The sequence below is a fragment of the Archocentrus centrarchus genome, unplaced genomic scaffold (genome assembly GCF_007364275.1).
Source record: "Archocentrus centrarchus isolate MPI-CPG fArcCen1 unplaced genomic scaffold, fArcCen1 scaffold_30_ctg1, whole genome shotgun sequence".
NCBI classification, from domain to species: domain Eukaryota; kingdom Metazoa; phylum Chordata; class Actinopteri; order Cichliformes; family Cichlidae; genus Archocentrus; species Archocentrus centrarchus.
In genome coordinates, this window is record NW_022060259.1 from 495113 (window position 1) to 639291 (window position 144179).

General features: G+C 39.2%; 6 protein-coding genes across 6 annotated transcripts in view; 5 read left to right on the forward strand and 1 right to left on the reverse strand.

Moving 5' to 3' along the window:
* Positions 1–12883, forward strand: part of sptlc1 (serine palmitoyltransferase, long chain base subunit 1) — a 13131-nt gene extending 248 nt beyond the window's left edge. Inside the window, exons 2-15 of the mRNA XM_030724042.1 lie at positions 699–806; positions 885–976; positions 1294–1387; positions 2646–2718; positions 4366–4498; positions 5031–5160; positions 5315–5404; positions 6748–6855; positions 8036–8131; positions 10357–10453; positions 10631–10685; positions 11036–11153; positions 11430–11503; positions 11690–12883. Of these exons, the coding sequence (XP_030579902.1) occupies positions 699–806; positions 885–976; positions 1294–1387; positions 2646–2718; positions 4366–4498; positions 5031–5160; positions 5315–5404; positions 6748–6855; positions 8036–8131; positions 10357–10453; positions 10631–10685; positions 11036–11153; positions 11430–11503; positions 11690–11786 (1365 nt within the window). The 3' untranslated portion in view covers positions 11787–12883. The remainder of the gene's footprint in view (positions 1–698; positions 807–884; positions 977–1293; positions 1388–2645; positions 2719–4365; positions 4499–5030; positions 5161–5314; positions 5405–6747; positions 6856–8035; positions 8132–10356; positions 10454–10630; positions 10686–11035; positions 11154–11429; positions 11504–11689) is intronic.
* A 9072-nt stretch (positions 12884–21955) lies between these two features.
* On the forward strand, positions 21956–77110 carry ror2 (receptor tyrosine kinase-like orphan receptor 2). Its single transcript, XM_030723890.1, has 9 exons — positions 21956–22285; positions 51040–51111; positions 59027–59314; positions 59536–59566; positions 62762–62883; positions 63006–63320; positions 64223–64477; positions 74294–74499; positions 74671–77110. Exons 1-9 carry the CDS (start codon positions 22222–22224, stop codon positions 76120–76122), a joined length of 2805 nt encoding a protein of 934 aa, XP_030579750.1. The 5' UTR covers positions 21956–22221; the 3' UTR covers positions 76123–77110.
* Positions 77111–82967: 5857 nt separating this feature from the next.
* On the forward strand, positions 82968–88448 carry nfil3 (nuclear factor, interleukin 3 regulated). The gene is made up of 3 exons (XM_030724043.1): positions 82968–83149; positions 84985–85044; positions 85139–88448. Exon 3 carries the CDS (start codon positions 85254–85256, stop codon positions 86574–86576), a length of 1323 nt encoding a protein of 440 aa, XP_030579903.1. The 5' UTR covers positions 82968–83149; positions 84985–85044; positions 85139–85253; the 3' UTR covers positions 86577–88448.
* A 1735-nt stretch (positions 88449–90183) lies between these two features.
* On the forward strand, positions 90184–98498 carry auh (AU RNA binding protein/enoyl-CoA hydratase). The gene is made up of 10 exons (XM_030723981.1): positions 90184–90430; positions 91409–91476; positions 91828–91915; positions 92168–92254; positions 92795–92887; positions 93640–93696; positions 94495–94682; positions 95255–95305; positions 96134–96181; positions 97266–98498. Exons 1-10 carry the CDS (start codon positions 90214–90216, stop codon positions 97341–97343), a joined length of 975 nt encoding a protein of 324 aa, XP_030579841.1. The 5' UTR covers positions 90184–90213; the 3' UTR covers positions 97344–98498.
* Positions 98499–109824: 11326 nt separating this feature from the next.
* On the reverse strand, positions 109825–132301 carry syk (spleen tyrosine kinase). The gene is given in 19 exon segments (XM_030724063.1): positions 109825–111584; positions 111702–111814; positions 112121–112261; positions 112816–113005; positions 113348–113557; positions 114709–114868; positions 115774–115837; positions 118211–118255; positions 118257–118274; positions 119955–120010; positions 120121–120202; positions 122124–122262; positions 126609–126673; positions 126675–126769; position 127173; positions 127424–127482; positions 127485–127526; positions 127529–127894; positions 132056–132301. Coding segments are annotated over 18 exon segments (1848 nt in total). The 5' UTR covers positions 127824–127894; positions 132056–132301; the 3' UTR covers positions 109825–111511.
* A 6854-nt stretch (positions 132302–139155) lies between these two features.
* The window catches only part of chd1 (chromodomain helicase DNA binding protein 1), a 27538-nt gene continuing 22514 nt past the window's right edge, over positions 139156–144179 (forward strand). Inside the window, 2 exon segments of the mRNA XM_030723985.1 lie at positions 139156–139214; positions 142602–142809. Coding sequence (XP_030579845.1) covers positions 139156–139214; positions 142602–142809 — 267 coding nt within the window.

Consider the following 144179-nt stretch of genomic DNA (forward strand, 5'->3'; position numbering starts at 1 on the left):
ACAGGCGACTTATCGAGGAAGTGTTTGGTAGCTAGCTGCTACTGCTGTAAGATGAGGTGAGCTCCAGAGCTGGAGCCAAGTTTGTAAATGTGTGTAGAACCATAGAGCTGCTGCGGGAGCTCTATCTGGAGTTTTTACCCCTCAGCCTGAAAAGGGTAAAGAGGCATTGTTGACAACCTGCTGGGCAGGCGGGCAGCCATCTTTCAATTTTGTGAACGCAATAACTCGAGAATAATATGTGGTTTTATATTTATTATGTGGGTGACTTTAACTGCTGAAGCTTTTTGTTTCTCAGTGCTATGGTTATTTATTTATTTATTTTAAATGATCTCTGTGATTGATATCTGTCTGATTTGTGACAAGGGACACTTCAAGTCACTACAAAATAGTTTGTGTGTCTCGTTCCATTATGACAGTGCCATAGGTCACAATGACAATTGTATCGAACACAGTAAATTATTGATCATAACTCTGGTTTTACTTGGCTTATCAACACAATTTAAAAACTGATGCATAGTTTGAAGTCTGCATTTTTAACTCGTGTTAAGTTGTCCGTACCTTAGGAGAACTAATGACTGTTGCATTTAACTTTCATTAAAACATTTACAAGGTTCCTGAAATGTTTCCACTTATCGTAATCATTTTCTTTGAAACATGCTACATGAAATGTATTTCAAGACTTGTACTGTATTTCTCAGGCTCCTGCTTATCACCTTATTCTGGAGGGCATCCTCATACTGTGGATCATCAGGCTTCTGTTCTCTAAGACCTACAAACTTCATGAGACCTATAAACTGACAGAGAAGGTAAACATGGTGCAGTGAAAATCAAACACCACAATTATTTGTGTCACCAAACTCTTCTCACATATTTCAACATTACAGGAAAAGGAGGACCTGATTGAGGAATGGCAGCCAGAGCCACTAGTTCCTGTTTCCAAAGATCACCCCACTGTCAACTATGATGTTGTCACAGGGTAAACACACAGGCACCACACTGCTTTACTTAAAGTTTTAAATATTCACTAAAGCTAAATGGCCACAAGGGCCAAGTGTGATAGCAGAAGTATTTTCTTTCTTCACATTTATGCTGTGAGTGGATAAAATCAGTAATGGAAGATGTAGCCAAATTGTTCTGAACTGAAATCTGAGAATGATATCAAGTGTAACTATATGTATGAAATGAATCAAAATGACACTAATTTTATGGTCTTATAAAATGTTTTGTCCTCTGATTTCTGTAGAATTAAAGTGTGTTAAGGAAAAAATTCAAATGCTCAGTTTTTCATTACAGACCTCCCAGTCACAAAATCATAATCAATGGAAAAGAGTGCATTAACTTTGCATCATTTAACTTCCTGGGTCTCCTTGACAATGAGCGGGTTAAGGTGAGTATTATTTAAAAGCAACCTGTACTGGTAATTTCCAGCAACATATTTTCTTCCTCTGGCTCTCTAGCATGATTCACAATTCTAAATTATTTTTATTTATGTAATACGGGTTCTTGGTGTCCCCCCTCAGTTTGTCTTCATCATCCTGTTTGAAACGAGTTTTGGTTCATCCTCACTTTAAACTCACTTTCTTCTGGCAAACAGAAGGCTTGAACAGCAGCAGAGATTACCATATTAGGGATATTGTTGTTCTATGACCTAGAGGTCCTAGAGTAAATTAAAAACTGTCTAAAACTGAAAACACTCTGAGTCCTGAGTTTTTGCTTAATGCAAATTGCTTGCTATGAGCATCCTTATTTCAGAAAATGTAATGCAGCAGTCAAAAACAGCCAAGCACTGACTCAGTCAAGAACAGCCAGGCCTTCTAATATTTCCAATAATTGTTGTCTTAATCTCACTGTTGGCAAACATCTCTCAAAAGTACGTTTGAAATATGTAATTTATTGAACTGCATAAACTGCTAATAAACAGCGCAGTATTTTGCCCCAAATCTTTGTCCAGAAAACCTCTCAGATGTTAAGGGAAAAAACCCCACTCATCACAGCCACACACAGCTAGGAGCGCCCTGTCAGCTAGTGAAATTTGCACCATTAATGATGCTGATGAAATTCAGTGTTTGGTTGGCTCATGGTGCTGTGTGAATTGTGATCGATTGACAGTTTCCTGTAAACCTAATAGAGTTTTTACCCCTCAGCTTAAAAAGAGTAAAGGGGTATTGTTGACAACCTGCTGGGCAGGTGGGCAACCAACTTTCAATTTTGTGAGTGCAATAACTCAAGAATAATATGTGGTTTTATATTTATTATAATTTTAGCATTTTTTATTCTTGTTCTTAACCATTTGCTCAACCAATGATGTGTTCTAGAGCTCCAGGGATTTGTGCCATCTAAAGAGTCTCCTGCTAGGAGGCTGAGGGGGGCATTGGGAGTTAACAGTAGTTTTATTTTTGTTTTAATCAGATGTTTTATTTATTTTTGTGTCATTATTAAACATAATAATTTAAAGAACAGAACATAGTTTGTGATCGTCAATTTAAAATTACTTCAGCCTGGTTTTTCTATGTTTTTGTTTCTGTGCCGTAAATAAGAAAAGGAGTAATAAGTTCCCTTTAAGCTTGGCTCTTCAGTGAATATTAGTTTAATTAAAACTTGAGTACATTCTAATTTAATAATTTTAATCACATTTTTCATTACAGCAAAAGGCTTTGGCATCACTGAAGAAATATGGCGTGGGCACTTGTGGTCCAAGAGGTTTCTATGGGACGTTTGGTGAGTTCAACTATTCTGTTAATGTTCCACCATCTGATATAGAACACTGATCCCTGCTTAAATATGCCCTTATCTAATTCTTTACTTCAGTTATATCTTTGGCATAAACCAATGTGTTGTTAAACAGAAACATGGCTTCCTTCAAGGCTTAACTCCAGGTCCATTTCCTTTCTTCACTCTTTGTCATTTCCTCTGTTGGCTCTGTTTTCAGCTTTATGTAGACCAGACCATTTAAAATGAGGTTATAGAGGCTGAAGCTTTTCTGCAGTCTTTTTTTTTTATTTTATTTTAACTTTCTCATTATAAGATCAGTGCCCTGAGCCTTCCAGTTGCCACGGGGAGAACTGTTTCCTTCACTTTCCACATCCTCTCTAGCTCTTCTCACAGCCTTTGGTATTTCCCGATACTTATACTTATTTCTTGCAATAAAATGTAGAATAATTATCTAATAATCATACAATGTGATTTTCTGTATTTTTTTTTTTTTTTTAATTCTCTCACGGTTGAAGTGTACCTACGATAAAAATCACAGATCTCTCTTCTTTGTTGGTGGGAAAACTTGCAAAATCAGCAGTGTGTCAAATACTTACTTTGCCCACTGTATGTTCCTTCTTCCTGATGCTGCTACTTGGTATTGCTACATCTATCAAAACAGCTTTCTCCTTTTGCTTGTCCACCACTACTGTGTCCGGGTGGTTAGCTATCACGTTTTGTCCGCCTGTATCTGGAAGTCTCACAGGATCTTTGCTCAGCCATTCTCAACCACTTAAATTGAAATTTGTGATGTGAAGTTTTTTTTATTAGTGTGTACTTAAATATAGGACTTTGCAGGACTGCTGAACTTTTTTCATATCCTCCCACTCAATATAAAGCGGGAGGGTATAGTTGTAATATTGTGTGTCTGTCCGGGCATCTCTTCATGAGGTTTTACCTTTCCTGTCTGTAGAATCCATAAAGACACATAAAATTTTGCTTGTGTTCTTTACACAGAGACGTGCAACATCATATTTATCTGTCTGTTTCTCCGGGTAAAATGGTTTTTCAGAGTATAATAAGATGTCTGCTGAAGGGTTCTCTGTTATGCAATGGGGCTGTAATGTTATCTAGACTTCCAAATCTATTTTATATTTTTATTTATGGTGTTTGGTGATGGGTCCTGTTTGATGTAGCTGTCCCGAATTACAGATCCTGGTTTGTTTTGATGGCGAAAAAGACCAGTGAAAATTTCAGGCTTTTATCTTTAATAGTTTTTGAGATATGCATGTTCAAACAATATCTAAGATTTCAGCGAGCAAAAAAAAAAAAAAGGCCTGAACATGGGTTGACGGACATGTTAAAACTTTGGACCACAAAATGTGTATGCATATCAGTGATGGTGAAGCTGAAAATGTTAAAATATTGATGATTTGAGATGGAATGACCCAATGCTAACTGATGGGCTGAAACCTTTCTGTCAAGCACAAGCATTTGAAATCATACTGCTCAGTCTTTATTTTAAAGCGCAGTGACTTGTGACCTGTGATTAAACCCCAATTTTACCACATCCACTAAAAAGTCAGAAATGCTAATAATAAGGATAAAAACAAATGACAGTGACATTTAGAAGGTGTTACCAATTAGTGACTTCTGTTGTTTCCCTGCCCCCAGATGTTCACCTGGAGCTGGAAAGTCGTCTTGCCAAGTTCATGAAAACTGAAGAAGCCATTATCTATTCATATGGCTTTGCAACTATTGCTAGTGCAATACCTGCCTACTCCAAGAGAGGGGACATCATCTTTGTGTGAGTGTTGTCTCTGAGAGTGAGCGTGACAGACGTGCGTGCATTGTTCTCTAATAATAATAATAATAATGGAAGCATGTCTAGCATAGAAAGTTCTCTGTGGAACTCTGTGATTAACTCAGTACATGAGGAAGACCCCTTGCTTAAATGACCAAATTGGAATCTCAGATCAACGTGACTCAAAACAGCATCGTGCCTTTAAAACAAACTGTGTATTTTAGCCTCTGTAAACTGCTGTGATCAGTGAGATCCAATGCTGCACTGAAATGAGTCCACTGTCAGATGCCATAAGAAGATCATTAGTGTGCTTCGCTACATTTCTATGCAGTGAAATTGGTCCATAATTGACTGAGAGCTTGATCAGATAAGAGCTGTACACACATTAAAAGCCAGTGGTACGTAACCCGTTATTAAAGATAGTATAGCTTAGTTTACACAGACACACATTTACCTTGCCTCCAAATCTGTGAGTACTTGATATGTTTTGGTTCCATAGTTTTAAAGTTTTCCCTTTTTTTTATTTTCTGTTCAGAGATGAAGCAGCCTGTTTCTCCATCCAAAAAGGGCTTCAGGCATCCCGCAGCTTCATTAAATATTTCAAGCACAATGACATGGAGGACTTGGAGAGGTTGCTTAAGGAGCAGGAGCTGGAGGACCTCAAGGTTGGTAGAGACAGACAATTTAAATTTAATAAACATTTAAACCTTTATTTTACAAAGTAAATTGTTTGAGAACCAGTTCTCATTTACAAACATGGCCTGACCATAATAAAAGTTAATTAATAAATCTATAAATGCTGTGTTTCTGTTTCTGTAGAATCCTCGCAAAGCACGTGTGACCCGGAAGTTTATTGTAGTTGAGGGGCTGTACATCAACACTGCCGATATCTGTCCTCTCCCTGAACTGGTAAATGGAATAATTCAGTATCACTCTGCACAAGAGAGTAGAAGTACTGCACACTGCCATCTCAGTCATGGATGGGTTCGTGTGTCAGCCACAAGGGGTTGTATTCAAGTAGTGGTCATTACTCAGTCAGTGTAGACGTTTACGAGCTTTATGGGTCACATTTGTAACTTTCACAGATGATCTGTAAACCTCAAATCAGCTCAAACTGATTGCACCTAGTGTGGAATTTCCCTATTATATACTTCCAGAATTTGAAAAGCTATGCTGAAGAACCCCAGTAGCAGATGCCATCAGTAAACTAAAAGCAAGGAAATGATGTAAATGAAGTAAAGTGCTATGTCTTGAGCCATCACTCATTTGTTTAGATTTTACTTCCAAGGAGCCACACTATTTTTTTTTTTTTTTTTTAAAGCGGACTTGGCCAATAGTTCTCCAGGTTTTTCGGAATGTCTTTCAAAGTTTTTCTTTGAAAACTTGCTGCTTTTTTACTCCATTTTTTGTTGTTGTTGTTTTTTGTTTTGTTTTGTTCTCACTTAACATCAATCTTTAAATCATTCAAGCATACAAAAGGCACCTAATTTAAAGGATGAACCTGTGATTTCTACAAATAACAGACACCTTGCAAAGAACCAATTTTTAATTGGTTAAGGCACTTTGTTGCCTGTTGCAAAAACATAATTTGTTCTCATTTCTTTAGTTGAATCTACAAAAATTCAGAAGAGAGCCGAGTTTGACAGGCTTAAAATAGTATTTTGCACAAACAAGGGTATTCCCAAAGTACTATTAGCCAAAAACTTGGCATATGTTGGCATGGTGGGCAGTGTGTCCTTAAAAAATTTGTAGAAATTTGACAAGTGGAGGACAAAAGTGGCAGGCATTAAAAAAACAGCCATTCTTAAGGAAAGGAAAAGGCTGATGCATGCTAAATTACACAATAACTGGACCGAAAATTATAAGCAATATGTAGTTTTATGTAGTCGTGAAACCAAATTTGAGATTTTTTTTTTTTGTTCAAATTGTCGTCAGCATGTAAGGAGGTCATGAGAGAGGTACAACAATGTAAAACCGAGGAGAGGCTCAGTCGTGGTTTGGGGCTGCATTTCTCTCAGTAGTAGTCAGTTTTTATGACATAATGATCTACCGTGCAGCTTTTCACTATGATGGTGATCCCACATAGATTGTCCGTGCAGTAAAATATCCCAAACATTGACTGTGTGCCAGTGATAAGTTTAACCCAAGCAATAAGACTGAACGTGATGTTGGTGATGATGTTTCTAATAAAGCATAATTATGCCAGAGCTGTCCTATTTTTCTCCATTTATTGAGTGTTTTGTGGCTTCCAGGTGAAGCTCAAGTACAAATACAAGGTGCGGATCTTTCTTGAGGAGAGCATGTCTTTTGGTGTGTTGGGAGAACATGGCCGAGGCGTCACAGAACACTTTGGCATCAATGTGAGTACAAAAACTAAATCAAACGTGTTACTGTTTTCTCTGCTGGTAGCTTTACTATAGTCAAGATCAGTAGATGCAACCAAATAAACACAGAAACAAGATGTGATTAAACTGTAAACAAGGATTCTTTGGAGTCTGTGTAAAGTCTGGAATCTGTAGACGGGATGAAATGTCTCGATGGTTTGCCAGACCTTTACTGTAGCTGCCTTCAGAGCTGCCTTAACTTTTGTCTTAAGTGAAAAGCATTCTCATTTCTGATTGAGGTCAGGTGACTGACTCAGTCATTTAACAGTATCCCATTTGTCCACCTTAAGAACCCTTTAGGTTGCTTTGTTCACATGTTTTGGGTCATTATTAATCTGTACCATGAAGTGCTGTTTGGCACCATTTGTCTGAATCTCAGGAGAGTATAGTCCTGTACACTTCAAAATCCATCCTGCTTCTTCTATTGGCCGTCACATCATCAATAAACACTACTGACCCAGCCATACATGCCAATGCTGTAACGCATACACTCCCCTCCAGGAGTACTGGAACAGTGAGGCCAGTTTCTTTATTTTTGCTGTAGACTGAAAACATCTAGTTTTGATATTTTATTAAAAAACAAACAAACAAACAATGAGACAAAAGTTCAACATCTGGGCAACGGAGTGAATTTGAAATTGGTGTGAGTGAAATTACTGTAATAACCACATGCTGCCTGTGAGGTGTCGGTGTGGGGGCCAAAAAGTGATTGTCTGCCATAAAGTTATTTACAATGTTTCTATGTGCTTATATGTGGAACGTTTTCTGCTGCCTTCTTGGCCAGATTTCTCTTTAAAGACATTTTTAATGTCAGTGACAGTTTTTACTCTGATAAATAAGGAATATAGAAAAGTTGTTAATTGCAGCTTCTACCTTGTGACAGAAATGTTGTTTCTTGCTCGGAATGACTTGATGTAATTTGTGAGATTTTTTGGCACATTATAGATCAACAAGTCATTTAGTTTTGTTGTAGTGCACAAAGAGAAAAGGCAAACTGAGAGAGAACCTTTGGCTCAGTCTGATTTTTAATAAATTTGAATAGATGATTTGTGGTTTTGGCTCCAGACTATCCTTGATTAGTCACTCAAATCTGAAAACCTTGCCAGTAGGAGTCATGTGTGGAATAATAACATGATAACATTTCTGCTTCATGAAGATGGATGACATTGACCTGATAAGTGCTAACATGGAAAATGCTGTGGCTTCCATCGGAGGTTTCTGCTGCGGCCGCTCCTTTGTCATCGACCACCAGGTAAGGAAAAAAAAAAATTGTTTGTGGTACTCATCAGATAATCTGGCATTCTTGCATGTCATTCTCAAAATTAGTGATTAATTCTATGCTTGACAAGTCATTATATCCACTTTAAGCCTATTCCTTTATCAAATCTTTGACTTAGTTACATACCCAATCCCCAAAAAGTTGACACGGTGTAAAATGTAAATAAAAACAGAATTCAACAATTTGCAAATCTCATAAATCCATATTTTATTTGCAATATAACATAGAAAACATATCAGATGTTTAAAGTGAGACATGCTCTAGATATGAGAAACAGGCAGTGAGACTCTGTGTGTACTGCGGATTTTTCTAAAGCATTTGAAAGCTGATTGTGTGTGTAAGAGGGGTGACAATGTGCATCCTGCATCGTATAACATAAAGCAATGCAATAGTGTAATTGACCAGGCACTATGAAGCCAGTAAATGTCTATTATTAAAAGCCTTCATAAGGAATTAGATCACCTTTTTTAATTCCATTGTTCTTTCTAAATAATTTCACGGTCTACCGGTGATTGTTAGTCAGGCTGATCATACAACAGTTTCTAAATAGGTTTTTTTAAGATGCCACACTTCAACTGATTTCAGTATTTTTTAGTCTCCTGAAAACTGTGACTACCAATTGTTAAATAAGTTTAATGTCATAGAACATCTATTCAGTCTGCTGCCTAAGGTAAAGCAATCTTCTGTGGGATAGACCCAGTGTTATGCCTACAATAAGCACAGAGCGTTTTGTTGCACTTGTGTGTATATGTAAAATGTGTAAAATTACACTTTTTAAAAAATATTTTGGAGAAAGACTTTTTCGTTTCAGGAAAAATATTGGTTCATTTTGAATTTTGTGGCTGCAGCAAGTTGGGACAGGGCCATGTTTACCATTGTGTAGCATCCCTTCTTCTTTTAACAACAGTCCATAAATGGCTGATCTGAGGAGACCATCTGCTGCACTTTTGGGAGAGGAACGTTCCATTTTTGCCTGATATAGGAATCTAGCTGCTCAACAGTCCTGTGTCTCCTTTGTCATATTTTTTGTTTCATGATGCAGCAAATGTTTTTAGTTGGTCAAAGACCTGGAATGCAAACAGGTCAGTTCAGTATCCGGACTCTTCTGCTACAAATGCTGTTTCAATGGGTGCAGTATGCAGTTTGTCTTACTGAAATATGTAAGGCCTTCCCTGAAAAAGATGTCATCTGGATGGGAACATATACTGCTAGGACACCTCTATATTTACCTTTCAGCACTGATGTGCCTTTCCTGATGTCCAAGCTGCCAATTGTCTGTGTAGGTTCTCAGAGGACCAGTTACCTTTTTCAAGCTCTTAAGACTGTCGTGACCTGGATGACTAAGTTTGTAGATGTCTGTGGAGCTTGAAAAAAAAGCGACTGGATTTTTTTTTGTTTCTTGAAGATGTTTCATCTTTCATCTGAAAGCCTTCTTCAGTTCTCAAACCCAAAGGTGGAGATACCCAGGTATTTAAACCCCAGTGCAGGTGTTGGTAGATGTTGTATGTAGATACAGTTTGGATACAAATTTTGTGAACCACTGTCCAGTTTTTAAAGACTCTCTTTTTATACCAATCGTGTTACTGACCTGTTCCAAAATGTTTCTTTTTAGTACATTTAATGTTCCAGTTTTTTGTTTCCCTTGTTCCAACTTTTTTTTTGTAGCTGGCTTCAAATTCAAACTGATCTAATAATTTTCATGAAATGGTAAAATGTTTCAGTTTAGTAGTGTTTTTATGTTCTATTGTGAGTAGGAATTAGAGTTTGAAATTTGGGGGTGTATATATTCATTCATTGGCTGTAATAAGCTAGTGACAGTTCTCAAAAGCAGTCTTTGCAATATTAAAATGATGATGCAAACTTTTAATGTTTTGTACTTTACCTGGATGGTATCTGTATTCTTTAATATGGAAAAAGCATAAACCAGTTTCACTGAGGGAGTGGTCCAGAACAGATTTAAAGAGTGCTGACAGTTTCCAGCAACAACAGCGCTGAGCGTAAAGTCAGTAATTTCACTCATCTGTCCAGTTTCAGTCACTCTGAAACTGGACAGGCTTCTTGAGGTGAAGTGATGGTGATACAGACTGAAGCTGCTGGTTGGTTATGACTTTAATCAATCGGTATTTTTCAATTGATCAATGTTAAAATGGTAATAATGAAGATAAGATTTAGTAAAATAATTGAATGTATTTCTGTAGCGTCTCTCAGGCCAGGGCTACTGTTTCTCTGCCTCCCTGCCTCCTATGCTGGCTGCAGCTGCTATCGAGGCTCTTACCATCATGGAGGAGGACCCAGGTACGCACCCTTTTCTTACCTACTCCAGCTCAGGAAAAATCCATTGCTCTTAGCTGAGGATCTCAAGCTTTTTTTGTGTAAGATAACCTGTTATGGTTAACCTCCTGCAGATTAGAAATTTGTTTTATTAGAAGTGTTTTCTTTTCACATGTTTTCATTTGATCTTCTCCTCTGCAGATATTTTCAGAGTCCTCAGAGAAAAGTGCAGGCATGTTTACAATGCTTTACAGGGGTAAGTTTATATCTATATATTTTTTTTTTCTGTGATTATATTGACACCATGGCTTTAATGAAGACCTCTCAGATGATTTTATTTTGACTGCTGGTAATGTAGGATTTTTTTTGGGGGGGTTGCAACTCTCCATTACAGTTTTCTGCTGCAGCATCATTATTTGCACCCCAAACACTCCAGCCTTTCACAGAAAATGAAAGCACCTGACAGCTACCTGTATATCAGTGTGTATGTTAGGCATGAGAATACATAGGTTTACACTGAAATTATCTTCACATTGTGTTGCTTTAAACATTGTCTATGATAAATTATTTTTGGTGTATATTTACGTTATTTTCCATGTGTGACAGAACACCAGGTCTAAAGTTAGTAGGGGTGCCATTGGCACCAGCTCTTCACTTGGAGCTGGAGAGAGGCTCGGGCTCCAGGGACTCTGACATGAAGCAGCTCCGCAGCATTGTAGATTATGTAAGTCTTCACTGCACCAGATGATCCCATCAGACAGACACCCAAGATATTTGAAGTTTTTGGAGATCTCTGTTTGAGTTCATATATAATAACTTTGGATTTAGTGTCAAAGTTGAGATTTAACCCTTTTGCTCATGTTCAGTGTCGGCAGTGCTCTGTGGTTTTAGTATTTTTCCTGTCTTACGCTCATCAATCACGTGGTAGAATACTTTATAAAAATGTGTGTAAATAAAGATGATTTTTAATGTCTCATGGAGTTTCCATCATTTGTCTTAGTGTATGGAAAGACATGTGGCTCTGACCCTAGCTCGGTACCTGGAAAAAGAGGAGCGCTTTCTCCCCTCTCCGAGGTAAGAGGCCTTACCTTTCTCTGCGTCTGGTGCGCTGTATGAGTTCTGTCTTTTAGTGCTTTCTTTCATTTTTGTTTCAATGGATTAATTAAAAGAACTCAGACATTTGTTTGAAATCATTTCTGTAAATAACAAAATCTTGACCTGGTCTTGGTGTGTCTGACTGCTCCACCTGTGTGTGCCCAGTATCAGAGTGGTGGTCACCATTGAGCAGACAGAGGAGGACATTCAGAAGGCTGTGTCTTGTATCAGAGAGGCGGCTTCAACCCTCCTCAAAAGTTAGCAGACATCACTGGAGCTTTAACACAAGTCTGCACCATTGGTTGGGTGGGACATCAGTGCGATCCACCGGACTGACTGACTGAATGTGTTGTGAGATCTCTAATAATGAATTGACTCTTAGTAATTCTTTGCCTTTTTTTCCCTTATGTACCTTGTTATACTACATGTTGTATGTAATGAACGAGAGTCTTGGCCATCAGCAGGACTGTCTCAGCTTGTCTTTCTCCTCTGAATAAAAATGGCCCCCGAGCACTAATAGAGAAAACCATTTTAAACTTGGTTTCCACAGATCAAATAACTTGCTGTTTTTATGAACTGACCAAAGAGGGCCTGTTGTATTCTTTGATGTATTTAATGTGTCTGAAGTCTACCACTACTTGAAATGTACACAACAGTTGTTTTTATATGCCACTGATTGTTGTAGCAAACAAAAATACAAATTTTTACATTTTGGATTCTTTTTTTTTTTTCTTTTTTTTTAATTCACCTTGAAGTCATTGGATTTGTTTGTTTTTTTTTAAGTGGTGTGTGTATATAGAGCGATATCAGAATGTGTTTTACTCTGTGTAAGTGTCTTACTGTGTATCAGTTTTGGGTTAAGGCAGGGTTTTAGCTCTACAGAGTACCAAAAGCCAACAGTAAATTTTAAACTGGTATTTTCAAGTGGATTGACCTGAATATTTGTTTTTTTTTATCTTTATACAGAAAAGGTTTTGGAATGGTTTCTAAAACAGAAATGTATATGCCTGGAATCAAGCATATAAGTAAATGTGATCTCTTAAATACTAGCTTTGAATTTTTTTTTTTCAAAGCTCAAACTGAGGTCACCATGGGGACATCCCAGGAAGCAGGTTTTGCTAATAACTCTGGGTTTGCTAACCCTAAAACGAGGTAAACTCTGGTTTTCTGTTCCAGAAGGAGAGCTAACTGCAACTTTGAGTCAGTTACTGGGGTAACAGACGCTGTGACCTTACCTGGCAGGTTTTATCCAACAAACTGAGTGTCTCTCTGACTCCTCCCCTCCTGCTGCACCTGAACCACCTGTTTGACACTCCCATTCATTTCCTCCTTCATAAGGTGGCTGTCAGAGTGTCAGAGGAGCGAATTCATCTCCAGACGTTTATGTTTCTACAAGCACTGAAATCCCAGTTAGACGTTAGTTTGTTATTTTTGTACTTAACATGAAGCTTTTACAGTCGTTCATTCGTCAACAGGCTGTAAGGACAGAGAGAGCGATGATGTCATGGATTTATAATGAGCCAGCTATCAGACTGTCAGTCAGTTCCACTGAAACATTTACTGTAGCATCACTGTTACATCACACTGATCTGGATGAAGCTTTAGACACAGAACACACTTTGGATGGAAAAATGTCTGGATCCTGGACATGATGTGAATGTTTGAGTGAACATGAGGCTGAAACGATTCTAAGACTTGAAAACTGAACTAAATATATTTAAAGTGACTTAAATCAACATTTTGAAAGTTATGATGTCTGTAATTCAGAATATGTATCTCCACATATTTCCATTGAAAATCACCTAAATTGGTGATCATAGGCTCTATAATGGATCTGCAAACTGTGTCTGAGTCCACCTGAATTCTCCATTAAAAGAATGAATAAAGTGAAGGTGCTTTTCCATCAATATATTCCATTTTTACTGTATGTTTAAACAATTAAATGGTCATAAACTGCAGCAAAAACTGTTTTTGAGTAATAAACTGACCTGAGGTCAGCTCTGCCCCGGGTTCTGCTCACACAGGTTGGTCAGTAAACTCAGTCTGAGCTGTTTCTCCACATTTTTATCTTCACTTTCTGTCTCCTTTAGTTTGTCCGTCAGGCTGCAGCTGAATAATTAAATTTTATAAATCAAATGTGAAATTAGGATTCAGCTTCCTCTGACATTCAAGTTGTGTAAATGATGACAGCAGATATAATAAAAGGAATGATATATTTTATAACAAACTTTTATTCTGTCTGTGATGATGACAGAGTGGGTCAGACTGATTAAAGTGACTCGTCATGCTCCACGCTGACACGTGCGATCCTCCATCCATCGGATTAAAATGGAGGGTCTGCTCTTTCTTTACCCATTGCCATGGTGAATCCTGGTATCAGAGCACCATTGACGATGACTTTCTTTCCTGACTCACGCGCGCGCTAACTCAGGGTGATCATACTCAGAGCTGATTGAACAAACTCTGATCAGCTGTTCTGGAATGGAAAACTCAGAGTTGATCAACTTGGAATATGTTTTTAAACTCAGGGTTTGTTATTATCTCAGCAGGGTATCTGATAACTGGCAGGGTGTAGGTGCTGATTGCCCGGATCTTGTAATTCCTGTTCAGCTGACTCTTCAGGACTGGAGCCTGTTCAGTGACTGTATATCCTTATGCTCTTCCGGTATTGCTCCATCTCATATTGTTCCCCTGCCACTGAGAGTACCTTGGATGGTACAGTGGAGAACATCAGGTTTATTCTCCTGGCTTTCTTCACCATAGCTGGCTAACTTCCCTAACTTACCTCCGTGCTGCCTTGAGTTGCCTACGTCTACTCACATTTCTCTGTTTCATGGACTTTGAGAGAGCGGTCCACGTCTTCAGTTCATCCTGACAGTGCATGGGTTAGAGTCTTCTTACCTCTCTGATCTTATGAACCTGCATACTCCCGCTAGTTCACTGAGGTCTGGTGAGCAAATGCTCGTAACTGTCCTGAGGTCAAGATTAAAACACGGAGGTCATCGGGCCTTTGCAGCTTTTGCTCCGAACAAATTGTCCCTTTATATTAGGACCTCTCCAACAGTTGACACCTTTAAAACTCATTTTTATTCTTTGGCTTTTAAATCAGAATGAGTCCTGGATACATTAGTGATGTTGTTTTCTTTTACTTATGTTTTATTATTTTATCTTTCCTGTTTTAACTGTCTTCTTATCTTGTGTTTTATTTTATTTGTTTTAAATGTACAGCACTTTGTTCAACTGCTGTTGTTTTAAATGTGCTTTAGAAATAAACGTGACTTTTCCATGGAGGGTACTGATTGATGGAAAGCAGGCCTCTCTTCCTCTCATATGAGAGAGAGAGAGATGATTTGCTGTGGTGACCTATAAAGGGCCAGTTGAAAGAATCCTGAACCTCGTGACAGTTTCATAACTTTCAAAAGTCATACAAAAAGCACAATTTAAAGAATGTGCAAAACTGCATACAAAGTGCCTATTGATGTTTATGTTTTTATTATTCAGTCACTTAGAAAAGGACTATAGTGTATTCAGTTGAATTCAGTTTTATTTACACTGCTCAAAAAATAAAGGGAACACTCAAATAACACATCCTAGATCTGAATGAATGAAATATTCACATTGAATACTTTGTTCTGTACAAAGCTGAATGTGCTGACAACAAAATCACACAAAAATCATCAATGGAAATCAAATTTATTAACCAATTAAAGTGGAAAAAGACACTACAGGCTGATCCAACTTTGATGTAATGTCCTTAAAACAAGTCAAAATGAGGCTCAGTATTGTGTGTGGCCTCCACGTGCCTGTATGACCTCCCTACAACACCTGGGCATGCTCCTGATGAGGTGGTGGATGGTCTCCTGAGGGATCTCCTCCCAGACCTGGACCAAGGCATCCGCCAACTCCTGGACAGTCTGTGGTGCAACGTGACGTTGGTGGATGGAGCGAGACATGATGTCCTAGATGTGCTCAATTGGATTCAGGTCTGGGGAACGGGCAGGCCAGTCCATAGCTTCAATTCCTTCATCTTGCAGGAACTGCTGACACACTCCAGCCACATGAGGTCTAGCATTGTCCTGCATTAGGAGGAACCCAGGGCCAACCGCACTAGCATATGGTCCCACAAGGATCTCATCTCGGTACCTAATGGCAGTCATGCTACCTCTGGCAAGCACATGGAGGGCTGTGTGGCCCTCCAAAGAAATGCCACCCCACACCATTACTGACCCACTGCCAAACCGGTCATGCTGAAGGATGTTGCAGGCAGCAGATCGCTCTCCACGGCGTCTCCAGACTCTGTCACGTCTGTCACATGTGCTCAGTGTGAACCTGCTTTCATCTGTGAAGAACACAGGGCACCAGTGGCGAATTTGCCAATCCTGGTGTTCTCTGGCAAATGCCAAGTGTCTTGCACGGTGTTGGGCTGTGAGCACAGCCCCCATCTGTGGACGTCGGGCCCTCATACCATCCTCATGGAGTCGGTTTCTAATCGTTTGTGCAGACACATGCACATTTGTAGCCTGCTGGAGGTCATTTTGCAGGGCTCTGGCAGTGCTCCTCCTGTTACTCCTTGCACAAAGGCGGAGGTAGCAGATCTGCTGCTGGGTTGTTGCCCCCCTGTGGCTTCCTCCACGTCTCCTGGTGTACTGGCCTGTCTCCTGGTAGCGCCTCCAGCCTCTGGACACTACGCTGACAGACGCAGCAAACCTTCTTGCCACAGCTCGCATTGATGTGCCATCCTGGATGAGCTGCACTACCTGAGCCATTTGTGTGGGTTGTGGAGTCTGTCTCATGCTACCACGAGTGTGAAAGTACCACCAACATTCAAAAGTGACCAAAACATCAGCCAGAAAGCATAGGTACTGAGAAGTGGTCTGTGGTCCCCACCTGCAGAACCACGCCTTTATTGAGTGTGTCTTGCTAATTGCCAATAATTTCTGCCTATCCGTCTATTCCATTTGCACAACAGCATGTGAAATTGATTGTCAATCAGTGTTGCTTCCTAAGTGGACAGTTTGATTTCACAGAAGTTTGATTTACTTGGAGTTATATTGTGTTGTTTAAGTGTTCCCCTTTTTTTTTGAGCAGTGTATATAGTGCCAAATCACAACAAACAGTTGCCTCAAAGCACTTTATTTTGTAAGGTAAAGACCCTACAATAATACAGAGCAAGCACTTGGTGACAGTGGGAAGGAAAAACGTCCTTTTGACGTAAAGAAACCTCCAGCAGAACCAGGCTCAGGGAGGGGCAAGTCATCTGCCACGACCAGTTGGAGGTGATGGGAGGGAGACATGACAGAAGACACACAGTGGAAGAGAGACAGAGATTAATAACTAATGATTGAATACAGAGTGGGATATAAATGCATAGACATCGAAAAGAGGTTTGTTAGTTTGTTTATTTAGATCTCCATTAGCATGTGCAGTATGCTGCTTCAGCTATTCTTTCTGGGGTCCATTTACATAAAAACAATTACTTTTTTATTAAGAACATTGTACTGTTTACCTTTTTAGCTCATTTCCATCCAATCATATATCACATCATCACTGAGCCTGCATCACTGCATACATATACATATATCATGATATACTCATTCAAAATGTTTCAGCTTGTACGTACACAATACCTTAACCACTTCTATCAAACAATAGTCTTCCTTATACCAATTTCATAGCTTTTCCCACTACCAAACGTGCAACCCTCAGGTGAGTAAAAAGGAAACAGTGCATCATAGGAAGCCCCCCCCAACAGCCTAGGCTTATTGCAACATAACTAAGAGAGGGTTCAGGGTCATCTGATCCAGCCCTAACTATAAGCTTTATCACAAAGGAAAGTTTTAAGCCTGACCTTAAAAATAGAGAGGATGTCTCTCTCTCCCAAATCCAAACTGCGAGCTGGGTCCACAGAAGAGGGGCCTGAAAGCTGAAGGCTCTGCCTCCCACTCTACTCTTAAATACCCTAGGAACCACAAGTAAGCCTGTACTACCGTACTATGAGGTCTTTAAGATAAGATGGGGCCTGATTATTCAGGAACTTGTATGCGAGAAGAAGCGTTTTTAAATTAAATTATGGATTTAACAGGGAGCCAATGAAGAGAAGCCAATATGGGAGAAATATATACAATGTGGCGCAGGGAGTGGTTTGAGGCATGGCTGCAGGGCAGAGGTGGGACAGTGGGTTCAGAGAGGGGAGTCAGGAGGGACGGGTGGCACCCAGCTGTCTGGCATGAGATTGATTGCATGTTCTATCTTTACACAGTAGCTGGCGGGTGGAGAGGAAAGACGGAAAGTTAGCTGAGGTGAGGTGGATGCCTGCCAAGGAATGAAAGTCAATCTAAAGTGTGTAAAGAAAAAGCACAATAATTCAGCATCACTGTGAGAAATGATTTTTCTAATTTTAGAGATATTGCGCAAATGCAAGAAAGCAGTCCTACATATTTGTTTAATATGTCATTTAAAGGACACATCCTGGTCAAAAAGGACTCCAAGATTTCTCACAGTGTTACTGGAGGCCAAAGTAATGCCATCCAGAGTAAGTATCAAGTTAGACTCCATGTTTTTAAGATTTGTCAGGCTAAGTACAATAACATCAGTTTTATCTGAATTTAGAAGCAGGAAATTAGAGGTCATCCAGGCCTTAATGTCTTTAAGACATTCCTGCAGTTTAACTAATTGATGTGTGTCATCTGGCTTCATTCATAGAGACAGCTAGGTATCATGTGCATAGCAATGAAAATGTATGCTATGCCTTCTAATAATACTGCCTAAGTGAAGCATGTACAATACAAATAGAATTGGTCCTAGCACAGAACCCTGTGGAACTCCATAATTAACCATTGTGTGTGAAGAAGACTCCCCATTTACATGAGCAAAATGGAGTCTATTAGATGGATGTAATTCAAACCATTGCAGTGCAATATCTTTATTACCTACAGCATGTTTTAATTTCTGTAATAAAATATGGTCAACAGTATCAAATGCTGCATTGAGGTTTGACAGGACAAGCACAGAGATGAGTCCACTGTCAGAGGCTGTTTCTGTACTGTGATGAATTCTGACTTTTGACTGAAACGGTTCACCATTCTTCTGCATAGTGATTTTATAGTCTTACTGACCACTCAAAGCTTTTCTCGTCTCATATCTTAACCTGTGGCTGACTGCGACAGCTAGGGCCACGTCAAGAGCACTGTTGCCAACTTAATTCAATTAAATTTAGTGGATTTTCAGATTTACTGAGCTGGCTGAAATCCTGCTGACTGACAGATGGAAGTCTGTTCATTCAGTCTGTTTACATGTTTTGTTATCTTACACAGGAGGAAGCACTTTGGTAAAGTTTACTTCACTGCAGACTGGCTTTTTAAAGAATAAGTCAGCCATTTGCTATTTTTGCTCTGTATCTTTCTGTTTACATTTTAATAGCACAGCTGTTAGTCTTTTCTTATGAAGGAAAAAAGCATTTATTTATTGGAGGAGCATTATTATTTAAATATGCCACTGGTTTATTTTTGAGATATTTCTCATGTACATCTACAGCTGAATGTTAATAAAAGTGTCTGTGTGATATTTGGGACATGTAGCTTTGACTCAGAAGCGCCTTTTTGTTTATACCTTTGGGAAGAAAAAATATCAAGATATATTCTGTATATCGCTATTCAGGTAAAAAAAAATATTGAGATATTATTTTGGTCCATATTCCCCAGCCCTACTAGTTCTAAACATATTTAGGGTGTTTTTTTTACTGTACTTTTTGTCTCTTTTTCTTTACTTTTTGACAGCGGGTTTACCAAAAGAAGCCATCTTATGTCACGCTATGAACTGTAAGAACCCTCAACATAGCGCTGAGTTATGCACTATGTATGAGAATGTTGTGACGTCCCTTCTTACCTCAAGTAAGCCTCTGTATAAAACTAGCTCACATGGTATCAAGCCAGACTGGAATGACTATGGAGGGGAGCTTCATGGAGGCCAGAAGGGCTCTTAAAGCATGGGTTGATTCGGGTAAACAGGGCCCTTTGTTTGAGTATAAAAAACAGGCAAATGCAAGTTTAAAATGTGCTTTAAGATTTATAAAGAGAAATAAAAATAGTATGAGGTCTGACTCTCTTGCAAGAAAGTTAAAAAATAATGTCAAGGACTTTTGGAAAGAATTTAAGAAAATAAATAATTGCAAAACATCACTGCCAACTACTATTGATTGAAATTACTAAGTTATGGCAGGAGCACTACACTGAGCTGTTTAATTGTGTCAAAAGTAGCAGTTATGTGGTAGGTGAGAATGTGATTGTCTCCCCTCAAGAAATGCATAATGCAATCATGACATTGAAAGACAATAAGGCATGTGGTATGGATAACATTTGTACTGAGCATCTGAAAAATGCAAGTAGAAAACTGTCCACTACTTTCTATGTGTTTCACTGGCTTTTTAGTCTCCAAAGATGTTATTCCTCTCACCTACAGCCTCAATTGCAAGTACATGCAAATAATCAATTATGCAAATTGGGTGATGACGTCATATAGCGAGTTCTAGCGAATTTTAGGACAGCCAATAGCTACTTTCCTTACTGAAGAGTTGTCAACAGTGGTCAAGAGTCGTAATCATGACTGTTCTTAGGTAAAATTGGATGAAAAGTAACCATAAATGGTCTCGGGGTGCTTTACTGTTGACACAGGATGCATGGTAGCCCTCACCTTTTCTCCTCTGGATAATAATTTTTCTGGATGCCCCAAACAATTGAATATGGACTTCATCAGAGAAAATTACTTTCTTGGGTGCCCTGAAGCCTTCTTCACAACAATTGAGCTTCTGTCCTTGAAGTTCTTGATGATCCGATAAGTGGTTGATTTAAGTGCAATCTTACTAGCAACCATATTCTTGCCCATGAAGGCCTTTTTATGCATGCAATGATGACTGCACATTCTTCCTTGCAGATAGCCATGGCTAACAGAGGAAGAACAATGATTTCAAGCCCCACACTGCTTTTAAAGCATCCAGACTGCTATTCTAACTCAATCAGCATGACTGATTGAACCTTGTCTTCATCAAAAATCACTGAAACAATATTTGCAGGTCCTTCTGTGGCAGGGCTGAAATGAGGTGGAAATTAGGTTTTTGGGATTAAGTTCATTTTTATGGCAAAGACGGAACTTTGCACTTAATTGCAATTCATCTTCATAACATTCTGAAGTATATGCAAATTGTCATAATAAAAACCAAAGCAGCAAATTTTGTGAAAACTTTGTCCGTAAATATTTTTATGTTATGCCATGTTCCTCTTTTAGTCCACGATGTTTTGAATAGAAATATACTTTTTTCTGCATACCATTATAAAACTTTAGTTACTCAGTATTTTGCAGATTAATTGCATTATCAAGCTTCCCAGCAATATATACGTAGTTAAAACTATCAACAGTTGGAACGTTAAAGAGATATATTATGATGCAATAATACTTTATATTATGGTATATGATGCCTGAAGATTATGCCCAAATTTCTTTCTTTTTTTTTTGGACTAATATCTTAACTCACCTTTATTTATAAAGCACTTTAAAATCAATGCCATTGGACAAAGTGTTGTCCACAAGTAAAAACAAACATGTTTACATATAAAAACAAAACAACATGAAAAATATACAAACAAAAGACAGTGTATAGAGTCATGAAAACAATAAGAGCCAACATCTCAGACTGAATTAAAAGCCAAAGAGAAGAAATGAATCTTTGTTTATATTTGTAAATAGGCTGTTAACAGGATTCAGGAAGGGTTATATATGAAATTGAAGAAAAAAAAGAAGCTCGTTTGCAGGCATCCTTATGAGCTTATTGTACCAACTCCGTATGAACCAATCCTTTTCGTCACATAAAAGATCTTTATAGAACTATTAAAAGTCACTTTGCCAAAAACTGATTGGAACTTTTACCTTGTGACCAAAATGTTCTTTCTGCCTCAAAAATTCCTTGATATTATTCCTGATCAGATGTTCGACAGATTAAAATTCAGCAGCTGATTTACAACAGTTTAATTACCGTCAGTCATTTTTTTGTAAGATGATCACTTTTTGCCTGAGGACTTTTGTTGCACTTCACCTTCTATTAGTGTGCTTTAAAACATATAATAGGGATATATATTACAATATTTAAGATGCGTTACACTGTCTGACATTAAATGTCCACTGAATTATTAAACTAGTATTAAACTATTACTACTATATGCCTGATTTCTAGTGTCGGAATAATAATAATAATCTTGGTCCTTGGACTAGGCCCAGTTTGATCAGGTTATTGAGGATGCGGTTTGTAGTCCTGGTAGTCTGGTTGTTAGGATTCCTGGGTTCTGTCTCTAGATGGGGCCCTCTACCAAAAGGGGGGTTTGCCATATGTACGCGTGAGTGCTTGCAGGCGTCTGCCTTCAGCTCTTTTCTGCGCCAGGACAGAGGCCAATGCAGGACCTAGAGCTCAGAAGCAGCCACTCGGCTCTCGTCTCTCTTTAGTGGACTGCAAACGGGATGAACGCGCGCCTGGTTCCCTCTCTGATCCTGCATCTGTCCCACACCTTCGTGTCTGACCTGGAAAGTGCGCTTTCTCTCCGGCCACTGCTGCGGACAGAAAACAAGAAGACCAAAAAGAAGGACTTCGGCTCAAACAGTTCGATCATATAGTTCTCGGACTTGCTGAACGCTGGTTAGTGAAAACGTACGCCATGCTCACCTTCCTGAAGACTTTGCCCTGGATTTTTGTGTTGTCTCTCAATCTGGGATGTGACGGTGAGTTTCTTTCAGACTCCAAAAGAATTTGGGTTAACGTGAGAAGTGATGGGCTGAACAACATAAAGAGTAGCCAATAAGTACAGAGTTGTTTTACAGACTCTATATATATAGTATACTGTAGATTTGCACATTTCACATTAGTTGTCTGTCTTGAAAGTGAGTTTGTGTTATTCCCATGTTTTCCTCCTGCGAGGAGATGGTCTTAGAAAATAGATGGAGGATTTGTAGTCCAAGTGTAGAAGTTGTTTAGAGATGGGGTTTCCCTTGTTTAAAGATTCTTTTCAAAGAGAGCAAGCATCCCTTACTGCTGCTTAAATATCCTGCTTTGCACACACCGACGAGCCATTCCCTTTTAATCTCTTTATTCATTCGGTGTCCTTTAATCGTTTCATACTTTGTCCATTGAGTTGCTTAAAATTTCAAGTTAAGTGTATTATTATATTTGCTATATTTGTTGAATCATTCGCACGTTTGATGGCTTTAAGGGGGTTGTGTGTGCGTACGTGCGTGCGTGCGTGTGTGTGTGTGTGTGTGCGGGGGGGCTCCTAGAAGTATCTGTGACCACTTAAGCACTCTTTGTCCTCTTTCAGCTTGTTGACGTGTGCTCCTTGCAGCGCCTAGTATTCATGAAAAAGGTGTCTGACTCAGACTCAAAGGACCACTGTGTAGTTGTCATGTTAATTGCACGCATAGCGAGGTGATCTCGCGTCTTTGTCAGTCATGCTAATTCATTTACTCCCCCTGCGGGAAGCGAGAGCTCTGCAGATTTCCTGTTTTCAGCTTCGTCTCTGAGAACTTACCATTTGGTCTAAAGTGAAAAGAGCGTGGGGGTGGGGCGCAGAGAGCTAAATGATTAGCACATTCTCCTCCTCCTTTCTGCCGCAGCATTTCTTTTAACTGTGGTCACTGGGACTGAAGAAGCTGCGCATGGGTCTGTGCTTTAAAAAAGAAAACGATGAGCACCTTGAGGTTTTTGCAGGATAAGTAAAAATACAGCTATTTTTCTTTTGTGGCAGTTTTTCTTAATTCATACATAAGTGAATATGCACCACCTTTGACTCATGCATTCCTGTTTTAACAGGACTTTAAAGTTCCAAAATATGGGGCAAGACAATATGTTGGATCCCCACTTTAACAATACTAAGATTTATTTTCTGATACTTTTACAGGAATTTCAAGAACAATGCATGTGATATTGCACAGATTAAAAAAATATAAAAAGTAATTTTTTTTCTTAATTTAATTTAAAAAGAAAAACTTTCATATATTCTACATCATTACACACCAAGTTAAATATTTCAAGCCTTTTTATTTTCATTTTGAGAAATAAAGTATCTCAAATTATTTGAATATTTTCTAAGATCAGTTTAAAAAGGATTTACAATACAGAAATGATTTGGCTCCTGCTGGAAAATGAAGTGCTCTCAACTCTCCTGGCCGACAGATTCTGTGCCTCTTCCCTCTTCTTGATCTTGATTTCCAAATAACATGTAACATTTACTTTCATCTGAAAAGACTTTGGACCACTAAGCAACAGTCCACTTCTTTTGTCATTAGCCACATAAGATTCTTCTGACACTGTCTCTGGTTCAGGAGTAGTTTTAGGAATGGGAATGCTCTAGCCCCTTTCCTGAAAACATCTGGATTTGGTGGCTCCTGATGCACTGACACCAGCCTTAGTCCACTCCTTGTGATGCTCTCCAAAGTTTTTGGATCAACTTTTCTTGACAATACTCCTCTCAATCTTCAGTCCTCTCATCCCGGTTGTTTGCGCACCTTTTCCTACCACACTTTTCCCCTCCAGTCAACTTTCCATCAGCGTGCTTTGATACAGCACTCTGCAAACAGCTGTGCAGCTGTGGAGGATGATTGTTTGGACAACTGTCAGATCTGCAGTCTTCCATATAATTGTGATTATGTGCACTGAACAAGACTGTTTATAATGTTTGAATGGCAATTTACTCAAAATGAAATATTCTAATAATTTCAGCAGCAGGATTTCTGATTTTCATAAGCCGTGAGCCATGAGCTAGTGTCCCATTTTTATTCACTTGTTAAATACAGGAAAGCCATTAACAGACAAACCAGCTCTAATCTTTTATTTTTATTTATTTATTTATTTTACCAAGTAAAATGTTTTTGACAACCAGTTCTCATTTACAAACACGGCCTGGCCGAGAGGCCCCAATAGAAACAGGTCCACGACACATAGATACACATAAAAATAAATATACCAAAAATAAAAATCAGATTAACATGAAGCAAGCATGTAAATCATGAGAACTGAATAAGAAGCAGGAGTAAGAAGAACAGATGAGTTAGCATCAAGGGGAGAGAGGGGAAACTAGTGTGTGTGTGACTGTGTGCATGTATGAATATATATAGGGGAAAGACATGCCATTTTCATCTCCATTATCCATCATCCCACTGATACAACTTCTGTAGAAGAAGCAGAGCCTGGGGACGAGGGGGACGACTCGCCCATTACTGGGGGCAAGGTCTAAACAACTACTTGGAGGCAAGGCCCCTGGGGTGGATGAGATTCGCCCCGAGTTCCTGAAGGCTCAGGACATCGTAGGACTGTCTTGCTCGGCACGCCTCTGCAACATCGTCTGGAGAGCTGGGCGGTGCCTCTGGATTAGCAGACTGGGGTGGTGGCTTTCATCTTTAAGAAGGGGGGCCGGAGGGTGCGCTACAACTATAGGGCAATCACACTCCTCAGCCTTCCCGGAAAGGTCTGTGCCAGGGTGCTGGAAAGTAGGGCTGCTTGATTATGGCAAAAAAAATCATAATCACAGTAATTTTAGTCAATATTGAAATCGTTTTTTTTTTTAAACACGATTAGTCATTGACTAGATTTCAATTGTTCTGACTGCTCAGAGAGCAGTCAGAACAATTGAAATCTAGTGCACTTCTACAGTTTCTTAAAAATAAATACTAAATTGATAATAAAATACAGAATATATAAATAAAAGATAAAAATAGATAAATAAATTGCAATATAAATAAATACATCATAAATTAAACAAATAATAAATAAATAAATAGAAAGGTAATGCCAGTTATCACAACTAATACTACTAGGAAGAATTAGGACCAAGTTATTTAGACCAATTAAATTTGCTCACATTTTAATGACTGCCACAACAGACTGGCAGATTCTGTACATGTATTCAAAGGCTTGGTATTAACATTGGTGCGCTAGAGACATTTCCCTTGCTAATCATGCCCTGTGATTGGTAGGGACATAAAGGATGTTATTTGATATTGGCAGGGACGTGTCTCCATCGTCCCAGCCTAATTCTATGCCCCTGAGTCCAGTCGGGCTGGCCCATTATAGCCGAGAGCAAACAGAACACACGTTGAGCTTCAGACTAAATCAGAATTATTCAGGCCAACACAGCAAATACGTATGGTGCAGGTCCCACTGTGCAGCAAATCTCCGTCGTGTCCTCGTGGTGTACATGCAGTGCAGCTGACAGAAATAAATAAAATGCCAGGACTTTTTTCCCTCTTGGGCCTTTTTTTGTTTCATGTTTCATTTGTTTCATTTGTCCCTCCACCTCTTTGTTCATTCCCTCACATCCATTCCGATAGTTTTGGCAATTGTGAGTCCTTATATTGATGCTATGATTATTATTCCCTATATTGAGATGATTATTGTTATTCTTGCACTGATAAATTCAAAAACTCTGGGGAAAAGTAGTTGGAAGTGCACAGGAGGCATCATCAGTGGTGAACGGGCCACATAAGAATCATTGCAGGCTGCATCGACCAGATCAGTTGTTACATTTTTTGGGAGATGTAGGTCAGTTGATGCCAAAAAAACCCAAACCAAAACAACACACAAAAAAAAAAAAACATCAGGCAACGTCGTAGGTTACTGCATCAAATTTAGACATAAGAGTATACTTGCAGAGCGTAATGTGACATCTTTAATAATCAATTTTTGTTGATAGCACTGTTTTTGTTATTATTTGGAGCCGAAATCGAAATCAAAACTCGATTAATTGCACAGCCCTACTGGAAAGAAGAGTTCCTCCTTTAGTCAAACCTCAGATTCATCAGGTAATGGCCTCCAGCTCTCACTGGAGTTGTTCGCAGCTGAGTGTGAAGCTGCAGATATGAGAATCAGCTTCTTCAAGTCCTCAGCTGAAAAGTTGCTGCCCCAAGTGGAAGAGTATCTCTGGGTCTTGTTCAGGAGTCAGGGAAGAGGGGAGTGGGAAATTGACTGATGGATTGGAGCTGTGGCTGCAGTGATGCAGGTGCTATATCAGTCCATTATGGTGGAGAGATGGTTAGTAAAAGCAAAGCTGTTGATTTACCGATTGATCTACGTCCCTACCCTCACCTATGGTCACGAGCTTTGAGTAGTGACTGAAAGAACAAGATCATAGATCCAAGTGGCGGAAATGAACTTTCTGTGAAGGGTGGCTGGCCTCTCCCTTAGAGATAGGGTGCAGTCATTTGAAGGGGCCCAGAGTAGAGCTGCTAGTTGAGGTGGTTCGGGTATCAGACTAGGATGCCTCCTGGACACCTCCTGGGTGAGGTGTTCTGGGCATGTCCTACCTGAAGGATTTAGTGATTTAGTGAAATAAATGGAAAGTAATGGCTGGATAAGAGGTACAAAATAAACTGACTCAGACACGCCAAGATGATGCCATCATTCACAACATCCTTTGCTTATCTGAAGTGAGCAGGCTAAGCAGGGTATTCCAGATGTCCTTCCAGACCTTTTGGTAATCCTTTGGTAACTGACCATTTTTCTACTTCTCAAAAAACATGACGACCATTTCCAAGTTAATGGGGTGCATTTTCAGGTTTTTTTGGTAAGTGAAGTGGTTCTTATATAGCACTTTTCTACTCGAGCACTCAAAGTGCTTTATAGTATAAAGAAGACGAGTTATATAAAGTTTATACACCCATTCACACACACATTCAGAGAAGCACTTTTTCCTACATCTAAGGCCTCGTTTACACAACGCCGTTTCCAAATGAAAATGGCGTCGTTTTGATGCGTTTCGGCCTTCTGTTTACATGACAACGGAGTGAAAATGATGTGTTTTGGAAACGAGGTCCAGAGTGGAGCGTTTCAGAAACGCACTGGCTTGCGTTCTCGTGTAAACGCTTGAAACTGGCGTGATTTGAAAACGGTTGACTCGCACATGCGTACTATGGTTGCGACGGCCACAGTTTTCCGCTCATGCACAAATTGATAAACCGTACTCGCGGATTCACGAGTGCTTCTTGTGCTTTTCTTGTGTTTTTACCGTTTTGTAATTCAGCGTTGTGTGCAGCAGTGATCCAACCTCATCGTCAGTCCACACAAAACCTCTCACATTGGCTGTTTTGTAAGTAATGAACAATTTGCTACGCTTCGTACTGTGTCCCTCCACGCATGCGCGTCTTGTGTAAACAAGCTTTACAAAGAGAAAACTAACACCAACTTGTGGCCTGGCATGGGAACTACATCGTTTTCATTGTTTCACGTGTCGCCCTGTAAACGCAGATCGTTTCTGAAACGCTATCGTGTAAATGGAATCCTGAAATGCATCAAAACGTCACTGTTTCCAGTGGAAACGGCGTTGTGTAAACGGGGCCTAAGTGTTTTCTATCTAACATTCACACACATTCACTCTCCGATGAGCACATCAGGAACAACTCAGGGTTCAGTATCTTGCCTAAGAATACTTTTGGCATGCAGATTGGAGCAGCCAGGGATTAGTAGATGACCTGCTCTACCTCCTGAGCCACAGCCACCCCAATTTATTCCCAATACAGTGGAATGCAACACAATGAATTCTTTCACAGGGAGATTGTGAAAGGGAGCCCTGATCTCCGTTTGAACAAAGACAGTTTCTTAGTAGTGTCATGCTTTCACGCTATTGAAAACTTTCACACCAGCCAATAAACATTTTTACCTTTAGTCAGGTACACACGTTTGTCTTAAGAATATCTCTGCCTTTGGTGTGTTGTCCTGTGTCTTGTTACGTCAGGAGCTACTCAAGGATTCTTTATTGTCATTAGCATTGCATTTACATGCAGTGGAACTAAATTCTGTCCTCAGGTCCCAGTGTTGCCCTTGTAATAGCTATAACAGTTTTCAGACTATATTAAAGAAGAATAAATATAAAAGTAACAATAAATATAAAAATAAAAAAATAAAAATGTGGAATAAAGGTAGTGACACGTGGTGCCAGAGCAGTGACTTGTGAGACTGACAGCAGCATGAGTGTATGCAATGATTGATGGAGGGAAAGCAGTGCAGCTACACAGCCCCCCAACAGTCTCACAGCTTCAGGGAAGAAGCTGTTCCTCAGTCTGGTGGTCCTGCTCTTAATGCTTCTCAGCCTCCTGCCTGAGGGGAGGGGAACAAAAAGTGTGCGTGCTGGGTGTGTGAATTCCTTCAGGATGCAGGTGGCCCTTTTCCTGCATCTGGAGGTGTAAAGGTCTGTGGTGGTGGAGAAGCTGACTCCAACAGTCCTCTGTACGGCCTTCACCACCCTCTGCAGAGCTTTCTTCTCTGCTGCAGAGCAGCTTCCGTGCCACACAGTGATGCAGGAGCCCAGGATGCTCTCCACCACACATCTGTAGAATGAGGAGAGGACTGAGCTGCCAGCATGCCTCAGCTTCCTGAGGAAGTAGAGGTGCTGATGCGCCTTCCTGACCAGACTGGAAGTTTTGTTGTCCCAAGTGAGGTCGCTACTTAGGTGTACACCCAAGTATCTGTAGCTGGGGACCACTTCCACCGCAGATCCTGGACTCATCATTGTCAGCAATGTGTCCGACCACTGCTGTGTCATCTGCAAACTTCACAGTATGACAGCCTGGGTGTTTTGCTGAGCAGTCATGTGAGCAGGGTGAACAGAAGAGGGCTCAGCACACAGCCCTGGGGACAGCCAGTGCTGAGGATGATGGGGGGAGGAGGAGACATTGAAAAGATGGAGAGAAGAAGATAAGAAGTTTGGTTTTGCCAATAAAATGACTCAGAGAGGTTTAGTTTATCTTAAAGCCATATGCATCACTTACCCTCCTTTATTTTGTAACAGATTTTCATTCCTATATTTTGTTGTTACATTAAAGGTATAATTTTAACATTACATTATATTTAACATAACACCGGATTCAAATTACTAAAAAACTGGACCATTGTTATATAATTTGTTGATTTTATTTGCTTTACTAAATCAAATGCTTCAGATGATTTTTAAATGGAGAGAAATCCACATTTTAAAAGATTATTAGAGGTATTAGGAGTAAATTTTATTAATTTTTATGATCAGTTGCTTGCAATGACTTTAGTGAGTAGATTTTTTTAAAGAAGGTGCTGTACTGTAGGTATTCAAATTTCACTTTTTCAATATCGAAAACCTAACTGAAATGAGCAAACTCACACTGGAAATCAAATTAAACTGAAGTGAACTGCAAACAACAGTAAAAACATATAAAAAGTGATAATCAATAAAAAAAATACTAAACTTTGCTCATACTTAAAAATAATGATTTTGGACTCTGGAAAAGCTTGAAAAATAAATGATACCAACTGATCTTATTCAGCTGTCCTATAAACAGTTTACAGAAATCTTTTTATGATTTTCAGTTGCCTCATGATGCAGCGATACATACCGACCCCCAGAAACATCGCTGGGCTGTATTATTATCTTGTCAGTTACGACTGATGCCCTCTGGTCATGAAGGATTTTGCCAAACATCTGTATTACAAAGAAACCAGCTGTAAAGTTTAGGATTTGAAATATCCTCCCTTCCACTCCTGTTTTACAGTGAAAACACTGCAGATCCATTTCATGTAAAATGAGCTACAGTAACAAACTCATTTCTCATGTGAACATTAAGAAATGAGGGACTGACACATGTGTCTCAAGTTCAGGGAGAGCAGTGGTCATATGAAAGGAACATGCGTTTTAGTTTAACACAGGAGGCTTTTCTGGAAGCTTGGTAAGCTGAAGAGAGTCCCCAGTTGTAATTATAACAGGCCTGTGAAGGAGAAACGTGTAAAGATTGAACAAAAGTTGCTGTGTGAGCAAATAACAAACTAGAAACAACCATAACGAATCTTGCAAACATCCTCAGTAAATATTCACCTTAATCTCACAGCAGTTGGTGAATCAGTCAAGAAATATATTAGATTTGTGCATGATCAGGAAAAAAAAAGGAGCCCTGTAATATCACCACAAGCTTTTTCTGTAGAACATTGCGCTGTTTCCAGTTTCATCTTTTAACTCAGAGCAGGTTGTCGCTGAGACGCCGTGTTTCAAACGTGTTGGCGTTCATGGGCAACAGCGCAAGTGAAATTACGCCAATAATTTCACAGTGTTTTGAAACCCTTTGGATTTTTCCAATGGGACAAACCATCATGACGATAATGCAACGATAATGCCCTGCGACAGACTATACAGTGGGTACGGAAAGTATTCAGACCCCTTTAAATTTTTTCACTCTTTGTTTCATTGCAGCCATTTGCTAAAATCAAAAAAGTTCATTTTATTTCTCATTAATGTACACTTAGCACTGCACCTTGACAGGAAAAAACAGAAATGTAGAAATTTTAGCAAATTTATTAAAAAATAAAAACTGAAATATCACATGGTCATAAGTATTCAGACCCTTTGCTGTGACGCTCATAATTAACTCACATGCTGTCCATTTCCTCTGATCCTCCTTGAGATGGTTCTACTCCTTCATTGGAGTCCAGCTGTGTTTAATTAAACTGATTGGACTTGATTAGGAAAGGCACACACCTGTCTATATAAGACCTCACAGCTCACAGTGCATGTCAGAGCAAATGAGAATCATTCGAATCGAAGGAACTGCCCAAGGAGCTCAGAGACAGAATTGTGGTGAGGCACAGATCTGGCCAAGGTTACAAAAGAATTTCTGCAGCACTCAAGGTTCCTAAGAGCACAGTGGCCTCCATAATCCTTAAATGGAAGAAGTTTGGGACAACCAGAACTCTTCCTAGACCTGGCCGTCCAGCCAAACTGTGCAATCGTGGGAGAAGAGCCTTGGTGAGAGAGGTAAAGAAGAACCCAAAGATCACTGTGGCTGAGCTCAGAAGATGAAGTAGGGAGATGGGAGAAAGTTCCATAAAGTCAACTATCACTGCAGCCCTCCACCAGTCGGGGCTTTATGGCAGAGTGGCCCAACAGAAGCCTCTCCTCAGTGCAAGACATATGAAAGTCTGCATAGAGTTTGCCAAAAAACACATGAAGGACTCCCAGACTATGAGAAACAAGATTCTCTGGTCTGGTGAGATGAAGATTGAACTTTTTGGCGTTAATTTTAAGCGGTATGTGTTGAGAAAACCAGGCACTGCTCATCACCTGCCCAATACAATCCCAACAGTGAAACATGGTGGTGGCAGCATCATGCTATGGGGGTGTTTTTCAGCTGCAGGGACAGGACCACTGGTTGCAATTGAAGGAAAGATGAATGCGACCAAGTACAGAGATATCCTGGAAGAAAACCTCTTCCAGAGTGCTCAGGACCTCAGACTGGGCCGAAGGTTCACCTTCCAACAAGACAATGACCCTAAGCACACAGCTAAAATAACAAAGGAGTGGCTTCACAACAACTCTGTGACCATTCTTGACTGGCCCAGCCAGAGCCCTGACCTAAACCCAAGTGAGCATCTCTGGAGAGACCTGAAAATGGCCGTCCACCAACGTTCACCATCCAACCTGACGGAACTGGAGAGGATCTGCAAGAAAGAATGGCAGAGGATCCCAAATCCAAGTGTGAAAAACTTGTTGCATCATTCCCAAGAAGACTCATGGCTGTACTAGCTTAAAAGGGTGCTTCTACTCAATACTGAGCAAAGGGTCTGAATATTTATGACCATGTGATATTTCAGTTTTTCTTTTTTAATAAAGTTGCAAAAATTTCTACATTTCTGTTTTTTTTCTGTCAAGATGGGGTGCTGAGTGTACATTAATGAGAAATAAAATGAACTTTTCTGATTTTAGCAAATGGCTGCAATGAAACAAAGAGTGAAAAATTTAAAGGGGTCTGAATAATTTCCGTACCCACTGTAGATGGTCACAGTGGGTCCAATGGTCCCTGAACCTGGTTCTGCTGGAGGTTTCTTCCTGTTAAAAGGGAGTTTTTCTATCCTACTGTTGTTGGGATTTTCTTTCTACTATTACTGGTTCTTTATCTTACAATATCAAGTGTCTTGAGGTAACTGTTGCTGTGATTTGTCACTATATAAATAAAACTGAACTGAATTGAAAATTGGACTAATTAGAGCAATATGAGACATTCCCACAGACTGGGCAATTCAATTCAATTCAATTCAATTCAGTTCAGTTCAGTTCAATTCACATGAAGTTAGAGATTAGTTGTTTTAATGTAATTGATCCTATGCTGCTGCTGCTTTGTGGGTTCCGTTTTGAGTACATGTGTTGATATCATAAATTGGCCTATCTGGATTTATTTGTAATGAGCAATCATGGAGGCATAATGTTGACATTCTGCTGTACTGCTGTAGTGTCTAGGAGGAACGGAGGAGAAGGAAAACACGTTTGCAGGAGGAAAAACAGTTTGATATAGTTTGACTGTAGAACTCTTTGATCCCTTAATGCTACATTGTGTTGCTGCAGCATTCTGTACATGTTTAGTGTTGATGTGTGGAGTGTAAAGAGTACAGTACTGATTAGTTCAACTGAAAGAATGGAACAGCTGCAGAAGAAAATTTCCAAAAGCAGAGCGCATTTTGCACGCAGATGAGAAATCAGAGTTCCTGAGGCTTTGTTGAAAGAACAGATGATTATGTGCCAGACAGATGTGTTGCAGTGTACAGAGTTATTGCTTAAGGTATGACAAATTTCCTGTATCTGTTCTTGTAGTCTCCTTGCTAAATCAGTCAGTTACTGGAAGTCCTCTGCTGACTGTCTAATAAGTGGTGGAGATGGTGGTCAGTGTTGTCCTTGATGGAAAAACTGTCATGGTTCCTGGATCTTGGAGGGTTTAGGGTTTTTTCCTAGTTTTGATTATTGTTTGATTATGCTTCTGTATTTTCAGGGTTTTGTTTCACACCTACTTCTGTTCTTGGTGTATCCATGTTTCTCCCTTGTGTTTCTGTGTCTGGCTTAGTCTTGTCTTTGTCCTTACCATCTCCTGTCTGAAGTCAGGCTTGTCTCTGTGTTTGTTTACCTTTTTGTCTTTGTGCCAAGTTCAGACGTTTGAGTCTGTGTCTCACTGTTAGTTTCTTCCTGTCTTATTTTGATAGTCTCTTGTCTCATGTGTTTTGGATTCAGTCCTTTGTTCCATGTTTTCCTGGTGATTGTTGGTTTTTGGATATTTAGCTCCTTTTCTGCTTCCTGGAGTAGTCTGTGTTTAGTGAATGAACTCAGCATTAAAGCATTCACGACTGCCTCTCGAGACCACACTCTGCCTGCCACACAGCCAGCCTCGACAAAAACATCTTTTGCAGTGATGTCACCACAGCTTCAAATGTATCTCATTTGAAATAAACCACAGAGACAGCTGCTCTGATGAATTTTTTCAGTCTGTTGGTGACACCAGCTCCAATGTTTTGGCCCATGCAGAGAACAGCGCTTTCCACAACCGACAAATAGAAAATCTCCAACAGTTTGCTGCATGTGTTGAAGGATCATTCTCTTCTTGTATACAGGTTTAGTGTTGGTCTTCCAGTGCAACCTGTTCACTCTGCAGGGAGTGCAGTGAGAGTGTGGGGTTGGAGGAGGCAGCAGAAAGCTCTGAACTAATCCTGTTAGACATTTTGAAGCAATTGTTTAGCTTATTTGCTCTCTCCAGGCTGCCCACTGGTTGTCTGTTTGTCACCTTAAACCTAGTAATTTTCGTCATACCATTCCACACATCCCTTGTGCTGATCTGAAATTTAGCCTTCTTCCTGTAGGAGTCTATTGCATTTCCTCAGTTTCACCCTTAGGTCGTGCTGCACCCTCCTCGGTTCCTGACTGCACCCAGACCTGAAGGCTTCTTCTTTTAATTAAAGAATTCTTTCAGGTCCCTGGTTATCCAGGGATTTCTGTTCACAAAGCAACATTCAGTCAGAGCTGGCAAAGGGGTTTGTTCACAGAATTTGATATTTTCTGTGATGCAACCAGTCAAACTGGTAGTGTCCTTGCCGTGTGATTCACAAAGTGCAGTCCACTCTGTGGACTCAACGCAATCCTGCAGTGTCTCTAAAGCCTCATCTATCCACCTCCTAACAACAAGTCGTCATTTAACAAGAAGAACATATTTTGGTGTCAGCTCGATTAGACTGTGGTCGGATCTTCTGAGGAGGGAAAAAAGTGGTACTGTATCCATTAGTAGCATTCAGATACAGCAGGTCTAGTACTCTGTTTTCTTTAGTGGCACAGCTGGAATACTGTTGAAAAGTTTATAATGTGCTATCCAGTGACATGTTTTAAAGCCATGGGTAATAACCATAAAAGCACTAGAATCTTGGGTTAGCAGGTGTGCTACAGTGGAGTGAATGATGTCACATGCTACCTCTGCATCGGCCAATGGTTGAACGTAAACAGCAATAACAATAACAGAGAATAATTTCTTGGCAATATGAACGTATTCCAATGGCTATCAGTTCAATATCCAGGCCACAGAAGTGATGAACAAAATTTTATCTTATTATATTTGGGGGGCTTGTGAAAAAATCACAAGAACATTCAAGCTGCTAGCCAACTGTGGTGCATCAAGTATGGCTCCACTGACATATATAGATCATACTCCCTTTGTGCATTTGGGGGGTTTTCTCAGCTCTTTGGTTACATTGGCTGGATCAGCTGTTAAACTGTGCTACATAAATTGTATAATCTATTTAATAATAGAGGATCCATCCCCTTCAACACAAACTCAGGGGTCAAAAGTCAACAAAAGTCCATGGCTTTTGTGAAGTAGTTTGAATGTTTAGGACATTTTTCACAAAAATATTTTGCTGCAGGAACTGAAATGTGTATTTGTCAGCTCTGTGCTACCCAGAAGAAGAGATTATGTATACTTTCAGTCTTGCTGAATTCCAACATCTGCCTGGCCAACGTCTGTTTAGATTAGAAGATATTTGGAGCCACGGGCACTGTTGTTGAGTCTGTTCGTAATTATCCTGTTAAAGTGTCCTGGGATGTGTTCTTATGTTTTATGGTGCATACTTCTCTACCTGTGTAACTCTGTTCTGAGAGTCTTTTTAAGTTTATGTGTATTGGTTTTAGATTTCTCACTCATTCTTTCTTAATTGAATAAACAGAAACACAGTCCCAAACATGTGTGCCACTGCACAGTGGGTTCTGGATTATTCAGTGTCCAAGAAAACCCTTTATTTACACAATGCAAATTGTTTCAAAAAGAAAGAAAACAGCAAAGTTCAGACTAATGGTGTTCCAGTTTTCATATTAAAGCATTTTGAAAAGAGTGTTATGAGCCAATGAGCTGATGTCCCAAAGAGCTGCCATACAAAATATGCAGCAGAAGATGCAACAAACACACTCAGCAGCCTGTAGTCATTGTTATGATTTATTTTACAAGTGATAGAATATAGAATAAGTGAAATGTTATTTCACTGCAGCTGTCTCCTATCAGCTCTACAGTTGTGTGTGTGAAGCCTAGATAATACTCTCTTGCTGACATGGATGGTTCGAGACCCGACAGCGGTCCATGTAAAAGTCAATCCTGTTATACTTCTTTGAAGTCTGCTTGAAGTTTGTCGTTTGAGGTGCATGTGTAATTGCTGCATTATAATGTAAATTCTGTGGAAATGTTTGCACAGTCACAAAACAGAGGTAGACATGCAGACGTCCACATGGACCTTCAAGGGCAGTGTCTGATGACCAAAATTTAGGTCAGTATTCATGATTCAGCTGACCAAAAAGGACACAAAAGGCTCATCTTTGATGATCCCCGAGACTTTTGGGAAAAGATTCTGATGAGAGAAAAGTTGAATATTTTGGAAGCTTTTCGTCTGTAAAACTAACACAGAATTACATGAAAAGAGCATCATCATCATCATCAACCATGAACTCTGCTCTCTGCCAGAAAATCCTGAAGGAAAATATCTGGCCATCAGTTCTTGCACTGAAGCTCAAGTGCACTGTGGTTATGTAGTAGGATAATGATCTGAAACACATGAGCAAGTCCACCGCTGAATATCGCAGACAACAAACAAAATGAAAGTTCTGGAGTGGCCTAGTCAACGTCCAAACTTAATCCAACTGAGATGCTTTGGCATGATCTTAAACAGGCCGTTCATGCTTGAAAACCATCCAGTGTCACCCAATTAAAACAAGTCTGCAAAGAAAAGTGGGTCAAAATTCTGCCACAGTGATGTGAAAAACTCATTGCCAGTTATCACAAATACTTGATTGCAGTTCTAGCTGCCAAAGATAGCACAATCAGTTATGAACGTTTAAAAAGTTGAACTAAAATAACTTTAATTTTATGGTCATTCTCGTTTTTTGCAAAAACTTCATCTCTTATTACAAGAAAATGCACAATTTGTCCGGTGGGTGATAATAGGGGACTTGAGTGATCGGACTGATAGAGTCAAAAGTTCTGTCATATAGTCATGTATCCGGATCATATCCTGATCAAATGTTGCATGTAAGTGGACCACAGTGAGATGCTTCTCACTGCAACAATTTACAATGTGTCTTTTTTTCAGTTGACATTTGGCCAAAAATATGCGTTAAATGGAGTTTCCAAATTCAAGTAGCTGCAAATCCAGATTTTTTTTTTTAATCTTGACCTAATTATGGTAAAAATGTAATCAGGTGATCAAGGAGTCACTGGCCATATTTTGTGCAAATTTGGTATGAATGGAACTCGTAGTTTGGTGAAATATCCTTAACAAATAAACAAACAGACAAACATACCAAAAACAACAACCCGCTCCCACCTCTGGGGGTGGAGTAATAATGAGTGGCTCAATACTACAGTGACATATTTATCACTTTATGGGAGGCAACAGCACCAAATGTCATTTAAGAGGTGTGCAAAAATGAGTCAGGGGTTTGACATTTTTCTAGTCAATAAAATATGAATTGCCTGATTGCCTTTTTGAAGCAGGTGACCAGAGCTGTACAGTAGCCATCACCAGAAACAAAGAAAACACTAAAAATATGCATTCATTAAGTGTATCAGTAGATTCTTCTTATTTAGCGATATATTTGATCCTCCAGCCCACTGTTGACAAACTTGTCATTGACTAAGCAGCGATTATTTTTTAATTCCTTCGGAATGGTGCATGCATAGTTGGTGCATTGTAAAGTCTATGCACATAGGTCTACGCTGAAATAGAAGGCCAGATTGTATTAATGGCCATCATGTAAGTGGTGAAGCATAGTATGTGTTCACGGAGAAAGATTCAAGAAGATTCAAGAAGACTTTATTGTCATTATATGTAAACATATAACAAAATTTGTGTTCCAGAACACCCATCCAAGAGAAATACAAACAGAAACAAACAGGGGGGAACAGGTGTCTGAGGTCGTGCAGCCGTTTTGCCAGCGCTACCTTTAGCAGGAAAACAGACAGAGATACACTGGGATACGTAGGTTAAAAAAAAAAAAACAGATGAGTAATGTCTGCTGAATGCATGCAGTAAGTGTGGTCATGGCAGTCTGCAGGTTTGTGAAAGTAAAGGACTCTTCCTCCTCTTGCTTCTTCTCCTCCTCTTCCTCCAAAGCATCCAGCAGATTCTTTGAGAGACTTGGGCCAAAAAGTTTTGAAGAAAATGGGAGCAGAGTTTTTGTTCACAACTAAATGAAATTCTGCCACTACTTTTCAGTTTTGCTTTACTGCGCTTCCCTCAAACTATTTGGATGGAAGGAAAGAATGACTAATAGCTGTTTTGGAGAAAGATAAACAATTGGCACACACTGGAGCTTTGCTTTAGAATGCCTTCTTTTCCACAGCTAACTCTGGCTTTCAAACAGACCCAAACTGGTATGCACCCGCTTATCTAGGATCCAGTGAAATGGAAATAACTCAGCTCATCCCTCATCATGACCTTTCCAGTGTCATGTATTGTCTTGTCTTTGAGCCTCCAAATGGTCAAACATTTGAAGGGAAGTTTTTTTGTTGTTTTATGTGCTTGCTTTTGTTGTTTTAACTCAGTCATGGGGATGGGGTTACTCTTGTGTAAGCTGCTTTGATGATGGGGGCTTGAAGGGTGGAAAGATAGCATCAGAGCCAGAAAGGGAAAATTCCATTGCAGGCAAGTGATACCATCTGACAATCCATGATATAGTCATTATGTCAGAAAGACTGTAAACTTGTTTTCATGTATGTTTATGTCTAGATGATAAGAGTGAATGACCCTGTAATCACGTCTGGATATGGTTTGCGTAGGAGAAGAACTTTGTATTTCCGCTTAGAATTTGGCCCTATAATTTATAGTGGCTTAAATATTTTCAGCCCCCATCACATTTTGCACACTTCTTCATGCTATGGTATACATTTCAAAAACTGACTGGCACATTATTATTCTGTAATAATTAACCCATAACACCCATAACACTGGTATCATCTGCAGAGGAACGGTTTATTTGAAGAGTTTCAGTCAGGTTTCAGAATTCATCACAGTACAGAAACAGCATTGGTGAAGGTTACAAATGATCTTCTTACAGCCTCTGACAGTGGACTCATCTCTGTTCTTGTCCTGTTGGACCTCAGTGCAGCTTTGATACTGTTGACCATAACATTTTATTACAGAGATTAGAGCATACTATAGGTATTAAAGGTACTGCACTGCAGTGGTTTGAATCATATTTATCTAATAGACTCCAATTTGTTCATGTAAATGGGGAGTCTTCTTCACACACTAAGGTTAATTATGGAGTCCCACAGGGTTCTGTGTTAGGACCAATTCTATTTACACTATACATGATTCCCTTAGGCAGTATTATTAGAAAGCATTGCATCAATTTTCATTGTTATGCAGATGATACTCAGCTTTACCTATCAATGAAGCCAGATAACACACATCAATTAGTTAAACTGCAGGAATGTCTTAAAGACATTAAGGCCTGGATGACCTCTAATTTCCTGCTTCTAAATTCAGATCAAACTGAAATTCTTGAACTCGGACCCACAAATCTTAGAAACACGGTGTCTAACTAGAAACTTACTCTGGATGGCATTACTTTGGCTTCCAGTAACACTGGAGGCCAGTAAGACAGTAACACATTTTTGACCAGGATATGTCCTTCAATGCACATATGAAACAAATATGTAGGTCCGCTTTTTTGCATTTGCGCAATATTTCTAAAATTAGAAACATCCTTTCTCAGAGTGATGCTGAAAAGCTAATTCATGCATTTATTACTTCTAGGGTGGACTATTGTAATTCATTATTATCAGGCTGTCCTAAAAGCTCCCTGAAAAGCCTTCAGCTGATCCAAAATGCTGCAGCTAGAGTACTGACAGGGACTAGAAAGAGAGAGCAGATTTCTCCCATACTGGCTTCTCTTCATTGGCTCCCTGTTAAATCTAGAATAGAATTTAAAATCCTTCTCCTCACATACAAGGTCTTGAATAATCAGGCCCCATCTTATCTCAAAGACCTCATAGTACCATATCACCCCAATAGAGCACTTTGCTCTCAGACTGCTGGCTTACTTGTGGTTCCTAGGATACTTAAGAGTAGAATGGGAGGCAGAGCCTTCAGCTTTCAGGCGCCTCTTCTGTGGAACCAGCTTCCAGCTTGGATTCAGGAGACAGACACCCTCTCTATTTTTAAGATTAGGCTTAAAACTTTCCTTTATGATCAAGCTTATAGTTAGGGCTGGATCAGGTGACCCTGAACCATCCCTTAGTTATGCTGCTATAGGCCTAGGCTGCTGGGGGGTTCCCATGATGCACTGTTTCTTTTCATTCACCTTATTTACTTTGTTTATACTCCACTCTGCATTTAATCATTAATTGATATTAATCTCTGGCTCTCTTCCACAGCATGTCTTTCTCTCCCCTCAGCCCAACCGGTCGCAGCAGATGACTGCCCCTCCCTGAGCCTGGTTCTGCTGGAGGTTTCTTCCTGTTAAAAGGGAGTTTTTCCTTTCCACTGTCGCCAAGTGCTGTTCATAGGGGGTCATTTTGACTGTTGGGTTTTCTCTGTATTATTGTAGGGTCTTTACCCACAATTCAAAGCACCTTGAGGCGACTGTTTGTTGTGATTTGGCGCTATATAAATAAAATTGAATTGAATTGAATTGAACCAGTGAAATATCATTATGAATATAAAATGTAAAAAGTTACATCTTTATTTGGAAACAGTATTTATATATGCACTGCAGACATAAACTGAAATTATCAGATAGAAGTGCAACAGAAATTCAGACACAGTCAGATTGGACATTAAGCAGTCACTGTTCACTATAACAAAGTCTGTGTAATGTCCAGTTGCACTGATTTAGACAGATGTGAGCGCAGCTCAGCTAATCTCTTGTGAATTCATCATAGGTAAGTGGTCCTTTGTTCTGTATCATGTGCACTTTATTTGGACCGCAACTTTTAATGCTGTGTTTGGCTTCTCTCATTGTTAGAAAGTTTGAAGTGTGACTCAACTCTGAGTACACCAGACACAGGGTTTCTTCTTGAAAGGTTGTCACCCAGTTAATCACTGCAACCAGGGGCTGGGAATTTAAGGTAGCTGTTTTTATATGTTTTAAAGTCGTTAACTGGGACAGCAGACTAAAATACTAGCTAATTAAATGTTTGTTACTTAGTACTAAATAAGTAAATAAATAAACAAATTAAATAAAATCACAGGTGCCCCTGGCATCTGGGGAAACTCTGTTGCATTACTCATAGGTGTGGTTTGTTGTAGTTACAAGTGTGTTTTATTTAACTGTCAACCACATCCAGCATGATTAGAGTAAAAGTGTTGGTAAACCCTTCGTACACCACGTGCTCAGCAGCAGACAACAGGTAAGAGATCAGCTAGTAAACATAGTCAAGGAGAAGCCAGAGAGTTGATTAGTCCTCAAAAAGAGAAAATTAATTTTCTGGAATAGTTGTGTTGCTCTGTGAAAGTTAAATGGGTCTGTAGGCTATCTCGTAGGATGTAGAGACATTATATAAGAGATAACAGCACGCAAAGAATCCAATCCCATGTTTTTTTGCTCTAAAGGAACTGCCTAAATAAGTGCCCTGAGATTGACTTTGAAATTAGCTTCATTTACCAGTGTATGTAAAAGTAATTGAATTAAATATAGACATTAATAAACAATAATGGGCAGCTATGTCATAGTAGTAATAATAGTAGTAATTTGTCATGGTAACTAGCAACAGAATTATTACACATAGTATTTTTAAATGTGTTTTCATTTGGCACCACATAACAGCCCCATTGAGTGGGTACTTGATATAATGAATGCTTCAGGGCAGTGTGGAGTGTTTATCAGATACACTAACCTTTAACTTTTACAAGGGGTCATAGTTTCTGTGTCTTTTTAGTGAGAAGGTAGCTGTTTGACAAGCGCAATGATTTGCTGAAGGACTACACACATTCCAGCACGTTACATTCAGATTTTCCAGCCCACAATTGGCTTAGGAGAGTAATAATTTAGGATTTCCGTTCTCATTTTTTCCTTGTCTGATTTGGCTTTCCCTGTAGTTCAGTTTAGCAGACAGGATGTTGCTTGTGTGTAAATGACTTCTTCATTTAGCTTATGGAAGGGTAGTTCACCATTTCTTTCTACTGCTGGTCCCACATCTCCCATTCCTCTCTTAACCATTATCAGAGTTGAACCCACTTTGGTCACTTAATTTCACAGCAGTTCTGCTTCAGATTCAAATTCTGACAAATGGTGCAATCATGCAAAAATACAGACATTTTCTGTATTTTAATTATACAAAATTTCTGTTGTTGGGAAACAATGTTGTAGCTTGAAATTTACATAATTTTTACAGATTTTGTATATTTAAGCTAAGGTATGTCTTAAACAATGAAATTATCTAATGACATGATCACACTATTTTTTATTTAAACTTCCAACTTATATATTATGTAATTTTATGTGAAAAAATCTTAATTTTATTTCATAATTAATGTTCAACCAGGATGGCACCTCCACAGGGGCAGTTGCAAGAAGGTTTACTGTTTCTTCAAGCAGTAAACCTTCTTGAAGAAACAGTAAACCAATGATGTCCTGCATTGCTCGTGTAATAACCTATCTCCAGAAACCTCTCCCGCACTGCGGGAAGATAGGCTATTACACGAGCAATGCAGGACATCAACCAAGTCACAGGACCAATCTGTGCCTCTTTGGGCAAGGAGGAACAGAACAAACACTGCCAATCTTTTAGGGGGGCTTGTGCTCACAGCCCAATACCATGCAAATTGATTAGCATTCCTCAGACAATACCAGAACTGGCTGGTCTGCCGTTGGTATCCAGTAATCTTCACAGATGAGAGCAGGTTCACACAGTTTCAGGGAAAGATGACCACCAGCTGCCTGCTGGAAGTGTTTGTCTTCCCTGTTTCATCTTTGCTGGGATATCTCTTGAATAGGCATTAAATACAAAAAACAAGCAAACAAGCAATTAGTAACTAAACATAGACTTTGCTGTAATATACTTTTTTATATACATTACCAATAAAAGCAGCAAAATAATGAAAATTGGCAAAGTGCATGTGTACACAGCTGGGGAACAAGGCACAGCTGAAACTATTCAAGACAGTAATACAAATTGAGTACAAGACACAGGAGGCAAATTAGTACCAAAATAAAAAAGGAAGTGAGAAATAATGGTTTGAAGTTAACTGCTGCCTTGCACTTCCCTAAATTATACAATATTTTTAATGAGTCTGTAATTTCACAGTCATTTAACATTTACTGTTCAAAATAATAACATTTGTGGATCTCTTTAGAATAATATAGAATGTATTTTTATTTTCTATTTTGATTGCTTTTCTGTAATTTTACCAATTCTGGCCAATAATTTAAAATATACACAACTAATATAAAATAATCTGTGAAATTACTATATTTATATCTTTTGATAGTTTACTAATACTTGGACATGTCATTTACTCATTTAAAAAAAATCATACAATTGTTTCCACTATTTCTTTGTGGTAAAAACTTCAAAAAATTACAAAAGGCATCTGTCAATTACCAAACAAATCCATGTAAAATTACAGAAACTAAACTTTGTTTAGTGTCATTTTGTCATCTCTTACTGCTGTTTTCTGTGTGTCATTGTCACTCAGTGAATCAAAATTTAGATGTGTATTTACAGCATCAAACTTGTTACTGTATTTTTACAGTCTTTTTGTATGAAAAAAGTATAAAAACTCAGTAAAAAACATCATGTTTATCAACAAGTACAGGTTTTTCATTTCATATTAGACAGATATTATTATTCAGTCTTATTTTTATAATTTTGCTAATATTTCATATAATAAAATATAATGAAAAATTCTGTAAAATTTATAGGAAAACTTTTTTCTTTTTTTTTTAACAGTGTATGATGGTTAAGCTTTTAGGCAAGAAAGTTTATTGTCAATCTCTTAACCAAGTCTCAAACTTGTATCTTTACTATGAACAGTTGATGCAATAGGCAAAGAATAGATGGAAGGACACAGGTGGACAAAGACTCATGCACAGAGGGTTACATTTTTTAAAGGGTGTTCACTCCACTAACCCTTCAAACGTAGTTCAAAGTTTTAAGGCAGCATTAAGCCTCTAAAGACAACAAATTCACTTTCAGCCTTGCAGTTTTCGTTTTACTTAAAAGGATAGTAAAAATACAGTCACAAATGTAACATAATTTCACAAATACATCATGTTTCTTTTAAAGATAAAACTGTTAAAATCTAGTTTATTGCCATAAATACATATCTAAAATCTGATGCAGTGTTCATTAAATAGCAGATATGTTGTGTCATAATGGAAGTTTAATGGGAAACAACTGTATAATTGGCATTATTCCATCCATCCATCCTGTTAAATTAATCCCAGTCTGCCACATTAATTGCTTGTATATACAGTACCAATCAGAAGTTTTACTCATATGAATGGGTAAGTGTGTCCAAACCTTTGACTGGTACTGTATACGGAACAGAAAATTACACTTTTTTTAATGGTACTTTTCTGGCACCCCAGTTTTTTTTTTTTACAGATTTTTTTTTTATTTTAACAGACTTACTAACATTCACTTTCATCATTGTACAAGTCTGAATGTCTCCTGCATCTTTTGCTCTGTTCACAAAAATACATGATTGCCCAAACATCAGTAATGTTGGGAAAGAAGCAGGGTTGCCCAATTTAAAGCCTTTCCACCTGCTTTCAGTGTTAGTGTCACACTGTCCAAACTAATCTAATGCCAGTTAACAATATAACACCAGACTTTTCACATTCCCACCTCTTTGGACAAATCCCTATCTTAAGAAGGGCAAAGACAACGTCTTTCTTTTAGTAGTCTGAGTATTATCAAAAAGCTCAGAGCAAAGTCAGTAAAAAACAGCCCATGTCTCAGAAAGATGCTGACCACAGTTCTGCTGTATGAAAGATTGCCGTAGGTCACTTTGTGGGCAAGTCTGAATGAAGCAGTAAGGAACAATAATGTAAAACTGTCTGAATGCCAGGATGTTTGGGTCTCAAACATGCCGTATGGGTTGGGCCAGTTGTTAAATCCATCTGATTTAAATATCAGTTTCCTGCCTGTGTAAATATACAATTCAAAAACATGCTAGATTGAAAGACTGATCTCAAAACATTTTAAGCTTATATGAATGGGCATATACAGTGATTCCATTGATATTTAGACTCAAACAAGCAGAATGTCCTTGCTTTCTAAGGCTGCACTTAACTGTAACTGAGAAGGCTCTCAATAACTCCTGTGACAGAAAACCGAGAGGCTGATCAGTGTGCGAGAAACAGAAGAGGCACACAGTGTGTTTAGAATCGGATATCTAAAGAAGGATGGTTGACCAGTATTTGACTCATTTAGACTGGGGCGATAATGTGTGCCACTGTAACAATGTATATGGAGCATGAACTGCAGCAGGTCAAGTGCCAGATTAAAAGATAGAATACAGCTTGTTGTGTTGTGCTTTTAGAGGACAAAGAGAAGTAAAAGCACATTTTAATGAAGGAAGACAGTCTTACACACAAGAGGAGCTGTTGTTAAGGCTAAACTATCCAACCATCTTTTTCAGCTTATCCATTCCGGGTCACAGGGGATGCACCCTAGAAATAAAATAACATATGACATATGTCCACATAGTATTTTCTCAAAAGTCTTAGGACTTAGCCAAGATGATTTTTGGGAAATGTGAGCCGAGCATTTGTATTCCTTTTGGTCAGCAGTGGTTTTTACCTTGGAACTCACAGATGCCATTGTTTCTCCGTCTCTCTTTCTTATTGTTAAATCATGAACTCTGACCTTAACTGAGACAAGTGAGGTCTTTGGCACTTTAGATGTTGTTCTAGGTTATATTAGATTATCTAATAATATTAGATAATTACTAATGTATTACTAATGGTTCTTTTTGTCCATTCTACCTTCTTGCACAGTGCTTTGATGACCATGAGTTGTTTTTAAAGGCTTATGCATGATTAGTTTGGGCAAAAATATTCACAGAACACTTCTCTACTCATATTGAACACTGAACGCAGGACAAGTCACATTCATCCACAAATATTTAATTTAAATTAATTCTTTGCAAAAGAGTTGTATGTTCTATATGGGCTCTTGCAAAACCACAGCATATCCATTTCATTGGAAGAAAAAGATACTTTTCTTTGATGTTTAGTTGTAGCCCTGTTTTTGACCACTAAAGCTCAGATGTATAGGCTTTCCAGAAAATAGCAACAGTATATGTTACTATTGTAAATGTGAACTGTTGCTGATGGTGTTTGAGTGTTTCTATTGATATGAAGGCCTTTTTCTCATAATTAAAAACAAGCAAACAAAGAAAACCAACAAGTTAAAAAACTTCATAGGCAGAGACAGAAAAAAAAAAAAACATGAGCCACACCTTTTCAGCACCTTTTCAGGAACTTAATAGTCTGTGATTAATATAGGCCTCTTACCTGCCTCCTCAGCCAAAATAGGAGAAAAGATACTGAAAGAAAAAGGCTTCCCACCCCTACAGCTACCAGGTGAATTAGGTTAGAGAAAAGGTATTTATAATATCTACACTGTAGACAAAGAGAACTAATCTTCCAGATACAGACAACAAAACATGTAACCAGACGTGCCCTGTTCTAAGTGATATATACAGTACCAGTCAAAAGTTTGGACACACTGATTGTGTCCAAACTTTTGGCTGGTACTGTCAAATCCAGATGCTGTCAGATAAAGGGAAAGGCCTATTTGGCTAAAAGGGGCTTTTTGTCATATCCACTTTTTCCTTCTAGTTTCAAACAGCTGACTGCAGTTTGTGCTCTCCACTTTTCATCCTTAGTAAAATATTAGTGTTTTTTGTTCAATACATCTTTTTGTTATGTGACATCACATCTGCTTGAGGGTTGGCCTCTGCTACTAGCACCTCCAAAATTTGCTTGACAGCCATAATGTAATTCCAGAGAAGAGAACAGTGGAAATATAAGCAGAATCTGTAAAATAAATAAATAAATAAAGTGGCATTATTTTTCAGTCAAAACAGGCATGTGGGTCCAGGTTCCTATCAGTTCTTGACATTGTTCTAAATCCATTTCATCAGATGGTGAAGATGAGATGCATTTATTAGAGCGTATAAGAAGAGTAGACAAAGAGACAAGATGACAGCAGCAATTCTCAGTAGGTCACTGGGATGTGTGTTAATTAAGCACAAATACATATTTCAAAATCAGCATGCTGCTTGCGGCTTTGCGAAACTCTTTCAACCACCAACATTCTTGGAGAGATGAAAGCAGCGATTAGGTTTTCAGACATGTTTTCTTATTTTGACACTGTGGTTCTTTACTTCTCCTTACTAAAGATGAGATTTAACTCAATCAGCATCATTATTTCTCTGCTTTCAAGAAATTCTTGTATAACTACAGTGTGTTCTCTGCAAACCTTAAAATGCAGCTTTTGCTGAAAACTTGGACTTAAGGGCATGAATTGTAGATGGGTGGAGGATAAAGAGCAACAAAGACATAGGTCAAAAGACTGAGCAGCAGGAGGAGATGAGCGCACACATTTTCAGCAGGTTAGCCAGGAGAGGGAAGGAAAGTGTTGAGGTGTGCCAGAAGGCCCTCAGTCAAAACCCCAGTACATAGAGCCATGGCCTGGCCTCTCAGCTCTCAAAGGGCCCTTTCATGACAGAGGCAGCAAGCTCTTGGAATGCAACAGCCAGCAGTTCTACACAGCTGTAAATGGAAAAGCATCCCATTGCCCCTAGTCCCTCATTTTTCCAAGGCATTTGATCCATGTAATCAATCATAGCTGCTGCCTGGTGTGACCAGACCTTAGGAAGCTCAACTCAGCTTTTGGTTTTCTTGGTTTTATTCTAGTGCAACCAAAAACAGTTTATTATATTCCAAAATACTACTTGGAGCGCAATTATAAAGACCTTTGACAGCACCTATGCAACTGGAATAGGTCCCCATTAAGTGGCTTCTTGAGGTGGCTATTATGGTGATGGTTTTGCCTTTCATACTTGTAGTGGATGTAAAATTTAAATCTAGCACTGAGTATAATTTCATAGATCTAACATTTCTGCTAATTCCCCTTAACTTTACAAGAGCAAGAAGTCATTCTTCTATATACTGTAGATGTGCTGTGCTGTGATAGAAATAGTGATATTTCTAGCATGAGGAAAAGAGGAACCAATAAGACCTTGAACATCATCAGAATCACTTGGTTTCATTAGAAAACACAATTTTAACTATTCCTGCCACCTTCAAACCTTAAAGAGATGAGGAAGAAAATTACAACTCTTTTTTGTGATCACCTATTGCAATAACTGTAATTGACTTAACTAACTCACTAATACATCAGCCACACTGGACTGCAATCCTTTTTAGTGAAGGTTTGCCTCCTGCTTCTTCCTGTTCCTCAACATAATTTCTAAACTTCTAATAATGCCAGGAGGCAAACAAATGTCCCATCTGTCCTAACAAACAATATTGCCCGAGTCCTTCAACTTCATGCAAATGGATTCTTAAATCACTACAGTAAACCTCTAACAAATTAAAGACTTAAGACATGATTGTCAATGTTTAGCCATCCTCTTTTTCATATTCATTTCATTGTATTTCAGGAGAAGATCACTCTTTGTTTTTTACATTCGGTTTTTAGTTGGGTACTGACTTCTACAGCAGATTTATAACAGATGGGAGCAGTGGGATCTGTATGATCAAAGGAAAGATCCAACAAAGACAAGTGTTATGTTTTCATATTCATATTTCTGAGACATTACATATCTAAAAGAAGAGCATAATGTCAGACAGAAAAAAGGCTCTTAGGCACAGCCAGGACAAAGGAAATAGATACTGTACTAAAACACCATCTCAATCTGACACAGACATATTAACTGAAGTAATCTATCCTTAACCACTGAAGGAAACTTGTCTCTGCATCTGAGTACAGTATATTGGTGGCAATCTGTCTAGCCTATCTATAGAGGGATATTTGGCTGCTGAAAGGAATGCTGTATAGCTTTGTTCACCGAAGTCTTCAGCACCACCAATTTCCTCCACCACCCACATCTGTCAAGCACATGTTCTGTATCAGAGAGAAGGCAGCTGCCAATGCCAAGTCAAGCCAAATTAATGACAGAGCCAATACATTGTGTCCCTTCTTGTATGCCTGCTCCTGATTAGCTCCCAGGGAGAGCCACAGCCAGTCAAACAGAGCAGCCAGAATATCCATTACACACATTCCTCATGAAAAAATGCATTGTAAGAGCAAAAAGCCATTTTGCCTCACAGAAGAGTCAAAGAAACTTTACAATGTTACTCACTTTACTGTTATTTTGCAGTTAGATTCCACAATGCAATAATTTTGCAATATGCCAACCTAACAATGTTGTAGGTATTGCTCTCACAACATTATAATTAATGTTGTTTTGGGGCAATCATTGCAACTGAATGATGCTGACACCCTAAAGATGGTCAAGCTGGTCAGTTTACATTCTGTGCTTCCTGCCCAGTCCGAGATTTCTGTCCATTGTCATGGAAGTTAATAAATATGTTATAAAAAATGTTCCTGAGAGATGGACGTCTAATCATGTCCTCTAACCATTTTTCCTTTAACTAATCTGAGCATGTACTGTTACAGTCGGATACATAAGTGTTTGAACAATGACACAAACTTTGTAATGTTGCCATTGTACTCCACATTGTACCCTTGGCAGTGTATTTTAGATAAATCAGTCAAGATGTGGTTGAAGTGGAGTCTTTTAGCTTTAATTCAAGGTTTTTAAGAAACGCTTTGCTTGAACTTTTTAAGATTTATAGTTTTTTATAGTTTCTTTTTATATATTTTATAATAGACCCCCATTTTCTCAAAAAAGACTCAAAAGTATTTGGACAAACTAAAATGATTTTAAATATATAATAAATAAATTGTTGTTAATATTTGGGTGAAAACCATGTGCGCTCAATAACTGCCTGAAATCTAGAAACTGTGGACATCCCAAAATGCTGTTTCTCACCCTCCCAGGTTTTTACTGCTGTTGCCTTTAGTTGCTGATTTTTGGGTCGCTCTCTGGTTTAAGTTTCACTTCACTTCATTTTTCAAAGACTATTACTACTATTAAACATAACCCAAGACTTCTCTTAAACATCATTAACAGTCAGTAAACCCTGTCCCAGATACTTCTGACTTCCGATGAAGACTTTGAAACTTTCATAACATAAAACATTAAGGTGTCATTGAGTCCCACTGTTTCTACTCTTACTTGATCACTCATCATCTACCACTCTTTTGGAATCTCAGCAGAGAGTATATGGACACTTAAGAATTTGTCCTACTACTTCTATCACCAGCGAAAACTGGTGACCCTTTTGCACCACCAGCCATACATGCCCATGCCATAACTTTGCCTCCACCACATTTGACAGATGGTGGTGGTATGCTTCAGATCATGAGAGTTCTTCTTTTTGGTCTCTCAACCAGTCATCCTTTTTTCAGAACTGTTCAGAACTCTTTTAGATGCTTTGTAGCAAAGACTAATTTGTCCTTGTTTTCCTTGAGTGTAACCAATGGCGTGTGCCTTGTTATGAACCCTCAAGAGATCCCTGGATAAATGCATCTTCCAGGGATCTCAAGCGAGTGTTCTTGACTTGGCTAAATGTAGTGAATAGGTTTTTTTGTTTAACAAAGAAAAGAATTCTGCAAACATCCACTTTAGTTCCTCTGGTTTTTCAGCCTAATGAAGGCCTCCTCCACTTGCATCAAATAGAAGTTCAACACTTGGAATCAACTTCAGAATGATTATGTTTAATTTGTCAGAGAGTAACGATTAAACCCGCCTCACCTGGCCATGAAATTGTTTGTTAATCAATTGTCCAATTACTTTTGAGCCTCTGAAAATGGGGGACTGTCTCTAAAAAGGTCTGTAATCACCAAGTATTCTCTTCTCAAGATGCGTTCGAATGAACAGATTGCCCTGATTTTCTGGAAACATGTTTACATCCCCAACATAAACAACATTTTAAATACCACCTTAAGGACGTAATGCAAATATTTAGTTCTTATGTTGTTTTTTATTAGAGCCTTTGCAGCATGTTGGAACTTACACCACCAAGTTAGAATGCTCTTGATTTTAATTTTAGGTTTACATTTAACTCCTTTTCTCAAATGCTCTTCTCCAGCTGATCCGGGCCTGTCAGTAGACACAGGTGGTGTGGCTGAAGCACAGAGTGGAGCTGCACCTACAGCTGAAGGTAAGATAAAAACTGCTTTTGTTTTCTCATACATTATTTGTGTGGGTAGTCAGTTCAAAAAATACCTACACACCTAAAGCTCACAAATTATTGTGCTGTTAGTTTAATCCAAAAAGTAAATTGTAGAGTTTTTTTTTTTTTTTTTTTTTACCAGAAATGAATTTGGGAATTATTATTGCTTCTTGAAGAACAGCTAGTTGCTGTTACTGCTCTCTGATTTCTGAGTGGTGTACTATGAACAAAGATCAACACATCCAGGCTTTCTTTGCGTTAGCTAGCTTGACAAAACCTAAAACCCTGGTCGGCGATAAGCAACTTTCTCTGTTAAGCCAGGCTTTCTGCTTCAGGCTCTGAGCATGCTCACGTAAAAATGGACATTTCAAGGGTCGTGTGACTCTGCTTCTGCACAAAATGATCCCTGTAAGTGCTGCCTACTCCAGTCAGACACATAAAGAACATAAACAATATAACAGTAAAATTCAACACTGCTGCAAAAAAAGACAAGAGGTTAATGCTCTTAAGTGTTAATCTGGTGATTTACCGCACAGAGTGGTACAATAAATGATTTTGTTGCTGAAAAAAATGCTATAAAAGGGGCTCTATAGGAGGTAGAGCAGGTCATCTACTAATTGGAAGTTTGGTGGTTCGATCCCTGGCTGCTCTATTCTGCATGCCAAAGTATCCTTGGGTAAGATGCTGAACCCCAAGTTGCTGCCAATGCATTCATCGAAGTGTGAATGTGTGCAAATGTTAGAGAGAAAGCGCTTAGACATAGAAAAACGTGCTTGTATGAATGTGTGTGTGAATGGGTGAATGAGACATGTTGTAAAAAGTGCTTTGACTGTTCAAGTAGAGTAAATGGTAAATGGACTAGCTCTTATATAGCGCTTTTCTACTCAGTATGAGCACTCAAAGCGCTATTACAACATGTTTACATTCACCCATGCACTCCCATTCATACAAGCACTTCCATATGTACTAAGCTAAGTGCTTTTTTAATTAACTATCATTCACACACATTCATACTCCGACGGGACGGTCGGAGAGCAACTTGGGGTTAAGTATCTTGCCCAAGGATACATTGGCATGTAGCCTGGAGTAGCCAGGAATCGAACCGCTGACCTTCTGATCAGTAGGTGACCTGCTCTACCTACTGAGCTACAGCCAATTTAAAGGAAACAGAAAAGTACTGTATAAGAATCAGCCCATTTACCATTGTGTATTTTCACACACAACCTTCGAATGAAATCCAGTGCATGGCATTCCCAGGCCAGCCAAGAGATATAATCTCTCCAGCACATCTGCCCCGGGGCCTCCTCCTGGTAGGACATGCCTGGAACACCTCACCCAAGAGGCACCCAGCAAGCATCCTAGTCAGATGCCTGAACCATGTGGTTCGATGTGGACGAGCAGCAGCTCTACCTTGAGCCTCACCCTATGTCTAAGGGAGAGACCAGCCACCCTTCGAAGGAAGCTCATTTCTGCTGCTTGTACTTGCGATTTTATTCTCTCGGTCACTACCCAAAGCTCATGACCATAGGTGAGGGTAGGAACGTAGATTGACCGGTAAATCAACAGCTTTGTTTTCACACTCAGCTCCCCACTGGTGCCAGTGTAAATTCATGTATTAACTGACAGTGTGAAAACTGTTATTTTGCTTTCTGTTATTTTACTTGATTTAAAGTTCTGATATACTGAAGGTGAAGGAATGAACCATTCTGTGGAAGATCTGTGTCTTTAGCATGCACATCTAAGTATCGGTTACTGGGTCTTGTTGAGGTCTGTTCCTTTGCAGCCTTTGTCCAAAAGCTGTCTAAGACTACCATGTCGTTAGACATTTCAGTAGACTTAATTTTAGTTGCTATTGGAGTCTAGTTATGCAAAACACCTTTTCAGCACCTCATCTATACAGTACCAGTCAAACGTTTGGACACACTTAAGTGTGTACAGCATCGATCATGTTATAATTTAAAGGAAACTTTCAATGCTGTTGCAAAAGGTCTGTTGTGGAGACTGTTTGCAGCAACTGTCAGTTCTCTCCAACCCACAGTGAGTCCTGAGAGCAGTAATCACCCTGATGAATATTTTCACATCACTATAGGAATCACTACATAGTTTCTATATAGTCATTTCATCTTCTTTGCAATCATTATTTTATGTGTAGTTTCAAAGCACTTTGTTCACTTTTGGAGCTTATGTATGGCAAGTGGCCAGATAATATGGAATTGGTTATTATTTGAATAAAGAATTTGTACAGCATTGTCCTTTGACCCCTGTGCCCTGAGCTCATCCCTCAGCTGCCCAGTCCTGTGTGTAAAATTTAAACCTTCCCTGACTAGAGCATATGTCAGAGGTGTATAATTTCTTTTATTACCCTGCCTACTGATAGGTTGAGGGAAGTTTTTTTTTTGTATGTGTTATGCAATCATTTCATCAGCACATCAGCATACTTCACTGTTTGTCTTAGACTAAATAAGCTGTATTGTCTGTTGTTGTATCAATGTATTTGATTTAGAAATAGCTCCTCTGAGAAGTTGGCCGTTATGACCTTCATTTCTTTAATAGTCGTTTCTGGGACAAATGAGCTGCTGGTCGGAGTGAGCCAGGTTTCTGAAACTTGCCAGAAAGTCTGATTTGAGAGAAAGCTGCTTTGCATTACGTCTGTCTCGCAGGGATAAGCCTAATCAATCAAGCACTTGATATCTGAGACAACCATTCCTAAAGTACCTCACCAGTCTTAAAGTAGTTTGGATTCAACCAGTAATAAGTGTTGGCTAGCATGCAGCCTCTGCTGCACTGCATTACATTCTGAGTGATAAGAGAGTTAAAATCTTGATTCACAATAAATTTGTTACGTGGCAACAATCTTGAACTGGAATCTGAGCTGTGGAATTAACCTTTTCACGTTTCACACTGTGGACTGCACTGTGGACTGCAGCAGTGTTATGTTTTTGAGAGATCCCCCCCCCCCCCCCTTCAAATAAATAAATAGATAGATAAATCAAAGTATGGGATACCCTTACACTCTGCAGAGGTTAGCTTCTGAGCATCAGACCAGCACCGAATGTCACCGTGCGGGGTGGCCTCTGGTCACACCCCAACTTCAAGTTAGTCAGTCCCTGGAGCAGGCAGCCAGGAATGCATAGCTTTGGTGGAGGTGGGGTTGCGAATGACCCATACAAGGGAGTGTTTTTTTTTCTTTTTCCCTTGATTCTTGAAAGGGGCGGTGTTTGTTTTAAGTCCTTTAATCGCTACCGCTTGTTTCTTCTTTCCTTACTTGCCCTGCTCTTACACACTTACTTCCATAAAAGAAGAATGATACTTTATAATTAAAGAGCTGCATGATATCACTCATCTGTAGTCTGTTGTGAGGTGAACTGCTGTGTCACGATGGGAAACAGGCCGCAGTTCCCTGTTTTTCCACTGCATAGACTCCAGAATCTAGTTGCTGTTTGGAAAAGCAGATCTGCCACTGTCTTCATGTACATTCATCATTGTTTCTGCACCTCAGCCATTCCTTTATATCCTATTATTTTCTTTTTATTATCTTGTACAGTAATATTCATAGCTAAAACAGAGAGGCAATAGTGCTATTATGTCCATAAAAATCACCTGCAGTACTTCAAATGACAATGTTACATTGACTGGCTGAACAGTAAAACTGATTTGAATATTTTTAGTATTAAGTCTCTTAATTGTTGTGCTTCCAAATAACTAGTCAGGTTCTTCTTCATTCAGCTGCTCCTTTTAGGGGTCACCACAGCAGATCATGTGACTCCATTTCATCCTATGCGTAGCATCCTCTTCTGTCACAACAATCCTCTGCACCCTCTTTTCCTCCTGCCTGGCAGTTTCATATTCAACATCCTTTGTCCAATATATTCACTATCCCTCCTTTGCACATGTCCAAGACATCTGAATCTTGCCTTTACATTTGTCTCCAAACCACTCAACCTGAGCTGTCCCTCTGATATATTCATTTCTAATCTTGTAATTTCTGCTCGTTCCCAATGAAATTCTTTTTTTTTTTTTTCTTAACATCTTTAACATGGCCACCTCCAGCTTGGCCTCCTGTCTTTCTGTCAGTGCCATCCAAACCATCCATCATACCAGGTCTCACCTCATAAACCTTCCCTTTCACTCTTGCTGCTATCCTTATGTCACTGATTACCTCTGACACACATATCTTTATTCCACCTGCGCCCTACTCTCACTACAGATCACAATGTTGTCTGTGTACATCGTCCATGGAGACTACTGACTAACCTCATCTATCAGGCTATCCATCACCATAGCAAAGAAGAAGGGTCTCAGAATCAATCCCTGATGTAGTCCCACCTCCACGTTGAAACCATCTGTCACTCCTCTGCACACCTCACCACTGTCTCACTCTCCACATGGATCTCCTGCACCAGACTCACATACTTGTCTGCCATTCTTGACCTTCTCATGCAGCACAATAGTTCTTCCCTGTCATCTGCTTTCTCTAGATCCATAAAGACACAGTGAAGCTCCTTCTGACCTTCTCTATACGCCATCAACACTCTCAAAGCAAACATCGTATCTTAACTGCTCCTTCTCAGCATGAAGCCATACTGCTGCTCACTGATCATCACCTCTCTTCTTTACCCAGCTTTAACAACTCTTTCCCATAGCTTCATAGTATAGCTCAGTAACCTTATCCCTTACTAGAGCTCTCTAGATCACCCTTGTTCTTGAACAACAGTACCAGTAAACCTATTCTCCATTCCTCTGGCATCCTCTCACTTGTCATGATTGTATTAAGCAATCTGGTCAAACACTCCGCTGCTCTCTCTCCTAGACATCACCATACTTCCACAGTTATGCCATCTTGACCAATATCACCAAATAACTAGTCAGCTGGTTTTGATTATTTGTATAAATAATAAATTGGCTTTGCACCTGGTGAATTCTTAAATTCTAAATCTGCTGCCTTGCCAGACCTCAGCTGTTATCTTTGGTGATTTTGGTGATGTTATTATAAATAAAACAGTTTTTACACTTGCACTGCAGCCTTGAACTTTTTTGACATAACCAGACAGAACGTTAACGTTGGAAGATCGTCTTTGTCTTGCCAATTTTCCAATACAAAATCACTGGTATCCAATCGTGGATGTGAGAATAGTGCAGGCAACAGCCAGTAAATTCCAGCCGGCCCGCTCCCAAACCAAAATGAAGGATTTCCAGTGGAGAGAACGTGTCTGAACTAGATTATCTCCGCTTCATGTAAGAAAGACAGCTATGGCCCTAACCCAACCTGAGTCTCCCTATTATGAAAGTAGGACCCAGATTTTAAGGAATATCTAGTTGTTGTAAGATTATGCAATGATAGGGTTCAAGAATACCCCCCCCCCCCCCCCCCCCCCCCCCCCCGAAAATCCATATGAGATTTGATGCAGTCTGATATGAACTAATGTGTAGAAACATAAGCAAAACCCAGTTCCCTGTTGCACTGTCTATTGTCCTGTGATTATTACCAGTCTAAATAAAAGCAAGCACCATGAATGTTTTCAGAATAACAAGGACCCTCTATCTTTCTTTCTCTTTGGTTATCTTTCTCTGTCCTTCTTACTCTTGCTTTTCCTCTTTACTATAATGCTATTTAGTCATCCAGCTTTGTTTCATGTGCAGTCAGCCTCACTCATATCCTGGCTTCTTCTCACTGCAAAACAGTCATTCATTCTCCAGAATTTTTTTCCAGAGAGAACTGTTATGAGGCTTTATTTAGTACTTCCTTTTTATTACAATCTTAATTTATATATTTGAGTAGGGGGACTGTACATTGATCAACACAACAGTCAGCCAAAAAGCTCCCCCTCCACCCAGTACCTGAATGTTGTTCAGTATCCTGTCTGCTCCAGTCTGCTTCCCAAAGTATCTCTGGGTAAGATACTGAACCCCAAGTTGCTCTCTGATGCACTGATCAGAGTGTGAATGTGCATGAATGTTAGGTAAAAAGCACTTAGGCGTAGAAAAAAGTGCTTGTAGGAATGGATGTGAATGAGGCATGTTTTATAAAATGATTTGAGTGCTCAAGTAGAGTAGATAAGTGCTATATAAGAATCAGTCCATTTACTTAAAATTATAATTATACAGGTGTAGTATGAGTGCTGTTAATGGTGAAAAAAGAACATCACTGTGGATACTGTTGTTCTCTGGTCTGACCATTTAATGGTCCTGCCACATGTTGTTTATTTGCTTAAATGTTTCCTCCCTGCACTCAGAGCTTTACCAGAGACACTGAATTGTTTTCATATTAAACTGTAGTCCTTGAAGGCTGGAATCTGGACAATGCACACTTTGACAGTTTTGTTAACTGATGGATTTTAAAAGGGTTTGTAAGGAAAATGTGTTTTTATGTGAAACCCTGCTACTACATGGATTTCCTACATTGAAATTCAACAACTCAGAGTTCAGTCAGAACTCGCTGTACTTCACAGGAAATATGAACCATTTGACCATTCATGAAAATGATTGCTAAAACTGACAAAGTGGCGCACATAATGTACATCTTAATCATAATTTGGGGGATCCAGTGGACACTTACAAGCTGGCTTGAAGACCTGGACTTTGCTGATGACATCTGCACTCTATCCTGTTGTCTACAAGTTTTGCAGCACCAGATCAGCGGTTTAGAGACCATGGCTAAAAGAGTGGGACTCCACATCAGTCCATCCAAAACAAATAATATTCATATAAACACCAGAAACCAAAACAGAATCATTGTTAGAGCCAGAGAAGTTGAAGAGTTTTGAATGGAACGCTCAGGGCCAAAGAATGAAAGGTCGACCCAAAAACACCCGGAGGCAAAGCCTAGAAGCCCAGCTGAGATCTGTTGGGCTGTCCTGGGGAGATATTAGGCCCATATCGAAGAACAGAGTCAGATGGAGCATCATGGGACAACGTGGAATAGATAGATAGAATTATAATTGCCTTTCATGCCACGATGAGCTAAAATGTTTTAATTTTTCAACAAAAGGCTGTTAAATGAACTCTAAACATCACACAGTTATAAAGTAAAATCTGCCGTGTGATGTCTTGTCCTGTTGTTGCCTTTCATAAACATAGATTTATATAAACACTCCAAGACTGATGTTTCAAAATCTGGAGCTGACCAAAGACCAAATTGTACTCTATAAACTAAACTTTTCAAAATTGTTGCTTCTTTAATCAAAAATAGGCAACAGACCATCGGGGAACCTGCTTCAAATGCGCAAAAATAGTTTACTGAAATGCAGTTTTAGTAAAATCAAAAGCCTAGACAAATCAGATAAAAAGCACCCCTGGGGGGGGGGGGGGGGGGGGGGGGGTGTGTAAGCCATAGCAAACAGAGTCAAACACAATGAAAGATGAACCAGCAGCTCCAGGACTCTCTGGGCCTTCTATCGATTGAGAAAGGTATACCAAGATTCAGCCATTCGGCCTATCTAACATTCACACTCCAATGAACACATCAGGAGCAACTCGGTTCAGTGTTTTGCCAAAGGATACTTTGGCATGCAGATTGGAGCAGCCAGGGTTCAAACCACCAACCTTCCAACTAGTAGATGACTTGCTCTACTTCCTGAGCCACAGCCACCCCAATGTATATTGAGAACTCTTGGTATAGTATCAACACACAAAGAGTATACATCTTAGATATGAAATAATTTTCCTTTCCTTTTAATAAACACTGATTAACTGAAGGTTATGGAGTAAATAATGATACTCTTCACACATAATATTGCAAATAAAATGTATCTGTGTCTTAATGACTGTACTGTTACTGTGCCACATGGGTAAATGCAACCACTTTTTTTTTTTTTTTTAAATCCCTGCACATTGTAATATTCAGACATTGTCTAGACAGAAAGCTACCATCAGCCTTTAAAACTATGTGTTTCACTTCTTCAAGGATATTTCTTGGAGTTCCAGGAGCCAGTCAACAACATCACCCTCTTTCAGGGCCAGACAGCCACCCTTCACTGCAAAGTGGCAGGAAACCCTCGACCATCCATCCGCTGGCTGAAGAACGACGCCCCTGTAGTACAGGAGCAGGGACGCATAACCATCCGCAAGACGGAGGCAGGCTCAAAGCTCCGCATCCAGGACCTGGACACAACAGACACAGGCTATTATCAGTGTGTTGCCTCTAACTCATTCAAAGTCATCTCTGCCACAGGTGTTCTTTATGTCAAACTAGGTAAGGTTCAGGTTTATTTGTACCAAGATTGTTAGGCCTAAACTGTATGGGTTAAATAATGAATATTAAGTTTTTATTTATACAGCTTCTGTTTACACAAGTCTCAGTAAGATCAGTGGCTTGTGCAGAAAGCTTTAACTAATCATAAAAACTGTAATGTCTTTGAATGTAGGGTCAATCCCTCCTTAAATGCGTGCACTTGTTTTCTTTCTAATTAACAGGACAGATGCCCACACGAAGCCCAGCTGAACCGTAAGTGAATACCTTCCATTTGATAGTGTGTCTGTCAGTGTTAAATATTTTTAATCAGTGGCAAATCTTTTATTGTTTTATTTGTAGAAATTAGCAAATTTTAAGTATCAACCTATAACACACCGAATGTGTCAATAAGACATTATTCTCTTACATGTGTTTGTACTGTCACTGATAGAAAGCAGCAACTATGGCCAGACCCAGAGTAGTTCCACTGTATTTTAAAATGCCATCAATGCTAATGTTTGGTCCTGTTGCAAATATCAAATTTATAGGAGTAAAATATTCCATATATAGGTAAAATAATATATACCCTGGAACAGTGCTATATTGCCAAAAGTGCTCACTCACCCATCCAAATCACTGAGTTCAGGTGTTCCAGTCACTTCCACGGCTACAGGTGTATAAACCAAACACCTAGCCATGCAGACTGCGTCTACAAACATTAGTGAAAGAATGGGTCGCTCTCAGGAGCTCAGCGAATTGCATTGTGGTACCGTGATAGGATGATACCTATGCAACAAGTCCAGTCGTCAAATTTCCTCACTGCTAAATATTCCACCATGAGCTGTTAGTGTTATTATAACAAAGTGGAAACGACTGTGAACAACAGCAACTCAGCCACAAAGTGGTAGGCCATGTAAAATGACAGCGGGGTCAGCAGATGCTGAGGTGCAGAGTGCACAGAGGTTGCCACCTTTTTTACAGAATTTTTTTCCTTTACTTTTTGTAAGCAATACTTGTTAATAGTTGAGCAGAAAAGTCAAAAATCTGCTTTTATTCAATTTTTTGCTGAATGTGACTCCATGTTAATGACTAGGTCGTTGGAGCCAAGATGCTTCATTTTTCCACCACCACTAAAAACATGCTGAGACCAGAAGAATTTGAAAACTAAATTAATTCATCTAAGTGCAAAAACTCTTAATTCTAAAGGTTTTATTAAATAAGCAATAAAGATTCAGCCTTTACTGCGTTCTTCTTCTACGGCAGCCTTTCTGTGTGCTTGCTTTAGGCTGCTCTGCTTCTGTGTTAGGGAGCAATGACACCTGCAGAGGTAACCACGGTCCCAAAAGCCCAGAGCCAAGGCTATGCAGTTTATTATGATATATGACAAAGAAAACTATATCCTCATATCTGAGTGGTTTTTTTTTCTCCAAATTTTTTGTTTCAAAATTGGCAAATTATTAATCTATGCTGTAAGTGCAGTAATATGAAACACACCACACATGTGCTGAGTACAGGTGTAATCAGTGCAGTCACACTATGAAGTCACAGTAACACTGTGTACCTGTGTGTTTGTGTCATTGTCTCAATCTTATGCTGTGACACAGTGCGCAGTATAAAAGTCAGGGCCACACAGATTCACAGTATATGTGTTTATTGTTAGCCTAGATTTAATCTAGATTATTACTGAATAAGCAAAGTCTTGTAAGTAAGTAGTGTAAGTAAACAAAATGTAAAATGCAATGCAAGCCTAATTTGACTGATCATGGGCTTATAATTGATTAACAATCCAATAATAATACTGGCAACAATAATACTGGCAATAAAGACTATAGTAATAAATCTAGTATCAAGCAGGGTAATTTTCTCATAGAATTCTATGCAATCAGGCCATTTCTTTTCTATAGTTTATTGTTATCATATTTTCCAGCACCACTGAATACTTCAGTGAAGTCATGACTCATCTATTTATGGTAGTTCTTTGGATTAGATGTGATGTCTGAATTTGTTGCATTTTTTCTTTCCCTATATACTCCACCTTTGTCATCAAATTAATGATGATGTTTCCATGAATTTCCTTGTGTTTTATCTGTTTGTGTGTTCTCTAATGTTGAAGTACTTTAAACCTCTCAGGGTGGCCTTGGTGAGCACTGCAGTACAATTTAGAATTTTCTTAGTTTTAAACAACAGGTGATGGTTGCATCAACAAAGTTTCTTTTGATAAATTGCATTGTTCATAAGCTTGATTTATGTAGACAGTCGTCCAGCGTGGCTCTGTTTCTCCTCATTCTCAATGCCCACACACAGATACACACAACCAGCAGATCATGCTCCACATAACAGAGCAACAGACCAACATAAATCAGTCTGAGGCAGGAGCACTTTGACAATTATGCAGTGCAGACTTTGACTCTTTAAGCTAATCGCTGTAGTTATGACTTCTCCTCCTGATTCCTCATGATATTGATAGAAAATGTAATGTGCTCAAAATTACACTTCCCCATATGTTTGCCTCAGAAATAAGCCTAATCCCAGGAAAGACAATTGCTGTCAGTGCCAGATAAAAGGTTTACATGACATTCAGTTGTGGGGACGTGGGTATGAAAATTTAAACATATATATATATATATAAATGGGGGGTTGGTCAGAGGTCAAATATGGCATGACATTTTAAATCTTTATACAGCACTTGCGTATTGCTCACAATTCGTGAGTGGATTTGCTCGCAAGGACTTTACTATGGCACCGACAGGGGAAGGGCTAGCATGTGAGAGTTCCTCTCAAACCTCTGAGGAGAGCCTGGTGTGTTGCTCGCAGAGTTGTGAGTTGCATACTTGGTGCTTTCTTTTGCCGTATAAGTTGCCTGTGACTCCTTCGTGGCATATTGCTCATGGTGTCGTGAGCTGACATGCTCGGTGAGTGCCTGCAGACATGAGGGGCAGCGGGTGAGATTTTCTCCAGCCTTCCTGAACTGGAGTCTGTTGCCAGCATCTTGCTCAGCACGATGTCCAGCTGACATGTATGACCTTGTGTCTAAAATGTTCCAAAACCATCCACACACTGTGTACACAAAATTGCTTCTACCAAGTGTTATTGATGGTATTAAGTAGTGAGCTGTGTGAGCTGTGTGAGCTGTTAGCTCAGGCTTCCTCTGTTACTAGTAAACAGTGAAGAAAATCCACAGTCCTGCATTGACTCTTTTACTATGTCAGCACAAACTAGAGAGGCCCGCTGTCAATTTTCTGGGGTGGCGCATGCAGGCTCTCCACTTCCTAATATGCCTAAGGGCAAAATTGGGAACGTGGATGCCTCACATGTGAAGGGGAAGTGTTCAGGCAGTTGGGAGGTGTCTCTGCCTCCCCCTGATTTTAGGCCTGCTGCAGTTCAAACTCATGGCTGCCCCTCTCTGGCTCCACCACCTGTGTCAATTCAATTTTATATATTGCCAATTCTACTCTACTTTCTTTTCAGGTCACGTGAGAAACATTTCTGCCAGCCATACCGAGGCATTGCCTGCGCTCGTTTCATTGGTAACCGAAGCATCTATGTTGAGTCTCTGCAGATGCAAGGGGAGAGTGAAAACCGCATCACAGGTGAGGAAATAAGCTGTCCTTCTGGGTTGGCATATTGACATATTTCTTAATTCTAAATGGTAAAATATCTGAGATTACTAGGAGTATGGGCAACAGTTAAAATGTGCTCCACTTTTTTTAAGCTGCCCTCACTATGATTGGAACATCCACCCACCTATCGGATCAGTGCTCAGAGTTTGCCATTCCATCCTTCTGCTACTATGTCTTCCCCCTGTGTGATGAGGGATCGCGGGGCCCGCGGCGCCGTCAGCTCTGTAGAGATGAGTGTGAAGCTCTGGAGAATGACCTTTGCCACGCCGAGTACACCATTGCCAGATCCAATCCCATGATACTCATGCAGCTTGAGCTCCCAAGCTGCCACCTGCTGCCACGGGCAGGCACACCCAATGCAGCTTCTTGTATGAGGATTGGAGTGCCACCAGAAAAACTGGGTTCATGTAGGTGGATGTACAGAATGCACACATATTGTATATGTAATATATTCAATTTTCTTCCCTGGCCAAGTTAGTCACTTCTCAGCCCAGCAGAGCAGGCTTTTCAATTACTGAAGACAAAAGTGAAACTTGGAATTAAAACTAAAATTATATACTTCAGAAATTGTGGTATTGGTTGTTTGGTATAAAATTTATTCATGGTGTACACAGGAAAAAAACAAAACAAACTTATGCCATTGTCCAAAAACCTATGCACGTACCTGTATTAAGCAGGGAGGTTCACTTACTGTAAAACTAACCAAAGCTGTGTCGTTTATTTATTCAATTAACAGATATGACTTCAGCTCTGCATTTGTAATTCTCGTTATCATCCTAACCTTATTTATGTTTTATGCACTGGTTGGTTATGGTTAGGGACATATCTTAGTCTTCTTTAATACAGAAAAAGTCCACAGTGATATACACAGTCTAATTTTAAACCACCAAATCTCCCTAACCAAAGTGCATTTGCTGTCTAAACCACTGATGGTAAACAACTTTTAAATATAGTGGTTCATTACTTAATTAAGCACAACATTTACCTTTGAATATAGTGAGTCAGAAATTAATTACACCTGTACTAATAAGGGGAAATTTTGTTTGTATATGAACATAACCTTATTTCACAAAGTTGAAATCAATGTCATTTTTGTGTTAAAAATTGAATCAGTATTTAGTTATCTAGGGTAAACATAGAATTAGGAGCAAAAAAAAAGAAAAAAAGAATTAGGAGCAGAGGAAAGCATATTTTCCCCTTAATCATCATTAATGCATTGTTTGCCTTTGACCCATTAAGTTCCCAAAATGTCAGATGATCTCTTATAGTGTGTGGGCATATTCATACTGAGTCACTATCTGTTCTACAGATTCTCCCTCAGACCACAGCTGCTACAATGGAAGTGGGGCTGACTACAGGGGCACAGTCAGCATCACTAAATCTGGTCACCACTGCCAGCCATGGAGCGCTCAGTATCCTCACAGTCACCACCTGTTCCAAGAGTACCCTGAGCTCCGGGAAAGCCACAACTTTTGTCGTAACCCAGGAGGCCAAATGCAGGCCCCCTGGTGCTTCACCCTGGACCCTCAGGTCAGGGTGGACCTGTGTGACATCCAGCCCTGCAGTGAGTACCATAAGGGAATTAGATAAATTAAGATAAAATGTCTTTTAGTAAAAATCTTTTAAAAGTGCAAATATAAAAAAGTTATCTACATGAATCAAGGGTTTTTGTAAAATTCCATTATTTGCCCATAAATCATCAGTGTTTTAAGGAAAACCCAACATTTATAGTGTCTTAGAAAGATTTTGGCCACTTCTTGCTGCCAGAACAGCTGCAATACAACTTTGCAAGTGCACTTTTGAAAGGAGCTATTCTGAAGGGGTTGAACACCATTGTTTCAAAGGTTGTTCCCTCATTGGTATTTTGATGATGGTAGTGGAAAGTGATGTCTAACACCTTGATCCAGGTGTAAGTAAGTTGACTGTGAAGGCTATAGCATGTTATTCACATTATTTTAAATTTCCTAAATGTAAATGAGTTTTCTTGCTCTGTGTTTGAGACCATTGTCATCTATCAGGTACCATCAGGTGATCCAGGTCAACAGCTCTCATTGCTCATGTGAGTGTAAGTCACACTGAACAATGGAGTCCCCAGATTGGGCACTCTCTCGCACCCCACCCGGTGCCTCTTAAAAGGCTGAATTTTCTTTAGGCACACAAACAACTGTTAGGACCCATTCCTCAACACTGAAGATAGAGGGAAATAACCCTCTCATCCCCCGGGGAAAGTTTCAATGTGCAGGCAGTGAATCAGGGATATATGAGTAGACCCACCCCTGCCCTCTGTCTCTCACAGAGGGAAACTCCAGATTGGAACAGAGTTCACCTCCAGGAGTCTGATTCCAGAGCCCCTACTGAGCATTGAGGTCTATCCAACTATATCTAGCTGGTATCTCTCAACCTCACACTAGCCTGAGCTCCAGAGGGGTGATGTTCCATGTCCCCAAGATCATGTGATAATAAATCACTGGTTTGGTGAGGTCATTGTCTTGGTTCCACAAGAAATGAAGAAAGTTGCGGTGGTTTTCCTGCACCAAGAAACAATGGAGCATCTGTTGGATGCCTGTCATGGCTGCCCCTCTCTACTTCTGGAAGTGCAGGAGCGCACAGAGGAGAGAACTGTTAAGGTCAGGTTCTGTAAGGAGCATGTCCTTGAAGGAGACGCAAGAGAACTGGGCACATGAATCAAAAAATGCCTGGATCTGATTGGGCGTTTGTAGTTGGTAACCCCAAAAGATGGTTGATACCAGCATTCCTCAGCTTGGTTTAGCAGTGGCGCTACTGCTGCATGATTACTAGTAAAGATCTTTTCCAGGAATGCCACATATTGTTCCTGCATTTCAGGATTCCTCTTAAAATTTAGCCGTAGAGATGCAAACTGCTTGACTGCCTGCACTCTGTTATTTTGTAAGTGTTGGCATGGCTCTTTGAATGGCAATGGGCAATGGGCAACCCAATTGTTGTGTTGTCTCTGTAGATGTTTTCATCCATATTCTGTTTGTTGCAATACTTGGCTTGGTTAAACATTGTCTGTCCCAACATCCAGACAGGATGTTGGAATGATGGGCCAGGATGCATGGCTGCATCATGCTTGCTACCTTCATATTCTGTACACTTAACAGGAGACTTGGGAGTCCTTGGCAAGTTGGGATGTTGAAACACAACACTGTGAAGAAATCCCTTTTTCTTTGAGAGAGGCCTTTCTTTCTTCAAGAGGTTTCTTCCTCTGCATCATTTGAGTGGGTGTGGCTTGTTGTGCAGTGAGCAGTTCTTGTTAGGGTCATTGTCATTTGTGGACATGTCTGTTTGTGGACTGTGATAGGCTTCTTGGCACTGAAATACTTCACACCTAGTTGACCTGATTTTTGTCAGAGTTGTGTCACTTTGATGAGTATTCTTAGCTTCATAACAGATGAAATCACAGAAATAACTGAATGGAGGGAAGCGGTCATTATTTTCCTTTTTGAACCAAGAACCAGTTCTCCTGAATCCATAAGGATGCTTGACCACAATTGGTGTAATCCCACTGCATTGGTAACCGTATGAGAAGCCAGTGAAGTATCCATCCTCCTTGGTGCCCTGGATCTCCATTAATAATAAGCTACAACCGTGTACTAAATTTGTCCGTCCATAGATGTAAATAAGTGGATGACAACGGATAACATTCAGATCCTTTTTCCATTGACCGGGTGCCGGTGCCATGTGTTCGAACCATTCAGGGTTTTTTGCACCACGAACTCACTCGGTTCTTGGCCGAAAAACGGGTTCAGCTCCAGTACCGCAAGATAGCTGGTCTAGAACCAAGAACACATGACACAAGCGGCAGAAGGACATGACTTGCAGGCCCATTCTTAAGCAGTTCGCCGGTTCACCAGCACTGGTAAGTAGTATTATGGAATTAGGACCATACTTGTAGAGCTCTGGGTCACCCTCGCACCTGATTGGAGGGGGCCAACTCCAAGCGTGACCCCCTTTAAAACAGCCCCCAGGCAAGTAGGGAGCCTGTTTATAAGTGGGTCATTGGTCCAGTTGATAAAATTTTTGTGTGGCTCAGTGATGCAAAGACTGACCTGGGTCCCTTCTTATGGAGCCTTCTTTGAAACTTCCAAGAGTCATCCATATTGAAACATTAAACCTGAGTTACCATGAAGAGGATAGATTAAGGGATGGGGGGAGTCAGAGAGGAAAAGAAAATGTAAAGGGGACATGTAAGTACGATACATGGATTATTATTATACAATTTCTTTATTTATGATTATAAACAACAGTAATAGCTGCTAGTCTTGTCTTGATACTGCAATATATATTCATATTTGATTATAATAATATAATAAATTATAATAAGTGAAGAATTAGTAATATATTAGCTAATATATTGTGTGAAATACTGAACTGCTTACTGTTGTGTATGCATGGTCCCATTTTCATATATACATGAGTACACAGGTATTATCTATACTGATTGATATATATTAACACATAAAATAAATATTCGCTTGTCTGCCTTCAGATGCATATGAACTTGAGTGACATCCCATTCTTAATCCATATGGTCATCCCACCCTTTGCAGCTATAACAGCTTCAACTCTTCTGTGAAGGCTTTCCACGAGGTTTAGGAGTGTTTATGGGAATTTTTGACTATTCTTCCAGAAACGCATTTGTGAGGTCAGACACTGGACGAGAAGGCCTGGCTTGCAATCTCCAGTCTAATTCATCCCAAAGGTGTTCTTCCAGGTTGAGGTCAGGACTCTGTGCAGACCAGTCATGTTCTTCCACACCAAACTCACTCATCCATGTCTTTATGGACCTGCTTTGTGCACTGGTGCGCAGTCATGTTGAAACAGGAAGCGGCCATCCCCAATCTGTTCCCAAAATGTCTTGGTATGTTGAACTGTTAAAAGTTCCTTTGACTGGAACTAAAGGGCCAAGCCCAGCTGAAAAACAACCCCACATCATAATCCCCCCTCCACCAGGCTTTACACTGGGCATGGTGCAGTCAGACATGTACCATTTTGGCTACTGTCAAACTCAGACTCATCCATTACGTTCCAGATGGAGAACACATCTTCCAGTGGCAGTGTACTTTACACCACTTTGCATTGCGCTTGGTGATGTAAGGTTTGGATGCAGCTGTTTGGCCATGGAAACTAATTCCATGAGACTTTCTATGCATTGCTCTTGAGCTAATCTAAAGTCCACATGAAGTCTGGAGATCTGTTGGCAACATTGGTGCACTAGGTATCTCAGTATCTGCTGACCCCACTCTGTGATTTTACAGTGCCTTATCACTTTGTGGCTTGAGTTGCTGTCATTTTCAGTTTCTTCCACTTTGTTTTAATTCCACTAACAGTTGACTGTGTAATATTTTGTAGCAAGGAAATCTCAAGCCTGTACTTGTTGCACAGGTGGCATTCTATCATGGTACCACACTGGAATTCACTGAGCTCCTGAGAGCGACCCATTCTCTCACTAATGTTTGAGGCCACTTGCTTAGGTGCTTGGGTTTATATACCTGTGACCGTGCAAGTGATTGGAACACCTACATTCAATGATTTGGATGGGTGAGTGAATACTTTTGCAATATACTGGATGTCCTCCTGAGACCTCCTCTGTAGTGATCACACACAAAAAAATTAAAATGAAAAATGCATTTTTCCTTGGTCTTGGTTATTAGGAGGATATATGTTTAATGTATGGATACATATACATATCTAGATGCATCACATCAGGAATGACACTTTGAATAATTACCATGAAATTGACAGTAGCTATCACTTTAGAGAAAGCTATAGCTATAAATATCATTAGAGGCATAAATTAACCATATACGATGAATATAGTGGTGACATTGGTGTCATTTGTTAAAGTAAAAGTGGTTATGCAGTTTTGTATGTTGGAGGTTAGGTAAAGCATGTGTTAGTTTATGGATGATAATTAACCAGTTTTTGTTGAACTCAGCTGTTTTTTGTTTGAGGGAAGCTGACATTTTTTCTAAGGATATGTGGTCTAATAGAAGGTTCTTCCATTTTGAGATGTTTAAATTCTTCTTTTGATTTCCAGCCTTCTTTAAGGCTGTGAAGAGAATATTAGCTGTAGAGATTTGTATTTGTAGTGTTGACAAGTCTCCTAGAATGCAAATGTTGGGGTATAAGGGGTTGTGGAAGTCCAGTATGTGTGATAAATGTTCGATAACTGACTGGAGTGCAGTGCCAGATAGCATGCAAACCAGGAAGTGTTGGGAACTACAGGGATCCCTGAGAATAGATAACTGATTTTTTGGAAGGATTGACATTTTAACGGTTACTATCCTTTCACTATCCTTTTTGATATGGGGAGGTTGATCCAGTTGCTTAAATCATCTTACATTGAATTAAGCAGTGGAGTAAATTCAGGTAGAATAACTGTGTCAACTTGAAGGAGATATTAATGCCATATTTAATGTTTCCTGTGCAGAGGTGGTAAGGTGATACAATGTGTGCTACATCCCCCTTGTCCATACATAGCGGTTAAATGGTGGATGTAAAATCCTTTTTCTGCATCAAGGGTTATGATTATAGGGTGTTACTTTTTTGATGCTGTGAAAGCTGCATTAAGTTGAATAGAGTGCTGATAGCTGATTGTGTGTCTTTGATGAAACCTGTCTGGTCAGGGTGGATGAGTGCTGGATTACTTTTTATAAGTGGGATGCAAGACGTTTTTTATAATTTTAATGTCTGTATTTATAAGAGAAAGTGGTCTGTAATTAGCTGGCTGAGTGGGATCTGTATTTGGTTTTAATAGTAGGGTGATCATTGCAGTATTCCTAGAAGAGGGAATTCTGGAGGTAGTCATAAATTCTTTGAACACTCTTATAAATAAGGGGAAAAGGTTTGTCGAGAACTGATTGTAGAACTCAGCAGGGAAGCTGTCTGGCCCAGGAACTTTGTTAATTGACATTTGATTAAAAGCACAGAGTAGTTCTTCTGGAGATATGGGTTTATCCAACATCCTATCTTGGTCTTATGTTAAAATAAGAAGGACGCTGGTGATGATCAGGCTTCCTGATCGTGCTTCAGTAAGAAATGTATTATGTTTGTGGTGTTGATGCGTATGTAATACCCCATTATGTTGTAAACTGTTTGGACGTGCTTTGATAAAGGACTATTTTTTTAATTGTATAAAATAGTGCTGATCGCATCTTGCAGAGATCTGCTTTGTCAACTGATTGCGCCGCTGGGTACACCTGACCCTACCCTACTAGGAGAAATCAAACCGTGTCTGATTCCAGCTTATTGCTCTGGTGAACCATCACTGCACCTGACTCAAACAGACTTGCCTCTAACAGTCCTCATTTATAAAGTGCTCTGCAAACCTGAACATTATGGCTAACAGACAGAGTTCCCATTTCAGTACAGCTAGCCAACAACTACTGCTTAAGACAGAGTGAAAGTGGACAGTATCCTTGGTTTTATAACATAAAACTCATTGCTGCAGCCAGAGGCTGCACAAAAGTGACTGCATTTTCATTTTAGTTTCCTTGTTTTCCATTGAGTAATCAGTTTTCTGACTAGTTAGCTAACATAAACTAATGTAAGTCTGTTACTACCAACCAAGTGACATCACATTCTGTACTAACACGAGATGGCACTGCACATGCTCTAAAAACTTAGTTCTTAAATCCAGCTTCACGGACAGCTTTAAATCAAAGCTCCTTTTTTTTTACACATGTAGTGTCCACTTTAAAACAGCTTTGCCAGTTTCCCACGGTACAGTTGGAGTGGTGTTTGGACAATCATTGTCCACTGCCTCTTTAAAAAAATCACCCTGGTCTGGTCCTTTTGCAGAGATGTGTTAAAGTGCCACCTGGTGGTTTATTTTTGTTGGAGTTTTTTTCTTTCTTTTTTTTTTTTTTTTTAATTGAATTTAAAAGAGACTGAAGCATGATTGTTTATTGGTCCCTGAGTGGATTTGTGTTTCTGATATATCTGGATGAAGGGAATTGCTGGTTAGGAAAAAAAATGAAGTCATACTATAACAGCCACAGGAGGAGGAGCCAAATGCTGGACACAAGGAGGCAGAGTAAATTAAACAATCTAAACCTTTAATCTGGAAGCAGGCAGTGGTCATATATAAGAAGGCAGGCAGCAAAGCAAACAAATCACACAAGGGCAGGCAAAAGCAAAATCCAAAACATTCCAAAAGGTCATACACAAAAGGCTCCAAGGTCAGCACAAGGGAAAATAGCAGAAAACCCGAGGAATGCTGGAAAACTTGACCAAATGAGAGTACAAGACTATCTTGCAAGTAACTACTGCAAGGCGGGTGGTACTTATACTAAGGAGACTAATGACTAATTGGAGCATATGTGGCACAAAAAGAAAAATAGGAAGTGACTAAACAGAAGCTCATCATCATGATAAGTAGCGTATAAATGAATCATGAATGACAAGAGGTGAGTGGAGAAGAAATGCTCAGTGCATCATGGGAAGTCCAGCAGCCTGAGCCTGTAGCAGCATAACTAAGAGATGGTTCAGGGTCACCTGATCCAGCCCTAAGTAAGCTTTATAAAAAGGGAAATTTTTAAATTTATTGTGTAATATTTTCACTGCTAGGTGTCAGTAGATTGCAGATTGCACTCAAGTGAGGTCCGTTTTCTTACCCTTCCCAATTCAAGTGCATAATCCAGCTACGGTGGCTGCTGTTTTAGTCAGCCAAGAGAGATTAGAAACATAAAATTTAGTCTGTACCCCCATAACGCCATGTTCTAATGCTGTTTGGACCAGATTTGGATCCACCCTAGAGTTTTTTCCTATCTCTGAAAGGACACTGAAATAAACAGTCAGTACGCTGTTTATCTCAGCTGTCAATGCCAGGTGATCCACCTTTGTGTAATCCGGAAGAGACTGTAAACCTTTGTGAAAGGAAGCTATGAGTCGATGATTAGATTGAATTTTATTGTCATTGTACACAAGTATACAACGAAAACTGCGAGTCAGTGAAGCTCACATCTGACTGCTGACAGCCATACTGAGGTCAACACTGCTGTTTTTACTGTTAGCCTCTGTTAGCTGCTTTGTTGAACTCTGAGGCTTAGTGAATAAACTCTCATACAATGTGAAAATGTAATAAAACTGTTTATCATTGGGAAAGTGTGATTTTTTTTGTTTGTTTTTTAGGTGAAGGGAACCTCCTCTCTAACCATAAAACATTGGTCTGATTCTTGAGTCTGAAGGTGCAGGCACGAATTTAAATGTCCCGCCACAGCACGCGAATGCCTACGAATGATCTTTTTTTCTGTCTTTGGCGTGCTACATATGTGAGCGGTCTCTAGACATATATATAATTAAATTTCAATTCAGTTCAATTCAGTTTTATTTATATAGTGCCAAATCACAACAAACAGTCGCCTCAAGGCGCTTTGTATTGTAGGTAAAGACCCTACAATCATACAGAGGAAACCCAACAGTCAAAACGACCCCCTATTAGCAGCACTTGGTGACAGTTGGAAGGAAAAACTCCCTTTTAACAGGAAGAAACCTCCAGCAGAACCAGGCTCAGGGAGGGGGGGTCATCTGCTGAGACCGGTTGGGGCTGAGGGGGGAGAGACAGGACAAAAGACACACTGTGGAAGAGAGACAGAGATTAATAATAACTAATGATTAAATACAGAGTGAAGTATAAACAGAGTAAATAAGGTGAATGAAATGAAAAATGTGATTAGATGGAAGGGAGATGTCCTTTCAGGCCACTATATTCAAATATGATGGGAGAACATGGCAGCTTCCACAAATTGGTGCGCACTCCTATGCATTTTTAATATGTTAATTATAAGTTTATGAGAACACATTAGTTTGTTGGAAGATGTAATTACACACTATTCTATGTAGCACACTATCCCTTTTTTTATCTATTAAATATCCTCAAAAAAAAGATACTGACTCTACCTTTGAGCCTAATCTTAAAGGTACAGAAGTTGTCTATGTGTTATTCTGGCAGATAGTATTCTCCACTTTCACTGGCTTTTTTCTTTTTTAATGTTACAGGCTGACAACACTGTATTTCTGATCGCAGATGTAGCAATGCTATGCAGTGTAAACTTGTGTGGCATCATTTATGACCCCAGAAATACAATGTGCATGTTTTTTTGTTTGGCCTTCCAGCCTGAACAAAGGCTCTTTTTCTCTCCTGGCCTATGCCGGCCTTTCAGTGTGATTGCAGCCTCCCACTCTCTCTTTCTACTGGCCTTCAATGACCACTAAGCCTTATTGCTAGTTTAGTTTTCTCTTTGCTGGTCTCCAGTGGCCCTTGAGCCTTATCACAGGCTCATTCTGTGTTCTGCTTGCTCTTTTCTCTTGCTATCCAGACCCTTCCCCAGCTTCCTCTTGTTACCTTCATTAATTTCACTTAGTATGCCAAAGTAAATACTTAGGCATATTAAGTATGCTAGCAATTGTGTTTTCATTCTATAGAGTCTAACGTCCCTGCCATTCGTACTTTATTTGTGTATCCGTGTTCTTTATCCTGTGCTGGGATTCCATTCTGCCATCATCATCATCGGAGTCTAATTACCAAACAGATTAATTTTTCTATCTCAGTAAATCATGTTCAATTCTTCCAAATGATCTATCCTTACTGAATTTGTGGTTATTGGCATTTTGCCAGGGTAACGTGAAAAGCTAACAGATGAGAGTGGTAAATCTGTTGTCCGTTCACATGACAGTTGATAGGACTGGAATGGATAATGATCTTTTGTCAGCATGTGTGGAGCAGCTGAGTTTAGTGTTACCAATTGGTTCTGTGTGATTGTCAAATTGTGTTAAAAATGACCTGCATGAACAAAAGATGCTGCTGTCTTTATGGACTAGTTCAAGCAGTTTGTTGCATCACTGTCACTCAATGAATGTGTGAAAAAGATACTCTCTTTTGTTTGACTAGACCACAAATGTTCTTTCAGAGTGGAAGCGAGCTGAAATAAGAAACTGTGGGGAGCTGAAGGGTCTGTTGTGCAGAGAAATTTTTCCTCATGCACTTTGTGACAGAATGTTGCAGTGCACTGCAGGATGTCATCCACAAGCTGTTGTCTATACTTTTTGCCTGATTCTCCAAAATTTCCTGTCGGTTAATGGTGTGCTATAGAAGCCATTGGTATATAAGCTCTACAGCCCTGAAAGATCTCCTGAAACATTTCAAGGGTTAGCAGGAAATTCTGGAGTTAAAAACACTGCCCAGCATGTCATGTTTTCCTCTTCCAAGGCACATCTCTTACCTAAGAGGGATGCTGGTATATCTTTTCATTTTTCTTAATTTTTGGTTGTTTTAGTTGTTGAATCATCACAGAAGACTGGTGTACCATTTAGTTTTAATTTTAAATTGAATTTGCTCTTGTCTCTATCATTTCAGAGCCTCCAGAAAACCCTAGGAAGGAGATCCTATTTATTTTAATCCCTGCAGTTGCCATCCCATTGGTTATCGCTTGCCTCTTCTTTCTGGTTTGCATGTGTCGCAATAAGCATAAGGCTTCAATTGACACACCACCTCGCTGTCATCTCAGCAGCTCACCCTCCCAGGACATGGAGCTGTCTCTCCTAAATCATCACAAACAACAGGTAACACAAAAACTCAGTACATATAGAAGTATTTGAGTTACATTCTTTTCTGTGTGGCATCATTCACACTCACGTCAGCATAAATGTAATCTTGATACATCTGTTTAAGTACTGTTGAACTCCAGTGGCCATACCCTTTGGTGAAATTTATTTTTTGTTTTGTGGTTGCAGGCCAAGCTGCGTGAGATTAACATGTCAGCCGTGCGATTTATGGAGGGGCTCGGTGAGGATCGGTTCGGCAAGGTGTACAAGGGCCACCTATATGGCACAGTACCGGGTGAGCAGACCCAGGTGGTGGCCATAAAAACTTTAAAGGACAAGGTAGATTCTGCTCTTTGTGAGGAATTTCGCCATGAAGCCATGCTCCGCTTCCATCTGCAGCACCAAAATATTGTTTGTTTGCTTGGTGTGGTCACCAAAGAGCAGCCAATGAGCATGATCTTCACCTATTCCAGTCTTGGAGATTTGCATGAGTATCTGGTAATGCGTTCCCCTAACTCAGATGTCGGGAGCTCAGATGATGACAAGACAATCAAATCCACACTTGAGCAGGCTGATTTCCTCCATGTTATCACCCAGATTGCTGCTGGAATGGAGTACCTTTCCAGCCACCAGATAGTCCATAAAGACCTTGCTGCTCGAAATATTCTTGTCTTTGAAAAACTCTGCGTCAAAATCCTGAATCTGGGCCTGTTTAGAGATGTTTATTCTGCTGATTATTACAATCTCATGGGAACAAGTCCTTTCCCTATTCGTTGGATGTCCCCAGAAGCTATTATACATGGCAAATTCTCCACCGAGTCTGACATCTGGTCTTATGGAGTGTTGCTGTGGGAGACATTTAGTTATGGTCTTCAGCCATATTGTGGCTACTCTAACCAGGATGTGATTGACATGGTGCACAGCCACCAGCTACTGCCCTGTCCAGATGACTGCCCAGCCTGGATTTACACCCTTATGCTGGAGTGTTGGAGTGAAGCCCCAGCCAGGAGGCCTTCCTTCAAAGACATCCATGGACGTCTGCGCTCCTGGGAGAACCTGTCCAACTACAACGGCTCTGCTCAGACTTCTGGCACCAGTAATAATACGACCCAGACCAGCTCTCTTAGCACCAGCCCAGTTAGCAACCTTAGCATAAATACAACAAATGCATCAAGATACACCAGCCCTAAAAAGAGCTCACCATTTCATCAGCCCCAATTCATGCCAATAAAGGGTCAAATACATCGGCCAATAGTACCCCCACAGCTCTACATCCCCGTCAATGGATATCATCCCATTCCAGCTTACCCATACCTGCAGAACTTTTACCCCATGCAAATACCGATGGCAATGCCACACCAGCACCTGCAACAAATTGTTACCAAAGCAGGTTCTCAACATAGTGGCAGTGGATCCACATCTACAGGATATGTCACCACTGTTCCTTCCAACACTTCTGCTACAGAGAGAGCAGCATTGTTAAATGAGGACTCCAAGACCAATGATGAAGAGTTGGCTGACGGGGCATCCGAGGAAGAACTAAACCAAAATGAGGACTTGCCAGTGCCTGAAACAGAATTGCTAGGTGACAGTGAGGTTCCTCAGACTGAAGAGTTGGTGATCCACTTGTCTGATACATAAGTGAAGGACAGTAGAGCTGAAATACTATGTCAGCTGTGCTATCTTGCCAAAAATTCTAGATTCAGATAAAATGAAGGGAGCCATTTTTTAAACAGTGACTAAATGTTTTATATATTCTGCCCCATGTTTGTACCTCTAAACCCCCTGTGTAAGTGATTAAGCAAAATTAATTGTGCTATTCCTCTTGAGACCTTGTTTTTTTTATGTTGCCATTTAGAAGAAGAGATGTTCTTTCCGTTGCTGTGCAACACAAAACTTTTTCTTAACGTTAGAAAAGTATTGTAGAGGTTGTCTTACATTGATTATTTGCCTTCTCTAGTGCTCCTGGTGTTATCAGCTTTTTCATTTTTCATGTGCCAGTGAGACATTTTGACTGGGGTGCCATATGGATGGTGTTCATCCCTCCAATGCCACCGTCAGACCTTGGATGCCATACCTCCCACCTACTAATAGTTGCTGCTTGTTAAACAAAAGGTGAGATGATTCTTGAACTGCCTCTGTTCATTGGAATGAAAAGGGGTTTGAGGTATTTGATAACCCAGAATTAAAATGATGTTTCTGTTGTGCTTAACAAGTGTTTTGCTTAACTGTAACTCTTGTATTCCTTATTGGCATTTTTTAAATATGATTATTTTACTGTCTATGAATGCAGAACAACACGTTTATGGTGAATAGAATTAATTCAGGGTTGTTGTTTTTTCTAAACTAAGCAGTATATGGGTGAGGATAAGACATACTTTGATCAAAGAAAACAACAGCAGATCTTTTCATCTTTGGATCAGAGACAAGGTTTTTATTCCATATTATATGTATTCCATGAAGTTGGTACTGCTAACATCAACTTAGATACCCACCTGTATAGATCTGTGATTTACATACTTTGGTTTTTCATTACAGGAAAAGATTGCTGAGCTTGGTGTTAGTCTTTTCCACCAAGTTTGCTTTGTTAAAGCTGTTTTCTGCTTACAACATGTGAATATCAAATAAACTCATGTCAAAAAAGTCATTCATCATATGCATCACTTCTTTATTAAACACTGCAGATTTCAGACACCTTAGATCAAAAAGTATATTTAATAGTGAAAAAACATTAATTTGCGATAGTAAAAGTATGACGAGTATAAGAACCGTCTCCGACAGTAAGAACAGGACATTTTTGGCTACACGACCCACCAAGTGGGCTTTGGTGTCAGATTTCAGTTACTGCATATATTAGTCCATCTAGTCACACGACCACATTATTAAGACCGCTGTTAAGCAGGTCAAGAATTAAGTTTTATGCTCAACAGATACACAAATCCCTGATTTCCTTCCAGACCACTTGTCATGTACAAATTTTCAAAATTGCAAAAGGTAAGATAATTTAATTAAACTTAAAAGAGCACTGTCTCATGCCCTCAACTGGCTGTGACAGCATAACCAGATGAAGTGAAACGTGTCATCTGAACATTATATGTGAACGTTACTATGTTTCTGTGTTTTTTGTTATTGTTCAGTCCTTTGTAAATATTTTATCTATATCTATATATATCTATATACACTGCTCAAAAAAATTAAAGGAACACTTTAATCAGAGTATAACATCAAGTCAGTTAAACTTCTGGGATATTGAGCTGGTTAATGAAGTAGCAGAGGGGATCGTTAATCTGCTAAACTGCTTTGGTATTAAGGAAATTAACACGGGCACTAGAGGGGCATTTTTTCCCTCCTCATGTTTTCTGAATTTTTTTTTCACAAGTTTTACATTTGGCTAAGGTCAGTGTCAGAACTGGTAGCATGAGACATTAACCTGAACCATGCAGAGATTACACACGGACTCCAACTCCTCCACGATGGCGCATCAAGACATACCATTGCCGGAAGGTTTGCTGTTTCTCCCAGCACAGACTCAAGAGCATGGAGGAGCATCCAAGAGACGGGCTGTTACTCTATGACAGAAACAGGAACAGACCTCATGAGGGTGGCCTGAGGTCCTAATGTCCTGTAACATCGTTCAGTATGACAGGTTTGGTGGTGGGTCAGTGATGAACTGGTGTGGCATATCCATGGAGGGATGCACAGACCTCTACAGGCTAGGCAACAGCACCCTGACTGCCATCAGGTATCAGGATGAAATCCTTAGACCCACTGTCAGACCCTACACTGGTGCAGTGGGTCCTGGGTTCCTCCTGGTGCAGAGCAATGCCTAGCTTCATGTGGCAAGGGTATACAGGCAGTTCCTAGAAGATGAAGGCCGCTGACTGTCCCTCATGCTCTTATGACCTACATCCAATAGAACACCTGTGGGACATTTATGTTTTAGTCCATCCAACACTGTCAGGTGGTACCTCAGACTCTCCAGGAGCTCAGTGATACCCTGGTCTGGGAGGAGATCCCTCGGGACACCATCTGTCATCTCATTAGGAGCATGCCCTGATGTCAGGCATACATACAAGCGTGTGGGGCCATTCAAATTACTGAGCACCATTTTGAGTTCCTGTAATGAAATTTTGGCAACATGAACTAACCTGCAGCATATTTTTTTCACTTTAATTTACAGGGTGTCTTTGAATTCAGCCTTCTGTAGGTTGATAATTCTCATTTCCATCAAACAATGTGGCATCTTTTGGTTTCTAACACATTACATAGTCTGTATCAGTACAGATTTCCAGCATGATTTTTCCCATTGAGAGTGTTCGAAGTGTTCTTTTAATTTTTGAGCAGTGCATTTCATAAAGTCATCTTTAAACACTTATAAGGAATCAGGCATTATACAGTTTAACTAAATTGTATTTATATAGCGCCAAATCACAACAAACAGTTGCCTCAAGGCACTTATACAGTGTGTAAACTTGTTCAGTGTCATTTTAATGCTCAGAAAGAAAAAAAAAATATCAGCTGATTTCAGACACATTTCAGTAAACTACACAGTCCGTGAGGAGCCTGTTCTCATTGCCCAGTCTTTATGTTAAAATAAAGATAGACTGCATAGATCATACAAATGAAAAACTATTATCAAACAACTAGGAGACTATTTTCCTTGGTGAAAGGGAAACTGACATGTCCATTATAGCCTCTTAGTGTCTCTTTGGTTACATCAGGAGTTACACAGGCATAACTTTAGGATCAAACAGCCTGATGTTTTTGTGCATCTAAGTGCATTTAAATCTAGTATATAGGAAAGTGTGAACTCCTCTGACAGTCTGATAAAGCACTCAGTCACATATAATTTCCAACATCTTCTGTGCCCACAGAAACAAATGAATGGCTGCATTAGGTCACCTTCCACTTTTTGACAGAAACTAAACAAAACCAACATATCCACATAATAATGCCTTAAAGACTCTACTGCAAACTCTCTTACCTTCTGAAGCTGTCTTTTGCCAGCTGGTCATGAAGGTCATTTCCTAACACTACACAGCCATTTACAACATGACCAGCAAGATGTACCCATGGGAAAATGTTCAAACCTGTTGTATGTACCAGATGAACCATAACCACATATAGTGTAATGCATGTTCAAACATGCATTTTTTTCAGGAGGACATATTAGGATTTAGCTAAGTGTTAGGTTGTGATACAGAATAGTACACTGATTAAAAAAATAAAGGGAACACTTAAACAACACAATATAACTCCAAGTAAATCAAACTTCTGTGAAATCAAACTGTCCACTTAGGAAGCAACACGGATCGACAATCAGTTTCACATGCTGTTGTGCAAATGGAATAGACAACAGGTGGAAATTATTGGCAATTAGCAAGACACTCAATAAAGGAGTGCTACTGCAGGTGGGGACCACAGACCACTTCTCAGTACCTATGTTTTCTGGCTGATGTTTTGGTCACTTTTGAATGTTGGTGGTACTTTCACACTCGTGGTAGCATGAGACAGACTCTACAACCCACACAAATGGCTCAGGTAGTGCAGCTCATCCATGATGGCACATCAATGCGAGCTGTGGCAAGAAGGTTTGCTGTGTCTGTCAGCGTAGTGTCCAGAGGCTGGAGGCGCTACCAGGAGACAGGCCAGTACACCAGGAGACGTGGAGGAGGCCGTAGGAGGGCAACAACCCAGCAGCAGGACCGCTACCTCTGCCTTTGTGCAAGGAGTAACAGGAGGAGCACTGCCAGAGCCCTGCAAAATGACCTCCAGCAGACCACAAATGTGCATGTGTCTGCACAAACGGTTAGAAACCGACTCCATGAGGATGGTATGAGGGCCCGACGTCCACAGATGGGGGTTGTGCTCACAGCCCAACACCGTGCAGGATACTTGGCATTTGCCAGAAAACACCAGGATTGGCAAATTCGCCACTGGCGCCCTGTGCTCTTCACAAATGAAAGCAGGTTCACACTGAGCACATGTGACAGACGTGACAGAGTCTGGAGATGCCGTGGAGAGCGATCTGCTGCCTGCAACATCCTTCAGCATGACCGGTTTGGCAGTGGATCAGTAATGGTGTGGGGTGGCATTTCTTTGGAGGGCCGCACAGCCCTCCATGTGCTCGCCAGAGGTAGCATGACTGCCATTAGGTACCGAGATGAGATCGTCAGACCCCTTGTGAGACCATATGCTGGTGCGGTTGGCCCTGGGTTCCTCCTAATGCAGGACAATGCTAGACCTCATGTGGCTGGAGTGTGTCAGCAGTTCCTGCAAGATGAAGGCATTGAAGCTATGGACTGGTCCGCACGTTCCCCAGACCTGAATCCAATTGAGCACATCTGGGACATCATGTCTCGCTCCATCCACCAACGTCATGTTGCACCACAGACTGTCCAGGAGTTGGCGGATGCTTTAGTCCAGGTCTGGGAGGAGATCCTTCAGGAGGCCATCCGCCACCTCATCAGGAGCATGCCCAGGCGTTGTAGGGAGGTCATACAGGCACGTGGAGGCCACACACAATACTGAGCCTCATTTTGACTTGTTTTAAGGACATTACATCAAAGTTGGATCAGCCTGTAGTGTCTTTTTCCACTTTAATTTTGTGTGTGACTCCAAATCCAGGCCTCCATTGGTTAATAAATTTGACTTCCATTGATGTTTTTTGTGTGATTTTGTTGTCAGCACATTCAACTTTTTAAAGAACAAAGTATTCAATGAGAATATTTCATTCATTCAGATCTAGGATGTGTTATTTGAGTGTTCCCTTTATTTTTTTTGTATTGTATTGTATTTCTAGTATGTTTGCTTTATTTTGCTTGTTTTCTGCTTTATTTTCTAAATTTCAAAGAAAGGTTTGCAGAGAGGGTTGGGTCCAATGAAATCTCCTGTTAGGGAGTTTAAACTATAACATAATATGGACTTGATAAGTGGTTTTCTTTTGCTTGTTTTTGTTTTACCAGTGCAAGGGTGCAATAGTAGCTCGTAATACAACAGGTGTATTTCATAGAGGGGCAAACACACTGGCGCACAGTAGCCTTCAAGAACACACATTTGTAGTGAGATTGGTTAGCAGCTGGCATTTTAAGTTTAGCCTCTAGGTTCAAGCTTATTTAAATTTGTACAACAGTGCCCTCTAGAGGTGTTTAAGCAGTATAACCAAATGAAACAATGCAGCACAAAGCTGGAGTAAAGTGAAGCAGGTCCCCTGGAAGACGGTATTTGCAAAAAAAAAAAAAAAAGAAAAGAAAAAGAAAAGGTCGCTGGTATTTGTGCTGGTGCCACTGACATGTTAATGTCGAACATATCTCTCATGAATGGTATGAAGCCATTTTGAAACAGAACATTTATGTCACAGAAGCTGCAATCAGAGCGACTTTGAACAGAGGTACAAATCCTGTTGACTACAGCCTATTTACAGTATAAACAATGATATTAGACATTGGAAAAGAAAAGAAAAACATATGCAAACACCTGCAATCATGTTTTGGCACAACACCCTCAAACCACGGAATACTGCATATGGACTGAAACACGGCACCAAAAAATGAATGCATACGACAAAGCAGCTGCAATATTTTTGTTAAATTCATTCCTTTTGGATATTGCCTTTTTTTTTTACTCACTTTTGCACTTTATCAATAAATCAATAAATTCTGTAAATCATGTAAATTTGATTTTTAAAATAGAGTATACAGTATTATTATTTGTATTAGTGATATACAATTTTGTTTTTCATGAGCTGTTTTTAATAAAATAAATTTATTTGTTTTCCAAATTTTATTTCCACCGCCGAATATCCATCCATTCATCCATCCATGTTCCGCTTATCCAATTCAGGGTCACGGTGGGGCTGGGGTCTATCCCAGTAGCTATAGGGCGAGAGGTGGAGTACATCCTGGACGGATCGCCAGTCCCTCGCAGGGCTAACACAGGGAGACAGACAACCATTCACGCTCACATTCACATCTATGGGCAATTTAGATTCTATTGCCGAATATATGTCACATAAATGAATTTTATTTTGCCTGGTAATGTTGTCTTTTATTGTAGGCCGAAGTCTTTTAATGTAACACAGTGTTCAAACAACATATATTATATAGTAGCGAAACTTTACATATAAATCAAAGTGACAACCTTGAACATTAGAAGCAGTCAGATAATTGTCCTATTTTGCAAGTGTACACTACTTTGCACTCTTGTGAAGTGCATATTTAAATAATGGTAAAAGTAGTATGAATACATCAGGAAGATTTTGTTTTCCTAATATGAGGACAAATCCGAGCACGGTGCGTGAGCTGATTGCAGCAAAAGGCTTCACTCCTACTGTGAATGACGACAGACATTCTTAAATGAGAGTTGAGCTCTGATGAAGCCAAGAGTCATTGGCTAAAGTTAGAAAATGCTGCGTCCCAATTGGCTACAGGAGCTGTCATTTAATCTCACGCTGCCAATACACTTAACCACTGACCTACTAACACAGATCCATGAGTCACTAGCCACCTTGAAAGGAAAAAGCCAAGGGAGGAGAGCTAAGTACTTTATAACTTGTAGGATTTTCTCGACAATCATTTCCTTATTAGCTGATGGAAAACCTATACTGCTTCTCTGTGCATCATACGCGGTGGAAAACCAAACCAACCCCCACAACCAGATGATAGAAAAGGTACAGTTGTGATTTGAGGTTAACAGTAAGTGTCTGGGATTAACATTAAGCGTTGTACAGATTCGTACAGGATGGTGCTGTTCACGCGCTCAGACGAACGCCCCAGAAATCACAGCGGCGTTAGCTAGCTTATATTTCTGTCAGCTGGCTACATTGTTTGCGTTCTCGCACAGAACCTATTTTAAGTGTATAAAATAGTTATAGGTAGTTTCGAAGTTAAGTGTGACGAAGCTCATGTTCGAGGATGTGCTTTTTTTTTTTTAAAGCTTGTGCAGAGTGGATAAAGGCAAAAATGACCGGTATAACATAATGTATTTAATTTTATTCAGGCACACGGGCCTACCAGTGGCAGTGATTCACAGATTGCAACACTGTGTTGTAACACAAGAACTTGATGTGGCTGGCAGAAACGTTATCAAAGCATTGTGTCCTCTGTTGCTGTGTGGACAGAATGGATCAGTAATTTAGGACTCCGAGTCAGGATAACAGAGTAACGTTTTCTTCTCTGTGACGTTCCAGTCCTCATGTTGTAACAGTTTACTTTCCTGGGCGTAGATGGACCTCACGCTTTAGCCGCCAGTGTCATGAGTAATCAAGGCAATGATGTCATGTACAGAGTTGAATGCCCACGTTGTCTTACTAAAGCCTGTTAAACATAGTATTTGTTATCTAACCCATATTCACCATTTTAGAGATACTTGCACACAGAGCAGAGCAAACATCGGGGCATATTGTTATTGCCACAGAGGCAAACATTGCATAATGTCTGCAGCAATAGAAATTGCTGGCACTCGGGAGGCCGGGAGCGGGGCTTATTGTATAATACAGACACAATGAAAGAATCTGGGGCAACAGGACGCGATGACGGCCCGATGCTGGAAAGCCGAATCGATCCCTCTGTACACCCACCGGCGAGTCGCGGCTGAACCGATAGCAAACACTCGGCCAGCACCCACCCTCCAACTGTCGCACATTGGGCTCACGTTGCGGTAACATCACCACCGACTTTTTTTTTTTTTAATCACGTGTGATCCAAATTTAGTCTTGATGTCATATGTTGCCTCGTTAGAAAAGACAAAAGGGAGCGATCGTCAACGCCAGCTGGGTTGTGCAAACATCAGGATCGTAAAATTATGTATGCTTATAATTATGTAAGAGATGCAAGTAAATAAAGAAAGCAATATTTGGTGAGAGCAGCTTTCTCCTGTATTTCAAACGGATTTATCAGATATAAAATATTTTGGAATTACAAGTTGTTGCTAAATGTGGGACATAAAATTAGGTTTCAAAAGGCACATTAAGTTGGTGTCTGATGAAAGTTGCCATACTTTATATGTCTGTGAGCTATTACTCATCTCTATCCCTTCCTAAATGTAGACCCAAGCCAAGGACAAAATGAGGGCAGAGTCAGAGGAAGCACTTACTTGGGAAATTGTATCATGCCCCAAACCTTTATTTTCTCATTCAATATCTTTCTGCAGATGTTATGAATGACATTCCTTTTGCTTGTGTGTGTTTTTATTGTTACAGGCTGTATGTTACTGCATTCTGTTTTACACCATGTAAATACTTTGTAGGATTTAATAAAAAAGTTTTCACTTTGGCAAAGTTATGCATGATGTTGACTAGTTATGTATAATTTCACACACATTAATAATAATAAACATAAATAGTTAATCATAACTGCTGGTGAGCATTACAGTACCTACAAACATTTCTGTAGAAACAAAGCAAATTATCACAGAATAAATGTGAATCTTGCATGAATCAGTATGAACTGTAACATTGGGATCGGACTGGTATTTATTGTAGTGCTTTTCTTTTTCTTTTGTCAGATTGTGGAGCATGTGTGTTGGCTTGTACTGAATCACTGAAAAGGAAAACACCTGCAATGGGTAATCATTTTAAAAGTATTATAGTAACTTGATTGACAATGTTTCAACTTAACTCTAACGTGTAAAACATTTCTCATTGTGTCTTATTCCACAGATTTCTTCAACTCAATTGGATTATTTCAATGTGGCTATTAATACTGTTCCATACAAGCGTTATGGTGCACAGTTAAAGACCTTTTAGCATACTGACAGTAGCAAACAGTAATAATATGCAATCAATCAAGCAAGAAGTGGACTCCAATGAGTCTTACAGTGGAGAGGATGCCCTGGTCCTGGCTGTGGCTTTACAAGGGGCCAACAGAGACCTGCTGAGCCACAAAATCTCTGCACTTCCTTTCAAGGCTAAATCTGCTTGTCGTAGGAAAAGGGAGTTTATCCCAGAGGAAAAGAAAGACACCCTATATTGGGAGAGGCGTCGTAAAAACAATGAGGCGGCCAAGCGCTCAAGGGAGAAGCGGCGCATAAATGATATGGTGCTAGAGAACAAGCTGGTGGCCCTTGGAGAGGAAAATGCCTCCCTCAAGGCTGAGCTGCTGTCATTGAAGCTGAAGTTTGGCCTAGTGAGCTCAACAGCATATGCCCAAGAAGTCCAACGGTTATCCAGCTCCACTGCTCTCAACCTCCACCAAGTGTTTGTTCCACCCAGTGTTAGCCAAGGTTCTACCAACAAAGATAAGGAACCTCTTCACCTGCGCAGCAGCTGCATATCAGTCATCAGGCATTCACCTCACATGCCCACGACATGTACTGCAACTCAGGGTAGCTTTACTGTCTGCGGGAATGCAGAGGTCAAGCAAGAACCAGCAGAGAATGGCAGCTATAGACAAGAGAGAAGTAGTCCCTATGAACTCTACAAACCTGGCCTGGCAAGCCCTTTGTCTGGAGTCTACACTCAGTCTGCCTCATTCATGCAGATCTCTAGATCATCCAGTAACTCACCCAGGAGCTCAGATGATGGTGCTGTTAGCAAATCATCTGATGGTGAGGATGAGCAGCAGGTGCCCAAAGGGTTAATGCCATCTGTAGTAGACCCAAGAAGTGTCATTGTCGCCACACACAAAGTGCCAGATGGCAGTTCATCAGCTTTACCCCATAAACTGCGGATCAAATCCAGAACCGTCCAAATCAAAGTGGAGGCCATTGACACTGAATACGAGTCCTCTGGAAAGTCCTCCTCCCCTGTCAGTCCTTCAGAGGGAGAATGCACACAGTCCTCCCACTGCCCTTTGTCAGTACAGGTCACCAACATGCAAGACTGGAGCCAGCGGTCTGAGCAATGGCATATAAGCCACACAATGACACTGCAGGGTGGATGCAAGAGTAGCGAGCAAACCTCGAGCCCCATTTTAAACAACACCATAGTGGATGTAAAAGAAACTTCCTATGCACACTTACACACAGGGGAAATGTATGTAAAGCAGGGCTTCAGCGCCCTGTCTCCCAAAGTGGCCTCTTTGAAAAGACTGATAACACCAGAACAGGGATCTGTAATAGAGTCAACCAAAACCATCAATGATCATCACGAGACATAATCAAAAGGATGCTCCTCTGAATGACCATTGTATGTTTAGCATTTCCATTACACTTGCTGTTTCACTGTGTGTTGAACATTTGGGTTAAACAATGTTTTCTTTTGGTAAATTTTCAAATAAACAAGTTTGCATATAATACCAGAGTCTCAAATAATAGCTTTTGTGTGAACAGAGGCTATTTGCCAATATAGGCCAAGGAGAGGTGGAATTACCTGCATTGTTCATGTGATAAATAATGTACAACACCACTACACTAATTCAGCAACAGAATTGCATCATATTCCAGTCTTCTCTGCTTCTCTAACACAAATGAAGCTCATTCACTTGATAACTCTAGATCCTTATACGTTGGCTATTCATGAAATAACACTTCATGACATCTTTTGTGTTAAATTCATTAACAGGTGGTTGGATGCAGGAAAGTCTTTAATGTGAAGTGAACACTGGAGAAGAATTAATTGGTAACTGCAACTAGTCCAAGTAGCAACAAAGTGGCGAGAACTGGTACAAAATAAATGCTGAACTTTTCATGATAATAAATCTGTTCAGCATCATGTCCCTCCGTGTTTACCAAAGTAAAACAGGACCAGGTGAATAGGTAGCCTACATGAGGGATTTCTGGGTACTTGAGAATTTACCATAGACTGTTAATCAAAAAAATGTGTGATAGACATTATTATACAGAACACTTATGAGTGAAGGTTTTATTTTTCATATACCAAATTATTTGTGACTGCTATCACAGGGCTCTGCCTGTCAGTATATACCTGCTGTTGTTGAGCACTGCTCTGCTTTGATTTTGTGGTGCTGAAAAAATGTTCCAGTCATTAACGGTGAGCCTCTGCCCTGCTGCCCAATCTGTGGCCAGGAGCAGTCTGGCCGTTATTTGCCTTAAAGCTGAAATCCTAAATGTTTAAAGTTACATTTTGAGTTTGTATGTTGGTGTACACTGGAGACATAGCCCACAGGCTTTTGTTTAAGAGCAACATTTGGCAGTGCTTTATTTCAAAAACTTGTAATTTCTTTAGCATAACCCAGAAATTTTAAATGTTACTTAAAAGAAATATTAAGGAGAGGTCTCATTACTGCACTTCAAATTATTATTTCAGATAATTGTTTCAGCAAAAATACAAAATTGATCTACAGACAATTTTTTTTAATGAATGAATCTTTCCTTCAAGTTAAAGGGAACTTGATTTTTAAGGGGAAAAAAATGTCCCTATGATCAGTGACAGTTTTATAGTTCTTTTCAGTTGGAGGACCGATACGTTAGAGCATCTGTGTCCAGCCTTGTCTTTGTGATAATCCTCCTTACTGTCATTACTTCAGTAAACAGCATTGGAGACTTGAAGTAGCAATCAATAACATTATCACAGCCTTCTACCACTGAGCTGAAACACACACACACTCTGTTGTAGTTTAAAACAACAGAAATACAGATTTTGACCCAAATTTTAGTATAACTTTTAAATTGGTTCTGCTACACTCACTGGTTCACTGGTTGCCAAATAGCAATGCTTCTTTTGCTTTATCATAGTTTGCTGATTACTTAAACCTTCCAGGCTGCTGGTTAAAGTGAGACTGTGTGCGACACTGGCTGGACAATTGTGATTTTCATCTGATGGTACTGACAGGAGTGTATATTGGACTTTAGAAAGCTTTATGGAAAATTAACATTTGTATTATCAAAAAGTATTAGTTCAACCCTGAGGTTTCTGTTACTGTGTGGCATCCAGAGATGTCAGCAATCATCAGATGACTTATTTATTGTTTATAGTGATGATGATAATTATAACTGCTTTTTCCCAGCAGCCTCAAGATTTATTGTAATGATGAGCTTTTATTTACAATAAATGTCCTGTCACTAAGTTGTGTATGCTTTTTTTCTTCTTCTTTTTTACTTTTTAAAAATCCCAGAGTATATTTTTTCCTACCAAATGTTTAAATTCAAAGTAACCAGAGTTTAAATGTTTCAAGAGAAAAGATTATTTAACCAGGAGACAGAAGACTGCAGCAGTATCTATACTCCTGACTGAGAATAGGTTTTTGAAGCCAATACCGAATTTGATATTTTTGAGTGAAAATTATACTTTGGGGATATCCATTTTATTTGAACTCATATCATCAGTCAGACAGTAAAATTTCCCAGCAGTCACGTGTGGTTTCAGGTTTTCATTTTCACTCAGTGGGCTGATTTCAGACCAAGGCCAAAGCTTTCCCAGTAATTTTCACTTAAAACCGTTAGATTAGGAAACAATGTTACAATAGCAGCTTTATTTTGATGTAAAGCCAGCCTCCCACATGATAAAATCCATCAAGCCTCTTGTTACAGCACTCATCTGGCTTATAACAATTAATAATGTGACAAATCCACAGACATAGGTAGTGTCATAAAGTAAAAATGAGAACACAGGAAACATTTACTCCATTTGTATTATGATAGAGTGACTTAAAGAGGAAAAAATCTACAAAACTTGTTCATTCAAGCTGAAGCTTTGTGCACAGCATAACACCACTGGAAGAGGGAAAACACTTTCTAGAGAAATGGGTAAATTAAGTTTTTAAAACATTATATTAAAAGAGTACAGTTAAGTTAATGTGAGGGCTGCTTTAGGACTTGCTGTTTGTTACTGGTTTGGAGAAATGGCTGTAGTTTTGTTGTAGCAATTCTCAGAATCCTCGACATCAGTCATGATTATGATATGATTTGATCTGGGCAATTCTGTACAAGAACACCGTAAGTATTTTAAATTAAATTAATATTTGCAAAAGGAAAAAAAAAAAAAGAAAAAAGATTCAATTCAATGCGATTTATATAGCGCAGTCGCTTCAAGGCTCTTTTTCCCTCTTCAGACACAGATCCAATCAAACGTAACAATATAACAGATTCACCCGTCCAATTAGCGCGTTTTGTCCAGCTGTCAATTATATGTAAATAAATAAATGAAAGGCTTAATAAATATTACACTATGGTAGATTCCTACATATCAAACTTAGAAAGCAGTCTGCTTTGATGACCGACTTTTCTCCCTTTCTACGGAGCGTCAGCTGCGGCACGTCATCCTCTCTCTCCCACAGTTGCAAATGAACAGGGTCGTGTTTAAAGCAGCAAATGTTGCATTTTGACTCGGCTCTGTGACCTGTTCTAACTTGTGAAAGATGCAATGAATGACGGTGAAATTTTATCCCCACCGAGAATAAATATTATTTTGCAGGACATGGGATAATAACACGGATCTGGGAATGCGCATAAAAGGTCTTCTTTAAATCAGTGAAAATCGCAGAATCCAATGCAGTACACACATCCTACAACTATACATTTCTGTACTGTCTACATAAAAGGAAATCCTGCTGTGGAATGCTTTTCTTGTATGAATGAAGAGTCATTTGCACGTTGAGTTATGATTTTCAAGATTTTCAGCACAGAGTTTTAAAATTAGCCAAATTATATGTTGCATCAGAATCATAAAAAAGAAAGCCATGGAAGACGTGTGATATAGATGAGATGATGATAAATCTAATATTTACATTTTTTCTGGACTAGCAATAGGGTCCATGCACGTTGCGAGTAAGTCATGTGATCTCAGCACGTGACTGAGTTCAAAGTTGAAAGTCAAAGGCACTGCAGTTTTTCAGTATGGCGGTGTTGGTGGCATGCAGATCTGTTTGGCAAGCTTTCCGCGTGCAGTCAGTGGGTCGGGAGAACGCATGCAGGCTAGCAGCTACCTTCTCCTGCTCCGGACCTCATGTTCTGTCCAGCAGAGTTTTGAGCAGCCGCGGCGCCGTGACGCGACACTACAGCTCCGACTCAAAGGATGACCTGCGCGTCAGATACCTGGACGGAGAAGACAGCGGTAAGTTCCTCTTACAGTCACCGTCGGTTGAAATGTCAGTTTGCCAGGAGAAAATTGTGATTGTCGAATCGGAAGTCCAGTTATGCAAATAAATAGGAGCTGATGGGACAGATTGCAAAGTAAAGGGTGGCGTTCACATCACCGTGTAGCATAATAATAATACCAGGCTAGACCTTAGCAAAGAGTTGCAAAGGTAAAAATATTATGAGGAAATTCAGTGTAGGTTTAAATGGCAAAAATAACTTTGAAATTCCCGTACTTTTACTGTAAATCAGTTTATTGTGATCAGTATTGTAACTTTAAAAAAACATTGTGCCAAAATTATGTTCAGGAGCCCTCTCTGTGTCAGATAAGTGTGGCAGAACATTTGTCCATTTTCTTTTCTTTTAATTTATTTATATATAGATAGATATAGACACACACACCTACATGTATGCATATCTCTGGGCTGACCTGGGAACGCCTTGGGGTCGAGCTGGAGGAGGTGGCTGGGGAGAGGGAGGTCTGGGCTTCTCTGCTTAGGCTGCTGACCCTGTGACCCCGCCCCAGATAAGCGGAAGATAATGGATGGATGGATTTTGTGTTGCATGCAATCCTGAATGTTGTTTGAAGCACAAAATCCATTGTTTAAAGTAGAATTCAAAACTGAATGATACAGACATGTTTTGTCACGTGTTCAGTCAACATCACAGTGAGTATGGGAACATAATTTTGGCACAAACGGAACCCCCAAAATATTTGCTGGTATTTTAAGGAACACCTTAGTCGACTAATAACCAAAAACAGTTTTTAACTGAAGTACCAGTTCAGCTGATGTCTTACTCCAATAAAAAACTGTATGATATCCTGCTTGCATGTTCTTCCTAGTATACTAACTGAAAAAAATGGTTTACTAACCATATATAGTCCTGTGATGCATGAGTGTTTCTCGTGTGGTGACATAATAGTAAATGTGTAGATGTCCCACCTGTCTTTCAGGTATTGTCGTCGTTGGAATAAATCGACCAAAAGCCAAAAATGCCATAAGCAAAAATCTTGTCAAAATGGTATGTATGGCTATGTGCTTTTTTTTTTTTTTTCCTCCCCCCCAAGATTCAAAATGACATGCCTTTAAGACCTGGAAAGAGAGCATGCTAGTCTGTGGTCACCAATAATAACTTATTATAACTAAGCTGCTCGTGATATTTATGCGAGTCCTCAGATAACCCAGTACCAAAACAATAAACTTGAGCTCTTAAATATCTGAGTGATTAAACTCAGGTATTTAAGAGCTCAAATCAATCAATCATTTCTTAAGTATGAGTTTATCTTGAACTGTGCTCCAAATCCAAATATTATTTTTAGTTTTAGTTATCATAATCTGTCACATTTTGTTGGAAAACCTTTTTGTCTTTCAGATGTTTGAGGCTGTGGAGGACATCAAGACAAATAACAAAGTGCGCAGTGTAATTTTATGCAGTTTGGTTCCTGGTATATTTTGTGCAGGTATGTCCTTGTTAATTGCACTACTTTTTTAACCACTGTTGGAATATGCTGTTAATAATGCTCTCCATTTTAGTCTTCATAGTCTTAAATCTGCAATGATTGTTTTGGGTCTAGTAAGCAAAATTGGACTTTAAATTCAGAAACAGTACCAGATGCCAAAGGGCTGTATGCTGGTACAGTACTCAATCTGTGACATGCCTCAGGAAGTCACTTACCTCTGGCTGAATGCCTTTGCTTTGTCTCTGTGTGCAGGTGCAGATCTGAAGGAGAGGGCCAAGATGCACCAGAGTGAAGTGGGACCATTTGTATCCAAAGCAAGAGCCCTCATCACAGAGCTGGGTAAAGTCTGAGTGATATAAAGCAAACTCATAAACTGCTTATTTATTGATTTGGAGGTGCTTTAATGATTGATGCATATTCGTGCCACAATTTTGGATTTAATTTACAAACAGTGCCTTCGCACAAATCTGTGCTTAAACCGTGCATACACACATTTCATGCCCAAATCCTGGATTCATCAGTATTTGCTAGCATAAATTTGTTGGTACTGTGAATTTTGTTTGAATCCGTACTTGAAAATCTCTGACAAAAATCACTTTGAGTCATTGGGGCACAAGTAGATTTTAGAGTACTTCTGTGGTACTGTTAGTCACAGTATTCCGTGTTACCTTGGGAATGTTTCTCATCCCAAAAGCTGCAAACACATCTCATCTGATTAGATGTGCTCAGGAAGCACGGTTAAGCCTATATTCTGTGTGATTCAATTTTATTGGCTGGCTGCTGTCATTGTTTAAATTCAGTTCGGTCAGCACAAGGCGCTCTAAGTCCTGCATAAATACAGCATGTGCCTCTTGATTGATAGATTATTCTTTTTTACAGGTAACCTGCCAGTACCAACAATTGCTGCAATTGATGGCGCTGCCTTAGGAGGAGGGTTGGAAATGGCACTTGCTTGTGACATCAGAATTTCCTGTAAGAATCCGTGGATTTTACTTTGCAGTTATGCTTTCTTATGCCTATGTTTACAAATATTACAGAAAAGTCCCGTAGTACTCCTCAGAGGGCTACATAGACATAAAAAAGAATGCAAATTTTTGTAAATTTAAATGTGCTATATCATGAAAATGATATAGCATTTTCATGATATTGTATATATCGGGACTTTTCTGAACTTTGAGGATTAAAATAAAATTAGTGAAAATTTGAAGTTGTGTATTTTCAGCTTTATAAGTGAAGTAGAATTTTCCTTACCAAATGTAATCAGGTGTTGAGCTAAAATTCACCAACAGTCAGCAGAGTTTTGTGCTTCAGTGCACCTAAACTCGGCTGGCCTTACTGTTAGTCTCCTTTCCTACCCTGTTCTCTCTGCTCGCATACATTGTTTTAATAATCACAATCACATATGTTAAAATAAATTCTTATGCGAAGAGTTTTACAATCCCTCCCAGTAAAGTTTTCACTAAGGGGAAAAAATATGAAGCAAAACAAGTCCTCCCAAACCCCTTAACCTCCACTTTAAGTATTATTCCATCAGAAAATAAAGTGATGATTTTTAAATCATTAGAACGACTCCGTCACAGATGCAGTTCTTACTGTTATTTACTTCACTTAGTGGTTTTAATGTTGTGGCTTACCAATAGATAAGTAGTAGAGACATAGTACATCAGTAGTGATGGTAGTAATAACAGTGTTTAAGTATTAATTTTGCTCTTTAATTTCTCTAGCCAATACTGCCAAAATGGGACTAGTTGAGACTAAACTTGCAATTATTCCTGGAGCAGGTAAGGCCTGTTCTTTCATTTTGTTCTGTTCAGTTTAGTAGTTTTATTTCTAAGTTGTTATGCTGTCTATAAAAATGTGTAGACAAATTTTGTAGACGGACTGCTCATTAGATACATTTCATTTATATTAGATTGGGTTATTGTCAGCATCAAATTCACACCAAAGATGCATCTGCTAAGGAGCACCGATGAGCTGGAGCCGATGCTTGTCAAAGTGCTGTTACAGTAAAGTCAGTGAACCAGTGTGTGAAGTTTGATGGCTCTAGCTTGAACAGCATCTTTGGTGTGAATTTGAACATCCTCGCTAAGCTCGTTCTTGAGTTATTTAGTTCACAAGATTTTCAGAAAACTTGACCTCTGACCTTTAACTTGAGGTCAAGGTTGCCAAGAACATTCTAGGTCACATCGTTCTCAAATCATGGCCAACTTAGAGTTTTTGTAGAACAGATGCCATCAACGATCGATGCATGTACTAAAAATCTGAGACCTGAAGGTTAAGGTCAGAGGTCAGGCTCCACAAAAACTTTAACATTTGCCATAATTTGAACAATGTGACCTAGCATGTTCAAATTAGATGCACAATGTTCAAGCTAGACCGATCAAACTTCACACACTCGTTCACTGATTTTACTAAAACAGCACTTTGCCCCCCCCAAATTATGAATCCAGAACAGCCGGGCGTTGGCGTCTGCTCCGTGGTGCTCTTGTGAAAGGCATCTGCCACCACAGAAAACAAAATGAGGGCATTATAATGGCTGAGGCCATATCCTATCCAGGTTTCTCATGTGCCCTGTGCAGGTGGGACACAACGTCTCCCTCGGGTGATTGGCGTCTCTCTCGCTAAGGAACTCATCTTCGCTGCGCGAGTGGTGGATGGAACAGAGGCACACCAAATGGGGCTCGTCAGTCATTCTGTGGAGCAGAATAACAGTGGAGATGCTGCCTACTTGAGGGCTTTGGAGCTTGCACGAGAGATCAACCCTCAGGTAAAAAGACCACATAAGCAACAAGCAAATCTGTGTATCAATACTTTCAGGAGCACATTATGAGGAGCAGCACGCTTACGCAACTTAAAATCGGCCACTACCCCTTTGAGGTCTGCTTCTTGTGAAACATGAGCTCCAGTGTAACTGTTATTTTTAGCTCTCTCTCGAAAGTGCTGCTCCAAATACATGAATATGCACATTTGTGATACATGCCAGATCTTTGGCTCTAAAAACAGCAACTCTTCAGCTTTATCTTCATTACTGGAAAGTCTCAGTGATCCAAATCTAGGGTGTGTGTGGTGGGTGGGGGGGTGGTGTCCAAAACGGGACTTAAAGTGTTTGATGTTTTTGTTTGTTTGATCGCACATATTGTATTCAATTCAGTTTTATTTATACAGTGTCAAATCACAACGTCAGTCTCCTCAAGGTGCTTTTTATTGTAACGTAAGGTCTGTACAATAATACAAAGGAGACCCCAACAATCAGACCCCCCCCCCCCAAAAAAAACAACAATAAAACAAAAAAAAACAAACGTACAAATTTGTGAACACAAATTTTTTTGGGTTCCACAGGGCCCAATCGCAATAAGGATGGCAAAGCTGGCAATTAACCAGGGGATAGAGGTAAGTGTGGGCAGTGTAGGACTGCCTTTATTTAGTAACAGCTTTCAGACCTCTTGGGATTTTCATAACTTTCACTGCAGGTAGAGATTAATCTGTCATCTGTGGTCTAATAGCATACTTCAGCTGTTCATACATCTAACTATATGTGAAAAAGTTGCTAGTCATCTTTGCATGTTGCAGTTTCTCAGCATGCAGCAAATTAACTGGGAGAGAGATTCTGCCTTATTTCACAAATATGAATCATGTTTTTCCTGCAAAAATATATAAAGTAATACAAAATAAAACAATGCAATACAATATAGATAAAACCCTTACAAAAAGGTAAGTATAATGTTGCCATGAATAGTAGTAGTGACAGCCCACTATATGTACTTACTGTCTTTAAAGTGACCTCAGTGTGTTTAATGAAAAAATCTTGGAAGAAAACAAAAAGGAGCTTAGACAGATTTCTGAAGGATTTCCATTCCTGTAACAGCACGTTTACAGTAACCTAAACTGTATCTGAATCAGTGTGCATTATTATTAAGTTGTTTTTATCCGTAATTATGCAAGCTGAAAGACAAACACCAAAAGGAAATCAAAGATTAAGAGAATTTTTTTAGCTTCTGAGGGGACCGTGCTGATATGCGCGCTCTCAGATCAAATACTTACTGGGAATTTTACGGTTGCTTTGAGACTGATATTGCACATCGTGCTCCTCTGAGTTTTGTAGAATTTTGTGTAGCATGCAGTTGCACATACAGTATCTTTTTCTTAACTGTAAAGTATAAGAACAACAGTTTTGACTGTATAGTTACTATCTCTAATAATTTCCACATTTCTGTTCAGGTGGATTTATCTACAGGTCTGGCAATTGAAGAGGCTTGTTATTCCCAGGTGAGTAATGAAATCAGTGTGAAATCGGCATTGAGGCAGGAAAATCTTATGATGTTCATAGATTTGTTAATGGTCTGCTGCACCTCGGGGCTACATTCACACTTTGAATCAGGTAGTTTGCCACTGACAGGAACAAAAGAAGAACAGAAAATTAATTTTGTTTGCAGTAATAAACGTTGGTGCCTGCAACCTTCAGTCACCAATAAAATATTCAGTATTCAATATTCTTTTTTCTATATTGTCATAAATATAATTATCACAGATTTCCTGGAAATATGAGATCATTTAGAGGCTATATTGCCCACCCATCTAACAGAGACATCTCTTTTTGCTTATTATAGGCAGCCAAGTGATTTTTGATTTTTTTAAATTTTTTTTTTCCTCCAGTGACCTGAGCAGTCACAAAGTCCTCTACATGTTTTCTCAGCAGCGCTTGTGTACAGCTACATAAAACAAATCCAGAGTTTTCACATGGCATGCAAAAAAAATCAAAAATCTTTATACCTTTATATAAGTGTAGAGATGAGAGGAACATGTCATCTATTAGATTCATGATCTGATCAGGTCAGTTCAGCACTTGATCGTGTAATCAGTCATAATCGACAGTGCTCTTATAAAAATAGCACTACACCTCTGTGCTTCGTCTCTCAATCATCAGCTCCTTAACTATATTATGATACTGTGTTTCTCTCACGCTGACGCTCATCCTCTTTAATTTTATATTTTCCTTCATATTATTTTTTCTGTCTTTGCTGTTATATAAAAGTTCATTAAGAGAATTAATTTCAGAGGTAGGATTGCTGATCTTTAATTAATCAGATTTAAAATGATTTTCTCAGCTGATCCTGGATCATCTTTTAAGTGATATACAGACATAGTTCAATAACAGCTTGACTACACAGTCAGCTGTTTCTGCAGAACCATTGTTACAGTATTTGTTCTGAGTGGTGGTTTGTGGGGGAACACAACATGTCTAACCATCAGTTTACTGCGAAACCACTGACAGGGTTGTTTATTGTGTGTTTTGTGTACATAAGGACACAGACGTGTTTTTTAGTCCTCACATGCTTGTGTTGCTTTTAAGGTGATACCAACTAAAGACCGTTTGGAAGGTTTGGCTGCTTTCAAGGAGAAGAGGCGACCTCACTACAAAGGGGAATGAAGTCAGAGTTACAGTTCTGCCTTCAGCTCTGCTACTGTTCCACTGCTTTCAACATATTTATGGGGCAAACTGTACTCACAAACATATTAGCCCATACAGAGGACGTTTGACAGCAGGACTGTAGGGCCTGTTGTGGCTGACCACTAACTTACTGAAGTTTCCAGACAGCTGTGTGAATCCTACACAATGTTTTTTTTTTTTGTTTTTTTGACAGATGTGTACTTCTGTGTTCACAACACTAGAATTGTCTGCATGAAGAAATCATAAAACAGACAATTTTTCCTTCACTTGAACAACATGATGTGAGTGGAGAAGGTTTATTGATTTCTTGCTTTGGTGCCTCAGTGCGGTAGTAACAAAAATACTTGAGAATAACTAACTGAAAATAATTCATTCCTGATATCATGTGTCAATATAGTTGTCATTTTTTTACAAATCAGTTTTGGAAGATTAATCTTACTTATTAATCTTAAATCTATAATTTACCAATTACCACTTCTAATTACCATTTTCTCTCCCTTTACACCAACTTCCTTCTGATTGGTTACTCTTGAACAGTAGGTGGGATGTGCTTTGATGCTCAGAGGTACGACTGAGCACCAACTAACCAACTAACTAATATTAAGAATATTAGTTCCAATATCATACAAAGCCAAGAGTAGAGGAAAAATGCCTGAAACCAATAGTTTTGAGTAGTCTAAAGGTTTTTGGCTCATATTGACCAATTAATGGGGTATTTGCTGTCCTAATTAATTGTAACGTTGGCCATGTTTAATATGAGTGTCCACTGCTGTTTAAAAAAATGAAAAGGAAATGACAGAATCAGGAAAAGTGGAATAAGTCCCATGCAGACTGGAGATGCAGCAGGATGCCCTTCAGTGTGAAATTAAATGCATCTTACTGCTCGCTACTAACTCCAAGAGTCACTGCATTGTTTTGAGATCTGCTACATTGGAAGATGACTGGTTTTTGTGGTGTGAATCTGTTGTGCTGCTGCAAAGGACAGAGTGGGATTTGAAGTGTTTAATATTTAGTCTGTCTGCAGAAATGGAAGCATTCATGTTCAGTTTGACTTCAGAAATGTGAACTGCACTTAAAAACCTTTTTTTTTAAAAAAAAATCGTATTGTGGCATTAAAAAAATAAAAAAAATAAAGCTAATAAATGACGAGCTGTTTTTTTGTTGTTGTTTTTTAAATATATAATTATTTGTAAACACATTGCCACAGAGTGTTTTTGCTAATATGCACAAGTTCATCATTTTTCGGCCGCTCCCTTTTGGGGTCGACACAGTGGATCATCTGCCTTCATCTCCCCCTAACCCGAGTATCTTCCATCAACCCTCCGCGTATCCTTCACTGCATCCATAGATTTCTTAATGGTCCTCTTTCCCCCCTGCTTGGCAGCTCCACCTTCAGCATTACTGTCCCTCTGTACATATCCAAACCATGTCAGCCCTGCCTCTTCATCTCCAAACCGCTCAACCTGAGCTCTGCTTCTGATATACTAATAATATCTAAACAGGGTATTACTAACAGAGACAGAAACTTAGAGCACTGGGAACACAGAGGAGGCAGGAATAAGGAATATGAATACTAAACAAACAGAAAACCAAACCACAAAGATAACATTACAACTATACCAGAAAGCTAGAGAACAGAAAACAAATTATGACCAAAAAGCAGAACTAATAAGATTAAAAATGTGAACTAGGTGCAGAGGTTCATACCAACACTGAATTTTGAGATGTTTATTTTACATTTAAAAATCAGTTTAAACAAAAACTGTTACAATTTTCCCACATGCTGTCAGACATTACTACAGCCTGTATTTAAATATATAATCTTAAACTACATTTAGTAAATAACTGTTTCATGATTGCAACTGACCACATGTTATGATGGGTTTTGAATTTTCATTTTATTTCCTGTATCCGAGCTTTGTGGCAACCTGTACATGGGAGCTCCTGTTTTTTTATTTTCTTTTTAATTTTTTTCAATTTGTTTGATTTGCACAATTAAAAAATACACAAAAAAGACAAAGGTGACAAATCACAGTGCAGAGAATTATTTGATCATCTGCTGAATTTGTAAGTTTGCTCACAAAGAAATGAAGTCTCTAATTTTTATAGCAGTTTAATTTAATGGAGAGAGACTGAATTATCTCATCTCAATATAGGGAATACTGCTAGTGTAGTATTATGTGCTTCACAGTCACGTGAGTGTACTCACACTTCACAGACCATAGTGCAATAGACAGTCCCTGACTTGAGAACTTTTCAAACAGAGACGTTAGTCTGTCACAAAGAAAAGTGGAGCCATTTTTGAACAAAAAGTGCTCAAAGTCCTAGACATATTTCTGTGAAGGAACATTTCTGTGGCCTGGATATTGAACTGATAGCTGCTGGCAGTTCTGCCCATAGTGAAGTCCTGCAGATACCAAAGTATGTTCCTCTTGTTAAACAATAACCTATATCCACAAAAGTTGTTTTAAGGTGCTGGTATGATGCTGTGGAGACATTGCAGGATTGCTTTGAGTGTACAGACTTGGGAACCACGGTGGAGAGGAGATATAATTTAACTGGCTGCATCACACAATGTATCAGATTCTGTGAAAGCACCTTACTGGTTCTGACTGCTGTATTGAAAAAGCACAGTAGAACTCAGCTCAACTGCAAAATCAGTTACCTCAAGGCACTTTATATTGTAAGGTAAAAACCCTACAATAATACAGAGAAAACCCCAACAATCGGACGACCCCTTACGAGCAGGCACTTGGCGACAGTGGGAAGGAACCAGGCTCAGGGAGGGGCAATCATCTGCTGCGACCAGTTGGGGGTGAGGGGCGGGAGAACGTGATGCAATTTGGAATCAACATTGAAGGATAAAAGTTTCCTTAAAAGGTATATTCTTTGTTGTGCCTCAGTGCCTATGCTGTCCAAGAGTCCCATTTCTGTCTATGGCAAATCAAAACTCCATGGTATTTATATTCAGTGAGACTGGATCAACTCTCCTTTAATGAAAGTGGGCTGGAATGATTGCTTCCTTTAAAATCAGACATTTCTTTAGTCTTTGCAGTGTTGAGGGCAAGCTTTTCCCTCTCACGCAATTTAATGAAATGAACTAGCCCATGCTAGTCACAATAATTCAATTCAATTCAATTTTATTTATATAGCTTCAAATCACAACAAACTGTCGCCTCAAGGCGCTTTGTATTGTGGGTAAAGACCCTACAATAATACAGAGAAAACCCAACAGTCAAAACGACCCCCTATGAGCAGCACTTGGCAACAGTGGGAAGGAAAAACTCCCTTTTAACAGGAAGAAACCTCCAGCAGAACCAGGCTCAGGGAGGGGGGGTCATCTGCCACGACCGGTTGGGCTGATGGGAGAGAAAAAAGACATGCTGTGGAAGAGAGCCAGAGATTAATATCAATTAATGATTAAATGCAGAGTGGAGTATAAACAAAGTAAATAAGGTGAATGAGAAGAAACAGTGCATTATGGGAACCCCCCAGCAGCCTAGGCCTATAGCAGCATAACTAAGGGATGGTTCAGGGTCACCTGATCCAGCCCTAACTATAAGCTTTATCATAAAGGAAAGTTTTAAGCCTAATCTTAAAAATAGAGAGGGTGTCTGTCTCCCGAATCCAAGCTGGAAGCTGGTTCCACAGAAGAGGGGCCTGAAAGCTGAAGGCTCTGCCTCCCATTCTACTCTTAAGTATCCTAGGAACCACAAGTAAGCCAGCAGTCTGAGAGCGAAGTGCTCTATTGGGGTGATATGGTACTATGAGGTCTTTGAGATAAGATGGGGCCTGATTATTCAAGACCTTGTATGTGAGGAGAAGAATTTTAAATTCTATTCTAGATTTAACAGGGAGCCAATGAAGAGAAGCCAATATGGGAGAAATCTGCTCTCTCTTTCTAGTCCCTGTCAGTACTCTAGCTGCAGCATTTTGGATCAGCTGAAGGCTTTTAGGACAGCCTGATAATAATGAATTACAATAGTCCAGCCTAGAAGTAATAAATGCATGAATTAGCTTTTCAGCATCACTCTGAGAAAGGATGTTTCTAATTTTAGAAATAGGCTGGATTAGAAAACTAAGAGGCTGGATTCAGGGGATGAGCAGGCTCTGTTTCCTAGGGAAGCTGAGATCCTTCTGCTGTGGTGAATGCCGTGATCTCTGAGGTGGGGACACCAGCAGATAGGAATATGAATAAACTGATCAGGAAGGCAAGCTCTGTGATTGGCTGCATGGCTTCTGGCACCATCTGCACCACTTACTGGACCGTAAGCAGAGCATGTTCTCTAAAACGGAGTTCCCTTGCCACAAGGACAGATGCAGGAAGTCTTTCATACCTTATACAATATCTTTACAATGCAACACATCTGTCTAGCAGCAGATAATCCTCTGTACTCTTTTACCATTTTAAATTCAGTTTTGTTTTTTTGATTTTGAAAATTTTTAATGATTATAACTGCTATAGCAAGAATTCCCAAATCTGGAACAAACAATATCATATCTTAATGACAGACTATCAGCTCTGACAGACAAAATAGAAACTGACTCTTACCCTTTTGGTCACAATACAGACATTTTGGTTGGGGGGAGAAAACAGTTATCTTCTGACTATAGAACAATATATAACTATATGAACTGATGTACTGAAGGGGCTAAAAATACACCCTGGCAAAGAACAGGGAGGACAGCACTGTAAATACACACAGAACTAATTAGGGCAATTGGACACTGACACAGTAATGACACTGACAGTAAAACTAAATGCAAAACCTAGTGTTGTGGCTGCAACACAAGGAGGAACATGACATCCATTTACTGTCTGATGAACATCATTTATTAACAAAAGCAAATGTGCAACCCAAAAAAAGAACAGAGGTCCAGCACAAAGGCTAGGTAATGAGAGAGAGCAGGGAAGAGGGGGCGCTAAGGTGGAGGCTACTTAAATAGCCTTAGCCCATTGACGTCACAGGTGTCCTGCGTCTATCAGAGGGCGACACCTAGAACTCAAAGACAGATCAAAACCAAATGCATACACACAAGCAAACAATAGTATTGCTCATGCCCTGTAAGGCCTTCTGCTTCATGACACCATACGGATGTCATCCTAAGGCACACGGGAAAAGGCACTAGTGTTTGTCGTGCCCCTTCTTGTGACAGATTTTTATATTGAAGTTTTAGGACAAAAGACCCAATGTATAAGCCATTGATTGCTGTTATACATCTAATTTAGAAACACAAGGGGCTTGTGGTCCATGCACACTAGCACGGGCTGTGGAGTTAAACCAATTTAAGCCTACTACGTCAACATTTGAAAGAACTGTTGCCTTCAGTTTCAGTGTCGTAAATAAAACAGAATAAAAATAAAAACACAAAAGAATGTCAGCAGAAAGCCTGATTAAACAACATTTTTAACTGTTTCAGAGCCTTGGTGCCACTAACTGAAAGGCTCCATCTGCCCTAGTCTTCGGTCTCGTACAAGGGACAACTAATAGATTTTGAGCTTGTCAGCAAAGACAACATGCCACAGCATGTTTCAAAGTTGAGATAAGCAGTCAGGGACTTATGTAATACTGAGAATTTTAAAGTGAATTCTAAAATCAACTGGGAGCCAAGCTAAAGAGAATAAAATAGGGGTAATGTGAGCTCGCTTGCTAGAGTGTGTTACGAGTATAGCTTGCAGCATCTTGTATTGCTTGGAGGCATGACAGAAATGATTTGTCTAAGCTGGTAATAAGTGCATTACCATAATCTAGGTAGGATGATACAAACACGTGAACAATTTTCTGTAGCTCAGAGGAGGAGACTATAGCTTGCAATTTAAAAATATTCCTTAAATGAAAGAAACAGGAAAGTGAGATAGATTCATGTGAATCAAATCCCAAAGGGGAAGAAGATTATGAACACCGCAAAAAAGAAGCAACCACTTGACTGATTATATTCAGTTATTATATATTATAATATATTGTAGTATTTCTAAAATTTAAAACATCCTTTCTCAGAGTGATGCTGAAAAGATAATTCATGCATTTATTACTTCTAGGCTGGACTATTGTAATTCACTATTATCAGGCTGTCCTAAAAGCCTTCAGCTGATCCAAAATGCTGCAGCTAGAGTACTGACAGGGACTAGAAAGAGAGAGCAGATTTCTCCCATATTGGCTTCTCTTCATTGGCTCCCTGTTAAATCTAGAATAGAATTTAAAATCCTTCTCCTTACATACAAGGTCTTGAATAATCAGGCCCCATCTTATCTCAAAGACCTCATAGTCCCACATCACTCCTTCACTCTCAGACTGCTGGCTTACTTATGGTTCCTAGGATACTTCAGAGTAGAATGGGAGGCAGAGCCTTCAGCTTTCAGGCCCCTCTTCTGTGGAACCAGCTTCCAGCTTGGATTCAGGAGACAGACACCCTCTTTATTTTTAAGATTAGGATTCAAACTTTCCTTTATGATAAAGCTTATAGTTAGGGCTGGATCAGGTGTTTCTGAACCCTCCCTTAGTTATGCTGCTATCAGCCTAGGCTGCTGGAGAGGGGTTCCCATAATGCACTGTTTCTTTTCATTCACCTTATTTACTTTGTTTATATTCACTCTGTATTTAATCATTAGTTATTATTAATCTCTGGCTCTCTTCCACAGCATGTCTTTTTTCTCTCCCCTCAGCCCAACCCGTCGTGGCAGATGACCCCCCCTCCCTGAGCCTGGTTCTGCTGGAGGTTTCTTCCTGTTAAAAAGGAGTTTTTCCTTCACACTGTCACCAAGTGCTTGTTCATAGGGGGTCGTTTTGACTGTTGGGTTTTCTCTGTATTATTGTTGGGTCTTTACCCACAATACAAAGCACCTTGAGGTGAATGTTTGTTGTGATTTGGCGCTATATAAATAAAATTGAATTGAACTGATTCTTGAATGTATATCAGAAGGAGCTATAAACATGGCCTCAGTCTTGTCTGAATTTAAAACAAGGCAAATTTTGGAAAGCGAGTCACTAATCTGAGATAGACTGTCAGCTAAGGAAGACAGCTTCTGAGCACAGTTTTAAGAGTCCTCAGATTGCTCAAACCAGCTATTAATTTCTTTCTTTGCACAGGACAAGTAATTTTTCAGACCACTAATTAATAATTTTTTCACACTGTTCATAAAAATCATGTAAAAGTCATCACAGGTTAGTCACATATGTCAGTCAATATAAGGTTTGATAAATGTCTAATTATTTGCTGTGTTCTGCTTACAGTAAATTGTTCAAAGGTCAAAGTTCATTGGAAGCCAGTTTTATAAAAGTGGCGCCAATTAATATCACTAGCTGACAACACGTGACAAATCTGACAAGCCTTGAGATTCTACTCAGTCAGAAAGTTATAAAGGGTGTAACACATCTTTATTGTTAAAAATGAATGTCCTGTTTGTAGGCACTGCGTCTGTTGAGGTACTGCTATAATTTTTAGTTCCGCTTTTAGTTTTTCTTGTTTATCTTAACCTCAAGACTGAGCTACAAAATCTATACAGTTTTCTAATGCAGTGAAAGATGTCTTAAGGGGTAAACCTAATCACCCATCGACCTTGGCCTGTGGTCGACATCACTGTGCTTGCAGCCATGTTTTGGGTTTCTTTTTTTGCATCCTGTGGCCTAGGATTTAATGGTAAGGTTAGAGTCAGGTATTCTATACCATTGCTTATGGTATAGAATAAGGGTAGTCATTTGTGCAAGCCTGTGAACAGACTGTTGAGACCCTGGCCAGCAGTTACGTGCAGACCTGGCCTGTGGCTTCATGCTGCTTGCACAGGGCCTGACAACAGACTGAACATCCCCACTGTGGCTGGCCTCCTTCCGGCAGATGTCCCAACTCTAAGCCGGGGGGAATCCCACCACAAGTCAGAGTTGCGTAAAGAAAGACCGGTTCCCCAATACTGGAGACCTGCACCCCAGACACTTCTCATGGGAAACATAGAAGGTGTAACTGTAACAGCATTCTTCATAGAATTTCTTGGTTTTTTTTCTTTTTTAGGAACAATTTTTGTCACCGCAGGACAGTTTGGGAGATGTGGCTCTTCCTCCCTGGTCATGTTTTGTGGGGCTGTTTGTAACTGTTTCTTAACGTGTGGTTTGGGCCTCAAATAGTTTTGAAGGCTACCTCAACAGTATTTACACTGAGCAAAAAGCCAACATTACAAAATATTTCTTAGGTAAAATGTAGCTAGGTTTGTGATTGTTAAATAAATCTATCAGCACCAGACGTCACTTGAGGGAAGCATATTATTTTACTTTTCAAAATTTGGATGATCTGACCCCATAAAATTGGATTAACTACAGATTATTTCTATTGACAGGCTGATTCATTGATTGTTGGGTCATGTATTAATGATATATAGGTAATAATAAAGTCATAAAGTAAAAATAATAATTTCTGCACTTCACATTAGAAAGAATTTTATCAATCAAGGCTCACAGCTTTCTCACTTCCTAGTAAGCCAACAGTAAACCTTAGAAAGCTATCTGCAAGTCTAAAGGGTAACATGGTTTATAGTTACAAATCTTCATTGTGATCAAATAGCTTCTAGAAGTTCACAGATGAGCTAAAAAACAAAACAAATACATGAAAACCCTGAGTTACCTGCAGACTATATGGCCTTCAAGAATGATGCAGTGGTTCACTGGCATTTAAATTAAACTGCAAACAGGTCAGTCATCTGGAATGATCATCATGGCTGTGTTGATAAATATGCAGCTCAATGGAGATGCTTATAATTTTATATCTGGATCAAAAGTGTATCTGCGGTATCTCTAGATTGTGTTTAATGTGTGAAAAAAATACTATTAAGATTCTGGTTTTGGAATCTCGATTAAGCTAGCAACCCAAAAACAGAGGTTTCAGAACTGAACAAAAAAATCTAGATCATCCAGTGTTTCTCTAAGTTTAAATTCTTTGAAACAATTTAAATTTATTAGTGAAAATTGTGTATATAGTGTATTAGCAAAAACAGATGTTTAATGTTGGCCAATGTGGTGGAGCCTGACCCTTTTGAACTTGCCTCCTTTAAAAAACAAACATGTAGGAGTTGATGTTTCCTCTTCATAATCTGAATATTTTTTCTATGTAGGATTTCCTTGCAAATATACCAAAGGAGTTACCACAAGTTTCTTTACCTTAATCTTCAAGCATCTGATTCGCTAGCAAGCGTACTCCTAATATCTGAACTTCCAGACATTTATATTTTTTATGGATGCTTCTGCTATAATCAGTTGTAACACTGGGAGAACAGCTAAAATGCACTTTACTGGCATTGAAGACATTGGGACGATGTTTATATCTGATGGTGCCAAATTATTTAATGTAGCAAAATACTGCCTGGAGTGAATAAAAACAGCATTTAAATTATTTTGCTATTCACACTTTGTTCAAGTCTAGCTTGCACAGGGATTATGAGCATACGCTGCATGCTAAGAAGCAAAATGCTGACTGCGGTTCACTTACAGTAGAAGCTGGGGGATGCCATACAGTTTTCTGGAGACTGTACAGAGAGCCATGATGATGTTTTTATATCAAGAGTCATGAAGTCACTACTAGTTAAATTGAAAGGAATACTCCTGTGGCTGTAGCTCAGTAGGTAGAGCAGGTCACCTACTGATCGGAAGGTCAGGGGTTCGATTCCTGGCTACTCCAGGCTACATGCCAATGTATCCTTGGGCAAGATACTTAACCCCAAGTTGCTCTCCGACCGTTCCGTCGGAGTGTGAATGTGTGTGGATGTTATATAATTAAAAAAGCACTTAGCTTAGTTAACATGGAAGTGCTTGTATGAATGGGTGTGCATGGGTAAATGTAAAAAAAACGTGTTGTAAAAGCGCTTTGAGTGCTCTGACTGAGTAGAAAAGCGCTATATAAGAACTAGTCCATTTACCATTACTCTGACTCTTTGTCAGCCTGGCTACAGTGCTGAAAACAAACCTGGGGTTGTTCTTATTTTCTTCAATTAATGATGAGTAGTAAGATGTCCTAGCTTTACGGAGGGCTTTTTTATAGAGCAACAAACTCTTTTTCCAGGCTAAATGAGCATCTTCTAATTTAGTGAGACGCCATTCCCTCTCCAGCTTACGGGTTATCTGCTTTAAGCTGTGCGTTTGTGAATTATACCACGGAGTCAGGCACTTCTGATTTGAAGCTTTCCTTTTCAGAGGAGCCACAGTATCCAAAGTCGTACGCAGTGAGGATGTAAAACTATTGACGAGATGATCGACCTCACTGGGAGCAGAGTTTAGGTAGCTGCTCTGCACTGTGTTGGCACTGAAGAGCATAACAATGAAGGAATTAGATCCTTAAACTTAGTTACAGCACTTTCAGAAAGACTTCTACTGTAATAAAACTTATTCCCCACTGCTGTGTAATTCATTACAGTAAATGTAAATGCCAACTGAATCTAATAATAGATTAAATGCAGTGTTTTCAGCATCTACATGGATGTTAAAATCACCCACTATAATTAGTTTTGAATAACTGAGCATTAAATGCAGAATTATTATTATTATTGTTGTTGTTGTTGTTTTTGTTGTTGTAAGCCAATGAACAGAAGCAGGAGTAGGGGTGATGTGATTTGGTAACAGCCTAGCTGTTCTAGATCTGGGTTAAGGAGGGTTGAGCAAATGACTTACAATAATTAATACAGGAAATAGTTCCAGTTGCTGCTCGTAGTATAGGTTTGATTTTTATTTTAGTGTTTCTTAGGTTTAAGAAACAAGACTTGAACGCTGTGCCTTTACTGGGTTCCTCCTTGAACACGATTCTTTATTTTGGTGGAAATTGACTGAGGCTGAGGCAAAGATGTTTTCTTGAAAATTGTTCTGTGGTCAGACGAATCAAAACTTGAAATTCCTTTTTGGAAAACATGGCTGCCACATCCTCCGGACTAAAGAGGAAAGAGACCATCTGGCTTGTTATCAGTTTATGAAGCCAAAAAGCCTGCATTGCTGATGGTATGAGAGTGCTTTAGAGTCTGTGGAATTAGCAGCTTGAACATCTGGAAAGGCACCATGACTGCTGAAAGATACACAGAGGGTTCAGATCAACATATGCATCCAACTGGACAAAGTCTTTTTCAGGGAAGGCCTTGCATAATTCAGCAAGACAACGATAAACTGCATTGTGCATCTATTACAACATCTGGGTGCTGATCTGGCCTGCCTGCAGTCCAGACTCTCAAAATTCCAGCGACTGGTCTCCTCAGTTCCAGGATGTTTACAGATCATTGTTAAAAGAGGAGGGGGAGATGTAAACATGTCCCTGTCCCTACTTTTCTCAATGTAAACATTTGATGCTGATAGAGAGCAAGTAGTTTGCTTTTCATTTAGTGACATTACAGTACGTATCTGTAGCATAAGCAATACTTAAACGCTGGATATCCGTATGAGAGATTCACGAAGATTGTCTCACTCATGCATAGCTTTCCAACACTCTGCTGACCGTCGCCCCCTGCTGGTGTCAATGCTGTGCTCGAATTCTCTGACTCTGAGGAAACTTAATTACAAACTTGTATCTGTTGTCTTTTTCTTTTTTCATAGCAAGCAATTTGCTATGCAATAAGATGATATTGTAGTTGCACTAAACAAGATGCGCTTAAAAGTTAGCGAGAATGTGCTTCACTTCTTGTCTTCAGTGCCATTCTCTGTGGCAGGGAGGCAACAACTCTCATTGCTTCATTTTAATCAGAGTCGTAGGGATATGTGAATCACTTCTTTCTTTATGTGTTCATCTGTGTTGTTGCTGTATTTCATTCCCAACTTCATTTTTGTTAAAGTCTTCTTGCCAGCTATCAAAATAGGTATCAAAATAATCCTTTGAAATAACTGATATTTTCCTTAGCTGTAGTGGGACATTTAAATGAGCAATTGGGACTTTTTCCCATTTCAGTGTTTGCTGCTCACTGACGCACATCATTTGCATCACTGACACTTTTTGCCACCTTTTAAGGTGTGAAATAAAGAGCCTTCCACTTGCCTGCAGGCAAGAAAAAAAATCTCTGAGGTCCGCTATACTTTACTTTCCTGCAAATTGCCTTTGTGTTTTCTCCTTAGTATGTAAATCCACTGGTTTCCTGTTCCCAAAAACTCTGAAGATCTTTAGATCTAATATTTTTAATGACACTGCATTTGTTAGATTTAATTCATAGTGTTGATCCTGTATGTCCTCGGGAGACTGAAGACATTTTTTAAATATGCAGTCGAGAGAGTGACCTCTGCTTATACTGTATCATCATACAGTACTACCCCTTAAACTTAATGTAGGAAATAAACCAAGCAAAATTTACATGTATTAAAATCTGGCTGAAGCTTCTGGGCTTTCTTAAGATTTCAAAAAGTCAGACAAACCATCTGTAATTACAGAAATCCAGTGTGGAGAAAGTAAAGTGTGCTTGATGTTACTTTCAGTGAAGTTTATCATGACAAAATCACACACGTGTTGTCTCAGTCATATTGTCTTTATTTTACATGGGAATATTTTTCCCTGCAAACAAAGTATCTATTCAGCAAGGTAGAAGTCCTGCAGGCAGTTACATGCATTTGCCAAAGTACAGGTAACAGTTTGTGAGACTCTCTTTGGAAGCAGTACGACTTTGTTTGGAAGAACGTGTGAGGACAGTTGGGACAATACTGGCATGCAAACTAGGTTTGACAGCAGGCAGCAGAAGCAGGAGGAGGTGGTGGGAGTTCCATATTAATGCTACATTAATAGGTAGGTAGCTTTGAAAACAAATTTATAATAAATACAAATATAGCCGAAGCTGCATTCACAAAACTCCAAACAAGAGAATGAATTGCTCATTGCAGTGCAGTTTTTTTTAACCGATTTATTTATTAGATTTGACTAAAATGAATTAATGAAATGAATGCTTGCATGGAAGAGTTCACAGGTCAGACTGACCTTTACACATTTTCTTTGCCAGTGTTTTATCCATCTATTTTAGATCTATCTATTTACTATAGCTATATTTCAGCCAGTGAAAAAACTTCATAATGAAAACATTTGTGAACCACAGAAGTCAAAGTTTTTGTGAAGAAAGCGCCATCTCTTTTGGTGACACTCTGCAATTGAGGGAAAGGGGTGTTCATGGTCTAAAGTAGATCTGCCTCAGGAACAGGAGACTTCCGGCAGCTGACAGCCGGCTGGGAGCAGCGATTTTAAGTGACTGTATCTATAAACTTTTCTACTTTACGTGAGCACTCAAAGCACAATAATATAAAACTGTCGAAATTAAACATAAATCTGTCAAAATCAAACATTATTATGAATTAATCTCCATAATCATGTGGATCATTGTGTAGGAGCTTCAAATGTTGGTATATAAATAGATGAGGTTACTTTTAAAAATATTGCTAATGTCAGTTTCTTTTATTTGATACGATTGTAGTTACCTAATATTTACAGGTTTGCAAATGTGTGAGTTATGTTGCATATTACCAGAATCTTTTATACAACAGTAGTTTTTAATACTCTTTTGCATTTTTCATGAAGATCATTCTAATAATTTCTTTATCAGTTTTTCACTATATGGCAAATGGATCAACAATCCATTGTGGTTGTTCTACATGGTTTCTATGCTCAGTTTTATGAGCTGATGTTTCCTGACACCTCAACAACCAAACACTTAAAAAGGCAGCAAGATTTTAAGTTACTCTGCTCAGTCACTAACTCTGACTGCGTTATGTTATACATATATAAAATAATTTGGAGGCACAAAAACTTAATTTATTAATTTCATCATCATTTATGCACGTACAGAAACACCCCAGTGCTGGAAGCAGTACTTGTATCTATGTATGTTTCACTACAATGATACTGTGATAGAACAGATAATGATAAAGCAGATTAGATTAAGTTATGTAGTTTGTTAGCTGTAACATGAATGGAATAAGCTGGACTTGTAACTGTTTATTATAACTTTCATATGGTTTACATTCAAGAAGGACAAATAAATTTAATAAAAAACTGCATTTGCATAATCATAGTTTATATTAAAAGAAATAATAATAATATTTTTCCCAGTTAAAGTCTACATTTTATCAGTCATAACCATCTCGAGCCAATATGTATAATTAAAAGCAAATTTTTATCATCAGCCACTAGTTTGCATAGTCTCATAAGATCCAAGTGAGTGGTCACTGTGCAATGTCATAGTAATACTCTCGTAGTCTTGGCTCAACAACAGAAAATCCGGGCCTTTCATTTGCCCTGGAACACATGAAACAAATAAATCAATAATTACAAAGGACCTCTGTTAAAAACAAACTGGGCTGTTGTTGCTCCAGCTAATGTCTTATGATGACTTTGAGACAATGTGTCACTTACTTGTATGTCCAGCAGGTCTTCATGAGCTCATACATCTCTGGTGGACACTTCTCTGGGGCTTCCATACGTTTTCCACTTTCAATCATCTGCAGGACATCGTTTCCTTTCATTCCCTGTGAAGAGTGATTTATTCAGAACAAATGGAGTTCACCAAAGCTGGATTTTTTATGCAGTAGTGACATTTTTTTTAATTATTTTTTTAAATTGCAATATGAAGGCTTATTACATAACCATAAAGTGACACCCTACGAGGATTATGATACGTGCAATTCATAGGTGGACAGTTTGTGCACAGCAGCTTTTAGAGCTCTGCCTGTAGGTGCTAATAGTCACTTCACTGCCTAAACTACATACAATGTGAGTGAGAAATTAATGTATGTCATCATAACTCATTCATTTCCATTAGTTATTATTAATACCTTGTATGGTTTTTGGCCATAGGAGTAGGCCTCCCACATGAGCACCCCAAAGCTCCACACATCACTCTTGGATGAGAATTTGAAGTAGTTAATGCATTCAGGAGCGTACCATTTCACTGGCCACTTCCCATGACCCTTGGCCTAAAATGAGAGACACACAGAACATCACATCATAGTTGTAAGTTTATGTCATACTGGTGCTTCAGATCACACTATGATTAGAACTGGTTGCTGGACAATAATGTTCACAATATAACAGCAACATGAGGGTGCAAATATGGCAGAATGATTGTTGTCAGTGTTTCATGAATTTGTGAAGTGTATCATATTTGATACATTAGTTTTTGAGTCCTCATTAGTGGTATTTTTTTTTTTCCAAAAAGCTAAAAAAATAAAAATTGCAAAAAATTGTCAAATGTAGCAAAAATGATTCAAATTAAAACTCATATATGTAAATTGTTATTTAATCAATTAAAAAATTGTCAGAAAGTTCAATAAACAGTCTGGATTCAAAAAGTGTAAAATTTCTGGCAGTTATTTCATGGTTCAGGCTTTTCAGGGTTAATGGTTTGCAGTCATTTTTTTTATTATTATGATTTACTTTTAAGCAAAAAGTCAAGAGGTTAATTGAGGTGCACCATCGAAACTTTTAGTGTGAGTATAAAAATGAATGCCCTGACTTCCTGCCACTTTACCTTGTAGTAGTTTTGATCCTCAGCAACAGCTTTAGAGAGGCCAAAGTCACTGATCTTGGCATAGTGCTGTGTGACCAGCAGCACGTTCCTGGCAGCAAGGTCCCTGTGGACAAAGTTATGCTCCTCCAGGTACTTCATCCCCATAGACACCTGGTGGACCAGCTCTGTGATATTCTTTATGGCTGCTTGCCTGGAGATGAGGAGTTCTTACTTTAATTATAAAAGCAGCTGTGAACCTCACATGATATGAGAACTATTTTGAAATGTGAAAAAGAAAAGATCAGTGTCTGTGATTTGCCACTGTAATCTGCTGATTAGAAACCCCGCTGCAGATGATATTTGTTGTCTTAATTATAATAAACAGAGTCTAGGTTATGAAGATGGTTAAAAAAATTGACTGTTGGTTTAAAACTGTAGGAAGAAACAAAGCAGCCCAAAACATAACTGTGGGTTACAATAACCTATTTGGATGGTGACCTATAAGCATTGTTCAGACACTCAAATTGAAAAAAGAACATGTTGGAGTACATACTTGTTTTTCTGCAGGAACTTGTGGAGGGGTCCCAGCTCAGCCAACTCCATGACCAGCATGAGGTTCTCTGCTTCACAGATACCAATCATCCGGACAATGTAAGGATTGTCCAGCTGCTGCATAACATTTGCTTCCCGCAGCATTTCATCACGTACTGACTGGTTGTTATCATCATTCTTCAAGATTTTGACTGCAACCGGCTTCTCTGTCCTAATATACAGCATGGATTAGTGAAAGGGTTAATATGTTACCTCAAGAAAAATGCATTTTTCAGCATGATTTTGCAGACAGGATCAAACATCTAGTCAGAACAATAAAAGACTATCTTCAGCCAGAAGAACAAGAAGTCTGATGCCTGTATAACAGGTTGGCTCATCCACAAAGAACTCAACATCATGGAGTCAGTCTGGGATCACACAAAGAGAAGGCACTGAGACAAACTAACTCCACAACAGAGATGTGGCTGATGCTGGACAACATCACAAATACCCTAAACCTAGTATGTTCTGAGAGAACAGGGCGTGTTTTAAACCCAAAAGTCGTTTTCTTTTTTTTACTACAGTTTCCATATAAAATGATAATTATCGGCTGATATTCACTTCAGATGATACATAGCATAGCTTTTGTATTATGTCAGGGGAATTTTTGCTGCAATGAGTCTAGCTTTGATCTTCATCGGTGATGACAGATCATCTTTCTGTCAGAGGGCCCAACACTGTGATCTTTGTGTCCTGTGCTCTTTGCTTGGTTTTGATTAATATGATCTGAGCTGTGTGCTTTTGGAATTTGAATATTTGAGGAAACAATAAAAGAAGATGTGTTGAACTGAATTTTTTATTTTGTGGAGGTTGTATTGGTGTCATCCTAAATTAGTGATACTATAGTTAGTTTGCCTACTACAAATCAGCAAATCATGAACATAATTTACGATCAGGAGAATATTTTAGAATTTGTAAGTCTTCAGTTGGGCAACATGGTGGCATGGTGGTTAGCACTGCTGCCTCACAATTAGAATAACATCTAGAAGGCCTGGGTGTGATTCCACCTTGGCCCATGTCTCTCTCGCTGTGTGGAGTTTGCATGTTCTCGTCGTGTCTGTGTGGGTTTTCTCCGGGTACTCATACCCATAGGTATGAATGTAAGTGTGGATGTTGTCTGTCTCTCTGTGTTAGCCCTGTGACAGGCTGGTGACCTGTTCAGGGTGTACCCTGCCTCTCGCCCTATGTCAGCTGGGATAAGCTCCAGCCCCCCGCGACCCTGAACAGGATAAGCGGAAGAGATGGATGGATGTCTGACAATCCAAAGTCACAGCAACACCTGGGTGATGTTTATATGTAGTAATATAATTTAATGTAGCATACTTTCTCATCTTGTAGGTGCCCTTCATGACAGTGCCGAAATTCCCAGAGCCCAGTTCGCCATCCTCCAAGAAGAGCTGTGAGCGATTCACTGTAGAACTCCTCAGTTCATCTGGATCTGCATAAGGACTCTCATATACCTGTGTGTCCATTGGCATAGCCTCTGATGGAGAAACCGACATGTTACGTTAGGGGAGCAGTGAAATATTAAATGGCATCATATGAATCTAGAAATAAACAAGCTGACAAAGTCCTCTAACCCAAATAATAGCTAGATATTTCAGTAGATTTTTTTCTGTTCAGATTTATCATTTTTCATGTCTGTCTGTCTAGTATGTCCCCTCTATGAACCCCTAAAACAGATTTTACTTGCTTTTTGATTCCTGTTCCTTGCCTGTGACTCAGGAGAAAAATGCAAAAGTACACTTTGGCATTAATCATTTGAAAGTGAACCAGAAGTTTAAAAGAAACTAGAAACTGTAAAGTGCACTTATCATCACTGGCAGGCACAATCCTATATTTCCTGTGAGTCTGGTCGTCTGGATTTGTGTGGTCAGTAAAGGAACAAAATGAACTCTTTCCTTCGTCCTGTCATATGGATATGGAGTCACAGTAAGAGACTTTCTTTTTTGCTAAAGCTCATAGTTAGAGCTGGATCAGGTAACCTTGAACCATCTCTTAGTTAGGCCCAGTCTGCTGAAGGCACTGCGTATTTCTCATTCACTCTCCATACAGTTATCACTACTGCATCTGATTATCTCTTATTGCTCCTATCCATAACTCATGTTTTGTCCTGTTTGTTGTTTGTTTGCAACCAAAAGTGCCCAGCCTGTTGTTGTAAAGAGGTCCTTTATAGAAAAAAACTGAATTCAATTGAATTAATTTCTACTTGCATCACCTAATTATCCACCTCAGTCTTTTTCCTATGACTTCTATAGAACTCTAACTAACAGTCATCACTCTAAATAGTGTGCAGAGTCCAGGGCATGTAAGCAAGTAAACAACAGTATACTCATCTTTCTTTTTCTAACAGTGTAGGATTAGACAAATGCAGTTTAAATAACTTACCTTTACCAGGCACCCTGGTTTCATAAGGATTGCGTTCTGAATACTCGGGTCGAGATTGAGGTGTCTGTTATCATTTGTGAGAAGAGACAACATTCATTATGAGAATGAATAAAACATATCTGAATAGAATTTGATGCTGAAAATAATTTGCAACATGTGAACACATGCATTCAAAGAAGGGGTTTAGGACAGGTTTGGTAAGAAGATTTAATCTCCACATATGACATGTCCCATATGCCTGCTTTAAAAAATTATATTAGCATACCAAAGCCATTTTGCAGACAAGGGCCATTTTTGAATCTCAAGCATCAGTGGTTAAAATCTCAGAAAATTTTAGAAAGAAGACCACACAAGTTAGAAATGCTGAAGTCAGAACAGAAGGAAAAAAGGCATAAGATTCAAAAAGTTCCAAGTGCAAATAAACAGGCAAGAAAAGCAAGAAAATTGGGAAGGTGGGAAGGTGGGGTGTGGTGGAGGTGGAGGTGGGGTTCAAGTACCACAGCCATACCATACATCTGATGATCAATAACATACATCACAGTAGGCTGGGAAATATGTTCAAACTCTAAAGTTTCTCCAAGGATTGCTCCCTGCTGTGTGTACATTGGCACTGCAACATATACTGTAGGATACGATTCACTGGTTGCCACAAAAAAAACTCACTCGAAAATTTAGTCATCTCAAAGTTTCACACACATACAGCACCAGTCAAAAGTCCGGATACACTTTGAGTCTGTCCAAACTTTGACTGGTCCGGTACATGAGTACTGTCCCAGAGCTTGCCCCAGAATGGGTCGCTCTCAGGAGCTCAGTGAATTCCAGTGTGGTCCTATGATAGGATGATACCTGTGCAACAAGTCCAGTTGTGAAATCTCCTCACTACTAAATATTCCACAGCCAAATGTTAGTGGGATTATAACAAAGCAGAAGTGTTTGGGAATGACAGGAACTAGTAGGCCATGTAACATCACAAAGCAAGGTCAGCAGATGCTGAGGCACATAGTGCGCAGAGGTCACCAACTTCCTGCAGTCAGTTGCTACAGACCTCCCAACTTCATGTGGCCTTCAGATTAGCTCAAGAACAGTGCGTAGAGAGCTTCATGGAAAGGGTATCTATGGCCAAAAAGCTGCATTGAAGGGGGGGTTATGGTGTGAGGCTGTTTTTTAGGAGTTGGTCTCAGCCCCTTAGATTCAGTAAAGGGAACTCTTAATGCTTAAGCATACCAAGACATTTTGGCCAATGTCATGCTCCCAACTTTGTAGGAAAGTTTGGGGATGGTTCCATCATGACTGCACACCAGTGCACAAAGCAGGTCCATTAAGACCTGGATGAGCCAGTTTGGTGTGGAAGAACTTGATTGACCTGCACAGAGTCCTGACCTCAACCTGACAGAACACCTTTGGGATGAACTAGAGCAGAGACTGTGAGCCAGGTGTTCTCATCAGTGTCTGACCTCACAAATGCGCTTCTGGAAGAATGGTCAAAAATTCCCATAAACACTCCTAAATCCTAAATCTTCCAAAAGAGCTGAAGCTGAAAAGGGTGGGCCAACATCATATTAAATCCTATGAATTAGAATGTGATGTCACTAAAGTTCATATGTGTGTGAAGACAGACAGGTGGATACTTTTGGCAATCTAGTGTATGTTGACAACATTGTGACTGGCACACATAAGCCACATTTCCATACGGAACGACTCAGCGTCGGTTAACTTGACTCACCAGAGGTTCTAAGCAATCCGAGGCCATCTGAAAATGTGAGGCGGAGGACAGCATGCCACTGATTGGCCAAGGAGTGCTGTCACCAGCAGAGTCATGAGAGTGACCAGAATCAACCGTGCCATTTAAAAAACCGACAGCAAGAAACTGGAAGCACGCAAAGCACCAGTTAAATGCCCAGACCGACAGTTGCAGCAGTAGTTAGAAAAAAAGAAAGAAGAAAGAAAGAAAGAAAGAAAGAAAGAAAGAAAGAAAGAAAGAAAGAAAGAAAAAAGAAAGAAAGAAAGAAAGAAAGAAAGAAAGAAAGAAAGAAAGAAGAAAGGAAAGAAAGAAAGAAAGAAAAAAAGAAAGAAAGAAGAAAGAAAGAAGAAAAAAAGCTACCAAATGGAATGGCTGGCTGTGGTTATAATGTAATTGCACTGGGTGACCACTGGATGGTGTTAAAAACATAATCATAAATACAGCAACTATTGCAATGAGAGGATGTCACATTAATTTAGTGTGTGCAGTGACATCCGTTGTCTAGTGTGATGTGACACCTGTTGGACTGATTAAAAGGGACATAATGCAAAGGACCAAGAGTGACAGAAAGAGTTAGTAAATAGCAATCCACATTACATTAGTCAAGGGGTGGAGAGGGAGAGGGAAGGTGGTAGTGGAAGGTGTCACAACTGTGACTGTTTGGTTTATGAGGAGGCAGGATGTGTGTTAATGCACCTTTCTTATGACAGGTATGGGAACTTTACTGATCATGTTTGAGAATTCCATCTGCCGCAGTTTGCTAGAAATCAAAATGTCAGAAAAGTTATCAGTAATGGGAATGTTCACATCATGCATAGGAATGAGATTCAGGGGAAGAATTAGTTCCAAAAAAGGATTTGTTATCTGACTGATTCATTCATTTGCAAATGACAAGAAACAATTCCATGTTTACTTTATTGTACAATCCTTCCTGGAGGAAGACAAAAAATCATAAACAGTTTTCAATTCTAAATAAGGTGCTAAATAAGGACTTTCGAGGTATAATTTTAATAATTTTGTTAGTATGCTTTGGTGCTACAAATTTACATGGTTAAAATAAGTAGTGTGAGATTTCAAATTAATTTGAAAAAATAATAAACAGATACAAAGACACCTGAATAAATAAAACCAAGACTTGTGAATTAATATTAATAGATATCTAGTTTTTTTGAGTTTTTTTGACACTAAATCTTAACAATCATATGCAAGAAAGTAAATGGCGTATCAGCTTTCCTATGCTGATACTGTGCTCCACAGCTGTGTACTCACACGCTTACGATTTCAAGCATCTTTGTCTTCACTTCCTTATATTATTTGTGACCGAGAACAGGTAGCTCTCGTCTCTTTCGTTGAACAGTATATGCAGCCTAACTAAACATTGTAAATGCTGGCATACCTGACACAAATTGCACGGTCAAAAACTGTTGCGCCTCCACTATTAATGCCCTCCAAATGAGCGAACCCCTTCTCATTTAAATACAATAACTCATAAACTAAGTGCCCCCTAGTGTCCACCTAATACAAAGAAAGAAACGAAAATGGCTCTTACAAATGCAATAATGCATCCCTCATGGTTGTGTGTCTTCTTGCCCTGTATTTTCCTAAATTTCCCACTGTTTGGATTCCTTGCTCCTGCCCTGCCAATGTCTGGACTTTTTTTTTATCCATCCATCAATTTCCTTCCGCTTATCTGAGTCCAGGTCGCAGGGGCAGACTAAGCAGAGAATTCCAGACCTCCCTCTACCCAGCCATCTCCTTCAGCTCATCCGGGGGAACCCCAAGGCATTCCCAGGCCAGCCAAGAGAAACCCCAATAGTTGGAGTACACCCCTTCTTAAAGATGGTGGCCACCACCCCAGTCTGCCAATCCATTGGACCACCCCACACGATGTTGCAGAGGTGTGTCAACCAAGACATCCCTACAACATCCAGAGCCTTCAAGAACTCGGGACAAATCTCATCCACCCCAGGGGCCCTGCCACCAAGGAGTTGTTTAACCACCTCAGTGACCTCACCCTCAGTGATGGGCGAGTCATGCCCCTCATCCCCAGACTCTGCTTCCACTACAGAAGGTGTGTCAGTGCTCCTTTAATTTTTTTGAGGAGTTCTGAAATCTGCAACAGTGAAATCTGTTGTTGACAACATCTTGGATGTTGTCTGTTCTACATACCATAATCTCTTGAACCTGTGAATCTTATTATTGTTGTTCCTCTTCTCAAAAGAACATTCTGTGGAGTTGGGTTTATTGTTCATATCAAGTGTTTTGGGGTTCACAAACCTGTGTCAAGGTTTATTCAAACAACAACAACAACAAAAAAGACCCTTGTTGTGATTAGGTCCAGCCACGGTTGAGAGGATGGTAACCCATACAGACTGACTGGCAGATTTCACCAGCATTATTGTTTCAGTTGAATGTATTGATGTACATGGATAGAACTTACAATGGAAGAACGAAATTTAGGATGACCATGTGGAAGAAGAGGCCGTCCTATCAGCCCTGTGAACATGTAATAAGACAAATGTTAATCAGCTGGGAAAATAGCGTTATAAGTGAAATCTGGTTTCAATTAAAGTCTTGCTGTAGACACATTTCAGTAAGTTTCTTACCAATGTCTCCATCAGGCCTTGGACAGGCCTCTGTTAGCACTCGCAGCAGACCATCAGGTTTATATGAGTAGTGCTCCACCAGCTGTGTTTAAAAAGAGGTGCACACAAAGTAGTCACTTACACTTACAGTTGGTAGGTGATGTACATTACTATATAAAAGTCTTGAGCCCTCGCTAATTTGTTAAATATTATATCTAAAACAATATTAAATATATTTGCTAGAAAATGGGAAACATTGAAAGCAATTTATTGAAACATACTTTGAAATACAATAAGAAAATAAAACAGAATTTCAACTATAATGAGTTTGAAAGTGAATATTTGATATGACCACCTTTATTCTTCAAAATTGCCTGAACTCTTTTTCTTGTAGTTTCTTTAAGTAGTCTTCAGAAGTAGTTAAGGACATTCCAAAGCTCTTCTCTGGATGTTGGCTGCCTTTTGTGCTGTTCAAACTGATCTCAATAATGTTGAGGTCCAGGCTCTGACTGATAGTGATATCTTTGTTATCGCTGGCATTTTTCATAAATTTAATTTTAAAAATGGAACAAATTATATATTTTTATAACAGGCTGCCAGTAACAAAGTGCCTGAAAGTGCTAAGTTGTCTGTTATGTGTAGAGACAACACTGGTTTATTCCTTGAGTTAGGTACCTGTTGTATGCTTGAATAATTCTTAGGTCAGTCTTAAGTAGCTTAACAAGGAAAAACATCCACTAAGAATGGTCACATACAAGGACAGAACTAAAAATAACCAAAATTGAAAAAAGCAAAAAAAAAAAAAGCAGTCCAAAGGAAAACTTTGAAAAGACCCACAAGATGAGAATCGGGAATGGTTAGAATGTTACTACACATGTAATCCCAGTGAAAGGGGTTACATGAACAGGATGTGGGACCTATGCATTTTCCAACACCCAACATCCAGACTACATTGAAACAACTTGTAGCTCAATGTTCCAACATTCCCCAGTAATAACAACTAGCATACTGAACACCAGAGCAGCTGACCTGAGAGATAAGATCATGGCTAAGATGGAAACCTGGACCCCTCAAAGCAAGACTATGTGAAATACCCTCTGAAAGTCTACTAGAAGATGTGAATCAGCACTATGGACAGTCCCTACTTTGACCATCACTGAAACCAATCAGTTGATGTATACCAGGGCAGCAGAGATCCTTGAGATGCTTGGCTATAAGTTGAAGAGCCACAAGGAGCAGCGTCCTCCATGGAAACAATGACTAGAGGCTAAGTTCAAGGCAGAATGGAGGGAATTAGCTAGCTATCAGAGTTACAGAAAGGTGTGATGAAGAAAGGGGTGCCTAAGAAGTACAACAGGCTGTCCATACCGGAGGCCTTAGACGCTGCCAAGCAAAGACTCACAGCCTTGGCTAACCGCCTAAAGAGGCATACCAGAGAGATAGAAGTCAGGAGAATAAACCAGATGTTCTCCACTGAACCATCCAAGGTATACTCTCAGTGGCAGGGGAACAATATGAGAACAGCACCCCCTCCTAGGCTGGAGACAGAGTAATACTGGAAGAACATATGGGAGAAGGAGGCAACACAACAGCAATCTCCATGAACAGGATCCAGTAACCATCACAGTGGCACACATCCAACAAAGAGTCTCACATATGAAGAGCTGGACAGAACCGGGTCCTGATATGATTCAGACCTACTGGCTAAAGAAGCTAACTGCACTTCATGAGCGCCTGGCAGCACAAATGAACCAGCTGCTAAGATACACCCAGAATGGCTGACTGAAAGCTGGACCTTCCTGATCCCCAAGAAGGGACCACTCCCATTCTCAGTACAACATGGAAACTCCTGTAAGGCATCATAGCAACTAAGATTAGCTATTTAGTGCAGAAAATAGGCTACAATTGAGAGCATAAATGTCCACAATGGATACCTATGTTAGTATCTAACCTTGAAATACATTATAAATTTTCCGGCAGATGAAGATGAAGTAACCCATAAATATGAAACACATTTTGATAACCTGCCACAGGGTGTCAAATTTCTTGCCCTCTGGGATGGAGAGCTTGCCAGTCGAGTCTCTGTCAATACGATAATGCATGACTTGTCCTTCATGCAGTAAACACAGAGCGTAGGATCCATTCGCATCTCTCTGCCGAATCCTGTGCACACAAGATGAAAACAGAAGTGACACGATTTTGTTGCTGTGGCTCTTTTATATTTATATGTACATTTTATAAGGTGCTAAACTACAAAAATGTTCAGGTATCACTGCAAACTATAGATCAGTGATTATTGTTCTCATTCCATCTGATAGCTATCATAGAATGCAAAAATATCTATCCATATCCATATATGCACTATAGTATTCATGCACATATGGATATGCACTATATTATTCATGCATATGCTGTTCAGTCAGTGAAGGCAATACTGAATGCCTTAGTAATAAGCTGTGAACAAAGTTTTACACAGTCAGAACTTTATTCATCCCAAGTTTATCAGTAAACATCAAACAAGAATAAACTATGCAGGAAATACAAGAAGATTTTAACTAAAAGATTTCAGCTTAAAAGTCTAGAGGTGCTCGCACATGCTCAGTGTGCTCACTATTCATTTACAGCTAACGGTCAGCACAGTGACAGAAAGGTCACTTTAAAACACTTTGATAATAAGAACACTCATATTATCAAAGTATTTTACTATTAAAACTCAGCAACAACTTTTCATATATTTCTAAATAAAAATAAATAAATAAATATCCTACTATAATAATATAATTCTTTTGAATAGGCTAATTTCAGAGAAATGTATCTTTAAAATCCTTGAGATAATATGGTGATATATTATTATTATATTTAACTCATATTTTTTTTTTTTCCTGCTCTCGGTGGAGACGGACACATTTTTCTCTTCTCCCCAGCCTTCCCTATCTACCCCTGCTTTTTGCTGCTTTGCTGCTTAGAGCGTCTCTTCACACATCCCCGAACTGGAAATTAAATTATGGATCTGGTCAGCTGGTCTCTTTGGGAGAAGGGGAACCCTCTTTCCTCTGGTCCGACTACACACCCGGCTGGCTATGTTATGGATTCCTGTGGGGATGGAAGATAATGTTCCTGGCTGCACTGTGTGGACGTGGCATATACATTGATACCAGGATTTCTTTTCCCGAATTGGACCTGGGGATACCTGGTATCCGGGCAGCTGTTCAGGCCCTAGTAAGGCTGCCTATGAGGGATGCAGAAACAGTACAAACTCAATCAGACTCAGTAGAGCTGAATCGAAATGGATTACATCTGGAGGAGTGTTGGAGTGTCTGTTCTGTGTGGCGGAGTAGAACCAAATTCGGATGACTGGACTTCTGAGAGGTAACCAGAAAACTGTAAGTCTGTCAGCAAATAGTTATGGCGGCCTGAACCAAAACAATTGCACTATTTGGAATTTGGCTCCCAGACGGCCTTGGATGCTGTCTATCTAAATCGCCTCTTGGAGATGTTATGTAAACAGATGCTCTGCCCCCCCGCCCTGTGTTGTGACCTGTATGAACTGGTATCCTGGCAACCAAGGCTGACTGTACCATCTTATCATGAACATTATCATGAACTGCTGGTCTGGAAGCTGTGTGGCCATCGCAGCATCCTGCTCGTCTCTGCTGGCAGCCCCTCCCCTACCCACCCTAGTGCTCTCCAGGCTTTAAATGTGCTGCTGCTTTGCTGAGGTTTGCTGAGATGATTTTTTTTTAACCTACCTATCCCAGTGTATCTCTTTCTGTTTTCCTGCTAAAGGTAGCGCCGGTAAAACAGCTGCATGACCTCAGACCCCTGTCCCCCCTGTTTGTGTTTGTCTCTGTGTATTTCTTGGATGGGTGTTCTGTTAACTGTAATTTCCCCATTGTGGGACTAATAAAGGTATTCGTATTCGTATTTGTATTCATATAAATTAGTGATTTTTTCTATATTGTTTGTTTGTTTTTAATTGATTTGCAAATGTACAACTTTAATTTTGGAGATATAAATAAATTCCTCCCCAGGCTCTGTATTACTTTTTCGTTTCTCTACAGCTGCTCCAATAAGCCATCATCAAGCTTGAACATTTAGAAGAGAATCACACATTGAGAAGAGCGCCACATTTAAAATACGTAAGTCCTGGTCAGTAAGCCTAAGTCATAAAACAACCTTTTTTCTTCAGCAAGTAGAAAATGTATAACTGAAAACTGATCATATCACACGTCTTTTGTCAGGCTAATTTTACTGTTTCTACTGATTCCAGTATAATAGCCAAACAGTAGAAGTCACCCTTCTATAATCGATTTTTTATTTGGTTTTTATTATAACTTTAACAACCACTGAAAACAGTTCATTTTGATATTTCTGCATTAAATGCATGTTTAATCACTGATCACAATGAAACCTTCTTTTGAACCAAAACATTAATTTAACCTATTTCTTATCCCTGAATTTTCTTTTCTTTTTGTTGTTTTCAATTGAGAAAACTTTTCATAACATTTCATCCCACCTGTTACCACACAGGGTGTCAGATGTGACCAGCTGTGGCTAAATGTAAATATTTTAGTACATTAGCATGTCAAAAAGACCATCACAGGGAGACATGACAGTAAGTAAGAAGCTACAAGAAGAAAACAGGAACCAAAACCAAGAGCCAATGCGCTGTTATCAATAACTGCTGCAGCTATGGGTGCAATGTGTCTAATTCACATTCAACAAAATTTTAAATTTAAAGATATAAGCACTACATGATGATGTGTTTCAGTGGAAAGAAAGTTTCCTGCAAGACGTTTCATGAAAGAAGGGACAGAACAGTCACATCTCGCCCTGCTGTCAATCTTTCTCTCGTTTGGCTACTTCAGGAAGCCCTTTGCAAACTGCCAGAGCGGAAACCACAGTGTGTGTGTGTGTGTGTGTGTGTGTGTGTGTGTGTGTGTGTGTGTGTGTGTGTGTGTGTGTGTGTGTGTTCCTCTCTCTCTCTCTGTCTTCAAGCGAGGACCACAGCCTCTCAACTGAAGCTTCAGCTTCTATAAATACCCTGCACACTTTGTTGAGGGGCATTCAAAGCGAAAAAGACATTTTAAACATTTTTAAAATTAAATATAATAAAATGGAATAAAACCAATACAGTGGTAACAGAGCTTTGTTTTTTACAGCATTTTCATGCATTTTACAACTCACACACTACTTGATATTTGTAACCTAGAATTTTGAAACCTTGCTGCGCAGAGGGAACACAACACTGTTCTGAACTGTGCTGCTCCATAGTCTGAACTTCCACAAGTCACTGTTGTTAATAATTCTAACAAAAAACTGTGAAATATTAAATATGAAATTTTATAATTTTATATAAAATTTGTGAACACCAAACTAAAACATGCAAATGTTTTGGGGAGTGAAAGTTACATGAGGACGCCTTTCAAATAATTTTTTTAACAACTGATTTCTTACAAAGTGCAGGAAAGACAAAAAACCGGCATCAAATAAATATCCGTTGTGAGCATCATTTGTTTTTAAAACAACACCTTGTTACATTTTTTCAAGCTCTTGCCGCAGTGTTTCTGTGGATTATGTCTCTTCATGTAATCAAAACTCGAAACCACGAGGCTGAGATCGGTGCTTGGTAAGAGCTACTGTGGCTTAGAGGTTGGATGTTTGGTCTTGTTGTCCTGTTACAGAAGAGACATCTCCATGATTGTGATGTAGCTTAATTAAAGCAACTAAACTTCAGAGCTGGTTTAGCCATTTTAGTTTAGTTTGATTGTCAAAGGTTTTATTTAGTTTTAGTGGAGTTTCTGTTTGTTTGTTTGTTTGTTGTTTGTTTGTTTGTTTGTTTGTTTGTTGTTTGTTTGTTTGTTTGTTTGTTTGTTTGTTTGTTTGTTTGTATGATAACATGAGGACTATTTTGTCAGGGGTAAGAATGAAGACATTCAGAATGAATATCATTGTATACAAACACAACACTTTGTACAAGTAATTAACCCAGAGTCACACAGACGTTTAAGTCTATCTTTATTTTTCCAGCATGGAAGCTGTGGTTCAGTCTCTTCAGCTGCATCAATTTAATGCACACTGTGTTTCCCAACTACAGCTGTACTAGCTGCAAAAAATGAATAGATACAAATCCATAACCCAAATCCATACACAAGTTTTCTTCCAAAACATGACTATAAATGTTCTTCAGTGACTTTTACCAGCATGTCAGCGAGGGAACAAATCTCACACCATGTAGTAATCCACACAATCTCAAGAAAGCAATTCTTTGGTTTTAACTGGTTTTCTAAAGTTTAAATTGACAAACATTGTTGGAGGACTGACAAAACCTGAGCAAACCCCTGCCTGAGAAAACGACTTCAAGAAGAAAAAGAATCATCAGACCAGAACCAAAATGGGCAGTGAATGAAATTTTATCATGAGAGCAATGGTAGTGTTCTTCTGGCTTAATATTAGATTTCATACCATACACAGCAAAAAAATACAAAGACAATTAATGTAATACTTACAGGAACTTTCCATTAGTACGGGGGCCACTTTGAAGCCTGGGCTCAGAGCCTTCTCGTGTTATTGCCTCCATGAAACCAGGGCATTTTTTCATGAGCAGTGGTAGCAATGAGTTTCTCCAGCTGAGGTCGCTGGCTGATGATGGCCTGCTCCAGAGCCGCCCCTAAAAACACATAACACATTTAACTGTATCGTCCTGGTAAATAAAGCTTTAAAAAAGAATCTGAACCTAAGACAAATCTACTGTGTGCTGTAACTATACAATTCTCCACATATGATGGCCACCTTGCATATCCTGCTGTCTGAGAACTGGTTTTGTGCATACATCAATGTGCAATCGAACACAAGAACTGTGTGTGTGTGTGTGTGTGTGTGTGTGGGGGGGGGGGGGGGGGGGGGGGGTGGTATGCCACTCCTGGCATGGTGGCAACTCTAGAACATGAACACAACCTCAGCTACCAAGTGCTACCTGGGCCTCTTGAAGCCAGATGAGTCCATGATGGTCTGGTCTGGTCTACTGATGAGGACATATTTACTTATAGGTTATAGTACTTTGAGGATATAACCCTTAGATCAAGATATGGGAACACTGTAGCATTATTAAAAAAAAGAGTAAATTATACCCAACCTGTACTTTGCAAACATCAAAGACCCAAAGTGACCTTGCTTGACATTCTGTACTTGCTGCAGTTACACACTTTTCCTAGGCCATGAAGGCTTATTAAGGACATTTAAGGTGTAGATTTTTTCCCACTTATACCTTAAAGTAAAGTACTTAATACTTTTTTACTACTTATAAAACATAGCTGAAACTAACCTGCAGGTTCCAGGTCTGCTTTACATACTCCCGGATCAGTTTTTCTTTCAGGTCTTCAACGGCCCCACCTTTGGCTGCATGTTCTTGGGCCTGTTACAAGGCTCTTCAGCAGGCATACAAGACCATCCGTCTCCTGGGAATGGTAGTCAATCACATCCACTGGGCTTCTGTAGCTCTTACCACCAGCAATAGCATATGTATCATTGGGTTGTCTTTCAATTGTGTAGTGGTAGCAACGACCTGTATGTGACACAGACAGCGCAAAGCCTCCGAGATAGTTTCGGCTTTGCCGTAGGAGGTATAAGCCATTGCTCAGGCCCATCTGCCGCAAGTAGTCCTCTGCCTCCTCCCTGGTAATATTGCCATAGAAGAATGGCAATGAAGTCACATTATCAGCCATATGGTCTTCTGGATAATGGCTCCCTTTAAGGAAGGCCCTCCACAAAGTTCTGCCACCAGGATGTAATTAACCTAAAAACAAAAATTAGAAACAAATAAGAATGCAGAAATAAGTAACATGTAACTTCAAGAATGGAAAACTCTGACAAGAAAATATTGATGATTATCTCCCTTTACAATAGTGGGAGGAGCCATCTTGTACAGTACATTTACACAGTAAACTTTTCTCAGTGTACACCTGCTGACATTGACCCCAAAACAAGAGCACTGATCCTCTGGGGACCATGAATACAGCATCAAATTTAAAGGCAATGTTAGAAGCAGTTGTTGACATAATCTGGAGTGGATCCAACTCTTTAGATTGACCAACCGACAAACTGAGCAATATCTGATACTGATACTTATCAGATAATTCATTTGCAGCACAAAACTGCCACACAAAGTAAGCAGTGACACAAAAGGCCTTAAGCTAGTTCCAAACTTCTGACTTCATGAGCACCAGTGTACACACAGCTACAGCAACACAACAGACATCCACATCTGTCCAGGAGTGTTTGAGGTTTGTCCCACTGCTCTAAGTTAGTGGAACACAAACATTTTAAAGCAGAATTATATAATCAGTTAGTGCTGAATCAAAAATAATAGCAGCATGTGGTGACTTTATTTTCTTAGTTGTTGATGTGTGCACCTTTGATTCATTCATAACATTCAAATATTGATTAGTTTTTGTCTGTTAAAAATAGGAGTGTTTTTCTTTGGGGGGATTTTATGTGTTATTTTTGACTTGTCTAAATTTACTGAGAACAGCTGCTCGTTTGCATAAACACCAAAACCTGAAAAAAAATAATAGAGTATCTATTGAAGCACACTTTAAGTTTCCCAGAAAGCCATGAATTGATATAATTATAGAATTGAGATAATTAGATTGTTTCGTGTAGAGATTTGCTGTAATCTTTCTGCTTTGAGGTGACAGTTATCACTGCACAGCCGCCGACCATGTCTTGCAGGGTTTTTGCTTCATTAACACACAAACAGAAATACATTTGAGCTGTCGAAAGTTTTGATCATTTTTTGGCCATAAAGACACAGCCTGCTGTTCAGCTATTAGTGAGTTCTTAATCCTCCTAAATTCTTTACTTATCTTTGTCTTAACTCTGTTCTCATGAGCTTATGTGGGAGCCAACTGACCAAAAATATAAGGATCATATGCCTTTGCTAACATTTAACAGAAACTAGAGCTCCACTTTAGGAAGAAATGACTTTGACAGCTGACTTCCTTCTTTGAGCTAAATATGAAACAATCTATTTTAATACAAGACTGAAAGTATGAATATTTTTGTTGGTCAGTTAGAAGCATTTCACATACATTGCAAGATTCATTTGTGTACACATAATGATTTCCTTAGTGGTGTGTGATACTTTGGTATCGCTCCAGTGCCACAGGGCCGTATTACCAATACCAGCACAGATACTGATACTTTTAACTTATAAAGCTGGCTTATTTAAAGAGAGTAGTGTGTCATGATTATGAGATGGATAATCATCAATTCGCCTAAGCTGAACACATTTTAATGATCACTAAATAATTAGTTAACACAATAAAACACACCTTTCAGCTTTCATGTGTTTTGAAACTGGGTTTTGGAGACCTGTAATGCAAATGTGCCTGACTTTAACGCACTTTGAGTCAGCTTCTATGGTTTAAATGTGATAAATAAAATAGAATTGACTGTCAACACAAGAGGTTATTATATTTTGAGGTATATTCTTTTCGGTAAAATAATTGAACACAATTCAGTGGGTTGGAATATATTATTGAATTTCTGAATCTAGTTTATAGGTAATCAGTCTGCTGAAGTAACAGCTATTGACCAATAACACTTTAACATTAATGCTGAAGAACCAACATCAGTCATGAATGAAGCATCACGTTCACACCGTATGAGCTCCCTGGGTATTCTGAAGGACTGTGACAGTGGGCTCTGTCTCTGGTGCCAGTGCTCTGGTTCTGTCTGAGGGATTTCCTTCCTCCTCTCTTTGTTCCGGGACAAGTTCTCTTTTTGTGGTCTTTCATGTCGTTATGTAAGCTGGTGGTGTTGCTACAGTACAGAATTTTTTTCCACTGTTCATCTCTGTTTGCAGTGCTTTCATTTACAGCTGTAAAGTTACTGCTACAAGATGCTCCACTTTCTCACACACTGCAGCCTACATGACTCTGCTCAGTGCCGCGAGTCACGTGACTGCAGGACAACTAAAAAAGCAGAGCGTAGCGGGTGGAGCAAAGTGTGCCTACATGAGAGGAGAGGTGTTTGCACAGAGACGTCTCCTTTCTGATGAATGGGAGCAACGTACTGAATTTACCAGAGACAAACTGAAGCATCGATCCTGTTACTCTGGTATCAATTCGATTACTATTGATATCGGGATCGATCAACCCACCCATAAATTTCCTAAAACTCAATTAAAAATTGCAGAAGGACACACACACACACACTAACTACTCTTCCATCTTAGGTGTGTATTTTTGTAGCTCACTGTGCTGCAGCATCGTAGCTGCTCTGATGTATCGTAACCTGATCAGCTTCAGTAAGACAATTCCAGCTTTTCATACAGTAACACCAATAGAATTGCAGCTCTATATTAATACTGTGTCAGTAATGTGCATTTCATAACACTGTAATAACTGTATAATTATTCTTTTTGCTGTTCTTCTCGCCACTTCAATAATTTCCTTTATTCCTTGATAACGATCCACAGAAATACCATTTTCAGAATTCAAAAACAAGTACACTTTTTTTGCAATGAGTTCCCAAATTAGAAACTCACTTCAAAGAGTTAAAAAAATGGTAAATGGACAGCACTTACACAACAACACACCACTTCAAGAGTCTCTCACTCAACTAATAAACCACACACACACTTGAAGCTGTTCATACAAGGTGCAACAGCCTCACTGCCAGTACTTAATTTGTCTACAGGGTAGTCCAACAAGGTCTTAACTGTTAAAAATATATAGAAAAATTGTGTACTGTTTAATGTTAAAAATAGTCTCTTCTGTTTTGTAACTGGTTATTGCTCTTTTCATCTTACCAGTATTTTATCGCTTAAAAAGAAATGTGATCATTGCTTAATGAGGGACTGGTTTGGCTATAATGCACTGACAGTGTTTCTCTGTGGTTGTCCCTAATAAATAAATAAATAATGATTAAATGAATAAATGAATTATTAAGAAACTCTTGTTAATGTTTGCACATATGAAGCTCTTTCCCAGTTTTTGTGACCTTGTGGATTTTGATCATTATATGATTGGGAATCATTTAATGATCTAACAGTAAAAATATAATTAGAAAAGTAAGTTTTTTTTTGTTTTTTGTTTTTTTTACTAAAATAAATAGATTTTACAGAAGGCTGTCCTATATATGATATATGACTTTATGTTCACGTCTGTTGCTACAGACCTCTTGAACTCTGGTCCTTTTGAGACTCTGCGCTGCTTTGAGATGGTTTGATGTTATTTGTGTATTTCTGTTTTTACTCACATACTAGTCACCCAAACTATGAGGCCTACAATTAAATGTAATATAATAAATCTAAATGATATAACTGATGTTAAAGTAAAACATTATGTCATATATATATGCCACACTATAATTATGTTAGTGCCACTGAAGATGGTTGACATAGTTCATTTCAACTTTTACAGTTAAACGTTTTTGAAATCCAGATCTCAGGATTGGGCCTCCTTTAAAGTTACACAACAAAAGTGTGGGGTGTCATTTGGTGGTTTGTGTAAATGCTGCCTGAGCCATGGAAAAGATGCTAAATGTGCCTTCTGATCATCTGACACTGCAGATAACATGAACCCTAAAACATTCTTCGCTGTTCTTTTAAAGCATTATTAGAAAAGTAAAATAAGAGAATAACGGCCAACTTGTCTCTGACAAAACATGAAATGATTTTTTTTTTTTTTTTTTATTTGAAGATAATTATTATTTCCCCAAATAAGCCCGAGAGCAAAGGAGACAAATGGAAATGATCTCACGCCCTTTGGCAGATTTTTTTTTTCCTGATCAAAAACAAGTCAGCAGTCACTGAGAAAAGATAAGCCTCAGTAAGAAAGAAAAAGGGAACTATAATTATTGTCGTTTACAAAATGGTTAAACATTTCGAAACACAGGCCAGTGGGAAATTTCAACGCTGCTTTTTTAAAGAAGACATAAAAACGACACTTACTGTAAATACTGTGGTGAAGAAGTTCGACTTCGGAGCCCAGTTCAGTTTTTCAGCCCTTCAGTAGCTTCCAACAGTCTGAGCAATATATGAACAGGTCATCTTAGATTCAGCCAATTCCTGACACACAGAAAAACAGCACACAAAAACAGTGACCCACTCACAGGTGATCCTGGCTGTGTTTTCCAGCTGAAGCAGGTTAACCTTCACTTTATGTACTGACACACAGTAAAGTGGTGGAGCTCTGAGGCTTCCTCATTTCAACGACTTCCTTAACTCTTTTACTTCCTTTTTTTTAATCTGCACACTGACCAACAAGTCAGCAGGAAATGATGTGACAACGGCAAAAAACACAAATAAAAGTGCTTTTTTAAATGCACTCTTGGCTCTGCGCTGAATGCTCAATTTTGGTAAAATAAAAATTAGTAAAAAAAAAATTGCTGCTGAGGAAGACTAAGGGCAGCATAAATAAAAATAATAAGGCAACTTTAGAATATTTACTGCTTGATATTTCCTTTCTGTAAGAAACTGTTAATGTAATTATTTGACAGAATTTAATTTTTAACAATAGCTCCTTCTCATTTATTTCATGTGTTTTTTTTATTGTTTTTAATGTTGTTAAAATGTGTCTTATTTTTGTTTTATTATATATATATATGTATATTATATATATATATATATAATATCTATATTATATATATATATATATATATATATATATTCTATCTTATATATATATATATATTCTATTAAATCTCAAAAATTGTAATATGGTAATGAATTTTTTTTAGAGATAATTTTTCATATTTTTACTCTGCAGTTTTGATGGGGCTAGTTATATTGTTAGGTGTCTGGATACTATTATATAATATTATTGCATAAATGAGCTATGGGTATTACCTAAATGTTTTACTGTTACCAGTGTTCTAAATTACAGTTTTATGTTTAAAAAACATAAAACTATGTTGTAAAGGACATGTGGACTTGTGTATGTGTTAGTACAGCTCGTGCTTACCACTCAGGAAGCGCCAGCTAGCTTTGGTGTCTCACATTTGTCACATACTATCACAAAGACACAACTGCATGCACACATACATCAAAGCGTCCCCGAAGCTACAGCCTTTGGCTGATGTGGTCATGACCAAAAGTTTCTATTTGGCTGCAAGTAAACTGAAAATGCATGAAAATTTAAAATACATCACCTACAACTGCAGAAGAAGAGCTGATGTGTTTTTGTAACTTTGTCAAGAACATTTGGAGTTCTTGTTTTGATGAATTAGACCTGGTTTAGTGAACATGCTGGGCTTAGGTTTCGGTGAAACTAAGGCCTTGTAGTATTCTAATGTAGTATTATTTGGGGACAAAATGCCCTCATTAATATAGTAACACACAGTGAAAGTGTATACAGTGCATGCTTGTGTGTCCTGACTATGATTTGCACTTGCTCTTAGTGTAATTTTACACTTCAGTATCCTTTAAGAAGTATATTCATTACATTGTGTGATCACACTCAGCTTCTCACAGACTAATCAGACTTCAGTTTCTTTTCAGCTCTTTTGCCTGCACTCTTTGGCCTGTGGAAATTTCTTCAAATCAATCACCTGTTCCTGGTTGAACTATTATGAGACAAAGATGTAAATTTATGAGGATGTACCAGTCTGTTGCTATGGCGACATATACCACAGACTGTTAATAAGATATGATTTTCACATAATAAAAACATTTTTTATATATTGCTTGATGGCTTTTCTTGATAGGTTGTGTGCTTTTACTTGAATGTGACAATATAGATTAAAAATCTCTGCAAAATCACTGAATATCTGAATATCTTTGACTGTAACAGGTCACGTTTGTAAATGAGAACTGTTCAAACATTTTACCTGGTAAAAATAAAGGTTTTAAAAAATTAGGGATTGCATAAAGACATTTGTTATGCATGAAAATAAATACACAGTACTTGTATTTTTATCTCTGCTTTTCTGTGGGAACAACATTTAAATTTTAAAATGATAGCACATAACAGAATGTATTTTTAAAGCCTCTGTTCACTTCCATTACATCTAATACGCCAGTGCAAAAAAAAAAAAAAAATGTAGCGTTTGGTTTTAAAATAATAATAAAGTTTGTTTTGACAATTTAAGATACAGTGAAATGATGAAGGATTTTATTAAAAAATAAAACTGTAATGCTACAAGTGTGAAAGTCTCCTTTTTTTTTCAAGTATGACCTGAATCACTTGATCCTGCTGCAGTAATCTTTGTGTGAGTAAAAGTAAAAGGAGAGGAGCAGATCTATCCACCACACAGCATGAAAGAGATTGTGTAACGCTGACATTTCAAGTTAAGAGCTTTCGTGCAGATTTAACATCATCTTCAGGGTTAGGTGCTTCAGGTTTTTTGGAGTTATGCTCAGAGGAATGGAAAAAATCTCACCATGTGAAGCGTGTTTTACGCTCAGTGGTCTTGTACTGTAACCTTATTGCAACTATGTCAGACTCACACGTCCTCCTGCTGAAGGAAATGAGCATCTTCTCTTCCTCGGCTGTTCTTACCTGACTTTGAAATGTTGCCTTCTGGGTGTGAATTAAATATTATATATTAAGAGCAACTTATAAATTGTTGCATTTATCCATTTAAAGCAATCAGGTAATACAAATCACATACGTGACGAGCTTTTAGTACATCTATTCTGGCCACCTTTACTTTTAGCAACAGTAGGAGGGATGGTTATTATTATTATTTGGTTAAGATTTATTTTTCATAGATTACTTTGATTATGAGAATTCTGTTAAGTCTCAGTATTGGAATACTTCATTTGCCATATGGCTCCACCTTGTGGAGAACCATACCACCACAATCAACCAAGGACAATCCTGACATTATGCTAGAATTATGATGGATCCTCATGAGATTAATAAAAAATCTTACCGGGAATATTTACACATTTGTAAAGATCACGCTACACTGGCGCACACTCAGTCATTTCATGTTGCAGCAATGTTCTCTCTTTTTTTCTTTTTTTTTTTTTTTGCATCTCTCAAGTTCCTATTTTCTATAATTAGTTTTATATTTCTTGTAGTTATTTTACTTTCAGAATCAGAAACCACAGAATGGTGTCTTTAAAGAGCAGTGTGCTTACTGTCCCACAACCTCATTTTAATACTTTAAAAAAGAGTTTATAAGAATGTTTCACCTATCTCTATCTCCACCTCCTCCAAAACTGATCCACACCATAAAGTTGATCATTTGTAAACATTAAAAAAAGAAAGAAAGGATTGTGAAGATCAGAACATGTAATTTGTAAAGATACAAGAAAGAATCCTTATTTAATGCACCTAAAAGGGCTCAAAGAGACATTTCATTTAGACAAAATAAAATAAAATGGAGAAATGACAAGTAAGATAAGGTTTATTTTTAAACTCACACCCATATGATAGTGATCGGGCATGTGAAAGATTAGTAACATATACAGTAAACATCAACAGCACAGATAATGTAAAAATAATTTATTGCTGCAAATTACTTTAAGTGGTAAAGCTTCCATCTGCTAAATGAAGATGGGTGATGGGCTCACTGAAGTGGATGAAAATTGTACTAATTATATGTTATGGCCTTCACAAATCAAAAGAGCTCATCCCGGTGAAAACATGGGAGATTTTGGACTAATGTGTTAGACAACAGTCTCTGCAACCGTCACGATGACACTAAATGAGGAATATCTTTTGGAAGAACTGTTTATTACACTCTGAAGCTGTAGTCAAGTTGGCTATAGAGGCATAAGTGGCAGACACACTGTGCAATAAATGGATAACAGAATGTCAATACAGAGAAGCAGCAAATCATACGCAATGGGGGATCCCGCGACTCATTTCTGTCAGGCGTTAATTGTTAACCCGAGCCTGCTTCTGCTCCTGCTCCATTTCTGCATTTGTAACATGAGTTCTGTTAACGCTAACCTGTGAACTGTGCCTTTAAATCATCCCCGTAAAAGCGTTCTCACATGCACGACAGAACACAGCCAATAAGATGCTTGTCCCTGCAGCAGAAGGGTGGTCTCCAGTGATCGTTTGGGACACGACTCTGTGTCACATTTTATCCGCATCATTTGCGGCGTTTAATTCCTCTCTTGGGACATTACCGTCAGGTCAACTCATGTCTTTGACGCTTACAATGTTTTTCATCATTCCTGTTAAATAAATGCTATCTAAATTAACCTTAGAAGGCTGTAGTGAAATGAATGAACCGATGTTTGCGGTCACATACTCACCCTCTGGAGTGCAGCGCATTTATCCCATCCGTCAGTCACCCCATTGCTCTTAGTCTGTTAGTCGCCTAGAATTTTAACATTATTATGCTTAATGAATCTGATGTTGCGCTGTGGACAGAAATGCGTGGGTCCTTGCAGCTCGGAAGTGGCATCCTTTACTGCTTTGAAATATTTGCAGATGCGGAATATGAGCTTCCGGAGCTGCTCCATCCCTGGATCATCTCCTATTGGTCCATGCCCACAAACACATGCGCTCATTTAGTAGACCTATAATGCTCCTTTAATTAAAATCATCTTGTTGTCAGACTTATCATATCTATCAGTCATGTTTCTATTAATCTGTGCATGATCAACCTTTAAAAAATTCAGAGCAGCTTAATGTAAAATTAAAAGTAAACTGAGGTTGATTCAGCATGCGGTAAAACAATATCGCCAGCAGGTGGCGATGCTGCTACATAAGCATTATATCAATTTCAGATACTAGAAGTTTACATGAGTCTATGATTGATTCTAATATAGGCCTGCCACCTATTTAAAATATTTTTAAAACACTTTAAACACTTTTACTATTGAAAAGTTCGGAAACTGTAAATGTGTGTTTGCATTGGATTCTTGAATTTGGTTTTCAAAATGCATGTAAGGAACACTCGCCTATAGGGAAAAAATGTACCTTGAGTGGACCACACACGCGCGAGCACACCCTAAAATAGCCTGTCGGCTAGAGAAGGCCACAAACAGGCAGGTGTGGGGTCGGACGTAACAAGAATTTTAAAACTACTGAGACTATGGTTGATGGCTATCGCAATTCCCTAACAAAAACAGAATCTCATCTATGATAACTTTGTTGATACAATGAACAAATTACTCAGGTTAGTTTTATTCCCATTTGTTCAGATGAAGAAGACTTGTGTTTGAGAAACCCCGCAGCCGACGTTTCCTGCTGTTACAGTGTAGTAAGAAGTGGAGTCGTTACGTCACTGTCCGGGGTTTCCTGGAGAAGTGAACCCTACGGCGTCATGGCGGAGGCCGGTTGTCGAAAGACACTGGATTGAAAGCTTTTTACAATCGCTGCTGATCAACAAGCACTGTGTTTTGCTAACTTCTAAAACGGCAAACAGGACTTACTTGATTTGTGTACGAAGAGGAAAACCAACATTCCACCAGTTCTATCGAACTGAATCTTTCGGGCTGCTCTCCCTAACCGGGAGATAGCTAGCAAGCGTACGGTAGCGTTAGCTACCAGCAGCTGCTAGCTCGCCAGTTAAATAAAAGAAGAAAGGACCCCTGGACTGGGGAAGCTGACTTAGACATATATTTTATTGGAGTTTCACGGGTAACATAAACTACGACAGGTAAGCACAGCGTGAGTACTAAATCATGCTCTAACAAAAAGTAAGCTAGCATTGCATGTTGATGTGGTAAAAGCCGCGAGAAGTGAACGGCGAATGAAAATAAGATGGGAGAGGGTGAAGTTGGTTAGCTAATTGGGTTTGTTGGGTTTAATGATGAATACCAAATTTGTCTAACAGTTCATTCTAGTCCACTGCTTGTAGACATGTTGCATAGTTAATATCATGGACGACTGACGTTGGGTATCACCTGTAACTCTAAAGTTACGCTCTACTGGTTTCCTATTAGCGCAAAGTTTTCTCATTTTGTTAGCTTCTGTGCTAGCCTCGTGCTTCATAGCGTTAGCTAATGATTCTTGCCTTGACAGACCTGATGGGCTGTGACCCATCTCTTCATGTTTACTGTTCCCACATTGACTCAAAATGAATTAAATTACCAATAGGCATTTAAAATTTGATCCGCTTGGTTGCGGCACATATTGTAGAGGGATACGTTAACAGTTGCCTTTATTACAAGTGCAGGATTTTTAAATTCAGAAAACGACAATAGCACAACATACAGGAGCTAGCAAACTATAGCTGGATAAACACAGAAAAGGGCATCCTGGTGCAGCAAAGTGGTTAGAAGTAATAAAGTGGTTACATATTCTGCTAGATATTGTTCTGTATGTTTATTTGCTGTTTATAGTTGTCTTCGTCTGCTTACGCTACTGCTACCGCGCCAATTGCTAATACTGCCGTCGTTAGCCGGTAATAGCTAGTTAGCTGGGCTACAGGCTAAACTGTAACCATAGTCATACTAAATTATATATCCAACTAATGACATTAAGGTGTTATAAGACTGTTCTGAGATGTTTTTTTGGCGGGGAGGGGAGGGGGATTTATTCTTTTCTTCGGGTGCACACGGAGTTTCATGTGCACATGAAAACACGCTGGTGTGGTGCAGGCCTGATAGGCCTCTGCGGTGTGGGGACAACGACGTTCAGCCAAGTAGCATGTAGTGACAGCCATCCACACAGATTAGTTTTTTCTAGTTTTAACGTGAAACGTTCATATCTAAACACGTTTAGCTCTGCTGCAGATGCGGTTCACTTCTCTCAGAACGAAACCACAGACCCGATAAAGGACTTGAAATGGTTTCCGTGGAAGCACATTTAGGTAAAGTATATTGACGACTCTGCTTGAACGGTTCATTGGGGGAGCTTTGATGCAGAGGTTGTAGTCGGTCATGGATGGTGCACTGAGCTTTGTTGTACTTTGCCATGTGGATCTGAGTTTTAATAAGTGCCACTAATCAGATTTTTTAATGCTACTGCTGTGAAATGATATTACTGATGATATTCTGCTTTTATTAAGTAAGAATTTAACCCTTAGTATTTCTAACGTCATTTAAAAAAAGTTTTAAACTTATGTCTTTGCTCACAGGTTAATCACGTGGAGCATAATACTACAGGTTGCCAGGGTGAAGTCTATATTTTTGACTTCAGCATGGCTGGACGCAGTGAGTGAGGACGAAAGTGTGTAAGCAACAGCAGTGGAGAATCCAGGTATTGTCAATTAATTTTCTTTTGTATCACAAATAGACATAACAGTATTTAAAATACATATTTAGTATATATATTGTACTATATTGTCACTATACACTTGACAGTATAGTAACACATTAGACTGGAACAGAATCATATTAGACCTCTTATCACTCATTTCTGTGTTGGACACTGAGGTCTGTCGATTGTTTCTGGATTGTTTACGGATTATGTTAGTTGACGTGTCATCTATAAATTTTTGAATTTGCCTTTCCTGCAGTGCCGCTGTTGTTATTAAATTGTGAGGGAGACCTTTGTTTAAAATGGCAATTTGGTTGGTAGGCAATGAGAGAGCTTGCCACAATGGGTCACCACAGCAGGTAGCGCCGCTGTTTGATTTGGCTGAGTGTTTTGCCGGATGCTCTTCCTGATGCAACCGTAAAGGGGATTTGTGTCTCTTGCTGGAATCGGTCCAGTGGCATTTTGCTTGCCAAATGAATGTGTTAACCACTACACCACTGGAGACACTTGGCCAGTAGCCACTGCAGAATTTACGGAACATTTCTGTTGGTTATAGATGCCTTGCTAAAGCTTCCACGTGTACTCATTCCTCAGCAGTACATTTTCCCCAGAGCTCTTATCTATGGGTTTATCTATGGACTGAGTTGCTGTATTAGTTTGACTTGGAAGTAAAGAATAAACACAAGCTAACAGTCAAGGCAGCAGTTAAAGAAGAACATTTGCATGGTCTGCCTGTTTGTTTTTTGATTTGACAAAAAAAAAAAAAAAATCTTTTTTTTCAGAGTCCAGTGGTTTTGACAAGACAACGAGAGACCATCAGTTATTTAAAAAAAAAAAAAAAAAAAAAGAGCTGTCTAATAGCAGCTTAAATGCTGAAAATGCTTTAAAAATAAGTTGGAGTCAAGTTTGTGTTTGCTACAATACCATTGTCCTGACCCCATTCACATCATTGTTATGTTCACCATCCATGTTAGCAGCATGCTATGATTCTCCTCTTGGCACTGACCTCAGAAGACATGAGCATCAAAGGGCTGGAACTATGGGCTAGTTTTAGCTCAATGTCTATTGGTTAGCTATTTTCTCTCTCCAAGGTGGAGAAAATTCTGTCTTGCTTGTAAAGCTGTGAGGCAGTCTTATGATTTGGGCTAGAATGGTGTTAGCTGGCATCTTAAGATTTTCACAGCTCAAAGGTTATAAAAATCTCAACACTACAATAATTCATTTTCATGGTATGGGACATTGAAGTCTTTACTTCTTTTTCTGTCTTTATATGTTGCCATTTTTGTGTGTGTTGCGTATGGTCAGTATTTTTTGTAATTGACAGTTCATAACTCTGGAGGTGCAATACTTGGTGATAGGCAAATGAAGCTTTTGTGAAGCACTGAACCACTTGAGCCATTTGTTTAGAAAATGGGTTCATTACTCGAAGCTTCAATTACAGCTTTGAGTAATGTGCAGTGCTTTAATTAACACGCATGCATGCATGCGCACAAACACACACACCTCAATTATCTATCTTTGTAGAAATACATTTTGTGTGCATCTCTGCATTCTTGAGGCACACACATTATGACTGAGTGCTGGGAAAACATGACATAAATTGGGTGTGCTTGTTTAACTGTGGCAGGGGGTGATTTTGTGGGATGGGGAACACTCAAAGATTTTATTGAAGTACACTATTTTTTTAACTGGTTTCTTTTTTTACTTGCAAAGAGATATGGCGATCTCAGTGAATCACCTGACTGGACCGTGTGAACCAGTAAGGTGATTCGTTTTGGGAATGTAGCAATTGCTGGTCATGTGTCACATGATTTTTTTTTTTTTATTTTTTGCCCTAAAGTAAGCTTTGAAGCAGTGGTTCTATGGATTTGTAACCTCAGGGTTCAAAGCGTGTTTCAAAGCTTCAGTGTCGCACTGCCATCACTAACAATACTTAGCATGAAGCTACTTTTCATCACTGAGCCTGCCAATGTGCCAAAAGTAGGCATAACCACTTTTATAGCCTATGATAGCTGGGATGGGCTTGAGCCCAAATTTGAAAAAGCGGTATTGATACGTAGGATTATCAAAACAAATAACTCTCAAATACTAATCAATACTAAAAATCACTATTGGATAGATACTCATTTGCAACTGTATTGATACCAACAGTGTTGTCGTTGCCTCCTCCATTTGACAAACTTCACAATGCACCCCCCCCCCCCCCCCCCCCCACACCCCACCCCCCCCCCCCCCCCCCCCCCCCCCCCCCCCCCCCCCCCCCCCCCACACACACACACACACACACACACACAATCAGTAACTGAAAAAGTTGATGTTCATAACACTGAACAACTCTTTGATTTCAAATGTCGAGAGGTCAGTAGCACTCCCGTTCCCATTTAACTAATACCAGTTACCCAATAGCCAAACACCTAGTATCAGGGGTCACAAACTAGTGTACTCCAGGTAATAGGGAGGGTTGTGTGAGGAAGTGCATCCAGTATAAAGTCTTTGCCAAATCAAACATGTGGCTCCATCTCCTGTGGCAACCCCTGTAGAAATAAGGGGGCAACTGAAACTACCCTTATTGGATAGCCTCATTAGCTGTCTGTTATTATTAGGTTTGCGAGAATGGCTAAGAATAAAATGATAAAATTAAGCTAACATTGAGCTAGGTAGCAAATGTTACTAGTCCTGCTTGTCTGTAATGTTATAATGGATAGTGTTAATTTAAAAGTATAACACAATTATTTGAGTCTAAAACCTGTCATGTTTCTCTTAAAGTCGCGAGTTGAAGCTGCAAAAAGTCTGGCATCAGCTAGACTGAAACAGTGGCAGCCTGTCTTACCAACTCTATTTGATAAGTCACCAGAAACAGCTGGACTACTGTCACTAATTGCTCTCTAAAGCTGTGGGTATGGGTGATGCATTGGTCAGTGGAGTTCGCTTCACATTGTGGCATGAGATACTTAATGGAGATGTAGGCTAATTATTGCTCTGTTTATCACAAAGTAGTCCTATTTATATCTGAATTGAAAAAAAATTATGGTATAACAGGAATTATGAAATATATAGTTCTTTTGAGAAGGTAGAACGTGCACTTCCTTTTGATCACACATCTGTGTGTGATGCTACATGCTCAGCAAGACAGAAGAAGCTGGGGAGTAATTCCGGGTATGTTGGGGTGCTCCGGTGAGCAGGTTAGACTCCCAGGGCTTAAGTTATTTCAGTTTCTGATATGGGAAACTCCCTTTTTCTCAGGGTTAACTCAGTTTTCACTAGACCAACTTTCTGAAACAGATGTTGTTATTTCTGCACCAGTGTGTAAAACCTTTTACTTGCTGTAATGTTTTGCTTTGAGAGTTTGATTAATCTATTAATCACTAATGTCTTTACATCTGACAGTAATTCTGATGATGAATCCGGTTCTGGATCGGGCTCAGCATCAGGCTCCGGCTCAGGCTCGAGTTCCAGCTCTTCCAGCAGCAGCAGCCAATCAGGGAGCAGTGACTCAGGAAGTGGCTCAGACTCTGGCAGCCAATCAGATTCTGACACAGAAAAATCAAAAGACAAGATGGAACCACCAAATAAGTCGAACATTGATGGAGCTGAGGTAAATAAAAAGTGTAAAATTAAATATCAGATCGGTGGGCTACTATTTGTTACTCCAGTTGCACATGCGGAAACATATTATTTTGGCAAAAACTTGTAAATATGTTGTCTAAATAGATCAAGCATTTCATTACATCTCTATAGTAACTGTAATCCTCATTTCAACTGTATGGTGGTCATATTTGCCTCATTTATTCACCCATCCATCCATCCATCCATTTATTTTGGAATTCCTGGTTTCTTTTTAACACTTTAGCCAGGCTGACAAATAGCCAGAACTCAAACCTTGTGTTCCCTTAGCTCTAAGTAGTAATGACTCCATGAATTTCTTTACATGTAAAATTTTAACAATGGGGGGATAACGGTCTTCCTACAAATGTCACAGATGCATCATTAAGTACAACAGCTTTAACTGCTTCTCTCCTGTCATTCTCTCTGATGTAACATTCAGTAATTATTTAAAACTTCTTCCCTATGAAGAAGTTTTATAAGTAATCAATGCTTTGCTTTTTAAATATGCTTTGCATGGGATTTTCTGGTTTTTAATGGGGCTGCAGCACTCTTGACTTCGGGTACTACTGGCCTATCGGATTTACTGACCACTTCCTGGCTATAGACATTTGTCTCAGATAGCACTTACCCAACAACACACAGTGTAGAGAGATGGTTGAATAGTTGTCTGCCACATCAGATTTGTGGTCAAGTTACACATCTGATCCATATTTGAGCCTCACTGCCCACTTGATTGAGACAGTGCTGCACTTCTTGTCTTTTTCTACATTTTTTTAAATATTTTTTTGCTGTGAAGTGTAAGTGGATGACAATTGAGTGAATATGACAGTTTTGTTTATGCTCCTTGTTTACATTTGAAAGTTTCTTCAATTTGTACTGAGGATATATATACACAGAATGTTTTTGTCTATTAATTTTTGAGGTTGTTTCTTAACAATTTAAAACTATTTGAATCTATAGGAAAAGAAATGATACAGTATTTTTTTTGAGAATTTATTTTCTATAAATATGTTTATTTGGAAGTAACCAAAGAATTTAATTTTCTGTTTTGTTTGTTCCTCTATAACACTTGAAGTTTTTGACTGGTTGAATTGATTTTAGTTTATTATTATACCAGTGTTTAAATACATTTTTTTAAAACACAGTTGTAGAATGCTCTACAGGACATTCATCATGTTCAACCTCTGACTGAAAATTGGCCTTCACTTAGGAGTACAAAGGAACCTTTAAGCTTGAAAGAAATAGTGATTGGGTTTATATTGTGATACATATTGGTATTGACTGATGGAAAATGTGTAATAAGCTATTTGTTCCATATCACCCAGTCCCGGTACAGCATTTGACACTGTTGATCTGTAC

Coding starts and splice junctions, on each gene's coding strand:
- ror2 (XM_030723890.1), top strand. CDS start 22,222: ATGCTCACCTTCCTGAAGACTTTGCCCTGGATTTTTGTGTTGTCTCTC. Junction 59,567..62,761: donor ACACGAAGCCCAGCTGAACC/GTAAGTGAATAC, acceptor CTTTCTTTTCAG/GTCACGTGAGAAACATTTCT. Junction 63,321..64,222: donor ACCAGAAAAACTGGGTTCAT/GTAGGTGGATGT, acceptor TCTGTTCTACAG/ATTCTCCCTCAGACCACAGC.
- nfil3 (XM_030724043.1), top strand. CDS start 85,254: ATGCAATCAATCAAGCAAGAAGTGGACTCCAATGAGTCTTACAGTGGA.
- auh (XM_030723981.1), top strand. CDS start 90,214: ATGGCGGTGTTGGTGGCATGCAGATCTGTTTGGCAAGCTTTCCGCGTG. Junction 91,916..92,167: donor TCCTGGTATATTTTGTGCAG/GTATGTCCTTGT, acceptor CTCTGTGTGCAG/GTGCAGATCTGAAGGAGAGG. Junction 94,683..95,254: donor CACGAGAGATCAACCCTCAG/GTAAAAAGACCA, acceptor TGGGTTCCACAG/GGCCCAATCGCAATAAGGAT.